Source organism: Beta vulgaris, chromosome 3 (genome assembly GCF_026745355.1).
Source record: "Beta vulgaris subsp. vulgaris cultivar EL10 chromosome 3, EL10.2, whole genome shotgun sequence".
NCBI lineage: Eukaryota > Viridiplantae > Streptophyta > Magnoliopsida > Caryophyllales > Amaranthaceae > Beta > Beta vulgaris.
In genome coordinates, this window is record NC_079204.1 from 54,099,145 (window position 1) to 54,200,855 (window position 101,711).

At 33.4% G+C, this 101,711-nt stretch overlaps 11 protein-coding genes across 13 annotated transcripts; 3 read left to right on the top strand and 8 right to left on the bottom strand.

The window, feature by feature from the left end:
* Positions 1-9,607: 9,607 nt before the first annotated feature.
* LOC125495427 (7-deoxyloganetin glucosyltransferase-like) lies at positions 9,608-12,674 on the bottom strand. Its single transcript, XM_048639968.2, has 2 exons — positions 12,047-12,674; positions 9,608-10,752 (listed from the first exon to the last, which is right to left on the bottom strand). Exons 1-2 carry the CDS (start codon positions 12,579-12,581, stop codon positions 9,806-9,808), a joined length of 1,482 nt encoding a protein of 493 aa, XP_048495925.1. The 5' UTR covers positions 12,582-12,674; the 3' UTR covers positions 9,608-9,805.
* Positions 12,675-17,803: 5,129 nt separating this feature from the next.
* On the bottom strand, positions 17,804-20,817 carry LOC130589334 (7-deoxyloganetin glucosyltransferase-like). Its single transcript, XM_048639969.2, has 2 exons — positions 20,017-20,817; positions 17,804-18,839 (listed from the first exon to the last, which is right to left on the bottom strand). Exons 1-2 carry the CDS (start codon positions 20,543-20,545, stop codon positions 17,893-17,895), a joined length of 1,476 nt encoding a protein of 491 aa, XP_048495926.1. The 5' UTR covers positions 20,546-20,817; the 3' UTR covers positions 17,804-17,892.
* A 4,545-nt stretch (positions 20,818-25,362) lies between these two features.
* On the bottom strand, positions 25,363-27,375 carry LOC104889538 (cytochrome P450 CYP94D108). Its single transcript, XM_010674783.4, has one exon. It carries the CDS (start codon positions 26,991-26,993, stop codon positions 25,440-25,442), a length of 1,554 nt encoding a protein of 517 aa, XP_010673085.2. The 5' UTR covers positions 26,994-27,375; the 3' UTR covers positions 25,363-25,439.
* A 3,342-nt stretch (positions 27,376-30,717) lies between these two features.
* On the bottom strand, positions 30,718-32,656 carry LOC104889539 (cytochrome P450 CYP94D108). Its single transcript, XM_010674784.4, has one exon. It carries the CDS (start codon positions 32,518-32,520, stop codon positions 30,970-30,972), a length of 1,551 nt encoding a protein of 516 aa, XP_010673086.2. The 5' UTR covers positions 32,521-32,656; the 3' UTR covers positions 30,718-30,969.
* Positions 32,657-36,423: 3,767 nt separating this feature from the next.
* On the bottom strand, positions 36,424-38,399 carry LOC104889540 (cytochrome P450 CYP94D108). The gene has a single exon (XM_010674785.4). The coding sequence runs from the start codon at positions 38,311-38,313 to the stop codon at positions 36,754-36,756; it is 1,560 nt and encodes a 519-aa protein (XP_010673087.2). The 5' UTR covers positions 38,314-38,399; the 3' UTR covers positions 36,424-36,753.
* Positions 38,400-50,111: 11,712 nt separating this feature from the next.
* Positions 50,112-69,718, top strand: LOC104889543 (protein NAR1). Its single transcript, XM_010674787.4, has 12 exons — positions 50,112-50,127; positions 62,512-62,751; positions 63,386-63,459; positions 63,687-63,840; positions 65,627-65,813; positions 65,969-66,095; positions 66,242-66,419; positions 66,514-66,563; positions 66,651-66,822; positions 67,633-67,759; positions 67,848-67,939; positions 69,143-69,718. The coding sequence occupies exons 2-12, from the start codon at positions 62,629-62,631 to the stop codon at positions 69,293-69,295; spliced, it is 1,437 nt and encodes a 478-aa protein (XP_010673089.1). The 5' UTR covers positions 50,112-50,127; positions 62,512-62,628; the 3' UTR covers positions 69,296-69,718.
* Positions 50,663-53,547, top strand: LOC130589383 (protein FAR1-RELATED SEQUENCE 5-like). The gene is made up of 4 exons (XM_057393436.1): positions 50,663-50,765; positions 51,897-52,361; positions 52,411-52,987; positions 53,274-53,547. The coding sequence occupies exons 1-4, from the start codon at positions 50,663-50,665 to the stop codon at positions 53,545-53,547; spliced, it is 1,419 nt and encodes a 472-aa protein (XP_057249419.1).
* On the top strand, positions 53,522-54,786 carry LOC104891095 (protein FAR1-RELATED SEQUENCE 1-like). Its single transcript, XM_048639975.2, has 2 exons — positions 53,522-54,428; positions 54,516-54,786. The coding sequence occupies exons 1-2, from the start codon at positions 53,601-53,603 to the stop codon at positions 54,633-54,635; spliced, it is 948 nt and encodes a 315-aa protein (XP_048495932.2). The 5' UTR covers positions 53,522-53,600; the 3' UTR covers positions 54,636-54,786.
* On the bottom strand, positions 56,420-58,507 carry LOC125495428 (uncharacterized). Of its 3 annotated transcripts, none has more exons than XM_057393180.1 (7): positions 58,245-58,507; positions 57,975-58,130; positions 57,712-57,883; positions 57,339-57,476; positions 57,093-57,236; positions 56,812-57,006; positions 56,420-56,734 (listed from the first exon to the last, which is right to left on the bottom strand). In XM_057393180.1, exons 1-7 carry the CDS (start codon positions 58,490-58,492, stop codon positions 56,609-56,611), a joined length of 1,179 nt encoding a protein of 392 aa, XP_057249163.1. In that variant the 5' UTR covers positions 58,493-58,507; the 3' UTR covers positions 56,420-56,608. The 3 variants fall into 3 exon arrangements, with proteins under 3 accessions (XP_057249163.1, XP_057249162.1, XP_057249164.1); XM_057393179.1 differs by having other exon boundaries at positions 57,975-58,133; XM_057393181.1 differs by lacking the exon at positions 57,339-57,476 and having other exon boundaries at positions 57,975-58,133.
* On the bottom strand, positions 58,502-61,935 carry LOC130590663 (uncharacterized). Its single transcript, XM_057393178.1, has 5 exons — positions 61,005-61,935; positions 60,479-60,862; positions 59,357-59,764; positions 58,927-59,265; positions 58,502-58,720 (listed from the first exon to the last, which is right to left on the bottom strand). Exons 2-5 carry the CDS (start codon positions 60,740-60,742, stop codon positions 58,502-58,504), a joined length of 1,230 nt encoding a protein of 409 aa, XP_057249161.1. The 5' UTR covers positions 60,743-60,862; positions 61,005-61,935.
* On the bottom strand, positions 69,457-71,790 carry LOC104889541 (pentatricopeptide repeat-containing protein At1g09220, mitochondrial). The gene has a single exon (XM_010674786.4). It carries the CDS (start codon positions 71,375-71,377, stop codon positions 69,890-69,892), a length of 1,488 nt encoding a protein of 495 aa, XP_010673088.1. The 5' UTR covers positions 71,378-71,790; the 3' UTR covers positions 69,457-69,889.
* Positions 71,791-101,711: the final 29,921 nt, after the last annotated feature.

A 101,711-nucleotide genomic window follows, 5' to 3' on the forward strand; every position in this document is an offset into this window, starting at 1 on the left:
GACTACCGTTATTTGTTGGATAATTTTTTTTTTTGACTAATTATTAAAACAAACGAATGGTATAAAATTTTGATTATGGTTTTGTATTGCCGCATGTTTTGTTCGGTGGATTAGTTTATATTAATGTATTGCCGCATGTTTTTTTTTGATCTCTTTCTACTTCTAAATTAGATTTTGGATCTACATTATTCACTATATTTCTATGGTCTACGACAATTTTTCTCATAGAACTTGATTCACTTTAGCGTTTAATCACGTTAACCTATGTGGCATAATTAATTTTCCACTTTGTTCAGATTCTTGTATTGTTGTTATTTCTAAATCATATTTGTGCGCTCTCATGTACACTACATCCAACTTCTTATTAAAGTTTTACTCCGTAATTATTATGCCGCAATCTGTTTATTTATTTGATAATTTGGTAGTTAATTTTCTGAATTGAAAACTGGTTCAATAAATTATAATAGCGACCATTATTTTCGTTACACTGATTCATCATTGTTAAGGTATGTGGATCTGATATTCATTGATCTATATCATACTGATATATTTGTTCTATTTTAAACGATTATTATATGTTAGTCTCTGCTCTTAATTTTTATGATAAAGTTGTGATTTTTGATTGCTACCTATTTTCGATCTATTTAGCCTTATGCGATTTACTTAATTCACTGTTAAGTGGGCATTACATGTTTTTTTATGGAAAATTGTACCATTCAACTTATTTTGTAGAAATTACTTTCTTTTTGAGATCCTTTATTGCTTTCTCTTTGAGATCATTCGTTTATTGACTTGAGTAGTCTACTTGAATTACAATTTGATATGAAGTCCTAATTTTGCAATATTCACTTGTATATAGTATACTATGTCGAACCTTACAAAGCTTGAATTTGCGGCCCTTGATATTACTGGAAAGAACTATTTGTCTTGGGTGTTAGACGCTGAAATTCACCTAGATGCAAAAGACCTTGGTGATACAATCAAAGAGGCAATAAAGCAACAAGTCAAAACAAAGCTAAGGCTATGATATTTCTTCGCCACCACCTCCATGAGGTCTTAAGATTGAGTACTTGACTGTGAAAGATCCACAAGTCCTTTGGAGTAATCTAAAGGAAAGGTATGACCACCAGAAAACTGTAATACTACCCAAAGCTCGTTATGACTGGTTACATTTAAGACTACAAGACTTTAAGTCTGTAAGTGAATATAACTCAGCTATGTTCAGAATTACTTCACAGTTGAAATTATGTGGAGAGAAAATCACTGATGCAGAAATGCTAGAGAAAACATACACTACCTTTCATGCGAATAATGTTGTCCTGCAGACACAATACCGTGAAAAGGAATTTAAGAAATATTCTGAACTTATATCTTGTCTCCTTGTGGCTGAGCAAAATAATGAGCTACTGATGAAAAATCATGAATCACGTCCAACTGGTTCTGCTCCATTCCCTGAAGCGAATGCGACATCCCATAATGGGAAAGAAAAATATCATGCCAACAATAGTGGACGTGGACATGGATATGGACGTGGTCGTGGACGTGGACGTGGATACGGATACGGTCGAGGTCGAGGCCGAGGTGGTTATTTCCAGAATTCATATTCCCACCAGAAGGGGACAATAAAGATGATAACAAACAAGAGAAAGATAAAAATGAGAACGTGACCAATGTATGTTACAGATGTGGAGGAAAAGGTCATTGGTCTCGTACGTGTCGTACACCAAAACACTTGGTTGACCTTATCAACAATCATTGAAGCAAAAGGGAAAAAAGTAGAAACAAATCTTGTGTACGAAGATGGCGAAGGTGACTTTGATTGTGGCAATACAACTCACCTGGAAGTTGCTGATTTCTTCACCACCCCTGAAGGGAATAATTAATCCTTAGATTAGATTATGGTCATTTAAACAATAAAATTGTTTTCGTTTATTAAGTTATTACTATGGATTTTTGTTTGGATTATGTTATTTTATTTTAGATTTTATTTGTTAGTACTATGATTTTATATGACATTGTTAAATTTTGGTTATTTTATTCTTATATATCATTGTTATTTCATTTATTTGAAGAATATGAATGCCCCTCAAGTTCAGTTAGCAATGAATGGTGAAGATTTATGCCTAGCAGACAGTGCAACTACTCATACCATACTAAAAAGCAAGAGATATTTCTCTTATTTGACAATGAAAGAAACTAGTGTGAGTACTATATCAGGTAGTACAAAGATAATTGAAGGCTCCGGAAGAGCAAATATATTATTGCCTATGGGAACGAAATTTGAAATCATTGATGCACTATATTCTCCCAAATCTCAAAGAAATTTATTGAGCTTTAAAGATATTCGCCATAATGGATATCATATTGAGACAATAAGTGAAGGAAATGTTGAATACCTTCATATCACGAGTATTACCCAAGGCACTAAGAATATTTTGGAGAAATTACCTGCATTTTCCACTGGTCTGTACTATACTAAAATCAATACAATTGAAACATATGCCATAGTAAACAGGAAGTTTGCAGATAATTTCACTATTTGGCATGACCGGTTGGGCCACCCTGGTTCAATAATGATGCGAAAAATAATTGAAAATTCATGTGGACATTCATTGAAGAACCAGAAGATTCTTCCTAATGATTTCTCATGTGCTGCTTGCTCACAAGGCAAGTTGATAATACGACCTTCACCAACCAAAATAGATTTTGAATCTATCAATTTTTTGGAACGTATACAGGGAGATATTTGTGGGCCAATTCACCCACCATGTGGAACATTTAGATATTTTATGGTTTTAATTGACGCATCGAGTAGATGGTCACATGTATCCTTGCTATCAACTCGCAACCTGGCGTTTGCGAGACTACTTGCTCAATTGATTAGATTACGAGCACATTTTCCAGATTTCCCTATGAAGGCAATCCGCCTTGATAATGCTGGTGAATTCACTTCTCAAGCCTTTGATGATTATTGCATGTCTATTGGGATAAGTGTTGAACATCCTGTAGCACATGTTCACACACAAAATGGTCTAGCTGAATCATTAATAAAGCGTCTCCAGTTGATTGCTAGACCACTACTTATGAAGTCCAAACTCCCAATCTCTGCTTGGGGACATGCTATATTACATGCAGCAGCATTAATTCGCATCAGGCCAACGAGTAATCAAAAGTTCTCCCCATCACAATTGGTTTTTGGTCAGGAACCAAATATTTCCCATCTAAAAGTTTTTGGATGTGCTGTATATGTTCCAATTGCTCCACCACATCGTTCTAAGATGGGTCCTCAAAGGAGGTTAGGAATATATGTTGGATATGAATCTCCATCAATAATTAAATATCTAGAGCCATCCACAGGGAATCTATTTAAGGCTCGATTTGCAGACTGTCACTTTAATGAGTCAGTTTTTCCAACATTAGGGGGAGAGAATAAACAGCTGGAGAAGGAAATCAGTTGGAATGAATTATCATTATCTCATCTTGATCCTCGTAATAAACAATGTGAATTAGAAGTCCAAAAGATAATTCATTTACAAAGCTTAGCAAATCGATTGCCAGACGCATTTACTGACCCAAATAGAGTAACCAAGTCGCATATACCAGCTGTGAATGCTCCAATAAAATTGATGTCCCAGAAGGAAAACATCAAACTGCTAGTGAGTCTACAGCACGCCTGAAGCGTGGTAGACCTATTGGTTCCAAAGATAAGAATCCTCGGAAAAGAAAAGGAGCAGGAATTGATAATGGCCAGACCGAGGAAACAAAGAATTTGAAGGATCTCCAGGAGAGACTTTAGACATGGCAAAGGAAGAAATTCAGGTACCTGACAATGAAGAGATCTCAACTGATTATGTCATGTCTGGAATAAAATGGAACCGAAATCAAATCGACGTCGATGAAATTTTTGCATGCAATGTAGCAGTTGATGTTATGGAAGAAAATGAGGATCATGAACCAAAGTCTATTGAAGAGTGTGCACAAAGAGATGATTGGCCAAAATGGAAGGAAGCAATTGAGGCAGAATTAAAATCTCTTGCAAAGAGAGAAGTCTTGGACCAGTAGTCCGTACACCTAAAGGTGTAAAACCAGTGGGACATAAATGGGTCTTTGTGCGAAAGAAGAATGAAGATGGTGAAATTGTGAGATACAAAGCACGTTTAGTTGCACAAGGATTCTCACAAAGACCTGGAATTGATTATGAAGAAACATACTCCCCTGTGGTGGACGCAACTACTTTCAGATTTCTTATTAGTCTGGCAATAAGAGAAGGACTTGATTTACGTTTAATGGATGTAGTCACAGCCTACTTATATGGGCCACTGGACAATGACATTTATATGAAAGTCCCAGAAGGATTTAAACTGCCAGAAGCAGCAAATTCTAATTCTCGAGAACATTACTGCATAAAATTAAACAGATCTCTTTATGGATTGAAGCAATCAGGGCGTATGTGGTATAATCGCCTCAGTGAGTACTTTTAAGTGAAGGCTATAAGAATGACCCTATCAGTCCATGCATTTTTATAAAGAAATTTGGGGCAGGATTGTAATAATTGCAGTGTAGTTGATGATTTAAATATTATTGGGACCCTGAAGAGATTTCACACACAGTGGAATATTTGAAGAAAGAATTTGAGATGAAAGATCTTGGAAAGACAAAATTTTGCTTGGGGCTACAAGATTGAGCATCTAAAGAATGGAACCTTGTGCATCAAAACATATACGAAAAGGTGTTAAAAAGGTTTTATTTGGATCAAGCACATCCGTTGAGTAGCCCAATGGTTGTAAGATCACTGATGTTGATAAAGACCCATTCCGTCCTCGAGAAATCAATGAAGAAATCCTTGGTCCTGAAGTACCATACTTAAGTGCAATAGGGGCATTGATGTATCTTGCTAGCCATACGAGACCTGACATATCATTTCCTGTGAACTTGCTAGCAAGGTTTAGCTCATGTCCAACTCGAAGGCATTGGAATGGAATAAAACATGTACTTCGTTACCTCCAAGGAACAAAAGTATGGGTTTATTCTTTTCCAACCAACCCAAAGAAGACTTAATTGGTTTTGCAGATGCAGGGTATTTGTCTGATCCCCATAATGCTCGATCACAAACAGGATATGTGTTCACAAGTGGTGGTACTGCCATTTCTTGGCGTTCCATGAAGCAAACCATTGCAGCCACTTCTTCCAACCATGCAGAGATTTTAGCTATCCACGAAGCTAGTCGTGAATGTGTATGGTTAAGGTCCGTAATTCAACATATAGAGAAGATTGTGGCATATCTATAGGGAAAGAAGCTTCAACAGTTATGTATGAGGATAATGCAGCATGCATTGCACAGCTCAAGGAAGGATACATCAAGGGTGATAGAAAAAACACATTTTACCAAAATTTTTCTTCACCTGAACTGCAGAAGAATGGTGATGTACAGGTTCTACAGATTCGTTCAAGTGAAAATTTTGGCAGACCTATTCACCAAGGCACTTCCCACCGCTACTTTCAAGAAATTAGTTTACCGTATTGGATTACGTCGTCTCAAAGATCTCAAGTTATGTAATCATGAGGGGGAGTAGATGCGCGCTGCACTCTTTTTCCCTTAACCATGTTGTTTTCCCACTGGGTTTTCCTGGTAAGGTTTTTTATGAGGCAGCATCTTACGCCTTAGAAAATATTTTATTTTAAGAGAGAATTTTTATTTTGTATAATGGACATCCAAGGGGGAGTGTTATGAAATATAATAATGGATGCCCATTATACCCCGTTAATATATCCGGGATATTCTAGGGTTTTGTTCTCCAAGCAACACCTAACTATTGTATTGTATATATATACCGGACTACATGGAATAAGATATACAAGACGATTCTCTCTTCTATATTCTCTCTTCAGTTTATTTACAACAGTTAAGAATATTTGGTGAAATCTCTGTTTTAATTATTCTAACTTTTAAACTTCTCTAAAACTTTATAACTTTATGATCTTTCTTTAATTTCTCTCTGCTTTTTCTGAATCTTTATTTATTTATTTTTCTTAGCTTATAACTTTACGTGTAATGAAGGATTTTCAATATATTGAAACTTATTTGAATTTATTGAAACTGGATCATTAGAATTTATCATAACTAATTTGATCTTATAAGACCTGATATTATTGACTATATATATTTAAAAAAATCGACTATATCATACAAAAACTGACTGTATCAGAAAATCAAATATATCATACGAATTTATTGAGCTTATTAGAATTTAGGATCTATATGATATCAAATTTTTTTGAATAATAACTTAACAAATGCCTCTATTTTTATATCAATATGTATGTCATTGATGACTTTTTTTTATAACAATCTGTCAAGCACCCATATTTAGGCCCTGTTTGGCACTAGCGTTTGAGGTAGCGGTTAGCGGTTGGACAAGATTGAAACACTACTTAAGAAAATTATGAGTGTTTGGTAAGGTAGTGGTTGTACTAGCGGGTAGCAATTGGAGTAGATTACGAGTAGCGGTTGTGGAACGTTACTACAAGTAACGTTTGAGGTTTAGAGGTAGCGGTCTACCAAATAAACCCTTCACAATAGCATAATTAGAATTATTAACCAATGTTTTTTTATCTTTTACAATTCCAACAGCTAATTTTGCCAAACACTTCTAATTAAACAACTAATTTAATTGCTGACCGCTGACAGCTACTGGTAGACAGCTAGCAGAGCTACAACTACTACAACCGCTAACAGCTACTAGAACCGCTAGTTTTGCCAAACATGCCCTTAGAGTTTTGATATATGTATAAATGTTGAATAAACATTCAAGATTTCAATAAGAGTATTTCTGTAATTTAAAGCGATATGATAAGTAATATAGTGATTAATGTACTTATCTGCTCCTAAATTTTTCAATACTTCCCTTTTGTAATAGCTTTTTAATTAATAACTGGACTGAAAATACACCCACACATCGGACCACTTACGCACACTAAACAACTTCTGCTCTTCTTTAATTTGATATAAATATTCACACAATACTCGACTTCCAACTATCTTCTAAATCTCTATAAGAAAGGCAACTGTTGAAATAATTTTTTAAGGTTGGGTTGTAATTTTCAACCCGTTTCTTTAAGTTAACAGGTCAGGTTGAGTCAAGGGGTTCTCAACCCGTTAGCCCGCCAACCCAACCTGATCTTGACTCAACCAGACCCATAACCACCCTAATTTTCATACTTGCCTATACATGGTTTTAAACATCCATATCTTGAATTATAAATATGTAAAATTGTAAAAAATTAATATTAAAATACTAATAATAATAATAATAATAATAATAATAATAATAAAAAAATTAAAATGAACGAGTTGTGTTAGTGTTAAGGTTTGTTGACCCATTTAACATTATTAGTTATGGGTTTTTGCCCAAATACTCTCGAGTAATTTTCTTTATAACTAATTACCTTTCAACCTTTTCAAATTAGCAAAATTAGCTTCAACACCCTGAATATAGTGTGGGTGCACCAAACAGCCCCAACTACGGCTTATAGCCGTAACATCCTAAAGTACAGACCTAGGTATAGTCCGTGCCATAAATGAAGTCAGTGTCCAGAATTCTCACCGGATTCTCTCCCTTTCTTTTTTAACCCCAATTTTTTTTCACTTAAAAACAAGACGCGTGCCTTCACTTTCTCCTTCCTCAACTGAACAAAAAAGACTTTCTTCCCCAAATTCTCTCTTACTTCCCCAAATTCCCTATTTCTTCCCAAATGAACCCTAAATTCTGAAAGAGTGCGTGAAATCCGCATAATAACAATGAGCTCAGCTTCATCTTCAAGTTTCAAGAATAATTCAAATACCAATTTAGGTAATGTAAGGTTTACAATCGACATTGATTGCCTGCAGTAGTCCAAATTACTTGAAAGTAAGTTCAACCACAATCAAAGAAAACGCTTCTATGTCTGCTTAATATCTAGCACTCAACTTGTAGCCGGTGAGAATTTTGATCACCGACCTCATTTATGGTAAGGACTGCACCTAGCAGGTTTGTACTTTGGGGTGTTATGGCTATAAGTCGTAGTTTTGGTGCACCCGCGCTATAGTTCATGGTATTGAGGCCAATTTTGCCTTTAAATCACAATATACTCTCCACTTTCTTTAAAATTATCCGTATGTCCTTAATGACTAACAAATATTATTTTTCTAGTTAATAATCCCTATTGTCAAACCCTAATTAATTCCTACTTGAGTCATTTACCCTAATGACCACCATTAAAACACATTATTTACAAAAACAAAAAAGATAGCTATGGTCTTATGGATGAAGATAGAGAAAAAAGGGTCATATAAGGTGTTTTAGTGCTTGGTTGTCAATTAAGGTATATAGATCATATAAGGGTTAAACAAAATTTAGTAACAGAGGTAGGAAATAATCACTCCAAAAAAGTTAAGGGCGTTAGTCATTATGGGAATATAGTAAATTTTCTAAAAAAATTGAGGGGTATATAATAAATTTTAAAATGTTTAAGGATATTTGGTGGAAAAACAAATTTAAATTAGTTAAGAATATTTGGTGAAATCTCTGTTTTAATTATTCTAACTTTTAAACTTCTCTAAAACTTTATAACTTTATGATCTTTCTTTAATTTCTCTCTGCTTTTTCTGAATCTTTATTTATTTATTTTTCTTAGCTTATAACTTTACGTGTAATGAAGGATTTTCAATATATTGAAACTTATTTGAATTTATTGAAACTGGATCATTAGAATTTATCATAACTAATTTGATCTTATAAGACCTGATATTATTGACTATATATATTTAAAAAATCGACTATATCATACAAAAACTGACTGTATCAGAAATTCAAATATATCATACGAATTTATTGAGCTTATTAGAATTTAGGATCTATATGATATCAAATTTTTTTGAATAATAACTTAACAAATGCCTCTATTTTTATATCAATATGTATGTCATTGATGACTTTTTTTTATAACAATCTGTCAAGCACCCATATTTAGGCCCTGTTTGGCACTAGCGTTTGAGGTAGCGGTTAGCGTTGGACAAGATTGAAACACTACTTAAGAAAATGATGAGTGTTTGGTAAGGTAGTGGTTGTACTAGCGGGTAGCAATTGGAGTAGATTACGAGTAGCGGTTGTGGAACGTTACTACAAGTAACGTTTGAGGTTTAGAGGTAGCGGTCTACCAAATAAACCCTTCACAATAGCATAATTAGAATTATTAACCAATGTTTTTTATCTTTTACAATTCCAACAGCTAATTTTGCCAAACACTTCTAATTAAACAACTAATTTAATTGCTGACCGCTGACAGCTACTGGTAGACAGCTAGCAGAGCTACAACTACTACAACCGCTAACAGCTACTAGAACCGCTAGTTTTGCCAAACATGCCCTTAGAGTTTTGATATATGTATAAATGTTGAATAAACATTCAAGATTTCAATAAGAGTATTTCTGTAATTTAAAGCGATATGATAAGTAATATAGTGATTAATGTACTTACTCTGCTCCTAAATTTTTCAATACTTCCCTTTTGTAATAGCTTTTTAATTAATAACTGGACTGAAAATACACCCACACATCGGACCACTTACGCACACTAAACAACTTCTGCTCTTCTTTAATTTGATATAAATATTCACACAATACTCGACTTCCAACTATCTTCTAAATCTCTATAAGAAAGGCAACTGTTGAAATAATTTTTTGAGCAAAGGAAGCACAATGTATTTAGATACTACACATCTCTTATTAAAAGTGTAAAATCTCACTAATGAAGTACAGAAGCTATAGCTATGAAACAATATGATCGTTTGAAAGCAACACGTTATTCACTATGCTATCTAAATTAGCATATGAAGACCCATGCGAGTCTATAGCTGCTTCTTTGGCCAATTTTCTCCACTCTATGGCTCTCTTCTTCATATCTTTCCCCTTGTTTCCTTCCATCAACTCAATTATCATCCTTTCAATTTGATCTCTTTTTGTGGCTTCACTCATATCTATACCAAGGCCTAAATAATTGCAACAATACCAACCATTGGTACCTTGCTCAGCAAAAAATGGCCAACAAATCATCGGAACTCCTTTACTTATACTCTCGATCATCGAATTCCACCCACAATGAGTCACGAACCCTCCTATAGATGAATGACCTAACACCTTTTCTTGGTCGCACCAACTTAACAATATTCCTCTTTCCTTGATCTCGTCCTCAAATTCAATAGGAAGAGGTTTAGACCCACCAATAGATAGATTAGATCTTACAACCCAAATGAACTTTTGATGGCTATTTGCAAGACCCCATGCAAGTTCAACTAGTTGTTCTTGCGTTAACATTGCAAGTGTCCCAAAACTTACATATAATACTGAGTTGGGCTCTTGAGAATCAAGCCATTTAATGTAGCCAATATCTTCCTCACACGAAAGAGTGAGTCGTCCAATATTGTCATCTTTTGGTATGTTGTTTACTAATAAATTAAGTGGTCCAATTGGGTAGATGTTAGGTGAGAAAGATGAGAGTTCCCTTAGAACATTTTGTTCCAAAGTGTCAAATGTGTTAATTAAAACTGCTTGTGATTTGAGAGCTCTATATTCACTTGACATCACAAAATTCATCATCTTATCATTTGGATCCATTGTTCTTATAGATGTTGGCATGTCTTTCAAGCGAATTCCCTTCAAACTTGGTATCCAATCAATGGCCATGTTAAGATAACCATTTGTGAGGCAACTTGAGTCTGCAAAAAAGTAAAGATTTTTTTCTTTTTAATAACTTGAGCCCACAAAAAACAGTTAGCAACAAAGATTTGGATCAATCATGGAGTATGAATTTATGATACTAGTCCTATATGCACGCGATGAGTGCAAAAACAAATAAAAAAGTCAATTGCATACTAATATATACGAAAAATTATTCATAAAGTTCATTTTATATCTTTCTTGTGTTTTCTAAAAGCCAATAAATCAATGATGATGTCATAAAGTTCATTGTATATTTTTCTTCTGTTTTCATGGTATTCGGTTTCAAGTTCTAAACCTATACCACATTGGTTTCATTCGTGATTCCAAACCCATACCATTATATGAAATAAACGCCCCCTAAGAGTTTCCATTATCTTTTAAGATCGCTTTTTTTTTTCCTAACTCCCGTTTTTCTAGTTATTAGAGTGACAAAATACCAAAATATTAATCTAATTCTTCTACAAAACATTCCATAGTAAACTATATTTGGACCCATACCTTGTTTTTAACGCCTAGACCGAAATCCAACCCAAATCCAATGAGTATCAAGATTCAAGAACCAAACCCTTACAAGTCAACCGAGTATGAGTCGGGTTCTGGGTCCATTCTCATTCCAAGTCTTGTACAATTTTTGTCATTTACCAGCCATTTATATTTGTTTTTATAAACTAGTGTAGATTAGCTGTTTAGTTTCTCTATTTGAGGGAAAAGGGAAGGGATTAATTAATACAAATGCTAGAATTAGGAGCGATTTTGAGAATTTGACCTTCAAATAAAACGAAATTTAGTTAATAATCTTGGAAAATTGTGACATCTTTTTTCAAAAACCTTATAATACTTTTAAGGAGTAATTAACAAGAAATTGAGTTAGTGAGACTCTGTTTTCTTAGACTGAACTGAAATAAATCAAAATTGTAAAAGAAAACTAATTGAATTGAACCAAATTGAACCGAATCAAACCGAATATGTCTGAACTGAACTTAATTGTTATTAATTAAATCCAAAATAAAATAGCCTAAACAGAACGTAAACTTCCCGTCTTCCCAAGTCCACTTTGTTCTATGTTTTAGATTGCACCAATTTTAGAAGGCAAAAGCTAACGGACGCTCCGGAAATGCTAGATAAGAAATATATTGTTCTACTTAAAATATCGACCAAGAATAAATATACTTTTTATAATTTTTATTTATCGGTAATTAAACTCATTAATGGTTGAAAATATACATTGACAAGCGTGAAAGTCAAACTGTTGCAAGTAAAAAGAAACAGACGAAGTATTACTCTACGCACCTTGGAGGGGAATAATGCCTTTGTCAAGCAGCTGACGAGTTTGCAAGTAACCCATCATTCCACAAGCCCCACTCGTCTCCAACGACACCGCCGGAATCCCCATTTCTTCAGCCACATCGAGGGTGAACTTCGACATGCCAACATCAGTAACCATGCATGTCACCGGTGGCAGCTGCGGCAGCTCAGTAGACGGCAAATCTTGATTGCATTCCTTACTACCAAGTTTTAAGAGAAGCTCCTTAAGTGGAGCTTCTAAAAGATTATCCAATATGGCATTCATGACGGATATGTTATCTTTCGGGTCGTCAACGCAGTCGGGTATGGACTCAAATCTGAAGATGGGTGAATCAGAATTACAAGAAGAAGATGAAGAATTAGCTTGGTGAGAATGAAAGAGTGTTTGGTGGTGGTAATGAGTGTTAATGAAAGTAACGTAAAAATCGAATTTGAAATGTAGGAGTTTAGCCAATTTTAGCATTGGTCTTATATGACCTTGTGCTGGCATTGGGATACAAACTACATGATTTTTTCTCATCTTAGATATGTAGTTAACTCTTTGAACTTTGTTTTGTTTCTCCAATTGTTCAATAATAACAACTAGAACATATTACATTTATATATTCTTATAATAATTGGCATATGCTATGGAAATGAGCAAGGAATCATTGCATACAGATCTAACTACTTTTAATTAAATTAATAAAAAGTTGTGGCCGTCGAAAATTGAAACGTGCATAAATTTATAATTTAATATTTTTGATGAAATAGTGGAGTGTCCAGAATTTGTCTATTATAAGAACTATCTTTGGACTTTGATTCTTTTCCCATCGGAAAGTTACAGTGGTTGAGTAACTTCATTTTTAAATAATAAATAGTCGACCTCATTCATTGGCAGAAGTTAAAACGACAATAGAACGTATGTGGGAAATCTTTCACCCATGCTAGCTAGTGCGCTGTGGCCTGTGTGGAGTTTTCCATAGAGAACTCAAGTTGCTAACACGGTGCAGCTCAGCCAATTCTCATGCTATTTTTTTTTGGGTTGCTAAATGCAACTTTCATTTACCATGTGCAACCCATCTAAATTCCAAAATTACCCTTATTCACTCACAACTCATTTCTCCCTCTTCCTCTCCTCTCTCATCACCCTCTTCCTCTTCGAAGAAATCGGGTTCACGAAATTTCACAAATTCGTCCACCATTATACCCCAAATTCGTTTCCAAGCTCTTTAATCTTTTCGAAAATGTTGGAAAATTGATAAATTACTAGATCTTATACACATTTCGGGTTCAATATCAAGCGAATAAGTTTTTTGAATTTCGTCTAACTTTCTTTCAGAATTTCAAAGGGAATACTGGTATTTCGTGCAAGGTGCACGAAACGGATCCAATTGTTTCGTGCAGATTGCACGAAACAGAATCATCTGTTTCGTTTAGTCCACACGAAACAGAATCAATTGTTTCGTGTAATCTACACGAAACGGAATCATCTGTTTCGTGTAGTCTACACGAAACAAACATTACGAAAAAAAATTTACAACTTGAATCTGTGAAAAAAATTCACAACCTGCATCATAATTACGAAAAAAAATTTACAACTTACATCAGATTGAAATTCGGTTGGGCCAAAATTATGGTCCATTGAATATCAAATTAAAATTTGTAGATCTTCGATGAAGTTTTTTATATCTAACAGTTAGAGATCATGTAAAAAAAATACCAACTACGATTTTGTCCACCACTTAGAAAGGAGGAGGTGGATGGGATTCGAACCCGTAACCTTTATGTCACACTGGCTCTAATACTATGTTAAATGACCAACTTAACCAAAAGTTTAACCTGATAGTTGGAGTTCCAAAAAACCAATATAAGAATATACTGTTTTCGTAGCTCATATGAAAAAAAAACATGGTTGATAAACGCAGCCTCACTTTACTAACGCAGCTTTAAAAAAACCCTAAAAAACCCTTATTATCATATTCTTTCTAAAAAACCCTTTTTCTCTCTAAAAATATTCTCTCCTCATCTCTAACTGTTAGATATAAAAAACTTCATCGAAGATCTACAAATTTTAATTTGATATTCAATGGACCATAATTTTGACCCAACCGAATTTCAATCTGATGTAAGTTGTGAATTTTTTTTCGTAATTATGATGCAGGTTGTGAATTTTTTTCACAGATTCAAGTTGTAAATTTTTTTTCGTAATGTTTGCTTCTTCTAAATGAAAGTTGCATTTAGCAACCCCCTTTTTTTAACAGATAAGAAGAATTCATCTAGATTGTTCTCGGCTTCACGCACAGCCAGGGTCCCCATGAAGAGGGCCATCCGCCATTATAAGCCATACACCCCGAACCTCCCTCCTTCCATAAATCTCAAGCAAATGCTTGAAAGTAGAAATTGACCCTAAACCTTGACCTTGCTAAGGAAAATGGGAAAACTTAACACTTGACCTAACCCGGCCCCAATTTCTAAACTTTAGTGGGTGTATAGTAGTCGCCAAACATGAGAGTAGTCTTAGTCTCGGAGTATTTGTTTGTTTTTAGTTGTAATATAACATATTTTCCCTCACCTTATCTAATTTAAACTATTTCCTTTTTGAAATATTATTAACTATTCTAAACTTATAAACTTCTCTCAATTTTATTTTCAACTTTTTAAATTTTCCCTAATTTCTCTGTGCTTAATTTAAACTTTTTCGGACTTTTAGTGAACTTTTGACGCTTTTTTTTCTATTCATTTATATATATTTTTTTAGATTTTCTTAATTTTTCTGAAAGTAAGTTGGAGTGAGCCAAACCTTACTTGAGATGATAAAATACTCTTTCTATTTGTTATTCTAGTATGAACACTTGATTAACTACAAGAGGAGGTGAATTGTAGCTGTATGGAATTTTAAAGTAATTTGCAGAATTAAAAATAACTTGAAAGAAATGGGATAGTTGACACATAAGTTTAACTTACAAGAAAAACTTCCTAGGTCCAATAGGAAGAAAAACCTTGACCACAAGAGATTTTGACTCAATACTTCTCCTATTAGAATAGGTCAAATGACACTTTACACAACCTATTACTAGACCTCACTCTATTCCTTTAGGAACTTGTTCCCAGTCACTCACTTCCCCCAGAACTAGTGACACTCTATTGACTTCTGTACTTTTTTCGATCACTAAGTGTAAAACTCACAAAATATTACAATGATTTGCAACTAAAAACTTTCTAAGTAATTTTGCTTTTTGAATGCTAGAAAGTTATACTTCCTCCATTTTTTATTATATGTTACACTTTCCTTAAATTACATGTTTCAAAAAAGATGTTACACTTTTTTTATTTCCTAAATTGGAAAGTTTTATGCTGCAAAATTACTCACTTACCCTTACTTATAACAATTAATCAAAATTAAACTAACTTAATTTAACCTCATTATATACTAATCTAAATTAATTAAACCCCCTCCCTCTCTTCCACCACCCCTCCCCTACCACCTCAGCTGCCCAATCTCTTCTCCCATCTCGCAGCCCCCTTCCCCACCACAGCAACCCCACCCATGCAAAACCTCCCCCACCACCCCCACCCACCGAAAGCCACGCCATCTTCGCGCAAAACCACATCGGTCCTCATTTTCGGCGGCAGAGATGGGGTTTTCGAGGCTGGAGTAGGGTTTTCGGCGGTAGAGGTGGGGTTTTGCGAGGCTGTGGTGGGGTTTTTGCCATGTGGTTAGGGTTTTCGGGTGGGTGTGTAGGGATTTCGGCGGGTGGGGTAGGGTTTTGGGTGGCTGGGTGGGGATTTTGGCGGGTGGGGTGGGGTTTTTGGGTGGCTGGGTGGGGATTTCGGGTGGCTGGATGGGGATTTCGGTGGATGGTGGGGTGGTGGTGGGAGTTCACATGGGCGGGGGTGGGGAAGGAGGCTGGGCTGCCGGGGTGGTGGTGGGGGGAACCAAGTTGGGGTCCCTCTTTTCTCTCTCCTCCCTTCCCTTAATCCCCTACCCTTATTGTCTCCTAATCACTCCTTCAATTTTTGCCTAGGGAACCTAAATTTTCAAAAGTGTAACATCTAATAAAAAACGGAGGAAGTATCTATTCTCGAACACCAATTCCTCTTTAAATAACTGCTGCAGATTTGTGTGTTTCAACTGAACTTCCCATGATTTCCTTCATGGTAGATTTTAGGACTTCATGGACCATGATCTTACCCCATATCTCCCACGATTTCAGTGACCGAAGATGTGGGATAATCCACTAGCCGTTAATGGAAATGCCCAGCAAGTAGTTGGCGAGTTTCATGCATCACTTCCCTCATTTGTAGCCATGTTTTATTCAACCTATTTCGCACAACAAACTCTAGTAACTTAAGAATCTTTTTATTCAAAAGATTCTAAGTTACTCGATGCATCAAACATACCATATCATAAAATTGATCAGATATCTTGATTAGATTAAAACTCATTAATCTTTCTTCACAAGATAAAATATAAATAGGCATGTAAGAATTAAGAAGATAATATTTTTGAGATAATATATATTTTTATTATACAAACTACTAATCATTTGTCATCATCAAAATAGTGGATACAACACTATTTATTTATTGATTTATTTATTCATTCTTGTAACTTTACTTTTTAGGATTTTCGGTGTATTAAAACTTATATGAATTTATTGATATTTAGTGGAACTTTTTTTTTTTGACGAGCTATATTTAGTGGAACTTATTACAATTTATTATAACGAATCTTATCTTATGAGACAATAGGCATGTAAGAATTAAGAAGATAATATTTTTGAGATAATATATATTTTTATTATACAAACTACTAATCATTTGTCATCATCAAAATAGTGGATACAACACTATTTATTTATTTATTCATTCTTGTAACTTTACTTTTAAGGATTTTCGGCGTATTAAAACTTATATGAATTTATTGATATTTAGTGGAACATTTTTTTTTTGACGAGCTATATTTAGTGGAACTTATTACAATTTATTATAACTAATCATATCTTATGAGACTTAATTTTATATTTTTTAAGACAAGAAAATTCCCTTAACATTATAGTGTTTCAAAAGATCTTACTAAAATGGTAGCTTGAAAAAAGTTATTTTCAGGGTTGAGCAAAATAAAAAAGTTGGCAAAAATATACAGGTCTAAATCAAGTATATATACAACTAAATTCAGGAATGAGGTACAAAGAGAATTCACTAGTAAGTTACATCTTTAAGCATTCATATGGTGGACTATTCTCTTCTTTAATCTCACTGACAAACCATTCTTCATCCTTAGTGTTAATGACAACAAATAATCAGGACGCTTCTCTTTTTCTAACACATCCACATCATATTGTTCTACCATACTAGCCACTATAGATTTCATTTGAATATAAGCCATTTCCTTACCCAAACAAACCCTTGGCCCAGCATGAAAAATTGGGTACCTAAGTGGACTATTAGGTTTATAAACCTCATTTTCCAACCACCTCTCAGGCTTAAATTCATAGCAATCTTCCCCCCAAATATCCTCCATCCGCCCCATTGCATATATATGGTACATAACAAACCAACCATTCTTAACTCTCGTCCCATCTGGTAAAATATCATCTTTCAAACATGCCTTTGTATCTACAGGTACTGGTGGATATAATCGTAACGATTAAGAGATCATTGCATGCAAATAATGCATCTCTTGTAACTCCTCATAGTCATATGTTAATCCTACCATTTTCTTGCTTCGAACACGGATCATATCAATTTCAGCTCGGATTTTCTCAACAACATTCGGATTTAGCGACAATAACCAAAATAACCAACTTAAACCTGTAGACGTATAGATAGCCAATTCAAATAGCTAGCTATGGAACAATATGATCGTTTGAAAGCAACACGTTATTCACTACGCTCTCTAAATTAGCATATGAAGACCCATGCAAATTCAGAGCTGCTTCTTTGGCCAATTTTCTCCACTCTATGGCTCTCTTCTTCATATCCTTCCCCTTATTTCCTTCCATCAACTCTTTTATCATCCTTTCAATTTGATCTCTTTTTGTGGATTCACTCATATCTATACCAAGGCCTAAATAATTGCAACAATACCAACCATTGGTACCTTGCTCAGCAAATAATGGCCAGCAAATCATCGGAACTCCATTGCTTATACTCTCGATCATTGAGTTCCACCCACAATGAGTCACGAACCCTCCTATAGATGAATGACCTAACACCTTTTCTTGGTCACACCAACTTAGCAATATGCCCCTTTCCTTGATCTCTTCCTCAAATTCAAGAGGAAGAGGTTTAGACCCACCAATAGATAGATTAAATCTTACAACCCAAATGAACTTTTGATGGCTATTTGCAAGACCCCATGCAAGTTCAACTAGATGTTCTTGCGTTAACATTGCAAGTGTACCAAAATTTACATACAAAACTGAGTTAGGCTCTTGTGATTCAAGCCATTGGATGTATTCAATATTTTCCTCACATGAAGTAGTGGGTTCAATGATGTTATCATCTTTTGGTATGTGGTTTACTAATAAATTAAGTGGTCCAATTGGGTAGATGTTAGGTGAGAAAGATGAGAGTTCGTTTAGAACATCTTGTTCCAAAGTGTCAAATGTGTTAATTAAAATTGCTTGTGATTTGAGAGCTATATATTCACTTGACATCACATGATTCATCAACTTATCATTTTGGTCTATTGTTCTTATAAACGTTGGCATGTCTTTCAAGCGTATTCCCTTCAAACTTGGTATCCAATCAATGGCCATGTCAAGATAACCATTTGTGAGGTAACTTGAGTCTGCAAAGAAAGTAAATTTGTTTATATATATAACTTAAGTGTAAGTCTAGTACATACTCTCTCCGTCCCAATTTAGTTGCTACATTTTGACAGTAGGCACTATTCACGTTATAACTTTGACTATATTTTATTCCATATACATAAGAAAAAACATAGTCATGTTGGATCTTGTTTGATTCGTCCCCATTTGTATTTCCAAATATATAATTTTTATAATTTTTTAATATATGTAACTCAAGATATTAGTATTTGAAGTTGCATCTTGTAAACTGTGATAAAGCAAATGTAGCAACTAAATTGGAACAGAGGAAGTATATAAAGATCGAGAGTTATGGATCATGGAGTATAATATTACAATCTCTGGCGGGAATAAGAAGTGTATCTTTTCAAATTTGTAAGGTGGTGATTAAATTTGTTCCTCGATTTCAAGAGTCTTGAACAATCTCTGTCGCCAATCATATGTTAATATTTGTTGTTAAAAATTAGTTTAAATTAGCTTTTTTTTTTTTCTTTCTTTGAGGAAAATAAAAGGAAGGCTTTCGTTGATTATGAATCATATATAAACATTTTAATTAGGACTTGAAAATTTGACCTTCATATTGGGTTGGTTTTTGGTTAATAGTCCTATAAAATTGTGACAATTTTTCCAAAAATCTTAAAATACATAATATCTTAAAAAGTAATTAATTGGAGATAGAGTGAGCAATTTAAAGGTAAACCTTCATTTTTCCTATATGTTAGATTGATTTTTTTTTAATATCAACCAAGAATATATTTATACTTTATTTCTTTTAAATTTACACAGTTAATAAAAATATTTGATCATTTTATATATATCTTCAATCACGCACAAGTAAAAATTATAAAAAGCTACTCCCTCCGTCCCAATATATAGTTCCCATTATTTTATTTTGCACAGTCTCCAAGACGTACCTTTAACCTATGATATCTTCTATTTCTTATTAGTAAAAAATATAAAAAGTTGATATTTCAAATTTATATATTGAGACGAATCTAACAAGACCACTCATGAATATGTTTTTTTGTATACATTAGTAAGAATATTTGGTCAAAGTTTTTAAAATTTGACTCCCAAAATAGAATTGAGAACTATATTTTGGGAAGGAGGGAGTAATATATATTGGAACTTTATGTTGGGAGATTAAGTGTACCCTACCTCGGAGGGGAATAATGCCTTTGTCAAGGAGTTGACGAGTTTGCAAGTAACCCATCATTCCACAAGCCCCACTCGTCTCCAATGACACCGCCGGAATCCCCATTTCTTCAGCCACGTCAAGGGTGTACTTCGACATGCCAACATCAGTAACCATGCATGTCACTGGTGGCAGCCGCGGCGGTTCAGTAGGGGACAAATCTTGATTGCATTCCTTACTACAAAGTTTCAAGAGCAGCTCCTTAAGTGGAGCTTCCAAAAGATCATCCAAAAATGAGTTTAAGACAGACATGATATCTTTTGGATCGTCGCCGCAGTCGGGTATGGATTCAAATCTGAAGATGGGTGAATTACAAGAAGAAGATGAAGAATTAGCTTGATGAGAATGAAAGAGTGTTTGGTGGTGGTAACGAGTGTTAATGAAAGTAACGTAAAAACCAAAATTGAAATGTAGGAGTTTAGCCAATTTTAGCATTGGTCTTATATGACCTTGTGCTGGCATTGGGATACAAACTACATGGTTTTTTCTCATCTTAGATACGCAGTTAACTCTTTGAACTTTGTTTTGTTTCTCCAATTATGTAATAATTGACTATAACGTGAAAAGATTTAAGATGGAGAGTGGCATATTGCTATGGAAATGGGTAAGGAATAATAATCAGTGCATACAGAGACTTTATATAAAAAAAAGTCATCCCTTTAGTTAGAACTAACTACTTTTAGCCCCTCAAAAAAAAAAACTAACTACTTTCAATTTAATTAACAAAAAGTTGTGGCCGTCCAAAATTGAACCGTGCATAAAAAGTTGTGGGCTGTGGCCGTCCAGAATTTGTCTATTATAAGAACTAGGGGCGGATCTTAAGTGGGGCGGATAGGAGCCTGACCCCATGACTATGTAATAAAATTAAACAATTACATTTCATCACATGAATTAATGCTAGCACAATGGTTGAGATGAAAGCACTTAAGTACTACAAAAAAGTTTAGGTTGGAGGTTCGAACCTTGTCACTTAGATTTGTAAGTTTTTTTTGTTTACTAAAGTTTCTTCTCTCATCATATTAAGTGCTTTTGTTTTAAGTTTATCTCTATTTTTGTGTTTCAAAGTTTGTTCTCTCTTTATTTTAAGTGTCTTTCTTTTCTTTTACGGTTTTTTCACTGTTGTTACTATTTTTTTTTTCAAAAAAAAAACAAAGCTTATGTTTCTCCCATTGTAATTGGTACTTTTTTCCTCAAAACATTCCTAACAATCATTCCTAGATTTGCGGTCTTTTTTGTTTCCTAAAGTTTCTTCTCTCATCATATTTAGTGTTTTTCTTTTAAGTTTATCTTTATTTTTGTGTTTCAAAGTTTGCTTAAAATTTGAATGGGTACAATTGAGATTTAGAATAATTACATTAGCTACAACTTCTTTGCGGTCATTAATAATAGTATATTAAATTTTGGTGTACTCTTATCAGCGTTTTTATTCATCAAAAATTTATCTACTTGACCCTTATTAAATAGTTGGTCAAGATCCACCATTGATTAAGAACTATCTTTGATTCTTTTCCCATCGGAAAAATTACAGTGGTTGAGCAACTTCATTTTTAAATAGTCGACCTCATTCATTGAATCATTGGTAAAAGTTAAAACGACAAAATAACGTATGTGGGAAATCTTTCACCCATGCTAGCTAGTGCGATGTGTTGAATTTTCCATAGAGAACTCAAGTAGCTAAAGCAGTACAACTCCGCCAATTCCCAATTCCCAATTCCCAATTCCCATGTTGGTTTTTTATAGAGTATAAAACTATTTGTGGAACTCCAACCATTAAGTTAAACTTTTGGTTGAGTTGGTCTTTTAACATAATATTAGAGCCAATGTGATATAAAGGTCACGAGTTCGAATCTCATCCACCACTTCCTTTCTAAGTGGAATATTTAGCGTATTTAATGCCAGGTATGAGGGAGGCATAAAGTACTAAACTATTCCTGCGACTCCAACCATCAGTTTAAGCTTTTGGTCGAGTTGGACCTTTGACATTTTTTTACGTTAACAATTTCAAAATCATAGTTTGTATTTTTTTTTTAACAAATAAGAAGAATTCATCTAGACTGTTCTCGGCTTCTCGCACAGGCCAGAGTCCCCACCGAGAGGGCATTATAAGCCATACACCCCGAATCCCCTCCTTCCGTTAAATCTCAAGCAAATGCTTGGGGAGTATAAATTGATCCTAGACCTTGCTCAAGAAGATGGGAAAGCTTACCACTTGACCTAACCCCAATTCCTAAACTTTAGCTTGTGTACAGTAGTCGCCAAACATAAGAGTAGTCTTAGTCTCTTAGGGCCTGTTCTCCCCAGCTTATTTTCAGTTCAGTTCAGTTCAGTTCAGTTCAGTTCAGTTTAGCTCTAATAAGTTCAGTTCAGTTCAGTTCAGCTCCAATAAGTTCAGTTCAGTTCAGTTCAGCTCCAATAAGTTCAGTTCAGTTCAGTTCAGATCAGTTCAGTTCAGTTCAGTTCAGTTCAGCTCTATTCTTTTATAACCATTTTGTTAAATATTATTATTATTATGTTGGTATAATTTATTTTACTAATTACTATTATTATTTTATATTATTATTATTTAAATATATATCATTACTATTAAGTATTATTATTATTATTATTATTATTATTATTATTATTTTATTTGTTGTTTCTATATATTTTTTTATTTATTTTACTAATTATTATTACTATTATTATTAGGAGGAACATGGTTTAGGTCAAAGCACAAATAAACCCACTTTTTTTAGCCCATAAACCAATCAAATCGCGTCAAGACGGTTTATGATGTAATTTAACCCAATCATTATTTTTATTACTAAATATTTTTAAATTATTAAATCTAATTATTAAAATAGTAATATTAATTTACTTCTTAGATATTATTGTTATTATATATCATCGTCAAGTATTAATATATTAATACAAATAATATAAAATAATTATTATTAATTATCATTACTATCATTAATTATTATTATTAATTTATGATTATTAATATTATTTATTTATAACTATCATTTAAAGATATTCAAAATACTACTATTATTATTATTCATTATTATTACTTATCATTATAATTATTATTTAATATTCATATTATTATTGTTTAAAATATTATTATATTTTATTACATTCAATTTATTTCAATGTAATATAATTCAATTCAATTTAATTCAATTCAGTTCAGTTCAGTTCAGTTCAGTTCAGTTCAGTTCAGTTCAGCTCTGATAAGTTCAGTTCAGTTCAGTTCAGCTCCGATAAGTTCAGTTCAGTTCAGTTCAGCTTTGATAAGTTCAGTTCAGTTCAGTTCAATTCAGTTCAGCTGTTTTATGCCGAAGAGAACAGGCCCTTAGTATTTGTTTGTTTTTAGTTGTACTATAACATATTTTCCCTCAACTTATCTAATTTATTCTATTTCCTTTTTGAAATATTATTAACTATTCTAAACTTATAAACTTCTATCAATTTTCTTTTCAACTTTCTAAATTTTCCTTAATTTCTCTCTGCTTAATTTGAACTTTTTCGGACTTTTCGTGAACTTTTATTGACACTTTATTTTTTCTATTCATTTATATTTTCTTAGATTTTCTTAATTTTTCTGAAAGTAAGTTGGAGTGAGCCAAACCTTACCTGAGATGATAAAATACTCTTTCTATTTTTTATTTAGTATGAACACTTGATCAAGTACAAGAAGGGGTGAATTGTAGCTGTAGGGAATTTTAAAGTAATTAAAGAAATAGGAGAGTTGACACATAAGTTTAACTTAAAAAGAAAACTTTTTAAGCCCAATAGGAAGAAAAACCTTGACCACAAGAGATTTTGACTCAATACTTCTCTCATTAGAATAGATCAAATGACACTTCATACAACCTATTACTGAACCTCACTCTATTCCTTTAGGAACTTGTTTCCCGTCACTCAATTCCCTCATAACTAGTGACACTCTCTTGACTTCACTCGAAGTCTTATCTTTCTTTTTCTCACTTGATTACAAAGATACTCTGTTATTTTTCCACTCACCCAAACACTCAAAATATTACAATTATTTGCAACTAAAAACTTTCTAAGTAATTTTGCTTTTTGAGTGCTACAAAGTTATATCTATTTTCGAACACCAATTCCTCTTTAAATAGTTGCTGCAGATTTCTGTATTTCAACTGAACTTCCCATGATTTCCTTCATGCTAGATTTTAGGACTTCGTGGCCCATGATCTTGCCCCATATCTCCCACGATTTCAGCAACCGGAGATGTAGGATAATCCACTAGCCGTTAATGGAAAGGAAAATGTTTGAGTAACCCTTAGGGTTGGCAACCCTCTTAGACACATTAGAATAAAATATTGATATGTATGTAATAAATGAGGAGAGAAGAGACATAAAAATAATATTTTAATGTATTCCTAATCAATGAAAATTCAATAATAAGAGGGTTGGCAACCCTTAGGGTCACTCAATCAATGTCCGAAAAGGAAATTCCCAGCCAGTAGTTGGTGAATTTCATGCGCCACTTCCCACATTTGTAGCCACGTTTGTTCAACCTATTTGGCACAAGAAACTCTAACAACTTAAGAATCTTTTTATTCAAAAGATTCTAAGTTACTCGATGCATCAAACATACCATATCATAAAATTGATATGATACCTTGATTAGATTAAAATTCATTAATCTTTCTTTACAAGATAAAATATAAATAGGCATGTAAGAATTAATAAGATAATATTTTTGGGATTTTATAATTTATTTTTTGCAAAATAAAACTATACAAACTACTAATCATTTGTCATCATCAAAATAGTGAATACAAAACTATTTATTTATTCATTCTTGTAACTTTACTATTAAGGATTTTCGGTGTATTAAAACTTATATGAATTTATTGATATTTATTAGAGCTTATTACAATTTATTATAACTAATACTCCCTCTGTTTTTTTTTATCATTCCTACTTTGACTTTGCACGTTTGCCAATGCACGTTTTAAAACTTAAATATCTTTCATTATATATTAGTAAAAATTATAACGATTGAATTTTAATAAAGTACTAATTGAGACGAATCAAACAAGACCCCACATGACTATGTTTTTTCTTATAAATTGAGAACATTTAAGAAGATTCTCTCTATGCATGAATAGTGTCAAGATTCTAAGTGAGAAAGATAAAAAAAAACAGAGGGAGTATTATCTTATGAGATTTAATTCTATATTTTTTACGGCAAGAAAATCCCCTCAATTGTGTAGTGTTTCAAAAGATCTTACTAAAATGGTAGCTTGAAAAGAGTTCTTCTCTGGTTGAGCAAAAGAGAAAAGTTGGCAAAAATATACAGGTCTAAATCAAGTATATATACAACTAAATTCAGGAATGAGGTACAAAGAGAATTCACTAGTAAGTTACATCTTTAAGCATTCATATGGTGGACTATTCTCTTCTTTAATCTCACTGACAAACCATTCTTCATCCTTAGTGTTAATGACAACAAATAATCAGGACGCTTCTCTTTTTCTAACACATCCACATCATATTGTTCTACCATACTAGCCACTATAGATTTCATTTGGATATAAGCCATTTCCTTACCCAAACAAACCCTTGGCCCAGCATGAAAAATTGGGTACCTAAATGGACTATTAGGTTTATAAACCTTGTTTTCCAACCACCTCTCAGGCTTAAATTCATAGCAATCTTCCCCCCAAATATCCTCCATCCGCCCCATTGCATATATATGGTACATAACAAACCAACCATTCTTAACTCTCGTCCCATCCGGTAAAATATCATCTTTCAAACACGCCTTTGTATCTACAGGTACTGGTGGATATAATCGTAACGATTCAGAGATCACTGCATGTAAATAATGCATCTCTTGCAACTCCTCATAGTCATATGTTAATCCTACCATTTTCTTGCTTCGAACACGGATCATATCAATTTCAACTCGAATTTTCTCAACAACATTCGGATTTAGCGACAATAACCAAAATAACCAACTCAAACCTGTGGACGTAGTATCTTTTCCAGCTAAAATAACACTTATAACAACATCCCTTAAGAATTTAGTTGAACTCAAGCTTGACCTATTAATATCCTCTTCCTCTATACAATCAAGAAATCGAGACAATAAATCTTCATAATCATTTTTTTTAGTCTTCTTTTCCTCTATTCTTAACCGTATGATTTGTTCAGCAAACTCGTGAACGTTCTTGATTGATTTCTTCAACTTTTTCTCTGACCCATATTTGAAAAGTTTCTTTATTTTCCACAACATAGGAAGCCCATACAAAAAACGTCCCGAACTAAGCTCCGTAGCCTCATTAAAAGCCCGCATAAACTCAGACTCACTTGAACCGGACCGGTTCAAACAACCCGGGTCAACATTAAAAGCTAACTTACAAACATTATCAAAAGCAAACCTTTCTAAAACATCTTGCAAGTCCAAAACCCGGTTCAAACCACAAGCCTCTTCTAATATTGGGTTCAGCCGAGATATTATCTCAGTCTGAACCGCATTTAATAGGAAGTTTCTCAGGGTGCGCATGCTGAACGCAAAACTCGCAGTTTTGCGCTGCAACCTCCACAAGGGGCCATCGGCATTAAAAATGCCTGTCCCCAGAAAATCGTGGAGGACGGAGAGAAAGCGGGGACCTTTCGGGTAGTTCTCAAAGCGGGTTTTGAGGATGTGCTCGACGTTGGCGGGGTTCGCGGTGATCACACCATGAGTTCCGCCAACGGGGCGGTAGAACACAGCGGTGTGGGAAGGAATAGATGACAAAATATGTGTAGTCCACTCTAGAAAACGGTGGCGGTTGGATAGGAAATCTGGTATTGTGCCCAATATTGGGTATTTTTTGAAGCTGAAAACAGTTGTTTTGGTTTTGAAGAAGAAAATATGGATTATATAGAGTAAAGTGATAAAACATAGGGTGATAGAAAGGAGTATTTGAGTGATTTCCATGGTGTTTTTGGGTATTGATAATTTGGAAATTGATATGATATGATATAATATGTATGGTTGGTGTTATTTATCTATCCGTTACAATGAAACAAAATTTTAGGAAATTGTAGTGTATTTGAATCAAAGCTTAGAGATTAGAACTTTTTCTGATTTTGGGAGTGATCAAAGCTACACTTGGCAGTTTTTACACTAATTGAAATTGAGGTTGAAATTGAAATTGGAATGCAACTTTCTTCTAGTGAATGGTCTTTGAAGACAAGTTAATGGTTGCGTTTGATTAAATTACAAAAAGTATTTTATATTTGATTTGTGTAGTTTAAACTTTTTAAAGGGAAAAAAAATGCAACTAGTGTAGTTTCGGAAATTGGAATGATTCAACAAAATGTATGATAAGGTTTTTCTTCTTCTCTAATTCTATCTTTTTCTATCTTTTTGGAAAATTTATAATATAATTGGTTAGAGGAGTGAAAATTGTACTATCTTTATCTCATAATATAAGTCCGGTTTTCTTATCACTATTTTTATTTTTAATCAATAATTATGCTCAAAATATCCTCATAAAAATAATTTAATTTTCAAAATGCCTTATCATTTCAACTTCCAATGTATAATTATTATTAATGATAAAATGAAATTTTTTTACCTATTGAACTCTTCTACCCATTAAACCATGCAACATTAATGTTAAGTTTTTTTTGTTTTTTTTTGTTAAGAAGACAAAAACAATATGAGTGTTTCACAATAAAAATGAATCCTTTTCTTCAAATAAAATAAAATTCCACTTTAATTTAATTCTTATATAAAAACATAATTGTGATTTATATTATGAGACGAGTGGAGTATATCACACATTCATACCTCTATATGCACTTGGAATACAAGACTACACGTTATACAAAATAGACCTCTCTTTAAAAAGATTAAAACACAAACTAGACTTGAAATTAAAGTAGAGGAAGCACTTAAAGGTCATTTTCAAGTTTCAACTCATGAGTCATGAGTGGGTTGATTCAATTATTCCGTATAATTAAACCACTTTTTAAAAGTAGATATTTTTAATCCAAATATCACGTACCTGTTTCAACTTTGTTTTAGTTGTATACTTCTATTATTTGCATAATGTTTACCATTCATATCTTATATTTTGATTGGTGATTTATATTTTAGGAAAAACATAGTCATATAAGATCTTGTTGACTCTTCTCAATAATATATTTTTCTAATATCAACTTTTTATAATTTTTACTTATTGATAATTGAGATATTAATGTTTGAAATAATGCATTGGCAAGCGTGAAAACATGAAATGGTGCAACTATTTTTAAACATAGGAAGGAAGTATATATCTTACTAATTTTACTACTCCCTTCGTCCCATAATATAGTGCCTACTTCATTTTTGGTAGGTCGAACTTTAAAATCTTTGACCGAATATTCTCATTTGTATATATAAAAACATATTCATGTGGGATCTTGTTAAATTCGTCTCAATGTATAGTTTCATAATATCAAATTTTTATATTTTTTATTAATACGGAATTGAAGATATTAAAGGTCAAAGTTTCGTCTTGAAGACCATGTAAAAAAGAAACAAGCACTATATTATGAGACGGAGGGAGTACTATGTGTCTTTTAAATTTACAGAATTTGATTTTACGTAATATCTTTAAGTTTTCCCTATCTTTAATTTTAAACAAAGTAAAAATTATTGAATAGTGATGTTTAATTTGTAAAGTTTAATAAGAAATAGCTTAGGAACTTTGTGTGCAAACACAAGTAGTCTTTAATTATCATATATACATCGGATCATAAATTAGACATGTATTACTTTTCTTTTAGACGTTAAAGAAATTAAAAAGGAGGACTTTCAATGCGAGATTTCAAAACATGTATCTATATAATCTATACAAATATATTAAATAAAAGGCGTCCTATCAAAGGAACTATGTCGCATGTCACTCTTCTGAAACTTCTAATACACATGTTTATAATCTCATTTAAAAAAATTAACACTATGTAGTAACTAGGATTTGAACACATAACATTCAAAATGAAATGTGAGAGTTTAACAACTAATCCACTATAATATCAATAATGCGTAATGTTTCAAAGTAAAATATAATATCAATATATATAATTATAAAGACATAGATAAACTTTTTGATCTCTAATACTTTTGTTAAGTAACAATAATCTCTTACCCTAATTCCATTAAAATTGTTATTTTTTCCCCCAGATACTTATAAGTTACTTTTAAACAATTTACATGTCAAAACGCCCATTTTTCAATTTCACACTAGACAAAATATTACAAAAGGCTAAGAAAATCAAGTATGAGATTTATGAATAATAATATATTGAGTTTTTTTTGTCAGAAACAACCTTTTAAAAGTGACATTTTGTGAGAAACAACCTTATAAATTTTTTTTTTGTAGGAAACCACCTTTAAACTCTATTTTCTTGTTAGATCAAACATGTCAACTATTTTTCGACATTGACTGATTTTTTTCATTGACTTTTTTATACCCCTAATCTCCTCATTTTCCCTCCAAACTCTGTCTTATATAACCACCCTCTTTCAAACTAAGTAAACTATTCCATCTCTCCTCTCTTGCACTTCATGGGCATTGAAGAAAAGCATTGAAGTCTCTTATTCGACATAAATCAAAATTGTATTTGGATTTGGGGTGTGAGAAAGAGTGCTTAAGTGTGGAAGAGATGGGAATAAGCTAGGTTATATAACGGGAAATATGGAGGGAATGAAACTCCAAAACAAATAAAAGAGACGGAAGAGGGGGTAAAAAAAGTTCACGCCGGAAAAATTCAGTCAATACCGGAAATGGTTGACAGGTTTGCTCTGATAAAAAATAGAGTTTAAAAGGTTGTTTCTCACAAAAATGTCACTTTTAAAAGGTTATTTTCGACAAAAAAAACTCTAATATATTTGATAATTGTATATGACCGAGACATCGCTCAGGCTAAAATACTAGTAAATATATTAAAAGACGTTCTTAAACAAATAACGTTGCCACGTGGCGCTCTCCCTAAGAAAATTTTAGTTCATATAATTTATGTACAATTAAACAATTAGAAATTGCATAGTACATGTTTTGATCATGTGACCTCAAGTTCATATACTAAAGTTTTGACCATTAAACCAAGTTGTAAATGTTAACCTTTGTAAATTTTGACTATAAATTTCCATCTTATTATTGAAGACATTACATGTGGAACTGTGAGATATTATTATATTCATCTCAATATATTTAAAATATATTTTAATTTTAATTTTTTATTATCAATTCAATTTTTTTTGTTGAAATTAAGATTAATTCTTGATTCAAAGTCATACGATATCTACAATAGAAGTCAAAACTAAACAAATACATATCAAAGTGAAATAAATCAATTCTAATATGACAAAACCACGATCATTGAGTAGATCTAACTCTTCTGAAAACCCTCGTCTTTCACATCGTTGTCTAATGCAACCTTCTACAAGGGGGTTTGTTGATCTTTTGTAGTTTTGAAGTAGAATTATTAGACTTAATTCAAGTGATTGTAAACGAAGTTTTGAACTCTTGACATCTGTTAAAACTCCGCACAAATTTCGATGAACAAATAAACCTCTTGAATTATACAAAAACCCAAAAACAAAATCTTAAAACTCTGACATGGAGAGAGATAAAATCTAATATATGAGTAGTTATAATTGAATATATGGGTAGAAAAATTCTCCATTAGAAAGAGAATGAAGTTTATTGGAAACATAAACATAAAAACTAGTAACTTATTATCAATACATAATCAAATATCTATCGTAGAAGTGAAAAGTTTTTTAAAGAAGTAACTTTAAAACCCATAACTTCATGGTACAAATAATCATATAACCTCCTCATATCAAAAATGAAATAAAAATACACATGTAGAAAAATCTCTAATCAATTGATCATAATTCTTCAAGGCATTTAGTTCATTTATGATTCCTGTGCCTTCACTCTCACAGGGAGTCCATTCTTCATCCTTAAAGTCAAGGACAACATATATTCTGGACACTTTTCTTTTTCTATCACATCTACATCAAATTGTTCCACCACACAAGCTACTATGGACTTCATTTGTAAATACGCCATTTCCTTACCTAAACATATCCTTGGACCCGCATGAAAAACCGGGAACCTAAACGGGTTATCCGGCTTATACAACCCGTTTTGATCGATCCATCTTTCGGGTCGAAACTCCAAGCAATCCTTACCCCATATACTTTCCATTCTCCCCATAGCATACGTATAATATGTAACAAACCAACCTTTCTTAATCTCTATTCCACTAGGTAAAATATCGTCATCCAAACATGCCCTCGTATCTACCGGTACAGGAGGGTATAATCGTAAACTCTCAGATATAGCCCCGTGTAAATAATTCATCTCTTTTAATTCATCAAAATCATACGTATCTCCGATCTGTTTACCAGCTCTACTTCGAACCTCACCCACTTCAGATTGAATCTTTGTTAGAACTTCCGGATTTTTAGCTAACAACCAAAAAAACCAACTTAACCCTGAGGATGTCGTATCCTTTCCAGCAAGAATAAAACTTATCACAACATCCCTTAAAAAATTACAATCTTGTGTACTACTTTCATCCGCAACAATGAAACGTGACAACAAATCTTGGTAATTTAACTTAGTATCACTATTATTATTACGTGACATTTCCTCTAACCTTGTTTTTATGATCTTATCAGCAAATTTATGAACACTCTTAATTGACTCCCTTAATCTTTTCTCCGACCCTACGTTAAACAACTTCTTGATCTTCCATAGCGTAGGAAACACGTACAAGAACCGCCCCGCCGTAAGCGCGGCGGCGTCTTCGAAAACCCGCATGAATTCGGACTCACCCGACCCATGACCCGTCAAGCAACCCGGGTCAAAATTAAATGCCAACTTACAAACATTATCAAAAGCGAACCGCTCAAAAATATCTTGCAAGTCCAAAATCCGGTTCGAACCGGAAGCATTTTTTAAAAGAGGTAAAAGCCGGTTTGTTATTTCACACTTAATACTATCTAAGACAAAGTTCTTAAGGGAACGTTTGTTGAACTCAAAGCTAGCAGTCTTACGTTGCATGCGCCAATGTTGGTCGTCGGAGTTTAAGATGCCGGTGCCGAGGAAGTCATGCAGGAGAGATAAAACGCCCGGGCCTTTCGGGTAGTTTTCGAATCGAGTTTTGAGGAAGTGTTCGACGTTGGGAGGGTAGGCTGTGATGATGCCTTGGACTCGGCCAGGGCGAAACGTTGTGTGGGTTGGGATTGGGGAGAGAACCTCGGTGATCCAGTCGAAGTAGCGGTGACGGTTGGCTAGAAATGTTGGGAGTGTGCCTAAGAAAGGGTATGTTTTGAAGCCAACATTAGGTTGTTTTTTGGACTTGGTAAGGTGGTTATGTGTGAAGTAGAGTGAGGAAAGAAGGATGAAAAGGAGGGTAATAAGTGGAAATAAGTAAAGAGAGGTGAAGATTTGCTCCATATAATTAATTTTGAACTCGAAAAAGCGAGGACGTCTGCCTCTCAGTTCACCTCCTGCATCCCTTAATCAAGAATGAAAAAACAGTATGGAGCATAGACAATCAAAATGAAGGAAACTAATTCTTGTTTTGTAGTTCTAGTTTTAGAAATTTATGTGATGTTGATAAGATGAGGATGGCCAACGTAGTTAAAGTCCACAATTTGAGGCGCATAACATTATTGATTAGTAAAATTAGTACGTTGATTGTTAATTGATGCTTCCTTCATTCATTGTTGTTGTTTGATATTTTATGTTGAAACTTCCTCCATTTGACTGAATTTTGTTTCTATTAATCATAAACGTTTTCCTCCCATAGTCATACGCTTGAAGATAGTGAGTAATCTATACAAATATATTAAAAAGTGTTGTTAAGCAAACTTACATGTCATATAGTACTATTCATTTGGTTATTTCATTATATGTCATCAACATACATTAAAAAAATTAGAAGCATGCTCCGCATAAGATTCGACCTACATAACCTTAAGTTAATATAATAAAGTTCTAACCAATGAACTATGCAATGGTAGATGCTACTATTTTAACATGAAAATATTAAGTGCTCGGGTCATCGTTGGGTCTAATAACTAGTTTTTGATCGAAAAGAGGAAAACAAAAATGTGATGCGAGATAGTAGATTAGTGGTGTACGGATATTACCCAAGTGTAATAGCGGACACTCCCAAGAGGTCCGCGAACACTGTTAAGGTCTTAAGGACGCGAGCATATAAACATCATCTACAGCCCCACAAGCAAATTCACTGATGTGGACAGACAACGTCGTTGGCGGTCGCCTAACAAGACAAAATACAGGAATATTCCCTTTTATCTGGTACATGCATCATAACCCTACAGGTATTGAAGGATTACACGCCTTGTCAGAGGAATAGTACTTCTACTATAAATAACCCACCAGTACCATTTCTGCAAGTACATTTACAGACACCTAAAATAGCTTATCTTTCTCTCTGTACTTTCTCTCTCTTAAATTTCCTCGTGGACGTGTGCTAACTTGAGCGTCGGACGGGGTTTTCTCGCATCCTCTCGAGGGTAGTTTACGTTTCCTTTCTGTGCAGTTATTCACCAGCGGACACTAACTCCACTTACTGGCGGAATCTTCTCAAGACCGTCAACCTGTTCTACGATCAGAACAAGTGGGTAATTCTTTTTTGAGGGCATAGTAATTTATAGTTTAGATATCGTCCAAACTCTCAAAAACAGTTAGAACTAATCTGTGACATCCCTAAATAAGAAATGAGTAATGTACTTTGAAGCCAATGACACCTTTTACAAAAAATTGTGTTTATTGAATGTTTATACTTTTTTAACCATGTAAGGGAACCTATAGTAAAAAATGAAAGTAAAATTTTTACCCGGTACTTTGCCTTATTTTCTCCTAATGAAAGTAAAGTTTCGATCTTTAGCCTACTCTATATCCTAATGTTTAAAGTAGTTTAAATTCTTTGTGAGTTTGACTGTTCCTTTTTCTCTGATTACTTTTCAAATTCCTCATTAGCAAAGCTAATTAAACCCAATTAGAAAATATTTTTGTTTGAATCCACTTATCCACAGTTCAGCAGAAAAATGTGTTCTTGCTTTGAAGCTGACTTTTCTTCCTCGATATGTCAAAGTTGTCATCTTTGATCTGTTTGTCAAACTTCTAGTGGCTTCTCAACGAATTAGAGACGTGTGGTTTAATTTTTTCAGGTTGGTCTCTTAATTATTATTGCATATTAGCTAGGTCGATAAGTCTAAATTTTGTGTGTTGGGCTGTGTTAATACTAAATTACTAATTAAGTTGCAAAATGGTCCATCATTTTAATTAACATGATTATCCGCTTGATCATGATACATTCGTATGTCATAATTAACCAATTTAGCAGATTTTGTAAGATTAAAGATCGATCTAGGAGGAGCCTAGCTTGAGACTGTTATGACTTAGAGCATACACAATGGTTGATCCAAAAATTTGAATCATCAATTATTTTAATATTTCCTCTCTCTTCCACCTCACTTATGACCTATCATTAGTTTTTATGCTTTTTTTACCCACAATGGATGATCTACAATTTAGGGCTTTTTAACCATTGGATTGATTTTTTTAATACCATTAGATTGTTGCCAACTCACCATACATGGGGCCTACCAATTATTCTCTTTCATGAGTTTTAACTATGATCCAACAATGATAGATCATTGTAATGATCTGATCATCCTTCTCTCTCTCCTCTTTTTTTCTCTCTCCTAATTCTTTATATATTTTTCTCCCTCTCTCCTCATAATCTAGTTTGTAGATCATCCAATGGGCTCACTCTTACAAGATTATGATCAAAAGTCTGGACTTTTGAAACAGTAATAGTTTGGACTAGTAATATCAACTTTATTTCTAATTGATAAATTGGCTTGTTGTTGCCAATCAGTTTACTGCATAATTTTAATTGTATGTGTTTTTGATCCATATGAGTCATGAAAACAGTACAAAGTACAGATAAGGAGAGGGGATTCGAACTTGTGACCTATCGTTCACTGCATCTCAATTTTAATCACTAGGCAAAGACATCCTTAATTATGTTGGCAATAATCTAGAAAGCTGATTGTTGTGGGTTCTCCTGCAAAGTCTAGTTCAAGTGTTGAATGCCAATTTTATTTTCCACCCGAAGAAATGGTGACTATTCTTTGTTCCATTTATTCTACTCCCTCCTTTACAATATTATATACGTAGAGACTTTTTATTTTTCTCACAAAAGTAAATTAGAATTTATTAACATAATTTTTATATATTATTCCATCCGTCTTAAAATATAGTTCCCATTTTCCTTTTTTCACGGATATTTATGCAAGTAGAATTTAAGAGGGATAGTAAAGATTTTTTGTTTATTTGAATAAATGTTGTATGGGAAAAGATGATTTTAGGAGAGAATGAATAATAAATGGTGAAAGAGCATTAATTGTAATACTTCCTCTGTTTCAGTTTAATCGCAACCAATGTTATCAGGATCGGGATCCTACTTTGGATCGTAGGGGTTGGTAGAACGAATCGGTGGGATCGGATCGTAGGATCGTAAGATCCTACATTTCGGTGAAATAGCGATAATTATACTAAAATATGGTGAGAACCTCATGTTAAAAATTTACACATATTAATAATGAATTTTTTAATTAGCAAATGATGATAGTTTTTCAATACTACAAGATTGAAATAACATGCAACCAAAATCTAATACTAGAAATATAATATGTGAAATTACTTTATGATTTTTATACGTTAGAATCGGATCGTAGAGTTGTAGGATCGTAAAATAGTGTGAAGATCCTACCATGTGATTTTTTGTGGTTGGGCAGGATCAAAAGATCCTACAAAATTAAGATACTACGTAGGATCGGGATTGGTGAGGTCCTCTAGGATCGTAAAATTGTAGAATCGTAAGATCCGGATCGGGATTTTAACAACAATGATCGCAACAATTCACTTTTCACGCTTGTCGAAACATAACTTTGACGGTTAATATCTACTATAATATATATGTAAGAATTATAAAAAGTTAATATTACGAAAGTATTTAACGAGACTAATCTAACAAGATCTCACTTGACTATGTTTTTCATTATGTATAAAGTTCAAAATATTAGTCAAAGTATATACAGTGAATAGTGCAAAATGTTGACTGTTGCGATTAATTCGAAACGGAGAAAATATTTTGGTTGAATAAACAAAGGAAAAAACAAATTTCAAGAAGCAAATAAATGCTGGGACACGGTTTTTCTAGACAAATTACGGAAAAATGTGAAACTAAATATAAAAATGGGAACTATATTTTGAGACACCCAAAATAAAAATGAAAACTGTATTTTAGGACGGAAGAAGTGATATTAACCATACGGACCATTCTAAGTTTATTACTCCACAATAACCCATATTAACAATTTAACATTATTGTACAATTTATTACATGATCTCCATCTATCAATAGAAAAGCGAATCGAAAGAAGCCCTTTATAAAAACTCCTAAAATTTAATTGCTTTATTTATTCCTTTTCTACCTCCACAATCAGCACAAAGTTTATTTGTCCTTTATAACTTTCAAAATAAGTGGGCTAAAATAAGGAAAAACAAAAAAGATCAAGATACAAAATACACATGTAGCTAGACAAACCACTATATCTCTAGTCAATTAACCATCATTCATAGCATTTGTTATTTCCTTGCCTTCACTCTCACAGGGAGTCCATTCTTCATCCTTAAAGTTAAGGACAACATATATTCTGGACGTGTTTCTTTCTCTACCACATCTATATCAAATTGTTCCACCACACAAGCTGCTATAGATTTCATTTGTAAATACGCCATTTCTTTCCCTAAACAAATCCTTGGACCCGCATGAAAAACCGGAAATCTAAACGGGTTATCCGCCTTATACAACCCATTTTCATCGATCCATCTTTCGGGTCGAAATTCCAAGCAATCCTTACCCCAAATACTTTCCATTCTTCCCATAGCATATGTATGATATGTAACAAACCAATCTTTCTTAATTTTTGTTCCGCTAGGTAAAATATCATCTTCCAGACACGCCCTTGTATCAACAGGTACAGGAGGATATAAACGTAAAGTCTCAGATAACGCCCCATGTAGATAGTGCATTTCTTTTAACTCATCGAAATCATACGTATCACCAATTTCTTTACCAACTCTACTACGAACCTCACTAACTTCAGCTCGAATCTTTGTTAGAATATCTTGATTATTAGCTAACAACCAAAAAAACCAACTTAATCCAGATGATGTTGTATCCCTTCCAGCAAGGATAAAACTTATCACAACATCCCTAAGAAAATTACAATCATGTGTACTACTTTCATCCGCAAAAATAAAACGTGACAACAAATCTTGGTGAATTATATTATGATCACTATTTTTATTATTTTCTCGTGACATTTCTTCTAACCTTGTTTGTATAATCTTATCTGCAAATCCATGAACAATCTTAATTGACTCCCTTAATCTTTTCTCCGACCCTACGTTAAACAACTTCTTAATCTTCCATAGCATAGGAAGCACGTACATAAAACGCGCAGCACTAAGCGCGGCAGCTTCTTCGAAAGCCTGCATGAAACCGGACTCACCCGACCCATGACCCGACAAGCAACCCGGGTCAAAATCAAACGCCAACATACAAACATTATCAAAAGCGAACCGCTCAAGAATATCTTGTAAATCCAAAACCCGGTTCGAACCGGAAGTTTCTTTTAAAATAGGTAAAAGCCGGTTTTTTATCTCACACTTTACACTATCTAAGACAAAGTTCTTAAGTGAACGTTTGTTAAACTCAAAGCTAGCGGTTTTACGTTGCATGCGCCAAAGTTGGTCGTCGGAGTTAAAGATGCCGGTGCCGAGGAAGTCATGCAAGAGAGATAGTACTCGTTGGCCTTTCGGGTAGTTGTCGAATCGAGTTTTGAGGAAGTGTTCGACGTTGGGAGGGTAGGCGGTTATGATGCCATGGATTCGGCCAGGGCGGAAGAATATAGAGGTGTGTGTTGGTAGAGGAGATAGAACTTCGGTGGTCCAATCGAGGAAACGGTGGCGGTTGCGGAGGAACTCCGGGAGTGTGCCGAAGAATGGGTGAATTTTGAAGCCATTATTAGCTTGTTTCTTAGAGTTGGTAAGGTGGTTGATTGTGAAGTATAGTGAGATGATAAAGATGAATAAGAGAGTAATAAGTGGGAAGAAGAAGGGTGAGGATAAGATTTGCTCCATAGAGTGTTTTGGTGATCTCACAAATTAACAAAGATAAAGCAAAGAAAATAGAATTTTGTAGAGAAAGTATTCTACCTTTTTTGTAATATTCAACTCAAAGATAACTAGCCATTAAATAAGTTTATAATAAATACTCCCTCCGTTCTAAAATATAGTTTTCATTTCTATTTTTTGGAATCAAATTTTAAAATATTTGACCAAATATTCTTACTAATAATATATACAAAAAAACATATTGATCTTGTTAGATTGATCTTGTTAGATTCATCTCAATGTATAAATTCATAATATCAACTTTTTATATTTTTTACTAATAAGAAATAGAAGATATCGTAAGTCAAAGGTACGTCTTGGAAACTGTGCAAAATAAAATGGGAACTATATTTTAGGACGGAGAAAGTAGGACACAACTCGTACTTAGTGGGAAATCATGGTCCACGTTTTTTCCTCCACTAACTTACTAACCAAATATCACTAACTTACTAACCAAATATCACTAACTTACTTCTACGCAATCCTAGGATACTACTTTTATTTAGGAAAATAAATTGCCACTAAGCATTAATAAGAGATTCCACTAAGGTAGTGTTTGGAAACTTGTATTTCATTTCAAATAATGGAATTGAAATCTAGAATTTAAAGTTTGTATATCAATTCCTAATCATTGTTTTGTAAAGGGGGTTTGATAGAAGAGAGATAATAGAGGTTTAATGGAGGAGAGAGAAAAAGTGTGGGTTTACTAAAGGAGAGAGAAATAAATATTAGAAAGAGAATGAGTGAAGTTGGGATATAGATACTCATGGAGTTGAGATATATATGAGGAGAGAATTTCAAATGACAAGGTAATAACTTGAATTTCAAATTCTACTAATATAGGCTTTTGATAAGAATTTAGTCAAATTCCATACTTTCAAATTCCATGTCATCCAAACAATAGATTTCATCCAAATTCAGGATTTGAAATGAAATCTTGCTATCCAAACATAGCATAAGTGTACTCCTACTTTGAAGGATGACTTTCAACACTCTCCCTTTCTTCAAAGTTTGTCACTCCCATATGTGATCTGAAGTACTCATGCTTACCAAGTGGAAGTGCCTTGGTCTTAATGTCTGTCACTTGCTCCTTTGTTCCACAGTGCTTCATTTCAATTGATCCTCTTGCAACAATGTCTATGAAGATTATGATGACGATGGTCCTGATATTCCTCTAAGCCTCTGCCGTGATGGGGAGAAATTGGACCAAATTATTATACTTTTCTATTATTGCGCAAAGAACTTCAATACACTAGTAGAATAAATGTTATTTGCTGCGGTTAAAAAATGCCCTATTGCTGCGTTTTTGGGCGTGCAACAATTAAGGGCGCAGCAATAGGTAATAATAATATTGCTGCGGTTTTAAACCGCAACAATATTTGAGGCGGTTCTTAGGCCAAACCGCAGCAATATTATAATTTTTTACCTGTTTAACACATAATATTGCTGCGGTTTCTAGCCCAAAACCGCGGCAATATTATAATTTAAAAAACAAAAAGGTAATATTGTTGCGGTTTATATGTTAGGACCTGCAGCAATATGCACTAAACAGGTAAAAAAAAAATTCTTAAAAAAATAAAAAGAACAGAAAAAAACGAGCAAAGGCAATTGAAACTATAATCAACCCAGATCTAAAAAATAAATCAGCATCAATAACCAAACTAGATCTAAAAAATGAAATCAGCATCAAAAACCAAAATTAAACTAATTTATCAATAACTCTGCTATTAACATAATTTATCAAAAAAAAAACGGAAAAGAGATCTAAACATCATATCTGAATAAAAATGAAAAAACTGGAAAAAGGAAAAAAAAAATCAGATCTAAACAAAGCAGCGCCGAGGTCTTGAATTGTGAGCGACGGCAAGGTTTCAGACTGAGCGACGACGAGGTTTCGGACCGAGTGACGGCCAGGCTTCGCACTGAGCGACGGCGAGGCTTCGCACTGAGCGACGACGACTTGTGGGGGCTCCGGACTGAGCGACGACTTTGCGAGCGGTGGAACGATAAAGGCCATGTATTTCGCGAGCGGTGGAACGATAGAGGGAACGAAGACTATCGATAGCGTCTACGCGAGCCACGAATGTCGCCGTGTATTTCCGGCGAAGATACTGGACATAGAGGCCGTGTATTTTCGGCGAAGAAAGAGGAGAGAGAATGCAGGAGGGTTAAGGGTAAAGGGTGAAGGAGAGAGAAAGCATGAGGGTGAAGGAGAGAGAATGCAGATCTGCGAAAATGAGAGAGGAAGGAGTAGAGTGAGAGGGAGGGGGGGAGAAGGAGGGAGGCGCGGCTTTTTGGTTAGATTTAGGATTTTGTAAAAAAATGTTGCTATTTGACCGATTAATATATATTAAGCCTTTATATTGCTGCAGTTTCCACGTTGGACCGCAGCAATATATTAAAAAAATGTTTTTTTAATATATTGTTGCGGTCCTACGTGGAAACCGCAGCAATATTAGCTGGTCTGGGCTCCACATTTTGTTCAAAATTAATCCGTTGGGCAATATTGCTGCGGTTTTGGGCGGGAACCGCGGCAATATTGTCGATTTCTATTTTTTTTTTTCGTGTTATATTGCTGCGTATAGGTAAAACCGCATCAATATCACCGTAGCAAATAACATTTATTCTAGTAGTGATAGAGTTCTTGAGATTTAAATTTCTGCCTCTTGTCTTTTACTGGACTCTATGTGCTTATCTTCGTTTAGTATTTTGTATTTTAATGTATTCATCAATTAAATTTAGTTGTTTTACGATTAATTACATTTTCTTACTCCAACTTGTTGTTATGAAAAGTAGAAATTGGAGAATTTGACCTCTAAAAGTGCGAGATCATAGCTTCACCAACATCATTTTGGAGTTTCACAATCTCACTTTGATCAACAAGATGAAAAAGGGTCACTTTTTATCATAAAAGTTGATTATGTTCTCCAGGACCTTGCTCATGTTAGTAGTAATTTTCGTTTATTAATTTGGTTTCATGTTAAGAGGGACGGTAATGATGTTGCCCTCATCACTTTGTTAAGTTAATGCCTTTTGGAGCATAGCAATGTTAGGATAATCACACGTCGTAAGAGATATGATCATCTGTACTCATGATGGACTTTGTAGTAATGCACAAACTTTTCCTCTAGGAAAAATGTTCCATTTCAGACAAGCCACAATTATTGTAATCATATACTTAATTTTTAGGCTAACATTCACAAACAAAAAAGAGAATTATTTGATTGTCGTATCTGATTCCACCTTATTTTCTACTAATCAGTACTAAATTGCTTCGATGGTTTACTGGGCATGTAGATGTTAACTTCACCAAAAAAAAACCATATTTGTTCAACATCAAAATGCTTCACGTCTCTTTGATTTCTAACAAAATTTCATGACAGACTAATTCATTATGACTAAAATAATTCATATCTTGGGAGTAAAATTAAGAAACAAACAAAAATAGTGCAAAGCCCAGTGAATGACATAATATATAGGGTAGAAGATCTCTATTATATAAGCCAAGGGAAGAAGTATGGTGTCCTCTTTTGAAGTGACTAAAATTCCCTTAATGATCTAATTAATGGAATGAAAAAAATTACAAAAGCAAATCATTTAAAAATTCTCATTCCAACTTGCCATTTAAAACAAGTTTAAAATGGTATATACATCAAATACTTCAATCAAAAATTAAATTGACAAAATATTTATACCTTATAAAAAAAGATGGCATGCATAACGTGCACATAAAAAGTTTGAACATTCACTACCTTTAATACTCTTTAATTCAGTTAAACCAACTCATTATTTTTGTTCTTTCTGTTCAATATTCATTCACAAAAAAATTAATGTTAACAATCACTCACAATCTTTTTATTTTTTTACATTAGCGAATTAATATATCTAAATTCATCTAATTGTTGAATTTTTCACATTTAAGTTTAATCATAAATAAAGTACGAATGAAGTATCTAATAAAATAACAAATTTTGAAATTAAAGCACGCATCGCGTGCATATGAAGGCTAGTTAGATCATATTAGATCATATCAGATCAAATGAAGTAGGAGACTCGACCCATGTAAATGTTCTCACTTGGTCATCAAGTTGTGACGGACCTCGATAAAACGAATCAAACTTCTCCGTTTTTAAATCATAAACATAAGCTTCGAAGCCATTGGCACTTGTTGCAAATAGAGAGATATATATCCTGATCATTAGTGTAGTAAATGCAGTTAGGCTTAAAGCCATGAGAAACAGAGTGACTTTCATTTACCTCCACAGAAAAGGAAGAATTCGAACCGATGAAAATCGATGTATTTCCTAGGCTTTGCACTTCCTCGACCTTTCCTGTCTTAACATCCAACTCAAATACCTCAAAGTGTGTTGTGCAGCTACGACTAGAGGGGTAGATGAGGGTGTGCAAGGAGCCCAACAGCACAGGGCCCCCAAAATTATAAAGGTCCCAAAATATATTATTTTGAAATTTTTACTTCATATTTGAAGAGATCACCCTTGTTTCCCACCCTTAATAAATTTGTCAATGGTTTATCTTTAGATTTTCAACTTTCCCTCTTTAGAACTCTAACTTCCATCTTTATTTTCTATAAATTAGGGCCCAATTTTCATGTTAAAATCGGCGCCCCAAAATCTTCCAGACGGCACTGGCTACGACGACGGACGACATTTCTCAATGTCACTAGACATATAGCCAACAACTTACCTTGTGATTCAACCAAGTAAAAAAAGGGAACTTCGACCTCGTCATGATCTTCGTTGCAATTAAAATGTGCGTCAATCCATTCTTGCATAGTACTATACTCTATTCTGCGTTCAATCGATAAATCACATAGCTCTTGAAAATGAGTATTGTTTCCTCGATTTGTTTCAAATTTCACAACAAGGCCATCCATATTAATACCATAAAACTCTCCTTGATAAAATGTTATATCATGACAAGGCGGAATTAGAAAGCCATGTAATGTTATGTCTAATTGTGGTCCTAGAATAGGATCCATCACTTGAATCCACCCATCATCGCCGTTCTTCCAGAAAACTTGGTGATCCAAAGAAAGGAAGACGACGAAATCACGAGTACTCGAGGGGTTAGCTGATAAGACAAATATGTCATGAAAGTATTCAATACCCTGGTGCACAGGAGGTAATTGTTTGATTCTCGAGAGCTCTATTAAAGCACCGGAGAAGGGGTTAAAGAGCGAGAATTTTTTATTTTCTAACATAACGAGTAGCCATCCATGCGACGATAGCAACCTATTCTTGTCATCGTCGTTGTCATTGTCATTGGATCCATGATATGATGAATTAGGAAGATCAATGTGACGAACCATGCGCTTAGAAAGGCTGTACAATTGGCGCCTATTCGAGGAATCGCCGCCTTTCTTAGGTAGTAACAGCAATGGAAGTGTATGCTCGTGTGCCAAACATGATTTGCCAACATTATTGTTCATGTGAGCTCGGAATTTAGCCTCCTTGGCAGCTGATCTCCATTGAGAACAAATCCAGTAGAATGTTTCAAAATCTTCGTAAAGCTCCACATGTTCTGCAATCTTAGTGATCAAGTCTTTTGGCAAATTACTCCAATCAGCCATGTCTTATTTGATACTTCAACCAAAACCTTAAAAAAAGAACAGAGTAAATTTGCAATTGTCAGTGTACAGTAATCATCAAACATAAAGCAGGAGAGACAAGCTAACAGGGGCGGGCATCTATGGGCAAAAATAATGGGGCTATGTACAATTTCCTTAATGAGGCCCTTTTATTTGTAGTTCAAAAAAGAAAGAAGTATAAGTTTCGTATTTACAGCTTGCTAATGACGACTATTTTCAAAAGTTTAAAGAACCAAACTTTGATGAATTTCATGTTCTCATTGTTCCTTCCCTTACACTTTTACTACTGATCTTCAAACAATTAAAATTAGATATATTTTGGGGGCCCTATTCCGTCGCCGTGATTGTTTGGGCCAAGAATCACCCTGCAAGCTAAGAGTCTAAGCATCAAAACAATCGTCTAGTAAATCCAAAATTAACACTAGAAAATTCAATCCTCAACCTTTAAAAAGTAAAATTGAACGTAAATATCTCTTACAGTTTATTTGATAGAAAAGATTTGGAAGGAAAAGAAAGGAAGTGGAAGGAAATTTATTACTTTCCAATGTTTGGTTTATTAAAAAAAATTAAGTGAAAGGAAATGGGAGGAATTGGAAGGAAATACTTTTTAATAAAATTTCACTTTCCTTTCCTCCCAAAAGCTGGGGAATTCGGAAGGAAAGAGAAAATTTATACCAAAATGAAAATTTAAGGTTTTTTTCTTTCTCTTCCATTCTTTTCTTTTCTCTTCCCTTCCTTTCTCTTCCCTTTCTTTCCTTTACTAAAAATGAACTAAACACACTGTTATTGTTGCATTGTCTTTATTCCTCTAATTCTTTTCATATTTCAATACAAGAAACGCTCATTACTCACACAACAGGAGTCGCCCACCTTCTTGTATTGTTTTTCTTACAATAAAGTGGGATGAAATGAATAACAAAGTAAAAATTAATGTTATGAAATCATTGAAACGGTAGGTATTTGAGACATTTTATTGTATACTCATAAATTTTAAATTTTTAGCATACTTCTTAAAGACTAACTTTTTTATCTTAAAAAGTAAATATAATGTAGTATATCCAAATCATCCGGAAACTTTCTCTTCTATCATGGATAAATTATGATTGCCATGCGTAAAAAATTAAAAACTCCATGAAGATAGAGAAACCGAAAAATACAAAGGACGTATTTTTTTATAATTAAATATTAATAAAATACTCATTGAGACGAATCAGACGAATCAAACAATATTCGACATGGTTTAGTGCCAAGATTCTAAATGAAAATGATAAAAAAAAAATACAAAGGACGTACCAATTAAAGAACTTAAACATTGAGAGTTTTTTTTTTTTTTTTTTAAGGAAACGGGCAATAGTATTTATTAATCAAACATCAAACTCTACCAAAATTAGTATATTAATTAAAGAACTTAAAAGATTGAGAGTTTATATTTCACAATGGTAAAACATATAGTTGTGCATTATTTACATCCCTTTATTCACCAAAATCCATAATCACCAAAATTTATAATGAGATATCGTTTAAAGAATAAAACATACTCGAAATTTGCAGAATATGATCAAGACTTCTTTACTCGCCGATTGCTGGTTGCACCACCGCGTTCGACTTTTACAGTTAAGAAAAAAGTGGCGTTGTTTTTTTGGGTATATGTGTATAGGTCAACACTTTACGGCTAAACTAGTTAAAAAAGTATGTGGACGAGTATTAATAGAAACTAATATTTGGGCCCGGGAATTGCTCTAGATTGGTAATATTTTCGAACTGGATATGCATTTTTTTTTCATTTTTATTAAAATATATTAAGGAAAATTGAACATTTAAAAGGTACAAATATAATAATATGGACATTTAATTAAAGCATGATTAAAAGTTGGTTGAGATGATAATTATGTCATGTATATTAGCAAGAGGTCATAAGTTCAAATCTTGTTTATGTAATAATATATATAAAAAATTATTCATAAAGTTCATTGTATATTTTTCTTCTATTTTTTGGAAACCAATAAATCAAGAATGATGTAAATATTTTGTTAATTTAGAGTATAATGGTATAAGGTGGTGAGTTTGTATTTTATTACTTAAGGGTATAAAAGAGTTTACCATTTTTGGTGTCCCCCTCCTTTTCCTTATATAATAGAGATATATGTTAACATTTATCTCGCTCTTTCACAATTTTTTCCTCATCTACCAATATGGGTAATAAGGAAAATTCTACATTACAACAAAATACATAAAATGTGTAAAAAAAGAGGAAACTCACAATTGGAAATATAAACTGATAAATAAATCAATTATAATTTCAAACGATTATAAAAGCAAAAATTTACAGAGATTCTTACTATCTAAACTCTCATTTGCAATAACAATTTCAAATAACATGCATTAACAAACCATAAAAGAATTAAAAAACTTAGAGAATATTCATTTTTCTATTTTTTGGTGTTCATTATCACTTGAGATAACAAAAGATTAATTAATCTTATATGCACGTGATGTGTGCTTTACTTTCAAAACTTATTATTTTATTATATACATCATTCGTACTATAGTTATGATTAAATATGAGAGATTAATAATTAGATGAATTGAGATATCTTAGTTCGCTAATGTAAAAAACTAACAAACGTTGTGAGTGATTTTTTAATATTAATTTTTTGTAAATGAATTATGAACAAAAATAATAGACATATATAATTCCATTAAGATATTGTATGAAAGTAGAATTTCTTCTATTCTCAATGGAACGTAGAAGGTTTTTTGATTGAGTGTATAAGTTAAAAATAAAAGAATTGTTTTTTTTTCCCATGAATAACTCTATCAAAATGCAATAAAAAAGTGTATATATGCTTAATATCTTTAGTTTGATTTGTCTTAATTTTGCCCTTTATTCGAGTAGTTCTTCCTGAGGGTCTGTTCTCTCCAACTTATTTTCACTTTCGTTTAGTTCAGTTTTAATGAGTTCACTTTAGTTTAGTTCCAATCAGTTCAGTTCCTAATTTATTTATCGGTTTTTTCACCATATATATGCCCCTGACAAATTTTTTTTTTGCACCGTATATCCTTTCAACTTTTCAAATTCACCATATACCCCCTACGTTTCAAAAAATACATCAACATGCCCTTTTGACTAACGGTGTTAGACTCCCGTTAGTCATTAACTCCTAATCTCCCCTTAAATCGTAATTAATTATCCTAAACCTAACTAATAAAAAAAACTAACCCTAAAAGTCCATTAGCCCCTACCCACCCCCAGCCCACTACCCTATCCCCATCCCCAACCCACTACCCCAGCCCCAGCCCACAACCCACCCACCCCCTAACCCACCCTAACCCTAATCAGCACCGCCACCTGACCGGATTTCGCATCCACCACCTAACCGGATTTTCGCACAGCCCTAGCCCACAGCACACCCACCCATCCCCCTTCCCTTTCCTCGCAAATCCCCCTCCCACCTTCCACCACTCGCAACGCATCTCCAGCTCCCCTTCTCCCGATTACAACCGGCACTCCCACCCTCCCACCCGGATTGCAATGCTGCGGGATTTTGCGATGCTTCGCGAAGGGGGGGAAGGGGATGGGGGATGTGTGATGACTGGGGAAGGGGAGGGGGGCTGTGACGACGGGGGAAGGGGAGGGGGGCTGTGCGACGACGGAGGAAAGGGAGGGGGCTGCACGACGACGAGGGAAGGGGAGGGGGCTGCGCAACGACGGGGGAGGGGAGGGGGGATGCGCGACGATGGGAGAAGGAAGGGGGGCTGCGGGGAGGTGGAGGGGGGCTGGGTTGCAGGGGAGTGGGGAGGGGATTCAGTGGTGGGGGGGCGGAGGGGAGGTCAGCGGGGAAGGGGAAGGGGGTCAGCTGGAGAAGGGGAGGGGTGGGTGGTGAGGAGGTGGTGGTGGTGAGGCCGTGAGGGGGTGATGTGGCAGTGGGGGTTAGGGGTAAGGTTATGTGGCAGTGGGGTAAGGAGTGGGGGTGATGTGGCAGTGGAGATAAGGGGTGGGGGTGATGTGGCAGTGGGGGTAAGGGGTGGGGGAGAGGTGGTTAGGGTTAGAGCCCAAAGTGTATTAGATTAGGGTTAGGGTTAGGATTATGGTTTAATTTAGGTTAGTTAATTAGGGTTAGAGGGGATTAGGGGTTAATGACTAACGGAAGTCTAACACCGTTAGTCAAAATGGTAAGTTGATGTATTTTTCGAAATGTGAGGGGTATATGATGAATTTGGAAAGTTGAAAGGGTATACGGTACAAAAAAAATTTGTCAGGGGTATATAGTGAAAAAACCGTTTATTTATTATCATTACTATCAGTTATAATTTAATTTAGTTGTAACCAGTTCAATTCAGTTTAGTTTGGTTGCAAATCAGTTCAATTCAGTTGTTTTATGCCGAAGAGAACTAGCCCTGAGTTGGTTTGACTGAATTAAAGAGTATCAAATAGTGAGTGTTTCAAACTTTTCAGGTGGACGTCATAAATATCATATTTTCTTATAAAAAAAGGTCAAGATATTTTATCCATTTAATTTGTTGACTGAATTATTTAACGCATATACCTTCTTTTCTTTTTCTTAAAACTTTTTTAGAATGGTAAGTTGAAATGAAAAAGAGATTTTTAAATTATTCTCTTTTGTAAATAGTATTTTCAAAGGAGGACGCCATCTTCCTCCCTTCTTCCCTTATATAATAGAGATTAAAGAGATAAACATATATCATTAGATAATATCAATTTATAATTTTTATTATTGACGCACTACTCACCATAATATGCGTAAAAAACTCAATTATCTAGTGAAATTAAATTGAACTACTATTTATAAAATATACCTATAAGATGAAGTATGTATTTTAAAATAAATACAAAACATAACCTAGATCATTGTTTAAAAGGAGAGTTGTTAATTATCTATCAAACACATGATAACATATTGTACCTCGACATAGTCCTTTTTAGAAAATATTACTTTACAATAGAGAAATACAAATAAAAAATCACAACGCATCACTATCACCATAAACATTACACTCCTAAGTTAGTTCTTTGACAATTTTCTTATATTAATATTTATATTAATATATATTTGTACGAATCGCGTGCATATAGTGCTAATATTATCTTATAGGTGAAACCCCTTGAACAAATGGGGGAATTTTGGGGATCCCACTTTACAAGGGACAAGAATCGAACCCTTGTCACAAGGGTGGAAGGAGGGCCTCCAACCAACTAGGGCAACCTTGATTCTTAGTCTCTTTGTAGAATATATATATGTATTGTGGTTTCTGCTTTAGGCCTTGTTCGGTAAAGAGAGGTTTGGGGCAAAAATTAGAGGTTTGAACTCATTAGAGAATTTGACTAGTCAATCCTCTATTTTAAGTGTTTAGTAAAGAGAGGTTTTAATTAGCTTATTGAGCTCAAAAAGATCTTTTTTAAAAAGTTATTGTGATGAGATTTTTGACATTAGAGGGTTGGGAGTGAGTGGATCAATTACATTTATGTACTAAAATTGTTGAAAATTACATTAATAAATAATAAAAGATACAACAACATATTATGCACATGTCTTTATTGGTCATTTTAAAATTATGTAGCAATCAACTATCAGCTACTTACCAAACCCATTTATACAAACAACTAATACAAACAGCTAGTCATATTAGCCAATAGAATCAACTATCAGCTATCATCTATCATCTATCAACTAATACAATCAACTAATTGCCGATTTTCAAATCAAAGAGGTCATCAGATATGGAACTTTACAAATTTCAACTTCAATCTACTCCCTCCGTCCCATAATATAGTGCCTACTTCATTTTTGGTGGGTCAAACTTTAAAATCTTCGACCGAATATTCTCATTTGTATATATAAGAAAACATATTCATGTGGGATCTTGTTAGATTCGTCTCAATGTGTAGTTTCATAATATCAATTTTTATATTTTTTAATTAATACGGAATTGAAGATATTAAAAGTCAAAGTTACGTTTTGAAGACCGTGTAAAAAAGAAACAAGCACTATATTATGGGACGGAGGAAGTAGGTAATAAAAGAATTGAATATCTTAGTCAAAGTCCAAATCTTCTAATTTCGTATTAGGTTCAGGTCGAGTTGGCGGATCCTACAAGTGTTTGCCCCTCTAATTCTCCCGCACCGCTCATATAACAAAAACATTTCTCCTACTGCCGTCGGCCAAAGCCTGGATGGTGGACCAGAGACCACCTTCCTCTACATGATCTCACTCCAAAACACATCATTTTACATATAAAACGCAAAAAGCAACTATAGAAAATTAATTAATTAAAAAAAATTATAAAATCCAAAAAATCCCTGAAAACTTGCTGAATCCCGCCGCAAGGGGAAAATACTGTCAATGAGTTGGAAAAAAAAAAATGAAAATTCATAAAAACTAGAAAACCGCAAGCTTCCCGTAATTGTTGGTAGTAATTGTTGGTAGTTGACTTTTTTTTTTCCTTAACCAATAATAATTGTGAAGATAATAGAATAAAATAATAGTTTTGTCTTTTACATATTATCTCATTTGTTATCACAGTAACTTTTTTTCAAAAACAAAAATATAAACTACTATTATTTATTATTTTTTGTTTTTGAAAACATTGATATTATTATTGATACTAATTTAAGAGGTACTGTCCCCTCAAAAAAAAAAATTTAAGAGGTACAGGATTAACTTACTGTGCTAAAAAAAAACATCAAAGATGGTTGATTGTGAATTTCGAGATGATTCGGATTGTCGTTTCGCTTCGGATGACATTAACAATGACGAAGATATATTAGATGGAATCGACATACAAGGAGGAGGTATTTTAATATTATTTCGTTGATCTCATTTTTCCTATTTTTTTGTTCTTATTTGTTATAGAATAATAAGTGTGCTGACGTAGAAGATGTAGTTTTATTTGGTGTTTGTTGATGTTCTTTTAAGAATTTGATACATTCAATGTATTTTCTATGTGAATTTCAATTTTTTTTCTGAACTGAACTTGTGTAAATAAGAATATATGATGTAAAAAGGATCTGACTCATGGAATTATAACACAGTAGTAACTTGTAGATCCTCCAATAATAATATGAAGATTATATTGTCAGTTCAATTATAATATGGTATCGACCTGGGAAAAAACGTTATATAGTTGTTTGATAAAAGATACTGAGAAAAAGAACGTATGACTCACGGAATTATAACATCATAGTAACTTAAAAAGAACATATAATAATAATATAAAGAACATATTGCCAGTTCAATTATAATATGGCGTCGACCTGGGAAAAAATTATATAGTTGTTTGGTAAAAGATACATATGAAACCGTTATGAGAAAAAGAACGTATGACCCACGAAATTATAACATCATAGTAACTTAAAAAGAACATATAATAATAATAGTAAGAACATATTGCCAATTCAATTATAATATGGCGTTGACTTGGGAAAAAAAATTGTATAGTTGTTTGATAAAAGATACACTATGAAACCGTTATGAGAAAAAAAACGTGTGACTCACGGAATTATAACATCATAGTAACTTAAAAAGAGCATATAATAATAATATTAAGAACATATTGCCAATGCAATTATAATATGGCGTCGACCTGGGAAAAAAATTATATAGTTGTTTGGTAAAAGATACATATGAAACCGTTATGAGAAAAAGAACGTATGACCCACGGAATTATAACATCATAGTAACTTAAAAAGAACATATAATAATAATATTAAGAACATATTGCCAATGCAATTATAAATGGCGTCGACTGGGAAAAAAATTATATAGTTGATGATAAAGTTACATATGAAACACTATGAAACTATTACGAAGAAAAACATATGACCATGGAAATAGATCATCATAGTAATTTATAAAGAACATATTAAAATTTTATATGTTTGACATAATATAATGATGTTATATGTTTTTTTAATTTCAATTAGGGTTTGTGGAGGCAATCACTTCTGAGTTGTTATTAAGAAAGGTTAAATCTGACGAGGAAGCATATGAATTGTATAATAACTACGCATTCAAGCATGGTTTTGGTACTAGAAAAGGAAAGATAGCATATAGGGCTGATGGGAAGACAGTTCGACAACGCATGTATTATTGTTCTTGTTCTGGGTTTAAGAGTAAAAAAAACGTTGAGCCAAAGGCATTTAGTAAGAAAGATTTTCGATGTGGATGCAAAGCTCTTGTCCAGTTTGATGTTGACAAAGACTCTGGTTTATATATTCTTGTCAAACATGTTATGGAGCATAACCATTGTAGAATACCTATTTCTAAAAGGCACTTGATAAGGTCTCATAGAAAAGTGACACACGACCAACTTGCTATGCTTAGTAACTTGACAGAAACAGGAATACCTATCGCGGATGCAGTTCGTGTGTTGAAAAAGGAAGCTGGAGGTGAATCTGTTTCTGGGATTCATTAAGAGTGATGCTTATGATGTGCTAGCTGCGCAGAAGAAAAAGAAACTTGATGGTTGTGACTCTAAACAACTCATTAAGTATTTCAATGAGAGAAAAGCATATGAGGTAGACTTCTACTATGACTTTGAGCTGGACGATGAAGGTCATCTTGAGTGCTTTTATTTTCGGGATAGTAGGATGAAAATTGATTATGACGCATTTGGGGATTTATTGGTACATGACACTACATATCGTACTAATAAGTATGATATGATATGTGGTCCATTTGTCGGGATGAACCATAATAATAAGAATGTTATGTTTGGCATCGGTTTTATCTTGAATGAAAAAGCAGTCTCCTTTATATGGTTGTTCAATACCTTTTTGAAATCTATGGGCGGGAAGCATCCGGTTACCATTATGACTGATCAATCTGCATCAATGGCAAAAGCAATTAGAGAAGTATTCCCAAATTCAAGGCAAAGATTGTGTACTTGGCATATTGGTGAAAATTCTAAGAAGAACATTAAAAAGTTGAGAGCAATGGATGGATTCACTGATTTGTTCAACACTGTTTTGAAATACACCGACACAATTGCTGAATTTAATTACTATTGGTCGAGGTAAATTATTTCTTATACAACATATTTAGTACTACTTATTAAAAAAAGAAAAATATTAGTTGTTGTTTAATATGCTTGTATTTTTTAGTCTATTGGTATCATAATGTTGGCAAAATACTTACATGAGCATTAGTTATACGATGACGATTTTTTTCATAATTAATTAAAAGCTGTTAAATTTTTGTGAGAGACCAATAATAGGTTTTCAAATACAGTTAAAGTTATGTTCACAACTCATATAATATATGTTCTTAATACAAATTATATATGTTATTTTCTATTCCAGCATGGTCGAAAAGTACAACTGTGCAGAAGTAAAATGGATTCAGGACTTGTATGTCATTAAAGACTTGTGGTGTCCTGCTTATTCCAAAGATTATTTTAGTGGCGGTATTTTATCTTCGCAACGGAGTGAGACCACAAATAAGTCTATTTCAAGGAGACTACATAGTACTCATGGACTTTGTGACTTCTACAAGTGTTTCATTGAGGTTGTTGACGAGTGGAGGAGTAATGAGAACAGGATGATTATGATACCATTTCCGGAAACCGTCATCTAGTGTGGGCAGATATTGGTATATTGGAACATGCAAGGGTAATTTATACCACGGCGATGTATCTACAATTTGAGGATAATTTTGTAAATGGTGTACCATGTGTTGCCAAAGTTGTTAATATGCATCCTCCACTATATGACTATCATGTGAAGCATCCAAAGAAAGATTTCCTCATGCACACCGTGACCTATGACGAGTCAACATGTTCAATTCAATGCACGTGCAAATACTTTGATGAGGTTGGTCTTCTTTGCAAACATTGTCTTCGTGTGCTTCACCTTAATAATGTCACAACTATTCCAAAGAGATACATTGTAAAAAGGTGGACAAAGGATGCTATGTGCACTAAAGTGGATGACCATGTTGTTGAGGAATCCGGAGTGGTCCCTTCTAGTGTTTGGAGGCTGAATACATTAAGGAATTTCAATAAATTAATCATCATGAGTCAAAATGATATGAGTGCAAGAAATATTATGGAAGCCGCCTTCACTGAGTGTCAAAAGAGGGTCGAGCTCTTGGTCGGGAGTTCTGAAAACGCTAAACAAACCCCGGAAAATGATGGCACTCAAAGTTTAGATGACATTTATGAAGATGGAAATTTGCTTGAAACTGGTAACATAGGAGATGGAGGAGTGGATGAGGCTAATGAGGATGGGCCTAATGGGAGTGAGATTGAAATGGATGACATTGGAGGTGAGAATGATAATGAGCTTAATATTAAGGATCCAATTAAAAAAAGAAAGAAGGGTGTTAGGAATATCAGACTAAAAAGCACTCAAGAGAAGATATGCAATAAATTGAAAGGCCAAAAGTTAAAATCATGGAAAAAGAGAACTGGAACTGGGATTGGCAAGATGAAATCGAAAGCTCAAAAATCAGTAAAGGTAATGTCATATATAACTTTCAATTTTTTTTACCATTTGTCTATCTTTTTAATCATTGTGTAATTTACATGCATTCATAAATTTCAGGAATATTTGGATGTACCTGAGAATAGTTGTGTTGCGCACCCTACCAATCCTGAAGCGCAATTGCAATTTCATGGACATGATGAGTACTTTGGAATCAATGTTACTCCTTTTGGGAATTAGAATATTCATGTTATTTAGAAATATTTAGGCTAAGAAATAAGTGAATGAAAAAATATTAGAATTTATAGTCAACCTTCTGTATTTCATATTGGTTTGTGATTATTTGACATTACTTTTCTAAGCCGTTTGAACAATGGATGAATATTTATCATTTTTTCCGGTGTCTAAGTTCAAGTTGTGATTTTTTATTGTTTGGATATTATAGTTTTAGCGTGGATAGGTGTATTTTGAGGTGTTGGGTTGTAATTGTCCTCACAATAACTATTTTGAATGTTTTTAGGAAGAGATTATTAAAACACATGGATGTATCTGTAGTGTCTAATTATAAAAGAATTAGAGGACATAATAATTGAGAGCAAACAAGCTACACACAAAAAAACGCACAAAATAAAAAGGAAAGAACATGAAGGTAAACACAAAAGAACACCATACTAATTTAAAAGGAACATTTGCAGATGAGATTTGGGAAACCAAAAATTATAGACAATCACAAAAATTAATGTTCATGGAAAAAACATGAAAGTGTTAAAAAAGGAACACCATAATTATTTAAAAAGAACATATCCATATAAGACTTGATACTACATATTAGTGATACAAAAAAAAACAAATAAATGAAATGAACATGATAAGATATAAAAAGAACACAACACATACAGGAAAAGAACATTTACACTAAAAACAGAAAAAATGAATTATGAATATAGGATTTGTTAAATATATTATATAAGTACTAAAAGAACATACAAAAAAAAGAACAACCACACTGTTTATAAAAGAACATAAGGACATAGTTGGTTTACTCACATTCTAAATCGAATTTTGATCATGGAAAAAATTTAAAAGTGTTAAAAAAGGAACACCATAATTATTTAAAAAGAACATATCCATATAAGACTTGGTACTGCATATTAGTGATACTAAAAAATCAAAAAAATGAAATGAACATAATAAGATATAAAAAGAATACAACACATACAGAAAAAGAACATTCACACTAAAAACAACAAAAATGAATTATGAATATAGGATTTGTTAAATTATATATAAGTACTAAAAGAACATACAAAAAAAAAAGAACACCCACACTGTTTATAAAAGAACATAAGGACATAGTTGGTTTACTCACATTCTAAATCGAATTTTGATCATGGAAAAAATTTGAAAGTGTTAAAAAAGGAACACCATAATTATTTAAAAAGAACATATCCATATAAGACTTGGTACTGCATATTAGTGATACAAAAAATCAAAAAAATGAAATGAACATGATAAGATATAAAAAGAATACAACACATACAGAAAAAGACATTCACACTAAAAACAGCAAAAATGAATTATGAATATAGGATTTGTTAAATATATTATATAAGTACTAAAAGAACATACAAAAGAATAAAAGAACATACAAAGAAAAAAAGAACATCCACACTGTTTATAAAAGAACATAAGGACATAGTTGGTTTACTCACATTCTAAATCGAATTTTGTTTTTGGTAACGTGCTTGCATGGACTGTTAGCACTTTGTTTTTGTGGTATTTTTTGTTAAGCACATTTTGTAGATGATTACTTGACAAAGATCCTTTGTTAGGAAAAAAAGTTGCTATCACTTATTTACAATTTTTTTTCAGTTCATTTCGATTTGAGTCATTTTTTGTGAAATAGTTTATCAAAGTTCAATTGAATTTAGTTCAGGTCAATTTTCAAAATATTGGGGACTTAATAAGATAACGGTGAATTCCAAATATATATTGTGTATTTTATGACGTAATACAATAAGAACTTGCAAAGAACATGAAAGTATACTATATAAAACATAAAAGTATATTACAAAGAAAATCAAGGTATTTATAAAAGAACACAGGATCAAATGTCAATATTATTAAAAAATGAACATAATTAGACGAGAATACCATTTAAAATTAATTAACTAAAGCTATTATGTGCACCACATGCACACGAATCTTTAAATTTATTCATTGTTTTCAAGCTTCTTAAACTTTCTTGCTAAGACCTGGAGCTCGACCCTTTTATCATTAGCATTGTCGGTGAGTAAATCAATGCAGTATTGTATCCTTAGCTTCTTCAAACCTTCAAACTGTTTTAATAAATATAAGGATTAGAATAAAATAACAATCTCAATTAAAAAGGTAGTAATTAAACTACGAGACATACATTATCTGAGTATAGTCCACAATCCCAGTTGTTTTGTGCATGGTAGGTTTCCATATGTCTCATTGCATATACACCACAATCAACAGTGTTCATGTTGGATCTCCAAGGCATTTCTATTAACCTTATCTTGAATTTAGCTACATGCCTATAACACTTGTATTCCGCACGGTGGAGGAACAATGAAAATGCTTCCAGCTATAATTGAAAACATACATTACTTTGTCAATAACACATGGTTGCTATCATATAAAATAAGTGAGTCTTATAATTGTGAAATTTACCACTTTCCGAGGATAATCACGATACTTGCTTTCAAGGGGTATCCCATCCTCAAGTATTCTATTATCCAAGATGTCCAAAGTTTTGGCTTTCATATTAATGCACATAACGTAAAAGTGACTCCAAGCGTGAACAATGAAGAATACCTGAATAAATGAATTAGTTTAATAGAGTATATTATTTAAGTATATGAAAAAGTAATATCATAGTAAATAACATGGAAATTGGGTATGAAGAATATTACTCACAAGATTAAATCCTTTGATGGTATCAATTTTGTTCTCATACATGGTGAAATCAAGTGTCTCAAAGAATTTTGATTGTCTAAACTCAATGGTATCTTTTTGAGTACACTCACCATAATAATCATTCATGCACAACAAATTCTGCATAGATAAGGTGACAGGATAGTAAATATATAGTGTATTTTATGACGTAATATAATACGAACTTGAGAAGAACATAAAAGTATTTTACAAAGAACATCAAGGTAACTATAATAGAACAAATGCTCTAATGAAAATATTATTGGAGTTGAACATAATTAGAATATATGACATGACGTTCTAAGATACAAAGAAATCAATTATTAGAGGATTATAGTAAGGTATTAACACTTACAAATGCTGCATTAGGAAAGAATATCCTTTTCTCTTTTCTATTCAATTTATTCCTCGAGTTGAGTATGTGACACCATGCATCAATAAGTTCACCAAAGATATGTCCATCAGACCCAAGGGATAAACAATACTCTCTATTTAAAAAAGTGCTTCCATCATCGTATAATTCTTCGCTAAAAAATTAAAACATATACCTGTTAAATTATTTAGATCGATAAAGGAAAATAAATAATACATAAAAGAATAGATGAATAGTATTGTTACTCTTTAGGAAGTTTAGCTGAAAGAGCATATTCAAGTATGCAAATTTTATCGTCCTCCTCCTCGTCTACAAGATGTGAATATTGAATTAAATACGGGGACTTGAAAATTGCAGGGAGCTTTCTCATTCTTTTGGTAACCTTCTCCAAGTTATGATCACTGCTTTGTGTTTGAAAAAAAAAAATGGAGTCAGTTAATTATTTTTTAAAACATACACAACCACAAGCATAGTGAAACATAAAATTTTCAAATACCAAGGAAGATTTAATTTACCATTGTTGATCGTTTGCATTATCTTCATCACCAAATATCTCATTAAAATCCAAATTATCAAAATTCAAATCAGACTCAGAATGGTTCTCATTCATAGGATGATGGGTGTCCGAGTTAAAAATGAGAGGCTGCAGAGGAGTAGGTTGTTCTTCTCCGCAACATGGCAACACTTGTTCAGATTCACCGACAACTCTTTTTACAGCTGAGTCAACCATCTCTCCAAACCACTCAGATGAAAAAGATTTCATTGTCCTGACTCAATAACGAACCTCCGACACACTTCTTCGAAAACTGTTGAATATCGGAGGCATTTGCGAACCAGAGCACCTTGACCACATTGTTGCAACATTTTGCATCATGATATTATTTATCAAAGTGTTTGGGTAAAAATTCTCGACAGATTTCAAGAGGGTTGTAACCCGTACGAAACACAAAGCAATGTTTAACGTTGCCTCTCTCAATTGGGTGTTAATTTCCTGAAATGAATAAGGAAGCCAAAGACAAGATGGAATATTATTATTTACTAAAAGTATTGCCATTCAAAGGTAATACGAAATGCAAATAATGACCCAAAAGGTCATGGGATTGCTAGACACACTAGTTTTTTTATTTTATCATTACTTAATCTATGCAAAACATGACAAAATTCATTTTCATGTGAATTAGTAGAATAAGTACATACATGCAGATTGGATGGAGGTTCAAGGTGTTCTTGTTCCTCTGCCTGATGTTTATGATTCTGTTGTTCATTGGTTGATTGAGGATCGTCTACCTGAGGGTGTTGCTCTTCTTCGCATTGTCGTTGGCACGATTGTCCTTCTTCGCTCAAGAGATGAGTTGGTATTGAGATATCCATATTTACTGGCTTCTCAATCCTATCCAACAAAGCTCCACAACCAAAACCATACTCAGATTCAGAAGATATCCTTTTCTTAATGTCCTCTAAACGCCATGACGAGATGAGCGGAAACAATCTAGTATGAGAAAAAGTTTGCCTTTGCAGTCGATCAAAATAACAAATCTGGAAAACAAGAGAAGACATTAATGTAAAAAATAAGAAAAACAACTAATTGAAAATAATATTAAAGCTACTAAAGAAAATAATAAGATACCATGAGGAAGGGTAATGGCCCCGGGAAGAACCTTGTAGTGTTCTTCTTCCAGTAAATTGCCCATTCAGATAAGCTATCCAACGTATATTTACACCAGTCATATGAAGATATACGCGTGGTGTCAAAGGTAGTACTAAGAAATCGATACAGTGGTTGGGTGTTTGAGTTAGACTTGATGCATGTGTTAACTACTAAAACCAAAAAGCTCCTCCTCCAATTGTCATCAACATTAACGCCATGATTAAGAAGTTTCTCGACTATAGCTTTCAGACTAGGAACTCCACCACCATGATACTGTTTCCAATTTTCCAACAATTCATAAAACTTCTCGTCCTCGTCTTTTCCCTCAACAATGACTTCCCCTCCAATAGAAATACCATATACGAGATGGACATCAATTGCATCGACCTTGAATTGTGTTATGGAAAAAAAAAAACCATTACAACAAAATACTATACAAAACCCACAAAACGAAATGCACATGAAAATTATAATAGTGCACAAAAATTAATATTCATGGAAAAGAACATGAAAGTGAAAAAAAGGAACACCATAATTATTTAAAAAGAACATATTCATATAAGACTTGATACTACATATTCGTGATACTAAAAAATCACAAAAATAAAAATGAACATGAAAGTATATGAAAAGAACACAACACAGACAGTAAAAGAACATTCACATTAAAAACTTATAACACCATACTGATTGTCAGAATATGTACATATATACAAGAATTGACATAACTACCTGTCAAAAAAAAAAAAAAGAATTGACATAACTAAACTACAGACTAGAAATCAAACAGGGAAACTTATATTCGTGATACTAAAAAATCACAAAAATGAAAATGAACATGAAAGTATATGAAAAGAACACAACACAGACAGTAAAAGAACATTCACATTAAAAACTTATAACACCATACTGATTGTCAGAATATGTACATATATACAAGAATTGACATAACTACCTGTCAAAAAAAAAAAAAAGAATTGACATAACTAAACTACAGACTAGAAATCAAACAGGGAAACTTCATAAAGGTATAAATCAAATAACATCATACTACTAAAAAAAGGACATTTACGAATATACAAACTAATAAAAATAAAATACCTTAATGTCTCTGTTCCTATCTAAAAGTATGCACATCCCATAGGGGTCAAAATCCCTCATAAGTTTTGCCGCGAATACTGTGTCATTCCTTGGAAAGTTAAGATGCATGAGGCCTCCGAATCCCATATCCCTTATCGCTCTTAGCTTATCATCTTGTCCCTCCAAACCTTTAATTAGTTGCATAAACTGTTGAACAGTATGCCTAGGATTAAGAGTGATTTCAACTTTATTTTTTCCTAATGTGTTAGCATTCTTCGAGCTCATTCCCCCTTTCTGAAGCGGCTCCCTGGTAACCAATTTTTTCTTTTCCTTTTCTTATTATGACCAGATAAATGTTCTTCTCCTTGATTCTGTGTGTCTTGAACTTGTATGCAGACTTCTCTACTATAATCAATGCATCATAAAAATCATAAGTATCTAATCACTTTAAAAATTATAGATTTAAGTAGCTACACATTATTATAATCGTATGTATGTGATGTTTAAATTAAATAGCACAAAATTGCAATTAAATAATCGTCCTCACTTTTCAATATCCTTATGACCACATGATTTGTTAATGTCATCCAACAATTGCGGATCCACAACCTGTACTTGCATCGCATTGTTCCTAACCAATTTCTTTTTCTTCTTTGCAAACTTCTTGATCGGAACATCTAAATCACTGCTTCCCACCAAAAACAATCATAAAAAACAGCAGAGTTCATATTTATTTTCCAATGGTAAAAAGTTAACTTACATATACAAAGCTCGAATCGCAAACTCAAAAGAACATGGCTACTAAACAATTCGAACATGCGCATATAGTTTTGTCTATAAATTTGGTCAAATTATATTATCACACAAGTTAAGATCAATTTCTGCAATTAAAATTTATTAATAGTTCAGACAATTTAATTTTACTAACAATTCATGCAATTACACACAAATCAATAACAATTTTCACTACCAATTAAAATTCACTATTCAATTTATACAATTAATAACATACTAACAATTTACCAATAAGTATGACTTTAAAAGAGAGAGACTAACCAAATTCTAAAAGGAACCATAGCCTTAATTATATTCTAGAAAACGCATCTGTCTTCTTTTCATTCAGCTATTGTCAAATAGCAAAGCTTATATTCTAAAAGAAAACGCATCTGTGTCATAATACAAAGTTACACCCCAAAATCCCAATTGTCACTATTTCTATCACTACTATCAAAGCTTCACTTCTCCATTGTCAAATAGCAAAGCTTCATGAATTGTAAGCTTCAAATAAAAACTCAAAATCATCCAATTAACTCCTCTTTCTTGCAAAAGTCATGCAAAGTTAACCCACTGGTTGTGATTTCGTTGCTTTGTTCTCAATTTTTCATCTATTATTTTCACTGTCTTTTACACAATTATCCTCTACCAACCACGAGATAGTACAATAGAATAGAAAGCAAAAAGAATTCAAGATCCTTATAAAGAAGAATAAAAATATTGGATATATATTTAATTACCTTTTGTTTCCAACCTTTAGCCTACCATCCATGGCGTCAATGGTGAAGAATCACTGTGAATTGGCGTGAATTGGGCATGCAAAACCTTGAAGGAGAAAAATATGAGTTTTGAAAACTGAACAGGTATTTTATCAAAATCGGATATCAAGGGATTTCTAGATTTTTTTTAAAAAAAAATCAGTTTATATTAATTTTTGCCAATTTTTTTTCTCAAAACATGCGTATTTTTTTTTAAAAGCAGTTACTTTCACAAAAAACTAATAGATAATATTATAGTATTTAATATAATTTTTTTAAAAAAATTTATAGCTATAAATTTGAAATTCATCCGCAAATTCCGCGATATTCTCACTGATTTCTGTAATTTTTTTTTTAATTTATTTAAATTCTGTTTTGTCATTTTTTTTAAATTTAAAAAAAAATTCTGTTTTGTCAATTTTTAATTTTACTTAAATTCCCTGCGTTTAGTTTGTTGCTAGGTGCGTTTCAATCCAAGATCACCGTGTGGATGGTGGTCTCGAGTCTACATACAAATTTGCGGCCGTCGGCCACCCCTTATAGTATCCGCAATTCCCCAACTAATCAAATCCCCAAATTATCAGTCACAGAACAATTCTTAGGTCGGGAAGAAAATTTCGACGAAGTTAAACAACAAAAATGTCAGAGAAGTTTTCGCCGGCGTTAAGAATTGGCGACTTGAATGATTTCATAGCTCCATCTCAAGGTTGTATTGTCGGTCAACTTAAACCGAATTCCGTCAAACCTGTTAATAATTCCGAGGTTAGTGCAATTTTATGGTTTTTTTATGAATTCGGAAACCCTAGGTATTTTGTATATTGTAATTCACTTCTATTGTTTGTGATTTTGGAAATTATTCTTGTTAGAGGTGTGAATTCATTGCTGTGAATACTTTATACTGATGTGGAAGATTTTTTCTTCTTTTTACTGAAGTTGCAACCTTGTGGATTGTTTGATCGTTGAGATTTTAGTTTATCGGACTATAATGTTGATTTATGATTGTACAAGATGGAAATTTAGCTGAATTGAGTTCCTTCTTTTGAGGAATCTAATTGGAAGTAGTGATATTGAATTTTGAAAGCTTGGTGCTGTATGATTCTGTGGCGGCGTGATTTAAGCTGAATGTTGTGATTTTTGTATTATTTTTGGCGGCGAGGTTTCGTTTATATTATTTGCTGCAACACTTTGTTGCTGAATAGTTGAATCATTGGAAGCTTGGGAGTTAAAAATGAAAATTACGTTGAATGTAATTTGTTTTGTTATATTATTACTATGGTTAGTTCATTGGCATGAAGTCATGAACCTCTACTTATAGACACTTTATTACAAAATTTAAACGTTGTTCTTCTTGAGGGAGATCGTCTAATAAATTGCTACTTTGTTCTTTTGAGGTTAGAAAAGAGCGAAGGCTGGGCCTCCTGTCACTACGGAACCTGTTAAAATTTCACTCAAGGACTGTCTGGCTTGCAGGTAACTCTTCCTTTTGAAGAAATGAACATTGTTGTGGGATTATAAGGAACTTGGAAATGTGACAGTTTGATGTTTTAATTAGCATCATAAAGAACATATCTTTTGTGTTTGTCTATTGGTCATTGAATTATATGGATAACTCTGTTCCTATTCATCATCTTGTCTACTTGTTGCTTTAATTCATTTAAATAGATGATTTATATAGTTATATTTGTGGACATATTCAGTGGATGTATAACGTCGGCGGAGACAGTGATGCTCGAGAAGCAAAGTTTAGATGAGTTCCTTTCAGCTATCAATAAAGGGAAGACAGTCATAGTTTCCATTTCACCACAGTCTAGGGCTTCATTGGCAGCTCAATATGACCTCTCTCCACTTGAGGTGTGACATCTTTTTTTGTTGTTTTGTCGGAATTTATCTTTCTTTTCAAGAGATTTGTCTAATTCAATCTTCTAGGAAGTGTTTTCCGGTGATTTGATGTCAGCTTGCTGCATTATACAGATTTTGGTATATGTATTAAATCTAGTTATAGAACTTTCAAGGGGCCAAGGTAGCAATACTATAAGGAATCAGACAGTTTCTATCTATTAATCAGACAGCTCTAATCGAAACTATCTAAGCTATCCTTGAAGCTTTTACCAAAGACACTATCTTTGAGGACTATTTTTACATTGTGGGAGTCCATGTTTCCATAGTCTGTATCTGTTTATTTCATCTTAAATGAGGATGCTTCCTCTTTATCGAGGAGAAGGGGAATGTTTGATAACTCAATAATAGGTTTATAGAAGGGGTTTTATATATAGTTGAAATTAAAATTGTTGCCTTCACTAAGCAAAAGTAAAAAGGCTTAAAAAACATCTTATGTCTTTATGCTAAAGTGATGCGAAACAAGTCTATTACATATTCATAGATCTATTCAGTAGATACATGTAGATACAATTGCTTTCTTTTGATCAAGTACCTGAACGAATGCATAATGTAGTAGACTCTGAGGTAATGAAGTCTATGAGATATATCATATGATTTGTATCTGAATGGCAAAACTGTTAGAAGGGAGTATACATGGGGTGTAAAAAAAAGGGACATCTGAAAAGCAAACATGTAAAACTTTGACCATTCTTAAACTTTGTTACTAAATATATCATTTTAAAGTATTATATAGATAAAAATGTCATACTCGTACTTAATGAATGCTTGACAGCGAACCTTGAAACTTGAGCCCAAGCATACCACTAAAATGCGAGTCCTATTTTGTGTGTCCTTAAACGAAAATTCAGTGAAACTGGGATGTGATGGTGCATGATATGTCAGTCTGGAAGCAAGAAGCACCTGTGGCAAACAAGAGAAGAATTTTGCTTTGGAATTTGGATGGTTCAAGTGCTTCAATTGCCACTATTAGACTAAGTTACCGGTAACCAAAAGGTTGAGATAAGTGTTATCAGTAGTGGGTAGATTTAAAGTGAAATAGAACGGAAAATAGTATCTACAGTTTGAGACTGAGTTGGTGGATTGGTGTTGAGTTGATACAGAATAGACGTACTTCATTTAGTTATGATGGCATGGTTAATGCTTTTTTGTAATCTGGTTCTTCATTTAGGTGAGTGATAAAGACTGGACAATCATGCTTTTTGAACATTTGTATTGAATTTGTTGTACATTTATATATAAGCTGTTGTTTCGGTTAGATTGGTGTAAGTGCATCTACCTTTAAGGATGCTTTGTTTCTCTGCATTATGAATCGCTGATACATGGTCAGATAATTTTTTATGGACTGGACTAGTACGCTGTTTGTACAATTTGAAGTTCTTGTACCCTTACATTGAAGTTTTTCTGGTTGTGTTGGTGATTTAATTGCTTCTACTTTGAAAGATGGTTTGTTTGTTTGCACCATGAGCTCACTAAATTGTGGACAGGCCCAGATTCTTGTAGCGAACTTCGAACAGAAAATGATTCATATATGGAAGAAGACTAGTATTCTGAAGTTGCTTTCTTGAAGTTCGGAATTCTGTAGTCGCTCCCATAGTAACTTCTAGGCAACTAGAGGATAGATTGCTCTCAATTGTGGGCCTGTAGTCGATAAATCTGTTTTTCTTATCTAAAAGAAAGTATACCGTATATATGTGCATTCTTCACGATAGACTGAAATCAGATTTCTTCATTCCTTCAGGCTTTCAAGAAGCTCACAACATTTTTCAAGAGTCTCGGAGTGAAGGCTGTTTTTGACACCAGCTGCAGTAGAGACTTAGCTCTTATGGAAGCATGTAATGAATTTATTGTACGCTATAAACAGAGGCAGTCGGGTGATGATGACAGGTCTAAGACATCACTGCCAATGATCTCATCTGCCTGTCCAGGTATACATTATGCTTTTCCCCAACCCTCCTCCACCCCCACCCCCCACCCCCAACCCCCCAAAAGAAGAAAAAAGAGAAGGAAAACTACAAGTGAAAGGGGAAATCAACTCTATAAGGCTTCCTTTATATGTATTAACCTTTTGCTATGAACTCAGGGTGGATCTGTTATGCGGAAAAAACTCTTGGTTCCTACATCTTACCTTATATCTCTTCTGTAAAGAGCCCTCAGCAAACAATTGGGGCTGTCTTCAAGCGCTACCTCTGCCAGAAAATGTCTTTGAGGTAAGTCGGATTTAGGCCCATATCTCCATCTGATGCTTCAGAAACCAATTTTTTTGGTTCTTTGAAATAGTTGAATGCAAGATAAATATAGAGACTCTTGATTTCATTGTCATTTGTTTCTCAGTGGTTTTATGGGTTATAAACAGGCCGGATGAAGTTTATCATGTCACTGTGATGCCCTGTTATGACAAGAAGCTTGAGGCTGCCAGAGAGGACTTTGCATTTGAAATGGAATATCCAGATGCAAATAATGTATATGGTGATCTAATGGCTGCAGAGGTGGACTCTGTGTTGACCTCTGGAGAGGTTTTAGAACTCATACAGGTAAAATAATCTTTTTAGTTACCTCATTTCCTTTTTTCCTGCTAGGTTAATGCATCAATAATTACCTGATCTGTTTTTCTCTTTTTGTTGGCAGTTAAAATCAGTGGATCTTAGTTCCTTGGATGAATCTCCTTTAGATAGGATGTAAGAATCAACTAACTATGTCTGATATTGCGGTTTGGTATTTCTCGGTTGGTCTTTGTAACTTCCAATCTTTATCATTACCTTCAGGCTGGCAAATGTTACTGATGATGGATATCTTTATGGGGTCAATGGAAGTTCTGGGGGCTATGCTGATACTATATTTAAGCATGCGGCAAAAGCCCTTTTCGGGAGGGACACCAATGGACCTCTGGAATTCAGAATGATAAGGAATTCAGATTTTCGCGAAGTTCTACTTGAAGTAAGATCCCTCTTTCTGATCGTAAAGGTCTATATGCGTATCATCATGCATAGGAACGCTGTTGGATGTATGAGGATGTTTTTGCAGCCTCTTCAATTGCCTGCAATTGTCTCTCTTTTTCTGCAATATTTCATGTGCTTCTGGTCGGACGAACATTGATTAATTTTGAATTCATGGAAAGTCTATATATAAAAGGCCTTCTATTTGGTTTTTGAAGATGGAAAAACAAAAATTCATGAGGAGATCTATTTAGTGGAAATTATTTCCTTAATGAGATAAATGGTCACGTTTCCCTCCCAATTTATAACTCCTCCAGCCATGGGACATTGTCAAATCAATCATGGTTTATCTGTCGCTTGTCAATTTTCTTGTGTCATTCCCTCTTTGTGTTCTTATAGTTTACTTTTATCTCCTCCAATGGAGACGTCATCATGTTTGTTATTCATGATTTTTTTTCACAGATGGCAAAACTCTTGTCCCTTTATATATTTAGTTGGCTTTTCTGATTTAGACCTAAACTGGACTTGAATTTGGAAAGCTGCAGAACTGTTTAGGATGAGGACCATACCTGAATATGTTTGGTTCTGTTATCTAGTTCAGTCCAAACCTTATTCAGTTCTAACTAATGGAATCTCCCCAGTCTCTTGTTTGCCGCAATAAGTATATCCCTGTTGTTTCTTGATCAACACATCGATTTGCTTTATGTACTCTGATTCATGTGTCTGCTGTTGAGTGCGGATGCTTGATTTCTGGTTTCCCATCTCGGGCTTTGCCTTCAAAATAACCTTGAGACTATCTTTTGTGGTGCAGGTTGAGGGAAAAACTGTCTTGAGGTTTGCCTTATGCTATGGGTTTCGAAATCTGCAGAATGTTGTACGGAAAATCAAAATTGGAAAATGTGATTATGACTTTCTTGAAATCATGGCATGTCCTTCAGGTAGAAATGTATTCCCACTCATCGTAAAAAAAAATGGAAATAGATAAAGGGACTAATAGAACTAAAACAAGAATCTGTTGGATTGCAGGTTGCTTGAATGGCGGTGGTCAAATCAAGCCCAGGGCAGGACAATCTGCAAAGGATTTGATCCAGCATTTGGAAAGTGTTTACATGAAGGATGTAAGAAATTGGATGCATCTTGACTGTTCTTGTATGCCTCATATGTGTCGTTTATCATTAAAAGTATTTGCAATGTGGCAATAAGCAAGTTACACTGCATATGAATGTGCACTGAATTTGCACAGTGCACCTTAAACTACTATGCCAAACACTCCCTACGGTTTTTATTAGTTTACCCACTTTCTTGGACACAGAGTTTTAGAAGAAATAGTGTGGGAGGCATAGTAGAGAAGAGAAAGTATTAATTTATACTAAAGTTGATAAATGTAGGTCATGGAAAGACATTCAGAAAAACTTTAGTCCAAAGATATTAATAAATAATTGGTGGGACCATTCCAAAAACACACACAAAAAAAGTGGGTAAACTAATAAGGGACAACCCAAAAAGGAAAGTGGAAAAACTAATAAAAACCAGAGTAGCCAATAAGTCACAATACTGATAGAGTGTTGTCATTGTTAATTGCCAACACGTAAAAGCCTGCAGTCCCTCGCATATAATTGTGATATGCTTCCAGCCTGCCGTAATTAGACTCTTACAGCCCGATTGGTAGTCCGTAATAAATGACAGTAATGGTAATGAATTTAGCTGTAATTCTCTGAAGTGAGTCTCATGCCAATGTCCATAATTATGCTTGTTCATTACACATACCTCTTTTCCTTTACATATTTCCACTTACCATCCATCTTAGAGGGGGTATCGAGACAGAATGAAAGATTAGTAAGAAAAACATATGTTTGGTGATTGAATTTCGTTACCGTGGACATTGGTGTGGCAGTTTATTAACAAAATTACATATAAATGCATTATGATTCCACATTGTTATTCCTACGTATGGCGGTTCTACTGCCTTTAATCTGCTTTTTTGGGCGCTGGCCTCCTGGTTGATGCAAGGATCTTCTGGGGAAACAGGGCTTGTGTCTCTATGTGCAGACCCAATATATGAATTCTCCTTTGCTTTGTTGCTTCAGTTCGTGTAGTAGTTTAGAATCTTATGTGAACAACAATCTCTCAACTATTTATCTTTGACCCATGCTACTAGATTTGGTCAAACCAAATGTACTTTGTTACTGTGTTTTGATTTTGGTCCCTTTTTTTAAATTATATTTTAACTCTATTTTCTTTGTTGGTCACAGTTGCTGAAATGAAAGCTGGTTGACAAATTTGGTTTGCCTCTCTGATTGGCTGTCGTTATTGTGTGACAGGTCCTGGTTGCTGATCCTTTTCAAAATCCCATAGCGAGAGGGTTATATGATGAGTGGCTTGAGCAACCTGGTTCAGACAAAGCCAAGCAGTACTTGCACACAGAATACCATCCTCTGGTGAAAAGCATAACGTCGCAGTTGCACAATTGGTGAACGTTTTGCTCTATATTCTCTTCTTACCCAATTGCAGAACTTGAGAGGTCCATCGTTGTGCATATAGTTTGTTCTTCTAGACCCCATGAGTGAAGTTATATCTACACTGGAACGATCATCATACTGACGTAGGCTTTATGGAGGACCATTTTTGCGAGAGATTCTCCAGGTGTACATATCATTAGATATAGTCTGTTTCTTTTGTTAGTGACAGGAGGCAACTCTATAGAAAGATAAGTCCATTCAATCTTTAACATCGTTGGGTTCTTTTTCCCATTAACATAAATGATTATACACAACCATGGATAATAAGGAGGTTTTTGTTCTCAGTTCTGTACCATTAACTCATATTGTAAAATGTATTCTGAATGTTTGTTTTTCTCAAGTCTGGTTTTGGAATGAAATACTATTTCCATTTTGCAATCGTTATTTTTTGTTCTGTTTTGTTCTCAGGTTGTTTCATTGGTTCAAAGAAAGTTCAAAAGCCGATACAAGAAATACAAACATTATACAATTGCTAGGAAAAACCGCGTGAGGATTGTCTTCCATTACTGGACCATCAAGTTATAGATTGAAATTCTCGATCCTTGTAGATTATACTAAACTATGTCCGGTCGACTTCAGAACACATCTTTCATCCATCAATGTCCTTACATTCTCAGCTTCACTGAACTTCCCCTGACCTGTCAATATGTTTGACATCAAAACGTAGTCTCCTCCATATTCTATCTCCATTGCCCGTATTTTCCTTGATACACGCTCAGCCATCTCAACGTTATCATGAAGGTTGCAAGCACCCAAAAGCGTACGCCAAATTATGACATTATCTATGTTATTAGGGATCTCCAAAGCAATTTTCTCTGCTTCTTTTAGCTTGCCTACTCGGCCGAGCATATCAATGACAGATCCAAAATGTTTCACATCCGGTACAAAATGGCCGTGGTCGACCATTTTCCTGAAAAACTGAATCCCATCATCCACCAGTCCACTGTGACTGTAAGCATTAAGAACACTTAAGAAAGTAACTCGGTTAGGTTTGATCCCCGAACTCTCCATTCTTTGAACGAACTCTCCAGCTTCTTTTGCCATGCCATGCATTGCGAACCCAGATATGATCGAAGTCCAAGACACTACATTTCTTCGACAAGCAACCATCTCCTCGAAGATCTTCAATGCACTTCCAATGCACCCACATTTGGCATAAGTATCAATCAGACAGTTTGTGACCTGACTACCATTTGCAGTAAAACCGCTTTTTTCGCCGAAGGCATGGACTGATTGGCAATTTTTTAGATCCCCAAGTTCAGTAATAGCAGTAGAAACAGCTAAGAGTGTTACTTCACTAGGCATAAATCCTCCAACCATCACCATTTCCCGAAATAAAGAAAAAGCTCCAAGATAATTCTTCATTCGCGTAAACCCATCAATCATACCAGTCCAAGAAACAATATTCTTCCTGGGCATTTTCCTAAACAAAGCAAGAGCAGCCTCAAGGTTACCCCATTTAACTAACCCAGTTATCATAACGTTCCAAGTGACCAAATTTCTCTCAGGCATTTCATCGAACACCTTGTCTGCATCACTCAACAAACCAAAATCTACGTACATATTCAGCAATGCGGTTTGTACATAAACATGAGACTGAAATCCCAGTTGCATCACAAGGGCATGGAGTTGAAAACATGTAAATCGTTGGTTTAAAATTGCACACGCTTTGATGAGAAAACAGTACGTAAAACTATCAAAATATGAACACAATGTGGTTGATTTCTGGGCTTGTTTGTAGAAAGAAAGAGCTTCCTGGGGAAATTCACCAATTGCATAGCGTCGTAAAATGGTGTTGAACAAAATTATGATTTGGGTATTTGAGAATTGATTCAATGAACCATTGATTGTTAATTGAGAGTGGATTTGCTGCGTTACGAGGCGCGAAGAAGGGAAATTTTTCAGAAGAGAGAGAAAATGGTTATGATTGTGATGTTCTTGAATAGAATGATAATATGATGAGAGAGAAGCAAAAGAATGTTGTAGTAAAGAAATCTGGGTGTGGTAGATGAAGCAAGGTCTTTGCAACCACCGCATGTAATTTTAGATTGTAGGAGGATTTTTAGGGTTTTGATGTGAAATTATGAGTAAAAGGAAATGAAGAAGAGGGTAAATGAATGTTGAAATGAAGATGGATGTGTTTGAAAAACTAAGAAATATAGTAGTATATTGATTTGGGTTTGCTATACCCGTTTTCCTCCCCATAGAAATGGGTTCGAAATCTTTTTGTTTCAGATTTTGTGCCTGCTCAACAACAACAATGTCAAAGTCTTAATCACAAAACGATGGACTTGGTTACTGGTTAGGACCGGCAGTCCAAGATGTTAACCCCATAAGTCGCGTTTGAACCATCTCATAAACCACAAAAACGGGTTATTCTTCTTTCGGCTAATATTAGTGCTTGTGATGGTGTTGACTGTTGAGGGAGCTAGTCGCTTCTCTCCAGCTCCTCCACACTGTCCAACAACCACAAGTACACACCCTTAAGCGTGGGTTAAGCCTTAAGGTAGCTAATACTTTTGTCTAAATATATTATGATTCTGATTTAGGCGTTTTTAAGGTTTCTTTTGCTTGATTTTATATGTTTTACTATATGATCACTGTCTTCTATGATTTGATTTTGATACTTACTTCATAAGATTATAAGAACCCAGTATTACTATCGTAATATTATGCCTTTTGACTCAATAAACAACTATGTCTACTACTTTTGATGTTTGGAGTTTGGACATTTCTCATCATGGTCTAGTGCTCACAACCTGATGGGGTCTAATCCATCTATTTGTGTAGCTATATTTGGTAGAATCACCATACTGTAGGAAATGACTCCATTCAGATTGCCTGCTTCCTTGTCCCTCCTTTAGTATCTTACAATCTGGTCATTGGCTCCTAAAAGAACGGAGATCTTTTCAGGGCAAGGTCATTTCCCCTAGAGGTATCGGACTCAATTCTGTTTTTGGCCAGACATAGCTAGTAGAAAAGATATGAGATACGCGTCATTACAGGGTGTTATGTTCAGACCCTATAAAAGAATGGTTATCATTGAAGGTCATGGTTGATATATGATTAGACTATAGGATTGGATGTCATTCTAGGAAATAGTTAAATCCTACAGATGCAGAAAAACTTTAGGGCAGCAAATCATGGGTTAGACACTCACAATAAGTTATCATGGGAATGTCACATAACAGAAATATATAACTCTCCTAAGCTTAAACTCCAAATTTATTGAAAATAACTAATACTGCCACCTATTATTTCCTAATTCTCTAATAAATGGTGTTATTATTCTTACTGATGATGACTGAACCAGGCAATAGATTCATGCAGAAAATAGCGTTAGCGCTTTGTGTATAATGGACCATAAAACCGATCAAAGGTGCTTAGATTCATGTAAAAGTTTCTCTTGATCATATTAAGATATATTCTGTTTTGTAGTTTTCTCTACTTTGACATGGCTAGAAGTTCTCATTAGCTTATTAACTTTCATCACAGAAGATGAAATGATATCTTGATTACTGCAATCTGTTCTGCAGAAATTTGTATACAACCTCAAGCACTGCACTAAATGGTAAATGTATTTGATGGATTTGAAGCCTAATGATACTGGTTTACATAAATGATGTCTAAAGCATATTCGGACTTCACATATCTAGCAGCATCAGTTAGATGCTTGAAATCCTGACGTCTTTCATCTGCAGCAAGGGGCATCGATTGGTGTATACTCTGTGTCTGTATACAATAAGGTAGGTTAAAAGTCTGCTGAAATCGTATCTTCATTTACGACAGAGAGTTATGATTAAAGTATGTTTATGTGGAAAAACAACGCAGTTAATGTTAGTGGAAGTTTCATTGAACCTGATCAAATGTTTTGCTACTTAACATCTGAGTCTCTAATGTAATGACAAATGGAGTACTAAACATATGGCTGATAGTATGATTAAAGTATGTTTATGAGGAAATAAGATGCAGTTTATGTTAATTGCTTAGTGGAAGTTGCATCTAATCTTCAAATATTGTTATTCTAATGAAAGTGCGGTTTGCATTTCGTTACAGAAGCAGATAGATTAACAACAGTCACAAACTTCTCTAAAGTCATGTTAATATAATGTTGTTTAAGGGTACTTATTCTAGATGTTCCTTTTTGCTATTTGAAAAAAATGCATTGAATCATATTGGATGATTAATTAATGTATTAGATTTTAATTAGTTACACTAAATAACCTGATTTATTCTCACCATATAATCAATATTTTGGCATGTCTTTATCTTGTGGTGGGATTAAGCAGCAGAAAATTTCCTCTGTGGATTCCACTTGTTTTGCATTAGAAATGTTAACCGTTGCGTGCCTGCCTCTTCATGATTATATGCAGGAAGGAAGCTCTAAAGTGGGTTCACACTTCACTATAATCTCATATAGGAGAGAGAGAGAAGAAACTGTCATCATCTGCGAATGGACCAGCAGCAGCAAGATGACACCAGCAATGTTAGTTACTTTAACACCCAATTATAAGCTTTTCATGTTAAAGAATGATTTATATCATTTAAAACTTTTGCATAAACAACTCCTACAAATTTTCTTAATAATGGAGGTATCTATGCTACTCCAATCATTCATTTTATCTCAAGCATCCGTGTCCGATCCTTGACACTCCAACATGGGTATGGACAATTTCAACATTTCATTTTGAGCATAATCAGGAACTTCTTTTTTCATAAGATAGTAGACTTGGACACTTAGTCATATACTGATGTATCCGACTTCGCGTAACAAAGTTTTGCAGCAAAAAAGGCTGGGCCAGTCTGAGTTGTATAGTCATCTTGAGTGGCTCTAAAATTTATCAAACCTTAATCTTTAGTTGTTGAAAAGCTTAGTTACCTTTATGTTAATGCATACTGTTTTTGATACGTTCAAGTAATTGTCTCTTTGAAACCTTTTGTTGTCAACCTGTCATAAACTTATTCTTGCTAGATCAGTGGAAATAAACAGAGACTAACTCCCTAGATTCAACTACTTTTAATGTTATAAGATCTATGAAAAAATTGTAGCAGCATCTTAAAGGTGGCGTGTAAGTTCTTAACAAGCCTTTAATATTTGCTGATTATACGCATGAAATTTAAGTCTTGTCAATTTTATAAAAGGCAAAGCAGAATGAAAATTTACCAATCAGTAAGATTGCCTATAACTTACAGGCTTTCTTCTTGTCCATAAAACAAAAATAAACTAAGTTGCTATTTGCCTTTTGTCCTGCCACAACAAAAGCTTCCTGTTTGGCTATTCGCCAGGTTTTTTCGCTGACGCACGTAGTTATCCAATCTGAAGATGTTATACTTATGATATGTCTAATGTAAGTCCACTTTATAAAGGAGTAGTTTTCTTTTTGTTAATCAAATTTTTGCTACTTGTTAATCTAGATTAAGCATAGAGTGGAAGTATCAATGATGATATATGCTACTTTTAACATATGGTTGTTTCCAACATCCACAACCTGTAGGTGTTTCTATACAACACTGACGTATAGCATAATGTTTAACCATGTGATTAGAGGATCTGTTGAGACTGCATATCATTATAATTATGATTAACATTATTATATGAAGTATTTTTTATCTTTTTTTATCATATTTATTGTTTATTTATGATTTGTAAGCCTGCTTTTAAATGGAATTCTCCAAGTCTCAAATCCCTCTTTTTATTATGCTAAAGACTGGTGCTGAGGTGCACATATAGCCTAATTGACACCAATTTTAGAAAATCAGGCCTTGTTTTGTATATAGGAAGTCCTACTTCCTAGGAAGTTATTTTTTCCATGTATTTGAAATTCCTAGGAAGTGTAAAATTGTGTTTGGTTGATAATGAGAAGTAGAACTTCCTATGGGAAGCTCTACTTACCTAGGGGACCTAGGTAAGTAACTTCCTCCATTTTGGAGGAAGTAGAACTTCCTAGGAAGTGCAAATTCCCATGATTTTGCCAACCAAACAACTTCATATACTTCTACTTCCTAGGAATTTGCACTTCCCATAATTTATTTTGTCAACCAAACAAGGCCTCAGTATACAGGAAACGGCATCTCTGCTGGAGTGCTGGTTAATAGCAGCCAACGGTTATGTTACTTGAACTTGGGTACTCACGTCGTACATGAGTTGTTGAATTAGTCCAACTCAGCTATTTTATGATCATTTTTCATAATGTTGGCCTAATATGAACCATTTTGACACAGATATTCGAGGTAAAGTGAAGAGTACAAGTAACATAGGCCAGGTGAGACTACATATTTCGACCTCCACAATGATGCCTTAGTGATATGATTGGCAGTTTGGCACTAGTTACTATAGTAAGCTGTCAGCTAAAAGTTTAAGGTGATAGTTGAAAGTTCAGTTTGTGGGTTATTGGTTTTATCTTCTTACACTCATGTCCTAAACTTTCTGTGCTATTGTTTGATTGAGGAAGAAATATTTATTAGTGGGTTTATGGTAAACATTAATGTTTCTTGAACTAGTGCTCGTAATTATGGCATCTTTAAACCTACTAATTAAGATAACATACAAAGTCTCACCTTTGAGAGAGTCCTAAAGGCTTAATCAAGAATCTAATGATGACTCACAAATACAATTGTGAGAAATGACGATGTTGGAAGAGCATATTACACGTCAAGGGGTTTAAGAATTATCAACACAAATTATTAAACTGTCTTATATTGATGTAAACTGATTTTTAGTGATAAAATCTGTTTAAACTGAACATGTACATAGATTTTGTTGAACGTTCTTTACACTCACCATGATTATAAAACAATCTTGCAGCCTTCATGTGCCAGACCTCTGTTTTGATCCTTAATTCTCTTTGAAGAACTCCTGTATAGTGTATACTGTATACTGCAGCAGGTAAGTTAATACTACTTGATACTTATAAATCTTGCACTTTGGTTGAAAATGAGTGTGGTTAACTTAAAGAAATGGTCCACCCCTCTAGATATTGTTCGGACCAACTACTTTCGGATTGTAATATGTTTAACATTATTAGTTAATGAATTAATTGCCATGTTTACCAAAAAACTTAAAGAAATGGTGGATCTTTGCAGTATAACTATAACCAGATTATAGTCATGATGTTATTGGGCAAATAAATTGTAAGTTGTGAAAGTGCACTTCCGAGATTATTCATAAATTAATTAGTAGTGCCAGTAAAAACCCCATACTGTTGTGAGTTTAACATGATCTTCAACCTTTTTTACTTGACCAAGTATTTCTGGAAAGAAGAAAAATCATTCGTCAATTTTTGTCAAAAGATCTTCTAAAGCCGGAAAGATAGGAGAAAAGATGTTTAAAAATACTGGTCACACAAGTGATTTGTTTTGTGTATTATAGTGTATTGATCAAATACACTTCTTAAAAAGACTGTTTAACAACTTGTAGACTTACCAAATTAGAGCTGATCAAGACCAGCCTGACTCGACTCAATCGATTCAAGACGACTTTATCCTGGCCAAACCGTTAAAGTGGTCGTAATTATGACTTATACTATATCTTTCGAACTTATTTCATTAACTTATAACTTATTCTTGTTACAACCACACCACCAAACTTAAAAGGTTTAAACCAAATATGGGTCGGGTGCAATTTTGGAACATGTCGGCTTTTGTGGGTTGCAGGTCGGGTAGGGTTAAAATATGGGTTAATGACGCATTTTTATCAACTTTTTATATTTTTCTATTTTTCATATAAAATGAGTATATTTCATTTAACTATACATATTTAGTATGATATAACGATGTCAAATTAACAAATCAAAGATATTAAAGTTGATGTTAAAGTATATTTTATGTAAATAATATAATATTGATTACTTACTAGTCATATTATATAAAATATTATATTTTACATTTAAAAAATTTGGTCTTTAACATTTTATTAGAATTTCGGGTCAAGCAAATCGGGTCGGATCATCTTAAGACAGGTTTACCCGTATCCTATCCTGACACGACGGATGATAATACCAATAATCTCACCTATTTCTTTGAAAGCAAATCTTTTCTTTTAACAAGGACTAAGATCAACTTCACTATATTAGTCTTCACTCTTCTTTAGTAAGCAATGAGAGCATGAAGCAACAAAATGTGGTTCTAAATCTCTGATTGGATTGTACTTTGTCATCATCTTATTATTAAACCAAAACCTTAGCTTTCAGATTGGGACCAAAAGTGAAAAAGTGAGTATGTTTTTAAGCGTTTTAAAAATTATAGTTAGTGCCTAATGAAAACCTCATATTGCTATATCACACACACACAAGAAAAAAGGTTTTGATCTTTAGCTAAAGTTTTGATATAGTAGGTAAATGATTGTTTCCTAAAGTTTCAATTATACAACTCCTGGATATTTCAACCTTTGACTATAAACTTTAATTTATGGATTAGATCAATGTCGCTAAATAATCTTTTTCTTCTTGGCTTCAATAATGGAGGATGCAAATTTCTTTGCATAAATCTGAAAACTACAATACTTGTATAAAGATGAGTTTTTGGTTTAAGAAAATGACAAGTTTGAGTTTTTTTTGGTTCATTTTTTCTCTTATAACATAAAGATGAGTTTTAAGTGGGATGAAATGGTTTTTATATGCTTTAGAAGTACATATAGATGAGTATATTGTATGAATTTTATGGATGATAGTTGTTCATGTTGCTGTTGTTTAAAGCTTTTTTCTTTGACTATAAAGCTTGAATATGAAAGGGTGAGTGAAAAAAAGAACGGACAGTTGTTAATTAGACTAAGATCAGTTGCAATTTTATCAGTCATTGTTTACATAAAAGTTGTTGAAAAAGAAGGGTGCTCTTTTTCTCAAGAGTCACTTTGGTTCATCAAAAGATAGGAGAAACCTTATGCTACTTGTATTATTAGTCACTTAGTAGCCTTTTTTTCCCTTTATGTGAACCTGATATTGGTGTGGTTAATCATATGAGCAGTAAAGCCTGCTTCAACTTCTTCAGGTAATGAAATTAATGTAATTTTACTTACATGATGTTCTTTTAATATGGTGCATCTTAGAGTATTCACAAGAGTGTTCTCGATCTAGTGCGCGCCAATGAACATATTTATATATAAAAAGGTTGAGGGCACATGGTCATCACAAGTCGTCCTATAATACACATGCATGTGCATTGTACACTGAGTTACCGGGTGCACGATGCAATTTAACCTAAAAGTATATGGGTTAAATTTCATCTACATCGCTCCATTATATATTCCGACTGTAAAGAAGCTGTAAAATTTGTTAATCACAAGAAAGAATTTGACAAAGTGGCGAATATGATTAATGCTTGCAGGCAGTGGCGCACGAGATTCCCAAAAATTCAGATTAAATACTGTCGGCGCGAGGGAAACAAAATTGCGGATGCTTTGGCAAAAACTTGTAGAAGTTCGGATATGACTTGTGTTGTAACTAGGGGTTTCTCATCCCCCAGTTATTGTAGGGATCTTTGAAAGTCGGATTATATGAACCTTAATATTTGTACGGACCTTAATATTGTTATGTAATTGGCTTCTATTTTTCAAAAAAATAAAATAAAAAGAATTTCCTACCTCAAAAGATATTTAATGTGGTGTATTGGAGGGCATGACATGTTATTGTGGTAGAACTTATCTCTTTCCATTTTTTTGTGTGTATATGTTCATATTATATGTAGATTTATTATCACACTACTACAGTGTTCCTTGCAGATACAGTGATACCATAATGGATCACATATAAAGATACGTTTCCCAAGTAATAGAAGTTGGCTTCTTTATATGACGTAAGAAGAGCAACATGCTAAAAGGAGGTGCAATTGGAACTTTGGAGTTAATTCTTTAATGACATTTCTATAGTTTTATGGTCAATCTTTTATGTTTCAGGAGGTACCCAATTATTGCTTTATCTCATAGTAGAACTCAAATCTTTTTCACCACCTGGAATGCAGACAGAAGAAGCCTAAGTGAGAAACCTTGATGATTTGATGAACAAATTTGTAATTGCAACACTCTATATATTAATACTGTATTTTCATGTAGCAACTAGCAACACATCACTTTGAAAGTTAAATTTCGTGCAAACTGTGATCATATATTTGGATCGATATATAGTAAGAAATATAGTCATTCGGGATTTAACTACTTACATTTGTTTTCGCTTTCAAGCATGTGCATTAGAGACTGTACGAACTACGAAACAAGTATTTTATACTTTATACTAATCCTAAACAACTTTAGATTCTCTCAGGGTGAATAAATAGCAATAGAATCTGTAAAAATTATGTTTTAAAAGCAAAAGACATGGAATCAAGTTGCAAGGCCAAGCTTCAAAGTGGAATCTTAGACATCTCGAAGAGGCCCAGGGCAGAGGATCACTTGTGCCTGCCTCCTGGAGCTGTCTCTTCATTACTTACTATTTTTAGGGCACAATGGGCCCATTAAGGCTCACTCAATGACCTCTCTTCTTTCATACTTCTTTAATATTTTAGTTTCAACAATTTAATATTTAGATTTGTCGACACACAGTTTTGACCATTTAATATTATTTTTTTTATAATTAGACCATTAATATCATTAATGATGAAATAGTAAAAACAATGTTAAAGAAGTGCGATAAATCTAGTGTCTAACAATTAAGATTACGACATGCAAGTAAAAAATCAAATGTCGTAACTAAGAAATAGAGGGTAGTATAATTTTATATTTCGATTCTTGAACATCTATAATTTAATTTAAGTATTCGCATTTGTTAATAATTTTTATACCTATATATAAAAAAAATATTAGAAAAAGAAAAAGAGAAAGAAGGGAGAACCGACCACTTGTAGATTGGTAAATCCATGGTTCTTGGTATTAGTGGCAAAATTGCAATGACATGACTTTGAAGAAGGGATGATTGGGGGGTGATTAGATGTCCACTTAAGCCATTGTCGCTTATGCGTTCTTTGGAACTACACATACATGAGGACATAAATATTAAGATTTTCTGATTTTTCATGATTGATTATGTCATTACAATTAACAAGCTGTTGATATTTTAAGCATACAAGAAATTGGCACTTGATATCATTGGGTTTCATCATTTGTGCTTCCTAATGTTTTGGACACATCATCGATGTGGCTACTAAAGTACTCTATATAAGTATATAACATATGTGTGCTTGCTTATTTTTTATTTTTCCTAAATACTTGGCCTTGAAAGAATTTGCCTACTTTCTCCCTAATCTTCTCCGGTTCTTCTTATTCAAAAATTATTAAAAAAGACGGCATAATTTTAATATAAAAATAGATTTAGTCATTAAATAGATAAATTAGTCACTGAAATAAATTAACCTAGTCACTATCAGACTAATCGTTCTCTTTTTAATATTGGACTTACCATTACCTAATTTTAATTTAAAAGTAGACAGTCTCTTACAATACAAACTCCTTATTTAGTTTTTTTTAATTAAAATTTAAATGTCTAACCGTTCATTTTTATATAATTACTAGACTTGTGAGTTGTGGATTGAGTCATATTTTATCTAAAAAGTAACTTTTTTTCTTTTTTAAAAGATACTACTTTCTGTCTTCCTTATTGATTTTCTTAACTTAATTTGCACATCTTCTAATGCACATCTTTGATGATTAATATATATTCACATATTTGTAAAAATTTATTTAATAAAAGTACTCTTTGAAGCAAAATAAAATAAGATCCTATTGTTTTTTTATATATTAGAAAGAAAATTAGAATATTTTATGTAATTCTAAATATTGTCAAGATTTCAAGAAACATCACTTAGAAACGGGAGAGTATATTATTTTTATTAAAATAATTTTAAAATAAAATTAAGTAATATATACTGCATATGATTAAAAATAGGCAGAAACTTGGACAAGACCATCAATTAGTTAATCAAAAGTAGTAAAAGTTATGAAAGAACAAGGAGTAAGTTAAATAGTACTACTTGTTTTTGATAACTTTTGCTACTTAGTAAAAGTTATGAAATAAAAAGGAGTAAGTTAAATAGTACTACTTATTTTTGATTTAATTAACTAACTAGTTATTAGGACCGGATTATGTCACGGGTAAGAAAAATTTCATTTATTAACATAATACTTTATGATAATAATTCTAAATACAACTTAGTCTAGTGGTTAAGACTTTAATTAGTATATGTAATAGAGGTCTTGGGATCAAACCCTATACTACACAATTTCTAATTTTTTTTATTGTACATGGATTACATGAGTAAAACTCTCTAGGGAGAGCGCCACGTGGCACAGTTTCTTGTTTATGCACGCCTTTTAATATATTTACTAGTTATTAGGCCCGGGCTATGCCCCGGGTAAGAATATTTTCATTTATTAATATTGTACTTTGATATGATATCACTAAATACAACTTGGTCTAGTGGCTAAAACTTTAGTATATGAACTTGAGGTCCCGAGATCAAACCTATACTATGTAATTTCTAATTTTTTTTATTGTACATGGATTACATCTTACATGAACTAAAACTCCATAGGGAGAGCGCCACGTGGCACCGTTCCTAGTTTACGCACGCCTTTTAATATATTAGTATAGATATAGATTATTGATGGTCTGACCAATGCATTGAAGTTAAATATATCAACTACTTTTCATATTATTTGTACATTCTTATTTAGTATTTCCTCCATTCCTTTTTAATCTCACACTTTTTTTTTTGATCTATTTCTTTTTAATCTACACACTGTTACTTTTTTTTTTTAATCTTTCTTAACACGTCACATATGCTTATTCCTCTTTTTTCACCCATACTGTCCATTTTTAATTTAAAATAAGGGTTATGCTATATTACTAGTGGAAAAATGAAGAAGGGCTGCGCTAAAAAAGGCATGTAGGGCTGCGCTTTTTGACAGCAGCCCTTTCAGTAGCAGCCCTTCACTTTTTAAGTAGGGCTGCGCTAGAAAAGCGCAGCCCTTAAGCTAGAAGGGCTGCGCTAGTTAGGAAAAAGCGCAGCCCTTCTAGCCCAGAAGGGCTGCGCTAGTTAGGAAAAAGCGCAGCCCTTCTGGGCTAGAAGGGCTACGCTTTTTCCTAACTAGCGCAGCCCTTCCTACCAAAAAAAAAAAAAAAAAATTTTTTTTTTATTTTGTCATTTTTTTACTCATAATCTCACATTTTCTGAAATTAAACAGAAGAGAAACGAAACGAAAATACTAAACCCAAAACAATAAAAAGAATGAAACGAAAATGAAAAAAAGGAACAAAAACTAATATACAAAGAGAAGTATACAATAAGTATACAGAAGTATACAAGAACATTATCAAAATAAACAAAGAGAAGTATACAAGAATAACATTAATCAAAATAAACAAGAGAAGTATACAAGAATAACATTAATCAAAATAAACAAAGAGAAGTATACAAGAATAACATTAATCAAAATAAACAAAGAGAAGTATACAAGAATAACATTAATCAAAATAAACAAAGAGAAGTATACAAGAACATTAATCAAAACAAAGAGAAGTATACAAGCAAGAACATTAATCAAAACAAAGAGAAGTATACAAGAACATTAATCAAAATATATAAACAAAGAGAAGTATACAAGAACATTATAGATCTGAAAAAATACAAGAACTACAACCTAATAATGTTTAAATACATAAAACAAAACCCAAATACATAATTTAAAGGAAAAAAATTTTCCGGAAAAACTTAAAATGGGTATTTGGAGGTTTAAACGAACTCGGATGGCTTAAAAAGCCTAAACGTCACGGCATAGCAGTGAGTTTGACTCGTTGGCTCGTTCCGCTTCCGAAAAGGTATCACAATAGGCAATCGGACTCCGTCGCCATGTTTAGTGCAAATCATTTCAAGGTTTTTGTCGCAAATGTTTATGGGAGTTTTTGAGAGAGAAGAGAGGATGAGAGAGAAGAGAGGATGAGAGAAAGGAGGAAAGGAATAATAGGGACGTGAGAGAGGAGAGAGAATGAGGGATAATATATTTGACGAATCCCCGCTCAATATTTCAAAGCCCGCGATTCCGAAATTTCAAATTTTTTCAGGAAGGGCTGCGCTTTTTTAAAAAAGCGCAGCCCTACTAAGCAGAAGGGCTGCGCTTTTTTAAAAGCGCAGCCCTTCTTACCTACAGAAGGGCTGCGCTTATTTAAAAAAGCGCAGCCCTACTAGTGAAGGGCTGCGCTTTTTTTAAAAAGCGCAACCCTTCTGCTTAGTAGGGTTGCGCTTTTTTAAATAAGCGCAGCCCTTCACTAGTAGGGTTGCGCTTTTACGAAAAGCGCAGCCCTTCCTGCGCAGCCCTTTATGTTTTTTCCCCTAGTGTATGCAACCCTTAGGATTGCATATAAGACATAAATACACTACTTAAAATGGAAATAAGTTGTGAATTTATGGAAAATTTTTGCATCAATTGATGTAATAAGTGATCAATTAATGCAACTTATTTCCATTTTTAGCTTCTTATATACATCCCTTAGGCTGCATATAGCTTTTCCCTTAAAATAATAATAGACCTTATAATTTCTCTCTCTACCTTTTTAGTTTTCCTCTCTCGATCACTTTTAGACTTTTTTCTTGTTATTTTCCTAAAGTAAAGTAAGTAAATTTAAAAAGAGTGTGTATATATATATATATATATATATATATATATATAAGTGAGTTCATATGAGAATGCTTACTTATATGAGAAATGGAAATGAATTTTACGCGCTACAACTCTTATGATGAAGTGATATAACTCTAATGAAAAAATGATGAAACTCCAAAAAGAAAAAAAATATTAAGAAAAAAAATCATTCTCATTTCTCATACATGTAAGGAGTATTCTCATGTAATCTTATATATATATATATATAAAATGAAGATTGTGTTTCGTGGGTTAAATTTATTTAGTACTATTCTAACGGTATACGATTTATTGTTTATGATAAAATTAAAGAGAAGTCATCATCAAACAAATACAACAATTGACTTGAAATAAATTTTTGTATTATGAAAGGATTATATACAAGTAGTATCAAATTTTTTTTCCCTAGCCTTCATATGTTCTCCTAGCCTTCACATGCCATATCACTCAAGAGTCAAGAAGAATCAAATGCGTCATGAAAAGATGAATAAGAACTTTCTATTAATTTGGGAACAGATAACTGTCAAGGTTGGCAAGAGAATATCTAGTCCTGTCAATTCCCGAATTACTTATGGTTGGCTTTACATGATGTAACAAATCAATCATTCCTTATCCCAATTCCCATGTACATTTTTTTTAACAAAGAATAACATTGAGTTAAATTAAGTGTTTTCGCCAAAAATCCTAGTACAATCCGAATCTAGCAATGCTTGATAATAATTAGGAGATAGGGGAAACTGCCTAATTACGTTCGGGTTGTTTGACCCATTTCTACTTTTCTTGGCTATTTGATTGTCTTGTCTTCTAACGAACTCCAACGCTATGTCCATAAAGTAATGCTTCAGCATCCTGCAATCATTGATAATATCACTATTTAGATCTGTATAGCCAGTATTGGAGCTAATAACGTTGACGACTTTTTTGCAATACGAGTGTATAACAATGTGAGAAAATTTTGCCTTGCTAGCAATACGTAAACCTTGCCTTATGGCAAGACATTTGCATGAAGAGAGTTAGTAGCATATGATAGACTCTGAAACCCCCTTATCCAATCTACTCGATGATTTCTTATAACACCTGCTATACTTGTTATGGTTTCAATATTCATAAAGGAAGCATCAACATTCACATGAACATAAGACAGAGAATAATTTTTCCATTTTTGAGAGATTCTAGGAGTCTTTAGTAATGGCGACCTGGATTGATTAATTAGCAATGAATTCTTTTGATGGGAGATAATTGAATATATTGTGAGCGTTGAACAAATTTGGCTGGTTAAAGTTTGAAGAGGTGATATTGAGATTAAGGATTGTAAGCTAGTGACGTATTTAATCAAGAAATCAATCAATGATTTGGGGCTTTTTATTACAAACAAATTGCAAAAAGGAAGACAACTGTTAGGAATACATATCGTATAGGTGCTAACAAATCAAGTAATCGAAGTATAATACACGAAGGAACAAAGAAATCAAAAGGCAATAAAGAACACAAGAAGATTTAACGTGAAAGCCCTTGAATAGGGAGAAAACCATGAACACAACACTAGGACTTTGAATATGAGATGATGATACAAGGAGAATTCTTTAATCTCTCTAGAATCTCTAACCTCTCTCTAGAATTCTGTAGTCTCTCTAAATCTAAAGAATATTTCTCACTTAGTATACAATAAATAAACAACCTCAAACATATATATACTAGGGTTAAAACGAAAACCTAATTCTATAAGAAACTGAATCTGAGTAGGAAAACAAGAAAATCCCGTAGCCAAACAACACCACGGTCAGGCCGTGGCCTTCCTCTAAAGCCACACCCAACGTGTGGCCTTGAGATGTTCAAAGCACCAAAGAAACTCATAGTTAATAAACACCACAGCTTGCCCATGGCTTTGCTAGCAACACCCCGACCTACCCGTGGCTTTTGGCTTGCACTCTACTGCTTGCTTAGCTTGGTTTGTCATGTCACAACACACGCACACACATGACACATCAATATCTCGCCTCTTCACCTACTCGCTTCATGATTCATCTTCAAACACACCATACAACAACATCGCATGTGTTATTCAGATGAAGGCCCCTAATTAGAGGGATAGGTGCTTTAGTGGGAACTTTGTTATTACATTTTATAGAATTTAAGAGTAGACTTGAAATTAAATCAATGGCAAGAGAGATTAATTAGTAGGTGCAATTTTCAACTCAGATCACTTTTTGAGTTCTTCTACAAACTAAAGTTCCCAAATAACGATTTCCTCTAATCGTTGTTTTTTGTTATGAATCTTTATCTTGACTTAAGTTTCTTTGAAATTAAAACCTTAGTATAAACAAGAGTTCCCTCTGGCCCTTGTCCAAATTCTAAATTACAAAATTCACTATCATAAATCTTAGATAAGGGAAACAAAGATTGGTATAGGATTTTAGGATTCATTGTGGAATTGAGGCAAAACCTGAAACTTGCTATCATATCTTGTGCAAAGTAAATTCCACTCAAGTCAGGAGGTTTTAAGTAGAATGGAATTATATCTAAATTCTAGCCGCCAACTCCTAACCACAGATAATGGAAACTTGACAAAAACTTCTACTTTATCTAGATGTTCTAATCCTATGCAAAGACTAAAAGATAAACTGAAAATAGTTATAGTCAAAATACTGAACTTCTAATATTTGCTCCACAATTACTTAAAATCACCCAAAAAAAAAATATGAAATTACATATATAACTTTTTCTTTTTTCTTCTTAAATCACCACCATCCCCCTACCAAGTTGCCACCACCACTCACTTCCTAGCAGGCTACCACCACCCACCTCCTGCTAGGCGTTCGCCACCACCAAAACTCACCTCCTGCCAGGCCGTAGACTCCACCACCCCACCTCCAGATAAATTTCGAGACTTTCTCTCATCTCCTGCCCGTTTCTCTCCTGCCGGCGTTTCTCTCACCATCATGGCCAGATCTTTCGAACGCACATCAATCAAACACCATGGGCACATAAATTTCGAGATTGTTTTGAGCCTTTCTATCATCTACTGCCGGCATATCTCTCACTTCCTGCTGGCGTTTCTCGAAGCGCACATCAATCAAACAACATGGCCAGATCTTTCGAACACCATGGCCAGATAAATGTCGAAATTTTTTTGGACCATGGTGGCGAACACGTCGCCTGGACGTTCGCCCCATGGCCCGAACGTCGGGCCTAGACGTTCGGGCCATGGGGCGAACGTCCAGCCCGAACGTCTAGGCTTGACGTTCGGGCCATGGGGCGTACGTCCAGGCGAGGCGAACGTCCAGGCGAGGCGTTCGCCACCATGGTCCAAAAAAATTTCGAAATTTTGTTAGCAGGTTGATGGTGGTGGTGGTGGCGGGTGACAGGAGGATGTAGGTGATGGTGAGTGGTGGGGGTGGTGGGAGGTGGTGGAGGGGTGGTGGGTGGTGAAATAAAAAAAAGGGTAAAACAGTCTAATAAAATAATTTCGGGGTGATTTTAAGTAATTTTTGGGCGATGTTTAACAATCCTCGGCGAAATATAACTCAAAACTTAAAATGACCTATGTCTCATATGTCTCATTTTATGTTTCATGTCCTTTGCTTTCGACACATCAAAATTTGTTTAAATATAATCAAAGCGTTCAGAACTTCAGGGTAATGACCAAATTAGGTCCATGAGTGTCCGCATGGTTTAGGACACTTATAATTAATCAAGACTCCATTGTAAGGAACAATTCACGTTCTGTACTCATTTTATTTAGTTCTACATTTACAAACTTTGAGAATATATATGGTTATAATTAATAAACTAATTGATCTCTAATTTAAGAATTATGAATTAATGTGAAAAAGAAGAGAAGTTGTAGAAAAGAAAAGAAGAAATAATGACATAATGATAGGAAAGAAATAACATTATTCTTAGAGCTTGTAGCGAAAATTTGGCTTCTACTCGATAATATGAAATTGATACCTCGCAAATAAATAATATTTTAGGGATAAACAAACAACCACTATGAAATAAATAATAAATTTAATGTAAGAAAAATATACTTTTCTCAAATAAAACTTTTCTGATGTGAATAATGAATTAAATTTCTATATTACAAGCTAAGCTATTTATAACAACTAAAGAACAACGAAACTTGTTTTCCTTTCCTACCATTCTGTCATTATTTCCTCTTTTCTTTATTTTCTACAACTTCTCTTCTCTTTTCACATTAATTCATCAAAATGCTTAAATTAGAGAGTTAATTAGTTTGTTAATTATAACCATATATATATTCTCACAATTTTCCACCTCGTTCATTGTTTGAACCAGATTTTCATAGGACTTTGATAATGAAAGTAATAACATGAGTGTTTGATCTTCCTCATCTACCTTCACATCTATATCATCCTTTAAGCTAAGTTTGATATAATCCTATCAAACTTATTGATATACCTCTAGGATTGAGGTGCCTTCTTTCATCTTGCATGTATACAATTTTGATTTTAAGTAGATCATGTTTGTTAGAGTTTTCATCATGAAGTTTGTCTCTAACTTTGACCACACGTTAGCAGCCGTTGCTTCTTCATTCACCAAGAATGCAACATCCCTCTCAAGACATAAGATTATAGCCGCTCGTACTTCAAGATCTAACTACTCTTCCCAATCCTCATCCTTCATGTCCTCGAGTTTTTGTTTTTTCCTGCCAAGGGTGCAACTTTTGTGATATAAGCAAATTTTCATTTGCATCCTGCAATAGGAAAAATTATTTTTCCCGTTGAATTTTTCAATTTCATATTTTCCATCTTTTATGGTTCCACTAGTAGATGCCATTATAAATATTTTTTCAAAGTCAAAAATTTAACCACTTTATATTTTGACGTTGGCTCTAGTACCAATTGTTAGAGCTCGCAGCGGTGGCTTCTACTAAATAATATTAAATTGATACCTCTCAAATAAATAATATTTTAGGGATAAATAAACAACCACCATGAAGGAAATAAAATATGTAATGTAAGAAAATACACTTTTCTTAGACTAAACTTTTCTGATGTGAATAATGAATTAAATTTTCTACATTACAAGCTAAGCTATTTTTAACAACTTACATGCTCTAAACAAAGAATGGCTTAAATTCTTTTACCAAAGAAAACAACGTAACTTGTTTTCCTTTCCACCATTCGGCTTTTATTTATTATTTCCTCTTTTCTTTCCTACAACTTCTCTTCTCTTTTCACATTAATTCATAATGCTTAAATTAGAGAATTAATTAATTTATTAATTATAACCATATATTCTCGCACAAGCAATTGATCAGCACACAATTCTAGGTCTATAGAACCATAACAAAGACACACTCAACACATTAATCTCCTTTTCTCAATGCCATCGGTAGAGTCATGCATGATCGCTTGTGTAAAAGATACTGGATCGGGATAACAAAAATAATCAATAAAAAATGATATATACATTATTGGACCTGCTTACACAGATCTTTATGGGAGGAGAGAGTGACCACACACAAGCCCAGATGAGGTCCCATCCTAAAACCAATTGGTAATAGGAGTAGAAGTCCATAAAAACTTGTACATTAGCAGTTTTGTCTCTTTCTTTAATGTAGGACAAGTTCACATGTGGATTAACATCTTAACAAAACAATGTGGTACAAATATTATAAGACATATATATATTATTTACGTGACCTGTCTTATGAGCTATGTTACTCTGACACCTTCATTTACCCCAAAAACCGGGTGTCATGTTGTGTCGTGTCCGACACGACACTTTACTTGAATACTTCATTTTAAACTAAAAATTTGTCTTTTTTCTACAAAATAGCCGAGTCAGACACTTGACACCCGTATCTGAGTAGACACTTAATCCGTGTCTGAGCGACATAGCTTATGAGCATTCTTTCATTCTTCTCTAATATATATGTATTACATGTTTAACAGCTGATTTATTTTCCCCTATTTTACAGCAATTTGAAGGGTGGAATAATGGAATATCAGGTTGAAACTTCTCATTTCCGATTTATTCCCAAAAAGAAAAATTCGTTTTGGTGACAAACTGACATTGCATATTTGCATGCATCACATAATATAAGTTTCAAAGTGTAGTGGATGCCGAGGGATGAGTCACTTCGATGTATACATCTAATTCCTTGATGTTATATTATCAACTGTTCACGAAATTTAGATAATAATAAAATTCGGCAAGTTCTTTCACAAAGATATGTTATCGATTTGGGGGAGCAGAAGTGTCGTCTGCTGCATGCGTAAGCGAATTTCCCCCACTCAGATTTTCGAATAGATAAGAGATTCCTTTTTTCTTACAAGGAATTTCATGTCACCTTGCATATAGAAATTTATGCGCAAAACAAATATATATATATTCTGTATTTTCATAGAAAAGGTAATATGGGTATATTTTTAAACATATCAATATATTCTCTACCCCTTATTAGATATGGATATCATTTTATCATACTCAACATCATTGAAAATCAGCTGGCGTATTGAAATGAAGTGTTTTTTATTTTATTTTTTATTTTTACATCAAGAAAACGTGCATTAATTAAACAATAAAGTACAACCTATACTAATACAATCAAACATAATAAAGTAAAACCTAGAGGAGCTTTATGAGCTCTTACAAGCCCTAAAAACAAAAACAAGTAAAACTGATCGATAGAGAGTTGCATATTAAGGAGGGTGTCGTTGGTCGATGATTGTGCTAGTGGAGTCAAAAATCTGATGACTGGTGGAAGTGGTGGGAAAAGCGAATGTCGTTCACGATCCGGAAGACGAACAACCAATGGCGAGCTTCGCATCTCGCCGCATAAGCAATCCCAACGAGCTTCTGTCGCTTGGGATTCTTGGCTCATGATCTGTTGAAGAGTCACATTCCTAGGTGACTCGTGACTCTTTCTCTCGAGAGTATTTAAGGTTTCTCCTATAGGTATTAGGAGAAACGGGGCATGCTGAAATCCACCAGATACAATTGGGGTGCCGCCTGCACATTTGAATTTTTCGAGGCAAGGACCATTAAGATCATTGTCAAGCTAAAAAGAGATCAGAGAAACATTTTGAGCTCTCAAAAACACCTCCGGCTTTTGAAACCGGAAAACACATGTCTGAACCATGGATATCGTTCATCGCCTCGACCTTAAATCATGAGAATGTAGGAATGATTGTCTTTAATTAATTTGGTAGTGATACCACTATTTAAGAGGTAGAGTTTATTAAAGTTGCACCGGATCTATTAGGGATATTCTCGTCGGAAAGGCTATATATATATGCATGCTAAGGCGTGCCATCAACATGTTTTGATTACTTATCAACGGAAGAGGGGCTCTAAGCGATCACGGGCATCAACGATGTCGAAGTGAAAGCACCTGGGAATCTGGGATTATTAAACGTAAATCTTTATGCGAGCTTGTGCAAACGGGGTTACGAGGATAAAAGCGGTAGATAGCCTAATTTCTATTGACCTAAGTTAATGAGAACTTGTAATCAGGGAATGATAAACAAGACCATGTAGACGACTTCACTTTATTTGTTGGCATCTAAATATACCAACTACGATAATGGCCTTTGGTGAACTTGTTGGTAATGGTACACGGATGGTGGCCGTTTCAGAACAAATAATATCACAAGAAAGAGTTTCTAAACTCGATTGCCTGAAGTATTTTTTTACTAACGGTTGACAAGTAAAAAAAAAAACAACGAAATACCTAAGGCTTCAAATTTCCCAAAGCCTTCATAGCGTTGAGTTGTGGAGTATATTCACCATACACCCGCATGTATCATGTGCATGATACACTTAAGACTATTGTCTTCTCATTTGAAACTCTCTCTTTTGAGTATATGTCGCTCATTTGGAGGATTTCAAGTGAGCAATAAACAAAAAATAGTTTTTCATGGGATGTACCATGCTCATCTACTGTCGGGTGTATAATAAAAGTTGTACCATATATAGGAACCTTCCTAGAAGCACCTAGTCTAGGTGCTCCATCTCAAAACTAGTTGTTTTTCTTAAATTTTTTTACACTTTTGAACAAAATATGCAAAACAATATGCTTTTTTTTGGTACATGAGTAGAGTTAGGACACCCTGTGAGAACCCTAACAAATCAAGTATTACATATTTTTAAAAAGTAGGATCAGTGGACATATCAATGTCAGTTGTGTTAGCTGAACTAATGTGATCAGCAATAAACAAAAAATAGTTTTTCATGGGATGTACCATGCTCATCTATTGTCGGGTGTATAATAAAAGTTGTACCATATATAGGAACCTTCCTGGAAGCACCTAGTGTAGGTGCTCCATCTCAAAACTAGTTGTTTTTCTTAAATTTTTTTACACTTTTGAACAAAATATGCAAAACAATATGCTTTTTTTTTTGGTACATGAGTAGAGTTAGGACACTCTGTGAGAACCCTAACGAATCAAGTATTACATATTTTTAAAGAGTAGGATTAGTGGACAGATCAATGTCAGCTGTGTTAGCTGAACTAATGTGACCTTTTTTTGATAGAAGATCCGCTACTTGATTGGCTTCCCGAAAAATATGTTTAATGGTATAGAATCTGAAATGAGTAAGCAGTTGTTGTATGTATTCAATGAGAGTTTGTATGCCCCAGGGACAATCATATTGCCCTTGCGAAATTCTTATAACTACTTTGTTATCTCCTTCAGTGTATAAATCTTGAATTCGGTGGTGGATGGCAAGTAGAATGCCATTTCTTAATCCCCATGCTTCCACAACAAGAGCTGAGGTTTGACCAAAACGATGTGTTTGAGCAGCCACAAATTGCCCAATAAAATCTCGAATGATGGCACCAGCATCGGTCGAAGAGCCATTAACTGACCCATCAAAATTTAACTTGTTATAACCAACTGGAGATGGAAGTCATCTGACTGTAACTGATTTATGAGACTTGTAAGGAGGAAGAGAAGAAATAGTAAAAGAAAATTCCATTATAGTTCTTGTTTTAAAAGCACATATTTTACATATTTTGAAAGCATCTAAGAATTTACAGAAATTGCCCTAGTTCGCTTCCTATAATTAAACTGCGCATATATTAGACTCTATGCCTTTTTTGTTTCAGAAAGAATAAGAAAAGACTACAATATCGTTTTTTCTTTTTGAAATATAATACTCTATGCTTAGGCTCCACATTTTATAGTGGATAGCTACCCAAAAGATTCCACCTATAAGGGGTTAGATTGTTTGCACAATTAGACTTCGCTCTTAATTTTTCATATTATAAGTAACCCGTCTTTGCAGTGAATTGTATCGATAATCAACATGCATGTCATCTTACTATTGGGTTCTAGGGAGATCTGTATTACTCCTAATATAATACTTCTACTATCATATTTTAAATGCTCTAGTTATAATATGTTAACTAGTATTTGGGTTCGGGGGTTGTTTCAGTTGATACTGTTTTCCGAACTTGATATGTATTTTTTCCGTTCTCATTAAAATATAGTATGGAAAACTCATCATTTAAAAGGTACAAATACAATAATGTGGAAACTTAAATTATGTTTAAAAGTTGGTAGAGATGGTAGGTACTTGTGTCATGTATAATATTGAGAGGTCACAGATTCAAATCTTGTTGCAAGCTAATTTTACTTTTATTAATTGACATGACAATTCTAATGGAGTAACTGAAGTGTCACGTGGTGTGTATACATTGTCACACACGCCTTTTAATATATTTGTATAGATTAGCTTGTGACCATCTTCTCTTTTTATTACATGCACCCTTTTTTCAATTTTTTTTTTTCTTATCATATGAATATCCTAAAACATTACACTTACTTCTGTGTTGGAAATAAAGAAATCAAAGAAATTTATTTGCATTGATTTGAAGTTTAAGATTCCTAGACTTGATCGTGACCAATCTTGCTCAAGTTAAGCTAATATAAATTTCTTAATGTCTTATAGCATATGAGATTTATTGATTTATTTCAACATAACTAAGTAATGAATTTACATGTACATAGCACTTACAGTTCTCAACCATAAAGTTTTTTTTTTCTGTATACACAGAAGAAGTTACCTTCTCTACTAAAAGCTATACTCCCTCCGTTTCACAATATAAGACACGCACGATATTCGGGTCGAATTTGATCGTTAATTATTTTCAATTTATGTTGATAGAAAATTTTAAAAAAATAATATTATTATAGTATTTTTCAAGATGAATCTAACGGTATAATTTTTATAATTTTTATTTATGGTAATTGAGAGATATTTGTGGTCAAAGCAAATTTTCATAAAGCGTGAATGTCTTATATTTTGAAACAGAGGGAGTACCTCTTAATATATATATATTCTTTTTTTTTTGAATTAAGAGAAATTTCATTAATTGAAGGCCAAACGACATCTACAATAGGTATTAAAGTAAAACAAGATACAATTAAATAAGACTAAATCGAATTCGTCTTCGAGGAAACTACAATGAACTAGATCGAATAATACAGCACAACCCCCTTGTATTTGCTGAATCAAGCAGCTATTGATGAGGAAGTCTATCATTCTGATATAGTTTGGGAAGAACATTCTTGATCGAGTCAGGTTGACCACTCACAAATCACTTAAATGAAGAAACTTCACATATCACTCATACAATTGAGAAAATCGCGTTATAAAAATCACGCAAATCACTCAAATAATTAGGAAACTTTATTAAAACTTAAAATTAACATTCAAACTAAAACTTATTAATAACCTAGAACGTGAATACATACAAAAACATTTACAAAAATTTACTTACAAATCACTATTTTCAAGAACCATTCACAATTAATGGTGGGCCATGATAAAAAATAGAGGTGTATTTGTAGTGAAATTAGAATTTAGAAGTTAGACAAGAAAAAAATTTATTACTTTTCTATAGTGTTTTCTATATATAATAAAACTTTTACATATATTTGGACCTATCTTTTTCTATTATATAATAGCGATTAATTATCAAGGTAATCAGGTTTATGTAAAATATCATTCAAGAGTTAAAGTACAACATATCTCTATTATATAAGGGAAGGGAGGGAGCTAGATGTCCCTGAATGAAGAGACTATGTTACCCCTTCCCATTCTAAATTACAAATTTACTTACAAATCAAAGGTGGCTACTTACAAAATACCAAAAATATAATTATAACAATCACTCACAAAATACAACCTATGAAAAAATTGACTTAAAATCAAAATGTCCACTTTTCTTTACAATTTATGAAGTACTATACTTAATTCAAAAATCAACTAAAAATTATAATATTAGAAATCATAAATAAATTCAATAAAATGTCTATTTTGTTTATAGAATTTAATTTTGAAAAGTAAAAAAAAAAAAAAAAAAGAATGCTGAGAGACTTAAGTGACAGAAACTAAACCAATCAAATTTTGCAACTAAAAACATTATACTTCGTATGTCTAAAGTTCAAATTTTGACTCTTATGCCGAAGAAAATCGAGTTTTTGCTTCGACAAAAAAAAATTCAAGCACGCATCGTGTGCAAAAAATTCTAGTATAGATAAATCAAACTAGTTCAACAATTTATTTTTGAATAAAAATAGTGCAAAATTTTATTTTTTTGTAAATATTCAAAGAATTGAAGAATTATATTTTTTTTAAAAAAAAGAGTTTTGATGAAGCCACCAAATTAATTGTGTGATTTTTGGCCAATAAAAATCAAGCAAACTTCAATATTCTAGGATTGATGAGAAACATTACCCTTAATTAAGCCTTATCAGAGGAATATTATGGTTCTCTAATCCAAAACCCTTTTTTATAATGAAAAACATAAGACAGCATTGTCGCACACTCGCATCTCGGTCCACCTACATCAGCAAGCACCAATGCCATTTTCGCTTAGGGTGAGCCTCCTAAAGGCCATGAGGAACCTATTTTATACTGTGTCTCTAAAGTTCTTATATGATAAATTATCCGAATTGAGGTAACCATTTTATTCTTATGATGTTTCTATACTATTTTGTAACTTGTAAGTATAAATAATATATTCACGTCCTATATTAAGTTACATTAAGTTGTTTTATCTAAGATTTGTATTAGTGTATTAAGAAGGGTAATTCCACTGTAAAGCTAATTTACACTCACATAGTCACACGCAATTTTTGGATATTCAATTTATTATTAGCAATGTGAATAGTAGGGATTATTAGCAAGATCTTCTAGAACCATGATTAAATGAATGAATTAGGAAAAAGATTATTCCAAGTATTATTTATTGCATAATATTGATGAAAAAAGCCTTGCAAGATCGGATATGCATGATTGGGAGGAAAAGCTGTTACAATCTATGAAACCAAAAAAAGATAAATCTTTAAAGAAAGACCCATATATATAATTCAGAAATAATATTTTTTTCAATCTCCTATCTAGCACTTCAAACGAATTGAGTTGATCCGAATTTGGGAGTGTTCTAGCTAAAATTAGCTTGATAAGAAGAAATATAAGTGTTTGAACATGCCCAAGCACGAATGACCTTTATTTTAAATTGCATATTCAAGATTGGTTCGTTGAGCATTTCACTTAAACAAACTCGCTTGCGACCACATATTTTTTCGAGCTTAATTGAGCTTGAGATTGAGCTGAAACAAATTGTAAAACATATTTGGTTTGACAATCCAACTTTGCAACTTAAACATCTTTCTAAGACTGAAGCAACGATATTCTAATTAACTACGTACAAATCAAACATGATAGCTAAGAATTCAAAATATCACAATACAAATTAAAAAGAGCTCAACAACCAACCATTGTAAAGGTCTTGAACAAAAAGGAAAACAACCACCAATCCTTACATTAGCAAAGTATGTGTAATTATATAGTTATTCATTAATTGACTTTAAGAGTCCGAAAGAATACCTATAAATTTTATTTAAGAAGTTGCAAGTACTGAACTAGTTAGTTATTCACAAACATTAACAAGTGGAACACAAATATATTCGAGTTTGGCTTTTAAACTAAACGAGCCTTAGATTATTGTTTGTGCTTGTTCACTTATTCAACGAACAAAATTTAATTGAATTTTGACCAAACTCGTCTAGTGCTCTGACAACTGATTTGTGGTACAATCGCCTCGGGCATCCAGGAGACAATTTTTTTTTGATAATTAATAATAAGATAAAACCAAAAACAACCATACACTTAAAGTAAGCTCAATCAGAATTCACCATAGCTAACCCGGACATGCCCAGGGATTACAACCTCTCAAGCCAACATCTATCACTATCTTTTTACAATGTACTTAATCTAATCTATAGTATGCTCTATAATATGCATTTACCTTCCCAAAACGCTAGATTTCTGTTCCTCTAAATCATGTACACAGTAGCCATCACAGCAATAATACCCACATTTCTCCTGAAACCAGAGCCCTGCTTGTATCTATAATTCAGCCATTTGCAAATCTGCAATAAGCTCCTTCCCTGCCATCTGATACCAACCCAGCACATAATTGTTTGAATGCACCTGCTGCTAAATATACAATCAAAAAATAAGTGTATGTTGTCTTCATCATGCTGCATACATAGATAACACCTTGCATCAGTACACACACAAATCTGCATCATCCTCTTTTTGGTCTTCGAGCGGTCTTTGAGTGCCAACCACATAACAAAGCGATGTTTGGGAATAGAAAGTCTATTACAAACAAACCTGCTCCACTAAACTTGAACATTGCTCACACAAATGCTCTTATACAACTTCTTAATACTAAAATTCACTTCTTACAACCGGCCACTACTTAGTACCTTGCACTTTCAAATTCATTTCATTTTTAGCTCTGCAAACGTATCTCGATATCCAGCTAGTAGTATTAGGAGCTTCATAGGAACCCCAATTAGACCCCTTAATATAAACATTGTCATTTTGAAGTCTCTTAGCAATAGTTACTTTTTATCTTGTACGTAATAAAGCTAGCAAACAATCTTATTTTTCTTGTCCTCTTGACAAACTTACTAAGTTTCCCTTTCAGGATTCTATGTCTTTCATTGTTTTGCCTTTTGATATTATTCATTGTGACTTATGGACTTCTACTATTGCAAGCTCATTCGAGCAACGTTATTACATTCTATTTCTTGATTATCGTTATTACATTCTATATCTTGATTATTATAGTAAATTTTTATGGACTTCTCCTTTCATTGCTCTTCTTTCCTCCCAAACCCATCAATCTTCTCGGCCCATTCACCACACTCCTCATCTCCCTTCTACAAACGCAGACCGCGACCCACCATCTCCAGTCCGTCATTCCCCATAGCAGGCCTCCAGTCCTCCGAATCCCATGTTACGTTGCACGACGACCCGTACGTATTCTTAATGTCATTTTCAAACCTAATCGTAAATATTCCACCAATTTGAGCACCACGACCACCAACCATCTCTCCTATTCCCGAAATTCTCGTTAGTGCTCTCCATGACTCAAATTGGAAAAATGCGATGTTAGATGAATATAATGCTCTAATTAAGAATGGGACATGGAAATTAGTACCTCGTCCTCCTAATGTGAATGTTTTTCGGTCTATGTGGTTTTTATGTCACAAAAGAAAATCTAATGGTGATTTTGAGCAATATAAATCTCGTCTTGTAGGTGATGGCAGGTCACATAAACAAGGTGTGGATTGTGATGAAACTTTTAGTACTATGGTGAAACCCGCCACTATTCGAGTTATTCTTAGTATTGCTTTGGCTCATTCTTGGCCCATTCATCAGCTTGATGTCAAGAATGCTTTTTCCCATGGTCATCTTAATGAGACTGTATATATGCATCAACCATTGAGTTTCAAAGATCCCCAATACCCAGATCATGTTTTCTTGTTGCAGAAATCTCTCTATAGTCTCAAACATGCCTTGAGAGCATGATATCAGCATTTCGTAGATTATGTTTCCTCCATTGGGTTTTTTCATTGTCAATTTGATCAATCTCTATTCATCTATAAGAAAGGTTAGTTGTGCTACTGCTTATATTCTCCTATATGTTAATGATATTATTCTTATAGCATCATCAGATGATCCCCGTAGGTCATGTCTCTCTTGGCCTCTGAATTTGCCATGAAAGACCTCGATCCCTTAAGCTATTTTTTGAGTCAAGTTAAATACTTAATTAGACAAAATGAAACAAAATCGTGAATATGAGGAAACAAGGAGAACATGAAAGGAATAAGTTTCTTATTGGCAGGTCACTATTGAGGATGCCTAAAGTTATGCTCATGCATGGATCTTATTGGAACTAGTTTCTGATCACATATATTGCACGGGCCACGGGCTACTATGAAAAGGCCAAGAGGTACGAATGTCATGTTATTTTTAATATATTCTACTAAGTAATTTTTGTTGGTTAGGTACAACACCACACACACAAAAAAAAAGTATTAAAAAAAGTAAACTCTGAATGTTTATATATAAAAGATGAAGGCTTAAAAATGAGGAATACATATATATATAAAAGACGAGTTATATATTTTTTAAAACAAATTGTTATAATTAAATATGATTGATAAGAACATGAAAATGAACTAGGATTCTTATAAATGGAGAATAAAAAATTAAAAAAAAAAGTATAAAGTCCTGAAAAGGCTTACAAGCTAAGAGCGTTAAGTCTAAAAAGAATTAAAGAATATAAATCTCATACATGAAGAGAATATATAGTAAAAAAATGAAAGAAACATTGTAAAAAAAATGAAACAACGACAAAAGTTTTAAGTCCAAAAAATAAATATATATAAAAGAAGAATTTATATAAATGAAGAGAAATGAGTATAAAAAAAAAGGAAAGAAGAGTAAAAAGTAAAAACACTTACAAAAACATCAAGTCCAAAAAAAAAAAAAAAAGAAACAAAGTGTTCGCTTTTAAGCCTTTATTTCTCACTTATACACATTCGAAGCTCACTCTTTTAAAAAAAAAATTGCATTTTATTAAATTTTTCTATTTTTTTTTTTAAAAATTGGTGGGTAAACCGATACACTCGGTATACCCAAGATTTTGTATTCTTTTTTTTTTTTTTTTTTTTGACGGAGAGAAAAGGGATTTCATTAATATTTCGCCAAACGACACTTACATGCCATTTCTGAAAAACAAAAAATTCTAATAGAAATACATATCACCCTAGAAATGTAAACATCGCAGATTTGACTTAATTTTGCCTTAATAAAAATCTTCATCTAAAGCAATGCAATCTGTGAGTTCGCTCTGGTTCGGCATACGATCTGCAGATGCGGAAATTTTGGGATGAACGTACTCCAATAGTCTTCCATAATTTTACAGAAGTTGTGAAACCCTAATTCTTCAAAAACCAACACAATCAACATACTAGAAAAAATCACCATCTAAAAGATGGGAACTTTTATTGAAAGCAAATAAATAGGATTTTTCGGGGCTTACCACTGGTTAAGACACCAGTGGTAGCCCCTAAGAAAAGGATGAAGGAAGAAGAAGAGGAAGAAAGAAGGAAGGAGAAAGCTTTTAAAAAGTGAAAACCCTAACCGTGAAGGCTAGGAAGAAACCCTCCCAAGGAAAAACCTAGAGGGAACAAACTCTCTCTAGAATACTAAAGAGAGAACCCTGAATAGACTTTGTATTCTTAGTATATCTACTCCCTCTACACCACAAAGTATTTTTAATTTCTTTAATATAAATTATGTTTCACAAAGTTCTTCCCTAACTTACTTTTTTTCGTTTTGGTAAATCTTTTGCTCTCGTTCATTCTCTTACCTACTCCACATGCTACACCATACATCTTCTTTTTAACCAAAGGTCAAATTAAATAAAGGACTCAAAAAATTATTAAGGAAATGTCTTTTTTAAGAATAAGAATAATCATAACATAAATTACAAGTTTTATAAGAATATGTGGATGTGTCTCTTCCTAGTCTCACGATCTGTTATATTCAACTAAAACTTTTTTGAATTTTTTCAAAATAAAAACTCGATTTTCTTCGGTATAAGAGTCAAAATTTGAACATTAGACATATGAAGTATAATTGTTTTTAGTTGTAAAATTTGATTGGTTTAGTTTCTATCACTTAAGTCTCTCACCATTATTTTTGTCTTTTTTTTTTTTACTTTTCAAAGTTAAATTCTATGAACAAAATAGAAATTTTATTGAATTTATTTATGATTTCTAATATTATAATATTTTAGTTGATTTTTGAATTAAGTACAATACTAACTTCTAAATTCTAAACACTATAAAAAAGTAAATAACTTTTTTTTCTTGTCTAAATTCTAAATTATGATTTCACTACAAATACACCTCTATTTTTATTGACCCACCATTGATTGTGAATGGTTCTTGAGAATAGTGATTTGTAAGTAAATTTTTGTAAATGTTTTTGTATGTATTAACGTTCTAGGTTATGAGTTTTAGTTTGTATGTTAAATTAAAGTTTTAATAAAGTTTTCCGATTATTTGAGTGATTTGCGTGATTTTTATAACGTGATTTTCTCAATTGTATGAGTGATTTGTGAGTGAGTGTTGTAAATTAATTTTCGGTAGTTTTCTTTGAGTGTCGATTTTGATTTTGACATTCCTTTTGTAAATTAGAAAAAGGGAAGGAGGCAAAATAGGCATTTCAAAAGAGGACACCATTACTCCCCCTTCTCTTATATAATAGAGATAATTGTTTTTTGTGCATTAGGAGCTTATTACAACACAAGGGAGGAGAGGAGAATACAAAAAATATACATGATTCACTATCTACTACAAAAAAAATAGAACAATTGAAATAAAAGCTTTATGGTAC

Excerpts from the sequence above, each read along its gene's own strand:
- LOC125495427 (XM_048639968.2), bottom strand. The coding sequence starts at position 12,581 with ATGAGAAAAAATCATGTAGTTTGTATCCCAATGCCAGCACAAGGTCAT. Across the intron at positions 10,753-12,046 it reads AGGCATTATTCCCCTCCAAG|ACTCAAGTTGCCTCACAAAT; the intron begins GTGCGTAGAGTA and ends ACTTTTTTGCAG.
- LOC130589334 (XM_048639969.2), bottom strand. The coding sequence starts at position 20,545 with ATGAGAAAAAACCATGTAGTTTGTATCCCAATGCCAGCACAAGGTCAT. Across the intron at positions 18,840-20,016 it reads AGGCATTATTCCCCTCCGAG|ACTCAAGTTACCTCACAAAT; the intron begins GTAGGGTACACT and ends CTTTCTTTGCAG.
- LOC104889538 (XM_010674783.4), bottom strand. The coding sequence starts at position 26,993 with ATGGAAATCACTCAAATACTCCTTTCTATCACCCTATGTTTTATCACT.
- LOC104889539 (XM_010674784.4), bottom strand. The coding sequence starts at position 32,520 with ATGGAGCAAATCTTCACCTCTCTTTACTTATTTCCACTTATTACCCTC.
- LOC104889540 (XM_010674785.4), bottom strand. The coding sequence starts at position 38,313 with ATGGAGCAAATCTTATCCTCACCCTTCTTCTTCCCACTTATTACTCTC.
- LOC130589383 (XM_057393436.1), top strand. The coding sequence starts at position 50,663 with ATGGTTGATTGTGAATTTCGAGATGATTCGGATTGTCGTTTCGCTTCG. Across the intron at positions 50,766-51,896 it reads AATCGACATACAAGGAGGAG|GGTTTGTGGAGGCAATCACT; the intron begins GTATTTTAATAT and ends AATTTCAATTAG. Across the intron at positions 52,988-53,273 it reads TTTAATTACTATTGGTCGAG|CATGGTCGAAAAGTACAACT; the intron begins GTAAATTATTTC and ends TTTCTATTCCAG.
- LOC104891095 (XM_048639975.2), top strand. The coding sequence starts at position 53,601 with ATGTATCTACAATTTGAGGATAATTTTGTAAATGGTGTACCATGTGTT. Across the intron at positions 54,429-54,515 it reads AAGCTCAAAAATCAGTAAAG|GAATATTTGGATGTACCTGA; the intron begins GTAATGTCATAT and ends CATAAATTTCAG.
- LOC125495428 (XM_057393179.1), bottom strand. The coding sequence starts at position 58,492 with ATGAAATCTTTTTCATCTGAGTGGTTTGGAGAGATGGTTGACTCAGCT. Across the intron at positions 58,134-58,244 it reads AATGCAAACGATCAACAATG|CAGTGATCATAACTTGGAGA; the intron begins GTAAATTAAATC and ends TCAAACACAAAG. Across the intron at positions 57,007-57,092 it reads GTGATTATCCTCGGAAAGTG|CTGGAAGCATTTTCATTGTT; the intron begins GTAAATTTCACA and ends TTTCAATTATAG.
- LOC130590663 (XM_057393178.1), bottom strand. The coding sequence starts at position 60,742 with ATGAGCTCGAAGAATGCTAACACATTAGGAAAAAATAAAGTTGAAATC. Across the intron at positions 59,765-60,478 it reads ATAGGAACAGAGACATTAAG|GTCGATGCAATTGATGTCCA; the intron begins GTATTTTATTTT and ends ACACAATTCAAG. Across the intron at positions 58,721-58,926 it reads AACCTCCATCCAATCTGCAT|GAAATTAACACCCAATTGAG; the intron begins GTATGTACTTAT and ends TATTCATTTCAG.
- LOC104889543 (XM_010674787.4), top strand. The coding sequence starts at position 62,629 with ATGTCAGAGAAGTTTTCGCCGGCGTTAAGAATTGGCGACTTGAATGAT. Across the intron at positions 62,752-63,385 it reads AACCTGTTAATAATTCCGAG|AAAAGAGCGAAGGCTGGGCC; the intron begins GTTAGTGCAATT and ends TTTTGAGGTTAG. Across the intron at positions 66,823-67,632 it reads TTCGCGAAGTTCTACTTGAA|GTTGAGGGAAAAACTGTCTT; the intron begins GTAAGATCCCTC and ends TTTGTGGTGCAG.
- LOC104889541 (XM_010674786.4), bottom strand. The coding sequence starts at position 71,377 with ATGCGGTGGTTGCAAAGACCTTGCTTCATCTACCACACCCAGATTTCT.